The 144,179-nt window shown below is 33.6% G+C and overlaps 15 protein-coding genes and 1 non-coding gene across 21 annotated transcripts in view; 10 read left to right on the forward strand and 6 right to left on the reverse strand.

Moving 5' to 3' along the window:
* Positions 1 to 18,526: 18,526 nt before the first annotated feature.
* LOC132030627 (protein ENHANCED DISEASE RESISTANCE 4-like) lies at positions 18,527 to 24,524 on the forward strand. The gene is made up of 5 exons (XM_059420336.1): positions 18,527 to 19,442; positions 20,340 to 22,521; positions 23,263 to 23,323; positions 23,417 to 23,640; positions 24,219 to 24,524. The coding sequence occupies exons 1-5, from the start codon at positions 19,325 to 19,327 to the stop codon at positions 24,283 to 24,285; spliced, it is 2,652 nt and encodes an 883-aa protein (XP_059276319.1). The 5' UTR covers positions 18,527 to 19,324; the 3' UTR covers positions 24,286 to 24,524.
* A 968-nt stretch (positions 24,525 to 25,492) lies between these two features.
* On the forward strand, positions 25,493 to 26,978 carry LOC132069487 (plant UBX domain-containing protein 7-like). The gene has a single exon (XM_059462830.1). The coding sequence runs from the start codon at positions 25,707 to 25,709 to the stop codon at positions 26,952 to 26,954; it is 1,248 nt and encodes a 415-aa protein (XP_059318813.1). The 5' UTR covers positions 25,493 to 25,706; the 3' UTR covers positions 26,955 to 26,978.
* Positions 26,979 to 28,348: 1,370 nt separating this feature from the next.
* LOC132030628 (protein trichome birefringence-like 23) lies at positions 28,349 to 33,299 on the forward strand. The gene is made up of 3 exons (XM_059420337.1): positions 28,349 to 28,913; positions 30,149 to 30,435; positions 32,127 to 33,299. The coding sequence occupies exons 1-3, from the start codon at positions 28,673 to 28,675 to the stop codon at positions 32,898 to 32,900; spliced, it is 1,302 nt and encodes a 433-aa protein (XP_059276320.1). The 5' UTR covers positions 28,349 to 28,672; the 3' UTR covers positions 32,901 to 33,299.
* A 630-nt stretch (positions 33,300 to 33,929) lies between these two features.
* LOC132030629 (high mobility group B protein 13-like) lies at positions 33,930 to 37,333 on the forward strand. Of its 2 annotated transcripts, none has more exons than XM_059420338.1 (8): positions 33,930 to 34,420; positions 35,003 to 35,125; positions 35,254 to 35,528; positions 35,759 to 35,864; positions 35,950 to 36,015; positions 36,106 to 36,276; positions 36,360 to 36,542; positions 37,009 to 37,333. In XM_059420338.1, the coding sequence occupies exons 1-8, from the start codon at positions 34,010 to 34,012 to the stop codon at positions 37,135 to 37,137; spliced, it is 1,464 nt and encodes a 487-aa protein (XP_059276321.1). In that variant the 5' UTR covers positions 33,930 to 34,009; the 3' UTR covers positions 37,138 to 37,333. The 2 variants fall into 2 exon arrangements, with proteins under 2 accessions (XP_059276321.1, XP_059276322.1); XM_059420339.1 differs by having other exon boundaries at positions 33,931 to 34,420; positions 36,363 to 36,542.
* A 2,295-nt stretch (positions 37,334 to 39,628) lies between these two features.
* On the forward strand, positions 39,629 to 47,398 carry LOC132030630 (probable GABA transporter 2). The gene is made up of 7 exons (XM_059420340.1): positions 39,629 to 39,939; positions 40,907 to 41,137; positions 42,806 to 42,903; positions 44,404 to 44,590; positions 45,544 to 45,674; positions 45,891 to 46,127; positions 46,714 to 47,398. Exons 1-7 carry the CDS (start codon positions 39,849 to 39,851, stop codon positions 47,101 to 47,103), a joined length of 1,365 nt encoding a protein of 454 aa, XP_059276323.1. The 5' UTR covers positions 39,629 to 39,848; the 3' UTR covers positions 47,104 to 47,398.
* A 6,504-nt stretch (positions 47,399 to 53,902) lies between these two features.
* On the forward strand, positions 53,903 to 54,669 carry LOC132069488 (uncharacterized). The gene has a single exon (XM_059462831.1). The coding sequence runs from the start codon at positions 53,993 to 53,995 to the stop codon at positions 54,482 to 54,484; it is 492 nt and encodes a 163-aa protein (XP_059318814.1). The 5' UTR covers positions 53,903 to 53,992; the 3' UTR covers positions 54,485 to 54,669.
* Positions 54,670 to 61,123: 6,454 nt separating this feature from the next.
* LOC132069489 (uncharacterized) lies at positions 61,124 to 62,226 on the reverse strand. 2 transcript variants are annotated; one of them, XR_009417790.1, is made up of 4 exons: positions 62,088 to 62,226; positions 61,861 to 61,996; positions 61,578 to 61,793; positions 61,124 to 61,491 (listed from the first exon to the last, which is right to left on the reverse strand). XR_009417790.1 is itself a non-coding variant. In XM_059462832.1 (2 exons), the coding sequence occupies exons 1-2, from the start codon at positions 61,626 to 61,628 to the stop codon at positions 61,219 to 61,221; spliced, it is 324 nt and encodes a 107-aa protein (XP_059318815.1). In that variant the 5' UTR covers positions 61,629 to 61,829; the 3' UTR covers positions 61,125 to 61,218. The 2 variants fall into 2 exon arrangements, 1 of the variants encoding a protein (XP_059318815.1); XM_059462832.1 differs by lacking the exons at positions 61,861 to 61,996; positions 62,088 to 62,226 and having other exon boundaries at positions 61,125 to 61,491; positions 61,578 to 61,829.
* A 13,102-nt stretch (positions 62,227 to 75,328) lies between these two features.
* LOC132030632 (protein SEH1) lies at positions 75,329 to 80,939 on the forward strand. 2 transcript variants are annotated; one of them, XM_059420342.1, is made up of 8 exons: positions 75,329 to 75,585; positions 76,743 to 76,854; positions 77,436 to 77,536; positions 78,481 to 78,558; positions 78,987 to 79,151; positions 79,772 to 79,884; positions 80,150 to 80,276; positions 80,465 to 80,939. In XM_059420342.1, exons 1-8 carry the CDS (start codon positions 75,427 to 75,429, stop codon positions 80,594 to 80,596), a joined length of 987 nt encoding a protein of 328 aa, XP_059276325.1. In that variant the 5' UTR covers positions 75,329 to 75,426; the 3' UTR covers positions 80,597 to 80,939. The 2 variants fall into 2 exon arrangements, with proteins under 2 accessions (XP_059276325.1, XP_059276326.1); XM_059420343.1 differs by having other exon boundaries at positions 75,333 to 75,585; positions 78,987 to 79,142.
* Positions 77,837 to 77,954, forward strand: LOC132032273 (small nucleolar RNA snoR104). The gene has a single exon (XR_009408413.1). It is a non-coding gene; the product is annotated as a small nucleolar RNA snoR104 (small nucleolar RNA).
* A 488-nt stretch (positions 80,940 to 81,427) lies between the features above and the next one.
* On the reverse strand, positions 81,428 to 83,668 carry LOC132030631 (probable WRKY transcription factor 53). Its single transcript, XM_059420341.1, has 3 exons — positions 83,155 to 83,668; positions 82,676 to 82,804; positions 81,428 to 82,278 (listed from the first exon to the last, which is right to left on the reverse strand). Exons 1-3 carry the CDS (start codon positions 83,472 to 83,474, stop codon positions 81,663 to 81,665), a joined length of 1,065 nt encoding a protein of 354 aa, XP_059276324.1. The 5' UTR covers positions 83,475 to 83,668; the 3' UTR covers positions 81,428 to 81,662.
* A 17,655-nt stretch (positions 83,669 to 101,323) lies between these two features.
* LOC132030635 (uncharacterized) lies at positions 101,324 to 102,983 on the forward strand. Its single transcript, XM_059420345.1, has 2 exons — positions 101,324 to 102,172; positions 102,752 to 102,983. Exons 1-2 carry the CDS (start codon positions 101,408 to 101,410, stop codon positions 102,764 to 102,766), a joined length of 780 nt encoding a protein of 259 aa, XP_059276328.1. The 5' UTR covers positions 101,324 to 101,407; the 3' UTR covers positions 102,767 to 102,983.
* A 2,469-nt stretch (positions 102,984 to 105,452) lies between these two features.
* LOC132031891 (uncharacterized) lies at positions 105,453 to 105,983 on the forward strand. Its single transcript, XM_059421763.1, has one exon. It carries the CDS (start codon positions 105,453 to 105,455, stop codon positions 105,981 to 105,983), a length of 531 nt encoding a protein of 176 aa, XP_059277746.1.
* A 761-nt stretch (positions 105,984 to 106,744) lies between these two features.
* LOC132030634 (uncharacterized) lies at positions 106,745 to 113,150 on the reverse strand. The gene is made up of 7 exons (XM_059420344.1): positions 112,982 to 113,150; positions 112,504 to 112,682; positions 109,914 to 109,975; positions 109,694 to 109,829; positions 108,963 to 109,032; positions 107,645 to 107,710; positions 106,745 to 107,201 (listed from the first exon to the last, which is right to left on the reverse strand). The coding sequence occupies exons 1-7, from the start codon at positions 113,075 to 113,077 to the stop codon at positions 106,986 to 106,988; spliced, it is 825 nt and encodes a 274-aa protein (XP_059276327.1). The 5' UTR covers positions 113,078 to 113,150; the 3' UTR covers positions 106,745 to 106,985.
* Positions 113,151 to 126,548: 13,398 nt separating this feature from the next.
* On the reverse strand, positions 126,549 to 128,525 carry LOC132031892 (probable inactive receptor kinase At5g58300; the record flags this gene model as incomplete). Its single annotated transcript, XM_059421764.1, has 2 exons — positions 126,549 to 127,301; positions 128,195 to 128,525. Coding segments are annotated over 2 exons (894 nt in total), but the record flags the coding sequence as incomplete, so codon positions are not given.
* A 3,764-nt stretch (positions 128,526 to 132,289) lies between these two features.
* On the reverse strand, positions 132,290 to 136,348 carry LOC132030636 (probable polygalacturonase). Its single transcript, XM_059420346.1, has 5 exons — positions 135,688 to 136,348; positions 134,330 to 134,450; positions 134,078 to 134,252; positions 133,872 to 133,942; positions 132,290 to 133,241 (listed from the first exon to the last, which is right to left on the reverse strand). The coding sequence occupies exons 1-5, from the start codon at positions 136,021 to 136,023 to the stop codon at positions 132,598 to 132,600; spliced, it is 1,347 nt and encodes a 448-aa protein (XP_059276329.1). The 5' UTR covers positions 136,024 to 136,348; the 3' UTR covers positions 132,290 to 132,597.
* Positions 136,349 to 142,421: 6,073 nt separating this feature from the next.
* Positions 142,422 to 144,179, reverse strand: part of LOC132030637 (abscisic acid receptor PYL3-like) — a 3,654-nt gene continuing 1,896 nt past the window's right edge. For all 3 annotated transcript variants that reach the window (XM_059420350.1, XM_059420349.1, XM_059420348.1), the window contains one exon: positions 142,422 to 143,057. In XM_059420350.1, coding sequence (XP_059276333.1) covers positions 142,839 to 143,057 — 219 coding nt within the window. In that variant the 3' untranslated portion in view covers positions 142,422 to 142,838. The remainder of the gene's footprint in view (positions 143,058 to 144,179) is intronic.

Here is a 144,179-nt window from a genome sequence, read left to right on the forward strand (position 1 = left end):
TGCCCATGCAGAATTTGCATGGGCAAAAATTCTAACTGTGTCATGTAAATTCTGCCTGAAGGACAAAATTTAAAGACCACCATTTTGAGGGATAAAAATTAAAGACCATCCCCAGTGAAGGCTAATCCTGCAAATTGCCGTTTCAAAATCCATATTGTGACATCAAAACCCATTCAAATGTCGACCCGCTGCCTACACAACAGGCCGAGGCCCAAATCGAATAAACTCATATTGCAAACTGAGGAAATTAGTCATCCAACAAATAATGGCTTAATGCATTATTATTTTGTTGACATCAAGGTTTCAACTCCAAATTCTGTCGAAGTGTGAGTTTTTTTCCAACTTTAATATGGATGTTCTGTCCAATTGTGTACGGAAAAAGGTACTAATATCTGTCTTTTGGAATTATAAAAATGTAATATTCCACTATGTGACAAAAAATAGGACAAATTATTTAATTTCTCCATAAACAGAATAATAATGACAAGCAAGAAGAACCATAAATTGAACATTAAGTAGTTCTTAAGGTGCTTTTCACGATCACAACTCACAAGTGTGTCCTTGCTATTTTATTTTATTTTTTTAAAAAAAATTTACTACCATGTCATTTCATCAAATTAATTCAACAACAGAAAAGTAAAAAGAAATGCGTAACATGTCACCAATCATATTTACGATTACGTAATTTATAAGAAAAGTTAAACTATGATTATTTAGTGTTATCATATATTGGAATAATAAAGTATATGGAGAGTGCCTTGATAATGTCATGTAGGAAAAAGTCTCTCGACCATCAAGTAGGGGCAAAGACTGCAGCAAATGAAAGTTTTCAAAGAGAACCATATTAAGTATCCAAGTAAAGGGCATCAACTGATGGTATTTGTATAAGTATAATATTGATTTGTTGATAAATCAGCAGAACATATAATATATACTATATAAATTGATTATCGGTTGTGCTTTGCTCATCTGTTATACAACTACAACTAGTGCTAATACTAAATTGAGAAAAAAAATGTCAAGCTAGCTACTCGACCTACAAAGCACATATATTAATGTAATGTAACTATACAAGCTCAGCCACAAAAGATTACATGATTCCACGTTTCCACACATCACCAGCTAGTTATGCATACTACAACAACTACAAGAAGTTACTAGCGAGCTATACATATATGATAGAACGCAAAAAAAAAAAAAAAAAAAATCATCTAAGAAATAGCTGTATGAAACAAGAAGAAAACTCCATACTAGAATTAAATAGAATTAAACTTCATTATTCTGCATGAGACAGCAATTTCCCAACAATTTACTGAGTCAAACTAACCTTTAGTGCTGTCCAATGTCTATTATAACAACCATATATATTAGGACCTAGCTAGCTGACAATTAATTAGGAGATCAAAGTTGAAGAAAATTAATGAGCAAAGGAGAAAAAGTTGATCAAGATTCTTCTTCTATTATATGGGATTGTGGTAGCCCATTATATGATTCATTTGAGTTAGTTTCACTTGTCCATTTGTTTGAACGGAACTTGATGGTTTTGCCCGTGCCGGAGGCCGGATTTTCATCGCCGGCGACGGAGTCGGAGCCGGAGATAGACGTACTGAAGATGAGAAGATTTTATAGCTCAAAGGGAGGTGAAAATATTAATAATGGAAATAAGGTGAGAAAGCTTAAGAGAGGATTTTATAGCTTTTGTTCTAGTATTATTGGTGATTTAACTAGCAAAAATGAGAAGGTGTAATTGAATGAAAGTTCTTTTTTTGTTCTCTTGCTTTCAAATGATTAATAATAAGTTGTTATTATATCAATTTTTTATTAAGAACTTATTAACAATCTCTTTCGGTATAATTATAATATGTCTAATTCTGAAAGGAAGAACCTTTTTTTTATTTTTTTTCCTCTTACGCAAGTTGTCTGTTCGTTATGAACTTACGATGACTTCTCTTAAAATCGAACCATACAACTTTACCAAGGCTAAATAAAAAATTCAGGTTAAAATTAAACACACTCCCTCCTTTCATTTTTACTTGTCCACTTTTGACTTTGCATACCCGTTAAGAAATAATAAATGAAGTGCATAATTTATCAATGTGCCCATATTAATTGGTGCATACTTTTATTGGATTTGAAAAATGATTTAAAGTGAGTAATTAATACTATGGGTAAAATAGAAAAAAAAATTGTCTTTTCTTTATATGTTAAAAGTGAAAAGCAAAAGTGAAAATCTATTTTTAGAATACAGGACAACTAAAAGTGAACGGAAGGAGTATCAATTAACTAATTTAGGAATAATTGTGCATTGTAATTTTCTATAGTAATGGAGGTTGATGTCAGGAGATTCTTGTGCCCGTGAAGATTGCTTACAAATGACCTAGAAATAAAAACTACAAAAGTTTAATGACTTCACAAGTCAAGCACGTTTTTGAATGACCTGTAAAAATGTAAATCGCCATGTTAATTAGTACTAGGGGTACGTAGGCAACACTTACCTGATCGACTTAAGGATATTAATGTTTTGCTAGTTTGCTAATTAATTAAACTATTTTGTTTAACGCAATTACTAAACCGCCTGGCGGTCCACTAATTGCGTTAAACCGCTGCAAAACTATAAACAATTTAAGCACAAATAACAGATTTGAGAACGGTTAATTAAAGTATAGCTGAAGTTTATAGATTTTTGTAGGTTTAGTTGTTTCAAAATATAAGCCTGAGCTTTGACTTATCAAAGCCTAACTTACATGCATTTCTAAAATTTCGAACTTCAAATCCAAAATTAATTTTAGGATTGAGAATATCTGTTTTTTCTTCCTTTTCACCTACACATAAACTACTTCCATGTCTTGATCTTTTCCTTAGCCGCACCTCTCTCTCTTCCTTCAGAATATTTTTTCTTCTGGAATTTCATAGTATTTTTTGTAGCGAGGTTACGTTTGCCTGTTGACTTTCATGTTATTTTATTTCAATGCATAAACTTTTGAACTGTCAGGGTTCAGTTTCTTTTGTTTCATCTAAGTTGTTGGTCGAATAGGTTTTTGTTTCATATTTGCTACCATGTCTTTTTGCGCGGATTGCTCTTCAAACGCATTGGTCTTTAATTTTTATCCCTCATATCTATGGTTTTTAATTTATGCCCTTGCTGCTTATTTAATGAAAATATCCAGAATTGTTTCGTTCGGCATAACTTCTATAACATTTTTATCTTTGAAAATTGAATTTTTGTCTCGTTCGGCACAAGTTCCGTAGGAATTAAGTTATGCATCATAAGTTGTGTAGTAATTTTCAGATTATGTTGAGTGTTGAAACTTTTATCTTTTCCGGCGTAACTTATGTGGGTATTATGATACATATGCCGATGTTAAATGTAAACTATGCCGAGCGAAATCTAAACTTATGCCCTTTTTTAGATTATGTGTGTGTTGAAAGTTTTGTCTTGTTCGGCATAACTTATGGAATATTATGATACATATGACGAAGCTAAACGTAAACTATGCTTAGCAAAATTTAAGTTATGCCGCGCTGAAAATGCTGAACGACAAAAATTAAAGAGCACAAATTTGAGGGCTAAAAATTAAAGATAATTATAAGTAAATGGAATAATTATACCATGTCATCCAAAGATAATTATAAGTAAATGTTCATAATAAATAAAAATAATAACCTAAAAATAAAGCACATAACATACTATAACAAGTAATAAATACATTGCTAAAACCTAGTATTTGTTTGCACTATCAAATTATATAAGTTAAATCCAAGATTTAAATATCCATCGACATGCGTGTTGATTACGTTGATGGTTGAAATAACTTGAAAAAGATGGTCCTCAATGTTGTTTTGTGGTTGTTGATTCTTGTAGGTGCACAACTTATTAATGTCGCCACATTCTCTACCTTTTTGTATTTCTTGTATTATTTATAACGATTTGTAGAATAAATTTATAGAAAATAAACTCTATAATTTTCACTCTAGAATCAATGAAGGAAATTGACATTGTTCCTACTTTTGCTAAGTTTGAAAATTCAGCTGGATGGATAAAGCCATTGCTTTCATGGAATTGTAGGACTTGTCACTTTATGCATATCTTATTTTTTGGGTACATTATTCATGATCTTATTGTACCACTTATATTCGGCTCCACCAGAACTTTCTTTTGTGGTAATAAATTTTCAAAGTGTCGGAATAATTTATGTCAATTTTACAAGGTATAATTGCGCCTTTTCGTAATAATTTTGAGTGTAAATGTCTAATAATAATATTAATGTATTAGTTGAAACAACCGAAATCAAGTAAAAGTAAAGATATTTATAAAAATAATTACTTATACATATCAATATGTTAACTTTTCGTCATTTGTTGCAAAATGTTTTCTCGAGAAAATAGTCTCAATAATATAAACCAATCTAATTCTTGAAAAGTAATTTCATCAACTAAAAGATTATGAAGAAATTGCATAAATAGAACACCATAAGGAGTGGTCTTGAACTTCTGTTTAATAAAATCTCTAAAAACATGATCTTGTTGCCCATTGGGCATAAGTTAATTTTGTCTATGAAGAAAGAGATCGAGACATTTCAAGAAATTACGGACAATGAAAATTGTGTAATGTGTTATCTATTAGACAGGAGTTTCAATTGTATTGACTTGTAAACAATTGAGCAACACATACAACATTTGCCTACGAAGCAGAATTTGTTACTTCGCAGAATTATTGAAATATTCTGAATCTCTATCTTGATACATCTTTCTAAAGATTTTTGTAAAACAGGATTAAAAATTCAAGACCCTTGCTTATAGAGTTCGTTCTCGCAAATCACCCAAACATTTCACATCTTACCAATACACACCCTTAGTTTCAAAATCCATATTATGACATCAAAACCCATATATTTTGGGCCAAGTTTCGACCCACTGTCTACACAACAGGCCGAGGCCCAAACCGAATAAACTCATAAAGCAAACTGAGGAAAATAGTCATCCAACAAATTATTTCGTTGAAATCAAGGTTTCAACTCCAAATTCTGTCGAAGTGTGAGTTTTTGTCCAACTTTAATATGGATGTTCAGTCTAATAGTGTACGGAAAAAGGTACTAATATCTGTCTTTTGGAAATATAAAAATGTAACATTCCATTATGTGACAAAAAATAGGACAAATTATTTAACTTCTCCCTAAAAAGAATAATAAGGACAAGCATGAAGAGCCATAAATTGTACAGTAACATTAAGTTAAGTACTCCTTCCGTTCACTTTGACTTGTCCACTATGAACTTGCACATTCCTTAAGAAATAATATATGAAGTGTATATTTTACCATAATACTCATATTAATTGATGTATAATTTGGAATGGGTAAGGGTAAAACAGGAAAAATAAATTATTTTTCTTTTGATACGCGAAAGTGGACAATTAAAAGTGAAAATTTATTTTTGAAATAGTGAACGGAGGGAGTAATTCTTAAGATGCTTTTCATGATCACAACTTAAAAAAGTGTCCCTTGCTATTTTTTATTTTACTATCATGTCATTTCATCAAATTCAACAACAGAAAAGTAAAAAGAAATGGGTAATATACTTACCAATCATATTTAAGATTACGAAATCTATAAGAACAGTTAAACAATGATTATTTAGTTTTAACATATATTTGAATAATAAATTATAAGGAGAGTGTTTCGATAATGTCATGTAGGAAAAAAAGTCTCTCGAACATCAAGTAGGGCCAAAAACTGCATTAAATGAAAGTTTTCAAAGAGAACCACTAATTTTTTTTCTTAATCTTTTAAGTATTGAACTACTCTCAAGTTTGCAAGTGACAGTATTAAGTATCCAAGTAAAGGGCATCGGTATAAATATAAGGGCCCTAAATATAATATTGTTTTGTTGAGAAATCAGCAGAACATATACTATATAAATTGATAATTTATCGGTTGTGCTTTGCTCATCTAGTACACAACTACAGCTAGTGCTAATACTAAATTGAGAAAAATTGTCAAGCTAACTACGCAACTTGCAAAGCACATATATTAATGTAACTATACAAGCTCATGAGCCACAAAAGATTACATGATTCCACGTTCCCATACATCACCAGCTAGCTAGTTATACATACTGCAACAATTATACCATAGTCTTAGGTTTAAATCGGCTATATGAATTCTCATTGATCATCTCGCGCTATCTAAGTTCATCTAATATAATTTGTACTTAGCTAGGTAAGTACGCTCTAGTGATATGTATTGTATAATGAGAGTTCAACACAAGTTAATTAAATTTAAATTGATTGTCAACTTGCCATATAACCTCATCCTTTATTCAGACTTCAGACATGCAATATGAGCAAAATAACAAGCGAAGTTACTATCGAGCTATACATAGAGGATGGAACAAAAAAAAGAAAAGAAAAAAAAAAGAACAATCATATAAGAAATAGTAGGAAACAAGAAGAAAATTCCATACTAGAATTTATAAATAGAATTAAACTTCAATATTCTGCATGAGACAGCAATTTCCCAACAAAAAATACAACATACTGAGTCAAACTAACCTTTAGTGTTATCCAATGTCTATTATAACAACCATAAATATTATAGGAGTTTGGACCTAGCTAGCTAACAATTAATTAGGAATCAAATTAGTTGAAGAAAATTAATGAACAAAGGACAAGAAGTTGATCAAGATTCCTCTTCTATTATATGGGATTGTGGTAGCCCATTATATGATTCTTTTGAGTTAGTTTCACTTGTTCATTTGATCGAACGGCACACAATGATCTTGCCGGTGCTGGAGGGATCTTCACCGTCCACGACGGAATCGGAGCCGGAGATAGCCGTACTGAAGATGAGGAGGTTTGATAGCTCAAAGGGAGGTGAAAAGATTAATAATGGAAATAAGGTGAGAAAGCTTAAGAGGAGATTTAATAGCTTTTGTTCTAGTATTAGTGGTGATTTAATTCACAAAAATGAGAAGGTGTAATTGAATGAATGTTCTTTTTTTTTTATTTGCTTTCATGTGATTGATGATAGTAAGTTGTTATTATACCAATTATTATCGATTAAGAACTTATTGGCAACTCCTTTTAGTATAATCTGTCTAATTCTAAGGGAAGAACTTAGATTTTTCCCCTCTTGTGTAAATTATCTATTCGTTATGAGGATCACTAACTTCTCTCTAGACTAAATCATTTTATTTTATCATGATTAAACAAAAAATAAGGTTAAATATATATTAATTAATTATGATTTAAAAATAAACCTATATTGTAAGTTCTCTAGTAGTGGAGGTTGATGTCAAACATTCTTGTGCTCGTGAATATTGCTTCCAAATGACCGAGAAATAAAAACTACAAACTTTAGACTCCTGGGTCTATAAATCTAAAGTTTGGTTTGTCAAAGCCTAACTTCAGACATATATATCTAAAATTTCAAGCTTCAAATGCTTATACCTAACTTCAAATCCAAAATTAATATTAGAATTGAGAATCTCTCTCTTTTCTTCCTTTTCACCTACACATAAACTACTTCCATGGCTTGATCTTTTCCTTAGCCTCATATCTCTCTCTTTCTTTCTTCAGAATATCTCTTCTTCTAGATTTTCATAGTATTTTCTGTAGTGAGGTTACATTTGCTTGTCGATTCAGGTTATTTTATTTCAATGCATAAACATTATTTGGGTTCAGTTTCTTTTGTTTGATCTGAGTTGTTGGTCGAATTTGACGTATAGATATTATGCAATAATTAAGGAGGAGGAGCTGGTAGGTTTTTGTTTTGTTTCATATTTAATTGCTAGCTCTAACCTACAATTTATCTAAAAAAATTGAATATGTTATAAAATAAAGACTATGAAGTAAATACACAAGAAAGAAGTATATAGAGAGGAATTGATTGTATATCTAACTTCTACAAATGAACTCCTATTTATAAGAGGAAATAAGTTAACAATTTGGTGGGCGGAAATCAGTTAACAACTTGGTGGCCACACATACTTGGTGGGCAAGTATATGTGTACTTACAACACTCCCCCTTGGATGTCCATTAATTAGATGATGTGCCTCGTTAAAACCTTATTAGGAAAAACCCTGTGGGAAAAAAAAAATCCTAATGAAGGAAAAAGAGTACACATATCTAGTAATACGCTTTGAGAGCTGCCTCATTAAAAACCTTACCAAGAAAACCCAATGGGACAAAACTTGGTTAAGGAAAAAAGAGTACAACACGTATTTCACTCCCCCTGACGAAGACCAAAATTCAGATGTTGGAGTCTTCGCATTCCAATCTTGAATATCATCTTCTCAAGAGTTGAAGTTGGCAAAGATTTGGTGAACAAATCTGCAGGATTGTCACTTGAACGGATTTGTTGCACATCAATATCACCATTCTTCCGAGATCATGTGTGAAGAATAACTTTGGTGAAATGTCTTCATTCTATCTCCTTTTATGAAACCTCCTTTTAATTGAGCTATGCATGCAAAAGATTATCTTCATATAATACGTGGTATTTTTGTATCACACTTCAAGCTACATCTTTCTCTGATGAAATGTATCACTGATCTCAATTACACACATTCTCTACTTGCTACATGAATAGCGATTATCTTAGCATGATTTGAAAAGTAGCAACAATGGACTGCTTTGTAGATCACCATGATATAGCAGTACCTCCGCATGTAAACAGATAGCCCGTTTGAGATCGAGCTTTATGTGGATCAGATAAATAACCTGCATCTGCATAACCAACAAGACCTATACTACCTTTGTTAGTATAAAATAGACCCATATCGCTAGTTCCTTCGTATATCGCAATATATGCTTAACTCCGTTCCAATGTCTTTGTGTAGGAGAAGAAGCCATATCTTGCTAGCAAATTAACGAGAGAACTCTATGTCGAGTCTTGTAGCGTTAGCAAGATACATAAGTGCATCAATTGCACTAAGATATGGTACTTCGTGGCCAAGAAGCTCTTCATTTTCTTCCTGAGATCGGAACGGATCTTTACTTACTTCAAGTGAGCGAACAACCATTGGAGTACTTAAAGGATGCACATTGTCCATGTAAAATCGTTTTAAAACTTTTTCGGTATAAGCAGATTGATGGATAAAGATCCCGTCTGCTAAAATGTTCAACCTGCAAACCAAGACAAAGTTTTGTTTTTCCGAGATCTTTCATCTCAAATTCTTTCTTTAAATATTCAATCGCCTTTTGGAGCTCATCTGGAGTTCCAATTAGGTTTATGTCATCAACATAAACAGCAAGTATAACGAACTCGATTTTGTTTTCTTAATAAAAAGAGAATAATGCATCTTCCACTTTCGATTTTAGTTTTCTTAATAAAAAGAGAATAATGCATCTTCCAATATGGCATGTGTAGTTCGTATCAATCACACAAATATCTTCATGATTGGTCATTGATCTAAATATAGTTTCCATATATTCTTCAAATGAAAGCTCTTATTATTATTAAACAAAGCATTACAATTTATTTACATAACTATGGAAACATAACTATTATAGCTACTAGTAACAACATGGATGAAAATATCTAAACTATTTCCTTTTCTATTTTTCCTTCGGGGAGTTCAAAGAAATGACAAATGTATTTCTCATCTTTGAATATAAAGCTCAACTAGATGTTTTGGTTACGACATGTACGTGACCAAAGGCCCCTTTCCTCCACACATCAAGAAGATCAATCACACAAATATCTTCATGATTGCCTAGAATGGCAAAAATTTGCATTATCCAAATAAAAATAATTCATTATGTTGTTAACTAGAGGAATTTCTCATATATTCTTCAAAATGAAAGAATATGATCAGATATTTTCACCGCATGAACATGAAAGTAGATATTATTATTAAACAAATCTTCGCATATCTATCTTTTAAATTATTCCAAAGACGACTTTATTTACATATTCCATTTTCAAGCTCTCATGGAAATCATAACTATTATAGCTACTAGTTTTATCAACATGGATGAAAATATCTAAACTATATAAGGCAACAAATCCGTTTATAAAGATTTGCCATTAATTAAGAAAAATAAAGTCATCTATTTTTAAAGTATTTGCTCGGATGGCGTTCTCGTGCGATAACGTATTATAAAATAAAAGACTATGAAGTAAATATACAAGAAAGAAGTATATAGAGAGAATTGATTGTATATCTAACTTCTACAAATGAACTCCTATTTATAGGATAAGTTAACAATTTGGTGGGTGGAATTGAGTTAACAACTTGGTGGCCACATTATCTTCGCCCAAGTTCATGTGATGGGCATCCAATTTTGCTTCATGTGATGGGTGTTATCTTTTTGTGCGTTGGGACATTTGGAAAGTTAAGACAAGGCTATTTCGATACGAGGTAGAGACTTTTAACCATGATTTTGTTTAAGGCATAAGTTGCGATTTTATTGGTATGAAATATTAAGGAAAATTTGGGGTTAAAAGTGAATTTAGAAAAGTTAATATTTCATGATCAAAAGGGCTGGCGTTCCATAGCCCACATTAATACTATATGTAGATAAAAGATGACATGATCATATTATTCATCTTCACCCTTAGAACATTGGAGAAACTTGGAGAAAATAAGAAGGAGGCCATTCGGCCATAGCCAAACCGAGAAAGAGCAAGGAAAAATTGATCCAAAAAAAATATTTTCTTCAAGCATTTCAACTCTTTAGAAGGTGTATAATAACATGGAGGGGTCGTTGGAGTAGCGAAGAACAAGTGTTAGTTCAGGTGCAAACCATAGCCAAGTTGAAGAACTAAGTGGAAAAGGTAAAGGTTCAATCTCCTTTTACATGTGTTATGAATCATGCATATTGAAGTGTGTGGAAATGGATGAAATTCTTTTTTGATGTTAATGTTGTACCATGACCACGTTTTTGGTGTAGAAGGAATCAACTAATTTTACCTAGTATTTTTTTGCCTATCATGTAATGGCGAAAATGATCCATCATTATAATCGTGTGGGGATTTGGAAGTTAATGTGATTTTAATGTAGTTTCTTGAATTATGGGAATGATGTTGTTAACGTGTGGATTGTTGGTGTAGTTCATGAATTCATTGTTGTAATTCATTAAGTTGTGAGGTTTCGACCACCATTATATTGAAGATGGGATTGTTTTGAATATTGTGAATATTCTTGAATCTTGTTTGAATGATCTCGGACTAGTACTTGAATGTGTGATCATCGGTGTTGGTTTGATTGTATGCGTTGGTTTGGATGTAAATGCATACTCGAATAACGTGGAAAATGGTTAGAATGTGTTTTGAATTGCTTGTTGATGTTGCTAGTATGGTTGTTGATATTTTGTTGACCTCGGGGTTTGTTGAATTTATAGGGAAATAAATTTTTGTAAATAAAGTGAGCTTGGAATTGATTCCTAAGCCCAATGTTTGGTATCTAATGACGTTGTAAAAGATCTAGAAGCCGAGAGACTTAAGTTTGGATTAGCCAATCAAAACAACCTGTTTAGTTGAAGCACGAACTCATCTTACGATGTGGTTCTTATCTACATCTTTTAAACTATTCATTATGTCTTTTGTATGATTGGAAGAGGATCTTTTTAAAAAAGATTCTATGTGAGATATTCCATTTTCAAGCTCTCGTCGATAGGTGATGGTCTTAAAGGAATATCATTGCTTTCCGGGGCATGGTCTTGATTAGTACGTGTCTACGATCCCTTTTCTTTTTAAATAGGTTTGATTTAGGTTTATCATGACTATCGTTGACACAGCATTGATTTCTCATGACATCAAGATGATTTGTCTATTTCTATCGAGTCAAAGCATGATTTTTTAGAATATGTAGCTTTCGTGCATAGCTCGACCTTCATATCCCCACGCATTCGTGGCAACAAATTCACGTTTAGAAAGATTTGCCATATATATATATATATATATATATATATATATATCAATATGGCGTTCGAGGCTTTGACAACAGTATTTGTACGAGATATGATGATTTTACTTACGTCTTTATGTATAACGTATTATAAAATAAAGACTTATGGTTTTAGTAAATACACAAGAATCGTATTCCATGCTTTAGTATATAGAGAGGAATTGATTGTATATCTAACCCCTACAAATGAACTCCTATTTATATTTTGGAGGAAATATATATATATGTGTATTATGGTGGGTGGAATTTGAGTTAACAACTTGGTGGCCACACACATACTTGGGGTTGTGTTAGTATTCTTGGTGCCCAAGTTATATGTATATGTGACGGCTTTGGGGGGCATCCAACTTGTACAAGTTGCCTTAAGTTCATGTGATGGAGCATCCAACTTATGTAACAAAATATAATTTAAATAGCATAATGGGGTTGTCGTGACAATGGGCATCCAACTTACAACAAAATATAATTTAAATAGCATAATGAAAACTGGCTACCAGGTACAATTGTCTTTTTTTGCACGGATTGCCTTCAAACGTGCTTATTGCCCCTCATATCCGTAGTCTTTAATTTTTCCCCTGCTACTTATTTAATGAAAATATCCAGAACTTCTTTGCTCAATATAAGTTTTGTAATATTTTTATCTTTAAAAACGGAACTTTTGTCTCGCTCGGTACAACTTCTGTAGGAATTAAGTTATGTAACATAAGTTGTGTAGTATTTTTCAGATTACGTCGAGTGTTGAAAATTTTACCTTTTTCGGCATAACTTGTATGGTATTATGATACATATACCGAAGCTAAATGTAAATTATGCCGAGCGAAATTTAAACTTAAACTCTTTTTTAAATTATGTTGAGCATTGAAAGTTTTACCTTGTCTGCCATAACTTGTGGATGTTATAATATATATGCCGAAACTAAATGTAAACTATGCCTAGCGAAATTTAAGTTATGCCGTGCCAAAAAATGATGACCACAAATTTGAGGGATAAAAATTAAAGAGCACCCCAAAATAAAAGCTTGTGCGAATGACCCTGTACAATTTCTATGAATCAACTGCATGAACAAACCCACTTGAAAATGGGGCAGCCCACATTAATTAACCAATTGGGCCAGCCCACACCACAGCCAACACGTTGCTGTGTTCCTGCGCGTCATCCCCCAGGGGATGTCTTATCATATTAAGTTATTTATTGACTTATTTGAATTTTCAAACAGTGAAATCCCGTGTTTGCAGATATTTGATGCCAAAATAATTATTAATTAGAAAAATGATCTAATAATATTACTTAAGACTCTATATTACAAAACATAAGAATATTTTTCTTATTTACAAAACATACGAACTTAATTACAAAACATAACGAATCTGAAAAAATTAAAAGTCCATCCTTCCCTTCCCCCTCTTTAATCTGTCCAGATCTGGAAAAAAAAAACAACCGACCCTTTCCTTTCCCTTCTCTCTCACAATCTGCTCAGATCTGGAAAAAAAAACTCGCCGACACTCTGTTTCATCCATGCTTTCCGGCTAAGCCCCGGCCCAAGTATGAATTTCTTCAACCAATAATCAAGTGTGATATATGGAGTATGATTTAATGGATTTAATCGTTTCTTACCTATATAAAGTAATCAAGATTCAGAACAAGAAGATGATAGGGCGGTAGAACTGAAGTAGCAGGGGAACCTGTGGGTGTACACAAGACAGTTGAGTTAATTGCCCCTTTAGAAATTCGGAAGAAACAAAAACATCTATTTTGATTTTGGACTATTTCGAAACGTATTGATATTGTATGAAAGTTGTATACAATATTGTTATAGTTGTATTAAATTTCCTCAGGATTTGAAGCTAGATACAAATTGTATTAAATTTGTATGAAAGTTGTACAAAATGTTGGTGTAGTTGTATTAAATTTCCAAAAACCTAACATGAACTTTATACAAAACTTATACAGTTATATACATATTTCATACCGTTTTTATAGAGTTTTCATACACGAAAAATGTGAGAATTCTAAGCTTTGAGCAAGATATACATATTTCATTGTATAATTTTCATACACAAATTTGAGTGAAATTTCGAAGTCTTGAGCGAGATAAACATATTTCATAATATAATTTTCATACACAAATTTGAGCGAAATTTCTAAGTCTTGAGCGAGATATACATATTTCATACACAAAATTCTGAGAGAAAATTTTAAGTTTTGAGCGAGATATACGCATTTCATACCGTTCTCATACACAAAATTTTCATATATGTTTTGTAAGAAATTTATTGGTATGTTTTGTAAACTGAAAAATATAGTCATATTTTGTAAATATATCCTATTTTATCTTATACACATTTGATACTTTGATGTAGAATTAGACTGAGATAGAGCCAAAATTTAAAGTTTATGAGTTTAACATTATTTTTCTTTTAAGTTATTGAATTCTAAAATAATAATTTATACATATTTGATGAATTAAGATAAAACATGATTTGAATAAAGTTAATGATTCAGATAAACTGATAAAACGTATTCTAGCCGCTGCATTTAGGAGAAAGCAACGAGTCATGGAGAAGGAGTCTAAAGTCAGAAGATAGATGATGAGTTTGATTAAGATTGTCTGAGTCAAGTCACATGTAATTCACATCACTGTACATTATACGTGTGTCCAAGAATCTTTGCAGAAAATGAGTACCATATTGATTATTAATGGATACAACGTGAAACTGCCGTTTATTCAAGTGTACATTGGACGATAGTCTGTCTGATAGTAGTTTTTTTTTTTTTTTTTTTTTTTTTTTTTTTTTTTTTTGGGAAATAAAAGGTTAGAAACTACAAATCAGGTCCGTTTTATACTTTAATTTTTTTTAAAAAAAAAGGTTAAAAAACATTTGTGATTTTAGAAAATGAATTAAAAAATCATTAATTACCAACGAAGGTTGAGAATTCATGGTTGAGGAGTAAGTATTCCTTCCAAAGAAGGAACCATGATTTTTCAGTTCGTGGGTTTTGGACCACAATTCTTTTAACTTACTGCGTCCTGGATATAGATCATTTGTACATATTATAAATTATTTAACACAAATAAAGGGTTTGAGCCAAAGTTATTAAATTCTACTACACCCGTAACTGCCATTGTGGCTCCAGTCCTTGATTCCTTGATCTTTAACTAAAGGTTTCAAGTTCGAGTTGTGATAACAGAGTAGCCTTTGGTAGGAAGTACTTTTACTCCAAAGTGGGATTTCTAACGAGAATTCCAATTATTTGGACTCTAAAACGAATACCAGACATCGAACGAGAAAAAAAGATGAAAACATTAATTGTTATATTTTAATTCCTCCGTTGTTGCTCTAAGAAGATATATAATTATTAATTACTCATTTAAGGACAACAAGAATTATTTAATATTGTGAAATGGTTTTCTTATTCTTAAAGTGTACCAAAATGTTGGACGCCAAATAAGAAATGATAGGAGTAATGTTTGGAAGACCAACCCAAAACCTATGTATAAGAAGATAAAAATCCAATTGAGTTGCATTGAGATATGAGACAAGTCGCAACATTGTGATTCTTTTTGTGTCCAACACAATATTTGGTGTCCGTATTGAGATCTCGATTAATTCAAATTTGCATCACGTAAGGCTATTTAAGGGGGAACCGTTCTCTAACTAATTTTTTTTTATACCCAGAATTTGAATCCGAGACTTCTAATTAAGGATAAAAGAATCTTATCTATTCCGCCACAATCCTTATTGGTGCAACATTATGATTTTAATTATGAATTCTAGTAGAATTTTGATGAGGTTTAGGGCTTACTTTATGTCAAAAGTATGTTACCTATGAAACTTCTGAAACAAACAACTAGAATTAGCTTTAGCTAAAAGGAAAAGAAAATCAAAACATTTTCCAGGAATATTTATGGTTGCAAACAATCAACTAGTCTAGTCTTCTTGCTTACACCTGATCGTTCTTTAATCATTACGGGTACCACGTTGGTTGGCATTTATTGTTAAATATCTACGATTTAAAAAATAAATTTATTGTACAATACTCCAATAAACTGGAATATTTACTAAGTCAAACCTAAAAAATTCAAACTTGTTAATTAGTTCTTCATCTTATACTACTATAATTGATTTTCCAATAGCTTAAAGTCATCCTCACTTGCATCATGATCCGTATAATAATCGTGGATGGCAAATGCTTGTTCAACCCTTAGTTTAATTTGCAGGTAGCAAAAATGCAACCATTTCACCTAAAATTTTATTTTAAAATTCTAAACATCGATTATCTTTTGATAAAAACTTAATCTAACTCTTGCATCTTCTTCCTAATAATTATTATTGTAAGATGCATGATAAGCTGATGGGTGGTTCTAATTTATAAAAGCTTGGCCACAACGAAGCCAGATACCCTAATATAAGGAGTAAAGTAAAGACGATAATATGTGAAACATAATATATACGAAGAAAATTTCACTTTCCGCTTAGGTATGCAGTAAGTAAGTAGGTATCTTCTTTTATTCCCAACGTCTATTCAAATGTAAATATCAACCTTAGAACTAATAGACTGCGATCAGTTGTTTATTCATAAGATAATAAATAATTAGCACCAAATGATTCCTAATTATTTTTGTTCCTATATTTCATCAAATAGTTGAATTTGATACTAGATTGTACCTTTTATGCTGTTAATAACAATATATCGTACTACTTATAAGTCATAGTTTGACCCGTTCATTTGTCAAAATTGTCACGTTAAATAATTCTTATTCTCGAAGATCTAAGTTTATGGCCGCAAGTCAACTGTCTTCTTGGATGCACAATGAAGAAAGAAAAGTCCAATGTTCCAAGAGTTTAACCAAAATAATCATCATCCCTTTTCTCTTTTCCGGTTCTAATCGAAATTATCAATCAATAGTTGGAGAATCTTAGTGGTCCACTTGGTTTGACTAACTGAATTTTCATTTTGTAGGTGAAAGTTCGATTTCTACCTTGTAATCCCCTTTCTAATTTCCTTAGAGAAAAAAGGTGGCAAGGCATTGTTCCTTAACCAAGTAATAAAGAGAGATTTTAATTAAACCCTTGGTCGATATTTGCATACAAGTCAGGAGTGCGAAGCAAAGTATTTTCTTGAATCCTTTGGTTAGGAATTACAAAAGAAATTTTTTCCACAAAAAATGTGAAATCAATATAGTTCAGTTTATTTTAAAAAAAAAAAAAAAAAAAAAAACTAGGATTGCTACAACTAAGAAGACAACATCGATAACATGTTGCACTTAGCAAAGAACAAGGAGTGTGATGAGATGGTTGAAGTTCCTCTATTCGAATTCTCAAATTCAAGGTTAGTTGTTAACATAATGTAATAACAATATGAAGTTGCTTCTGTTAGGAAGCACTTTACTACCCAATGTGGAACTTTCCGGCACAATCCTATATTTAATCGGGATTACTGAACACTAGGTGGGAAAAAAAAACATTGTATTACCAAATAGGCCACTATTATTATTTATAATCCCACCATTATTTTATTTGTGAACCAAACAATTCATCCTAGTGGGCGCCAATCAGAGATGATCAGATTTGAGAGTTACAAATACTCAATAATCAAGAAAAAGAACATTGTACTTCAAAGACAACAATGTTTCATATCCTAATATCCACAAAGATTTGCCCCTAGTGCACTTTTGAAACCAAAGTCAAGAAAAGAAAGATAAGGGCAAAGAAAACAAGATCTTGTCAACTAGTATAAGGATGAGGACCAATTCCCCAATAAAGACCGCGGCAAAACAGTAAAAATATTCTTTCTATCTTCAATAAGAAGTCTCGTATTAGAGTCTTAAATATAAAATCGTCTTCGTTAGAAAACGCATTATCCTCAACGTGAATTTCTCGATATGAATTCGAATTTAATTGTGCCACATTCCTATATGAATTCAAATTTTATCGTACCACAATACAGACCCCGACATAAATTTGAATTTAATCCTGCCACAATACATGATCTTTATACAAATTCAAATTTAGTCGTGCAACAATAGAAACCCCGGTATGAATTGCCACAATTAAAAAAAAAAAGTGAGTACCAATTAAAATTAAAAAAAAAAAAAAAAAAAAGTGAGTACCAAGTCGCTCAAGAGGCAGAGCAGACCACATTAAAACTGCTTTTGACTAAATATACAAAACAAACAGCTAGCAGGCCCCATCGCTCTCTCTTTGGCTTCGTCAAAGCCTATTTTTTTTTTTTTGAAAACGATTTATCAACCACGCCTTAAAGTGAAAACAAAACAGTGTCGTTTACTAGAATTTACCAAACCTAACGACATCGTTTGTTGCTGCGAATATTGGTACCCCTGTATCTTCAAAATTGTTGTCATTTATGACTTTACTCCCTCTGTTTGTATGTTGCCTTTTTATTTTACTAGTCCCCTAAAATATAGTATTAATTAGGAGAGGTTGTCTCAAGTTATAATCTCTTTATTAAATACTTATTTTATTTACGTATTATTTTTATTAATAACAAAATTATATTAAAAATAAAATAAAAGAAAAAGTAATTAATTGTAAATAAATTAACACGTGCGACAGATAATTTGAGACGGAAGGATATGACTTTATAATGTAATCTGAAAAAAGCAAGAAATTGTCTAGAAACGGGTCACTATTATTCTCTCTTTTCTTCTCTTCCCTCCAAATCCAAACCTTCCCTTTCCTCTTTCTTGGGAACATCAAATTCTACAAACCTTTTTTTTTTTTTTAACAAGAAATTGTTGGCTTTTTTCCTTCTCTTCTGAACGGTACTGTGAAGTTTATTTCACACTTTTTCTTTTTATGTGTTGCTTTTGTACTTCAAGTGTTAAAGTTATCATCTTTGCAATTTTTACTTAAATCGGTCTAGTCCAAGAACCCATTTTTTCATTTGGGAGTTGTTTTTTTTTTTTTTGAACAAGCAATTGTTGGTTTTTTTTCTTTTTCTTTTTACCTTCTCTTCTGGACTGTACTGTGAAGTTTGTTTCACACTTTTTCTTTTTATGTGTTGCTTTTGTACTTCAAAGTGTTAAAGTTGTCATCTTTGCCATTTTCACTTTAATTGGTCCAGTCTAAGAACCTATTTTTGCTCTTTCCATTAAGTTTTCTATTTCAGTTTGGTGTATATTCTTGTATACCAATGAGCAATAATGTTATCTTTTGTTGCATTTCTTCCTAAATTTGTCAAGTCCAAGAACCCATTTTGCTCTTTGCATTAAGCTTTGATTTGGGAATATTTCTTTTTCAATCACTGTGTTATTTTTCTTGTATGATACAGTTATCACCTTTTTGCTATTTTTGCGTAAGTTTTTCAAGTTCAAGACTTGATTTTGTTCTTTGAATTGAACTTGTATCTGGGATTTTTTTTTTAAACCTTTTTCACAATTTTGGGTTCTTGAAAATGGCGGAAGCTTCTTCAAATGTTCGATTGGTTCGTTGTCCTAAGTGTGGAAATCTTCTCCCTGAGCTGCATGATTTTTCTGTTTACCAATGTGGTGGTTGTGGTACTGTTCTCAGAGGTATTTTTGTCTCTATTAATCTATTACTCTATATTTTCTGTTGAATTATGTAGGACTAATCATAGAAAAGTTTAAACTATTAGAGTGGATTCTAAGATGGTGTTTGAGTAAATGATGACACGAGTCGAACTTATGTGAAGCAGTGAGGATCATAAAGCCAACACGAACTTGTTTGGGACTGAGGCGTAGTTGTTATAAGATGAGCTTAAATAAATAGTAAGGATTCATATAGCTGACATGAACTTATTTGGGACTGATGCATAGTTGTTGTTGTCTGAGCAGACATAGATCTTGACTTCTTAATTAAGCTGTTTGGCCATGAAAATTATTCACTTTTTTCCGGAATAGTTTTTCACTTTATTTCAAAATCAGTTTTAGGTGATAAAAATTCCAAACCCAACTCGGAGTTGAATTCCAAATTTGGAAAAGTGTTCCAAACCTGTTTTCCAACTCCATGTTCATAAATTCCAAATAAAGTGCTTACTTCTCTTCTTTGCAAAATGTATAACCAAACACAACTCCAACTTCATAAATTCCAAATGAAGTGAAAATTATTTGGAATCTATGGCCAAACGCCTACTAAGTTTCACCTTCACTGATTCACCAAAAACTATTTTCAACTTGCTTGGTCTAAGAAAAGATTCAGCCCCGCGTGAGGGGACGAATTGAAGATGAATAAGTAAAAGGTGCCATTTCTAATGGTTTAAACTTTTGGATGAGGCTGTTCACATAGTGATTGAACACTTTCTCCCTGTGCATTTGTTTCTTTAGTATTCCTATATTCAATATAGCAGCACTTTTGTAATATTTTGCATATATGGTAGGATAAGTTTCGAGCTGAATCTTGTTTATAAGATTCTAAAGTTCTTTTTTTTGCTTGTTATTATGGTGTTGCAGCAAAAAATAAGGGGATTTTGGATGATGGCTTGTCTGAGGTATCAGATGGTGAAAAGATTAGAGCAGTTCCTGATAGAGGAGACGTTGCTATGACTGTAGATACTGTTTCTGATTTTGATGAGGAACGTAGTGAATTTCAACAGGGTAGGCTGACAGAAGGGAGAAGTCATAATGGAAGAATGGTTTCACATCGTCGGGTCATTTCAGGATCCAATGATAAGGAAGTTTTGGATGATTTTGATAAAGCCAGAGAGGGTGAACCAAGTTTAATTAAGTCGAGGTTAGATACTAGGTTTAGAAGAGATAACTATTATGATGACAAGGAATGTAGTACTTCTAAAGGCAAGAGGGATCATAGTATTGGGGTGGATAATTACTGGGGAAAGATTAATACTGTTGAATCTGTCGGTCTCGGTGTTAGCAACGGGCTTAAAAAGGTAAGGCCTTTGATGGATTCACTAGGTTCAGGACCACCTATGGACAGTCGGTACATGGATAGATCTTATGCGAATGGTCCTAATGAAGGGCCTTTAGAAAATGACATGGGTTCTTACTATGGCTCTGTTAACCATAGGAGGTACAATGGTGGTTTGGATGGGGTAGCTGGAGTTCCAGACTTGGAGAGCAATAGAGCCGAGCTCTTAAGGAAGATCAATGAATTAAAGGACCAACTTAGCCGAACTTGTGATGTTTCTGAGAAACCTAAGGATTGGGTTCCTGTTGATGGAAGGATCGCTTCAACATCCATTGATCCTTCTAGCAGGTATGATGTGCATAACCAGGGGTATTATGGTCCATCTAAGAATATTCAAGAGCGTCCATACACATATGGACATCAAGGAAATGTTCCTTATAATGGTGCACGTGGTTCAATGATGCCAGACTCTTATCCTTCAAACAACTTTTCACATGAATTTCTTGGATATGGACTGGAATATCGCCAGCAAATGCTCAGAAAGCCTCCCCGTCAGATGCCGTATCAGCATTTTACCCCAACATACCCTGAACATCATCCTGGGCATCATGCGGATAACTTCTTCATACCACATCCGCATGAAGCCCTTTACCACCAATCTTCATGCTCTTGTTCACATTGCTTGAACCGAAATTATCATGTTCCTCCCGTGATTCAACCCTCCGGTTTTGGCACCCGAAGGTCACGAAACGGCCCTGCTAATCCCATTCTACATCAGCACATGAACTCTGTGGGTTATCATGAAGGGCGGCGGCTTACTAGAAGTCATAGTGACTTGGAGTCAGAAAATGGTGGCCTTGGTAATCAGCGTTATCCGAGAAGAGTGGTTGTTGCCCATAGAGTTGGACGTGTATATCAACCTATAGCAGGTGGGGCACCTTTCGTTACGTGCTGTGGTTGCTTTGAGCTGCTGAAGCTGCCTAAGAAACTAATGATAACAGGAAAGAGCGAGAAGAAAATGAGATGTGGATCCTGTTCGTCCATAATTATATTCCAACTCGGTAGCAAAGAGTCAGGTGCATCCGTTCCTACAGTAGTGAAACAACTGTCTGCAAATGAGAATCTTGAAAATGCTAATGGTGGTTTTACGAATGATGAGATGAGCCCTTGGTCTGATGATTATGATAACTCTAACTACCATTTCACCGATACTAAGCTCGAGTCACCTTCCAGGAGTCAGAAATCAAATTCCACTGAAGCTGAGAAGGGGCATAATGGTCATTTCTCATCGTCTAGTCTTTCTGAAGATGAGCTAAGTCCAGAGAGTCCAACTGAAATGCCCCTAGAAGATGATCCTCTACCGCTTCTAGATTCTTCTCAAAACGACCATGCTTATAGTGTTTCTCCCAAAGACGTGGTGGAAAAATACAGGAAGGAGGAGGACATGAAGGAAAACAGAAGTACCTCTAGGCAGAATTCTATTAAAGATTTATCTATGGCAGTGGAAATGGAGACGAACGGATTTGTACATAGTGCTGTGTCTGTGGAATCGATTCAATCAAGCAAAGAGGAAAATTTATCAAAAAGTTACAAGGGTGGTGATTCTTTTATGGGCTTTATAAAAAGGAGCCTTGGAGAATTATCAAGATCTCATCAAAGTTCAGAGAACGTACGAGCAAATGTGTTTGTGAATGGCAGACCGATACCAGATCGCATTGTTAAGAAGGCAGAGAAGTTAGCTGGGCCCATTCAGCCAGGAGATTACTGGTAAGTACATCTGTACTGAGAAGGACAACGGATATTATGTGATATAGTAGTTTAACAATGCTTATTAGTTCGGCCTTTTCTTGTTTGCTTTCTCATAATTCTGGATGCTAGTAATTGCTGAGAAGAAATTCATTCTGTTCACCTCGTCCTGAGAAAATGACAAAAATGATCCCTTATGTTTGAGAGTAGGTGCAAATTAGTCCCTCAAGTATGCACTTAACAGTTTTGGTCCTTTAAGTTTACCAAAAGTTAACACTTTTAGTCTCCGTCAAATATGACTGGAACTATGAAAAAGAAAAAAAGGAAACTCACATTTATAGGTACAATTTTTGTAATTTCTGCTATTTTAAATTTATTTCTAGAGTCTGGTGTAACTTTTGAGGTGTAATTTTTGCTATTTTTTTTATTTAATGTCTAATGTAGTTTTTGTGTTGCGTATTTTAATATATGATTGGACTTTCTAGTATTTATAGTTAATTTTTGACCGAGACTAAAAGTGTTAACTTTTGGCAAACTTAGAGGACCAAAGCTGTTAAGTGCACACTTGAGGGACTGTTTTGAACCTACCCTCAAGCATAAGGGACCAATTTTGTCATTTTCTCACCTCGTCCTTGTAGCGAAATTTACATTGTGATGCTAAATGATTGTTTTCTTGTGGATGCGATTTTGCTTTTTAATATGATAACAACCTTAGATATCTGAAATTTGACTTCAAACTCTCTTATCTAAATTGTGAACTAGGTATGACTACCGAGCGGGCTTTTGGGGAGTGATGGGCCATCCCTGCCTTGGCGTCATTCTGGTATGATTCGATACTGTCTGATATAGAACATATCTCTTGGATGAATTTTTATGGATTACCAAATTGATGAAGTATTACTAATTTTGCTTGCAGCCAAAAATAGAAGAATTTAACTATCCAATCCCAAAAGATTGTGCTGCTGGGAATACAGGGATCTACGTGAATGGACGCGAGCTCCATCAGAAAGATTTAGATCTACTTGAGAGCAGAGGTCTTCCTATCACAAAAAATAAGTCTTATTTCATTGAGATCTCGGGAAGCGTTATCGATGAACACACTGGTGAAGAACTTGACGGCCTTGGCAAACTTGCCCCAACGTGAGTTACCTATTCGATTAAAAGCTAAAGTTCACATCTTCCTGAGGACCTAGCTTTATTACCTACATCGAAACTTATGCATGCATTACAGGAAATTTCTAAAGCTAAGCATATGAACTTATGCAATCTAAAGCTAATCATATGAACTTATGCTTGTAACATTACAGGAATACAGGAACACTGTAGGTGAATTAAAAGTCATTAGTTGGCATAAATATTAGATCTCTCTTATGGTTAAGGTTTAGGACGGAGTTGTTGGCAGGTTAAGTCTAAATAGTTATCCCTTCTTCTTATTGAATATCCGACTTCTCAAAAAATGGCTGTTCCAACTATAGATGAACATACTGAGAGAAATTTCTGTGAAGCCTAGCAAATTATTTCGAAATTCAAAGATTTCTACTGCTTCATTCATAATTCCAAAATTTGATCAAGTATTTTGAATAAAAAGTTCAAACATGCAGCCTATTTTTTTAGTTTGTTTGCCATATCATCTTTCAAAGAGGAATTTGTATAGCTTTAATGGATATTTTTCGTGCAACCTAATCTGATTTTTCACTGGCTTTTGTTATTGCTAACAGGGTTGAAAAAGTAAAGCATGGATTTGGTATGAAAGTCCCAAAAGCAATTGCAGATCAATATGTTTAATTGAAGGTGCTTGCTTCAGTTGCTTTCGATCACCGAAAAGATAAATGTTTTCTTCTTTGGTATGTAAACCTGAAGTGAATTAGATATGAAGCCTGTGTAACTAGAATCTGTAGATTTCTTGTAGTAGAAAATGTCATGTTATTTGGTGACAAAACTTAGATAATGTAATTATTTATTGATTTATCTTCTTTAATGTAGCCTCTCATCAATTGTACTGAATCTCACTTACTGTTCACTTCTGGTTAATTTGTTATATAGAATGGTTGCAAACTTCTTGAAGGAACATTATCCTGCACTTATAATCTATTTTCTGATCAAGGAGACTGATGAGTAACTACAACTACACCAAAGGTAGAATTATGGATCGTGTTTTCACATATGTTTTCTTTATCGCGCTCTAATTCACATTTTCAAGTACCTTTAATCTGGCATATTTACTCGTCACTGATTAGACAAAGACTAATTTCTTGAAAGTTCTCTTCATAATCCAGTTGGCTAGCTAAGCACTAAAATCAATAAGAGAGAGCTGTAAACTGAACAAGAAAATCCATGCAAACTTGCACTGCTGAAATTGTGTTAAGATCAGGACTAGGGGTGTCAAATGGATGGATTAAGTTGAATTTGGGCAACCCACATTAAAGATCCGCTTATTCATTGAGATGACAAAGCTTCCCACTAGATGCAAATTGCCACACCAACATCAGGTAGAGTTAATAAATGGGACCGGGCTACCAGGTCGAGGACATTTAGCAAACTATGGCTGTGCATTATTATCTTACATTTATTATACCTTTTACTCATCGGAAGATGGATTTAAGTTGCAAAGTCACCTACCAATTATATTGGTGTTGAAGTATATGCGAATAATGATAAAAATTACAGTCAAATACCATTCGGCTATCTAGTTTACAAAATATGTGATAGTAATAGGTAATGTATAGTTTATACTTAATATACATATACTATACATTCTATGAATATAATGTAAACACCTATACATCTAATATGCATACCTATACATATAATATACATACATATACATACCTATACACGTTATATTTACGCAAGTATCCCTTGGTATAATGTCACGTTTCTTTACAGGAAAAATTCATATTAAAGACAAATAATTGTAGAAATTAAATCAACATTGGTAATCCTAAATTGTTTAGGATTGGTAGTTGCTAGTTTCCTAAGCTCATTCCTGAAATTAAATTTTGTACTACTATAAATATTTGCAACCCTAAACTGTCTAGGAGATGGTATTTCTTATTCCTTAGTTGTTTAGTTTCTTTCCTAGTAAGAATCAAAATAAGTTTTCCAACTCCTCATCAAATTGGGTCTTGTACTATTATAAATACACATATTGCTCTACCTATTTCTTTCTCATACAAAATCATAGCAAACAAAATAAACTCAAAGCAATGGCTTACATATTACCTGACGCCCAACAGATGTTAGTTTCTTCTTTTCTTGAAATCGCCGTTGGCCAAACTACCAATACTGCCCAACAGTTCCTTCAAGCAACAAACTGGAATCTTGAAGAAGCAATTCAACTGTTCTATAATGGAAACAACGACGTAGCAGCACCAACACCAGCAGCATCTCTTAATTCTTGGGACGACGATGATGTACGTCCTCCTTTACCTGTAAGACGTGAAGTTCTTTATGGTGACTATTCACGCAACTTTGACGAGGAAACATGGAATAATAGTCCTGTCCATGAGGAAACAGATGAAATATCGTCTTCTACTTTAGATACAAGACACAATAGTCTTGCTTCTATGTATCGTCCACCCTATGAATTAATGTACAACGGGCCATTTCAGAACGCAAGAGATGCAGCAATAGCGAAAAACAAATGGCTCTTAGTGAATTTGCAATCCATGCAGGAATTCACCTCTGCCACTCTCAATCGAGACACCTGGAGTAACGATGTTGTTGCTGAGGCGATCAAAAGCAACTTCGTGTTCTGGCAGGTTGATGATGATACTGAGGAGGGCAAAAAAGTGTGTACGTACTATAAATTTGAGACTATGCCTGTTATATTGGTAATTGATCCTATAACTGGTGAAAAAATGCGTTATTGGAATGGAATGGTTGAGCCTGAGAATTTGTTAGAGGATGTCATGTTTTTTCTAGATCAAAGCCCTTCAGAATATCACGCGAATCTTATTCATAAACAGCGTGGAAAAGGAAAAATTCCTTGCGATAGAATTAGAGAACGCGATGAATTACAAGAGATCAATGAAATTCCTGATGACTTCAATAAACGTTGTGGAAAAATTCCTCGCGATAAAATTAAAGAAGGCAATGAAGTACAAGGGATCAATGAAATTACTGATGATGGTGAAGTTGATCAAAAGCAATTGTTGAATAAGAAGATTGTTTATCTTCCTTTGCCTGAAGAACCAAAGTGTGATAGGAATTTACTATGCAGAATCGCGATTCGTCTTCCTAATGGACGTAGAATTCAGAGGAATTTCTTGAAGACTGATTCAATTAAGTTTTTATGGTCTTTTTGTTCTACTCAGTTTGAGGAAGCAGAAACAAGGCCATTTCGATTTACACAAGCTATGCCAGGAGCATCGAAGTTTCTGGAGTATGAGAGTAATTTAACTTTTGAGAAGTCAGGTTTAGATAATTCTATTGTTTCAGTCACAATGATGTAGAGTTGATTGAATTCTTTAGCTTCCTTCTTTAAATGTTATATTTTATCTTAGAATAAGTTTTTTTTTGTTTCTTTATCATAGAGAGCCAGGCTTGTAGGGTTTATTTAATCAAAAAGAGATTCTTTTCCTCGACGATGGGCAAACTTACTACTAGTAGTAAGCGCAATGATCAAAGAGGATTTTGTTCCTTCTTAAAAAAGAAAATCAAAATCAACATTTATACTCTAAAATCAGGCTATACATGTGAAGGTGTTAGAGAATGCTACATTATTTCTCGTCCAAAAGTCTCACATTACCAAAAAACAAAAAAAAATCCATCTTGTTCACTCTTCATTAATCAAGTGCCTATAATCTAATTGAAAGAGTGAAAATATACTAACATCTTATTAATTAGATCGAGAATCAAGAACAAAAGCTCGTTGTTAACTCGAAATCACGCATGCAAGATACGGATGCTATGTTGCAATATTTAGATTTTTCTTCATCCTTAATTAGCCTACTTTCACTGGATTGTTATAGTAAAATTTAATGATAGTTTGTTATGTACAAGATTTGCAACATGCCAAAATGGGCACTCATGTAGTAATTATATTTTCTTTAGTTGGTAAACTAATGCATCAACTAAACATAATGCTACCACAATTAGGTAAGGGGCATAAACCATAAAAGGCAAAATGTATATCTCTCAATCATAATAATGTTGTCCCCTATTTTGGATTCTTCGTATTGAAGAAGCCCAATCACCAAAACGGCACATCATTAGATGCAAATATATACTTATTTGTGAGCTTGCTTATATTAAATGGCCCAAGCTTGAATGAAGGAGAGAGGTAGCAGTAGACGGACAACCAACATAATACTAGCCAATTCATGATAAATTCTCATAATTTGGGAGAAAATGATCCCATATATTTATTCATTATTTGATTTTATGATATTAATTGAACGTAAATAAAGAAGTAAAGATTTATATAGATTGCCTCAACTTATTTGGATCTGAGATATATTATTGTTATGGTATTTTATTAATTAACGACAATAAAAATGAAATTAAGACGACGCCTAATTCTAATTAAGTTACTTAAATTCTTTTACATAAAAGATCTTCTTGGCTGTCATTCAAAAGGTCCAATAATTTATTTTCAGACATTTTGAGGCAATTATAGATTCAATAATGTATATATTAGACATCTTGAGGCAATTATAAATCCTAAAAAGTAATTTTAATTGGTCAATAAAAATCATTATTTTGTTTTTGTTTTTTATGAGTTTAGCCATTTTGTCATAAAAATTACAAGGAATTTTTTTTTAAAAAAATTCAACTTCAAACACTACTACTAGTATTTATTTTCAATTCCAATCATATTTAAGGCCAATTGAATTGAATTTTCTTATTTGTTTTAGATCTAGGACACATTTTATACATACAATAATACAAATTTGGTGCTAAGGACCGCAAATTAAAATATTCCCTGGTTCTTGTGTCTGTGAATGTCCAAATTCCAAACCGAAAAAACATCAATTGTTTAACATTTTTTCATGTTATCACTGTATTGTTTACAGTAGAGATTTGTCGGTTGTTCCAACTTGCATTTAATACTGTATTATCCTCTCTATATCTACTTCTTGTCACTAAAGCTAAATACCCTTTTGAAATCTTTAGCTAAAGATTACATTTTTATGCATTTTCATTAAAGAAGAGCTCAGAAACAGTGTTAATGTTGAAGAAAATGTTGGTTCATTGGAAATCTTGGTGGAGGTCTATTTACAAGCAAAATCATTTTATTTTGATGTTGGGTTTTTCGATTTTGTTGGTTGGTCTTGTTTTTAGGCTTTTATTTTTAAGATCTGGTGTGATTGTCGATGTTCAAGAAACCCCTTTTGTTAAAAAGGCTCTATTTTCACCACCACCAGTTTCTTTCAGTTTGCCTGAAATTGCAGATCAGATTGGTGATGAAGGTAATTTGAGCTTTTTCCCAATTCTTGGTTTTCTAATTTTGAGTATGTAATGTTAGAATGTGATGAAGAATGTAACTAGTTAGTGATCATTTATTGTCCTTATGGAAGAAGAGTTGCATAATTGAGAATGTGAAATTTAAGTACCTTTGGATCTGTTATACAATAAAACCTCTATAATAGTTTGAAATGCTGTTAGATCATAATATCATATGATATAATATAACATGAAAAATCAGTTCCAAAGAAAACTTGAGCGTTATAATGAAATGTTGATATGGAGGATGGTTGATATAGAGGGGTCTGACTGTAGTTATAATCTTTAAAAGTTTATGTTTATATTAATTATACTCGCTCTATACAAATGAGGAGTGTGTGAGTGATATTCCGTATTCATCGAGCTATGATCATGAATGCGCCTCTGATTTTTCACGTTGCCTTTAGTGATTCTGGCTCTTAGGTGTGCAGTGGATTGGCTATAATTTGTTTGTCTGCGGCTGTAGTAAGTTAAAATGTGCTAAGAATGGATGCCTTATTATTCCTTTGTTTTTTCATTTGGTAAGCCTTGGGGTTGTTGTCTAGCGAGGGGCTTGACGTGATTGAAATTGTTACCTATAGGGGTTGTTTGGTTGCTGGTTAGGAAGTGCATTATTCCTGTATTAAAATCAGTATAACCAGTACCATGTTTGATAGCATTTTAGTCGCTGTGTATAAAATTCAACATACCAAGTACGGTATTTGGTTACCATTTTACAATCCTGTTTAACTAATACATGGATAGAGAATTGGATCTTTTTGAAAAGAACCATTTTTTGGTGTTGGTTCTCCTCTTTTTGGTATACGGCTTGTACATGGGATTTCTCCAATTGTCATTAAATTATTTACCTTATATAAAAAGAATGAGGGAATCTATGTACTATTTTGTGCAGGGCTGAAGATGGAACAACTAATACATGAATAATTAAATTCTGCATAATTGATCCTTGCATTCTAATCACTGCATTACTAATAACTGCATTACTAATACCTGCATAACTCTAACCAGCAACCAAACGACCCTTAAGTGTTGAAGTTGACAAAGTACATAGTACTACATTTTGTTCGATTCGCTTAGTTTGCTCCACGTCATATGTTTGCTGATTAGTTATTGTTGTCCCTTTATTTGTCTTATTTTGGAATGTCAAGTTTGTTATCTCCGTTGTCTCATACTGACGCTTGTTTCCTTGTCCGTGCTATAGAGCAAGCAGGGAGGTGTAACCTTTTCATTGGAGATTGGATTCCTGATCCAGCTGGTCCTGTTTACACGAACGAGACATGCAAATTTATTGAAGACCATCAGAATTGTATTAAGAATGGCCGGCCAGATACTGGTTATCTTTATTGGAGGTGGAATCCACGAAATTGCAAGTTGCCTCAGTTTAATCCACATAAGTTTCTTCAGTTGATGATTAATAAAACATGGGCGTTGATTGGTGATTCAATATCAAGGAACCATGTCCAATCATTTCTTTGCGTACTCTCAAAGGTAACAAATTGATCTTTTTAGTCTTCATTGCTTGGATTATCTTTTTCCTCGGAGGCACAATACATTCTGCTCACTTGTCTTGAATAGTCGTCGTTCAATTTCTCTAAATTACTTTTGTAAGTTTTGGTTGTTCTTTTACCATGTTTCTGCCATAATTTAGGATTGACACTGATCAAATAAACAAATGATCTTTTTGGTCTTCATTGCTTGGATTGCTTTTTTCCTTTAAGGCACGATATATTCTGCTCACTTGTCTTGAATAAGTTAGCTCTTAAATATTTGCCTTGGACATTTTTGCTTATCCATTTAGTACAAATAAATGATTTTGGGATGAGATGGGATTGTGACGTTCCACTTCCATATTTGGTGTTCTCGATTATATTCACTCCGTGCCACTCAAAATGAACCTTCCTGCTTGTGTTGTTGAAGAATGGGGTAGAGAAAAGTTTGTCCAGAAGTAAACGGTTGGACCAGTACAGTTTTCTATACTAATAAAAAATGCATGGGAACTGTCTATTTTTCAAAAAAGGTGGACAGCATTTGGGGCAGCCCAAGAATAACAGCCAGTCAGCATTTGGGACAGTATTTGTTTTGGATCTCATTAAATTTAGGTAATGGTGTTTCAAACATTAAAGTAGTGTGTAACTTTATATTGCATGGAAGCTATTACATGGAGATACCTTGAATGTTATCTGTTGAATGTTTTTAATCACAATTATAATGTTGCCAGAATTTTTGCCTGTGTGAGAACAGGCATTGTACTTCTTGAAGAGATGTTTGATGGTTTCTTTCAACTTCAATTTTTAGTTGAAGCCTTAAAATCTTCCTCGGTCTTCCTATTTGTCTTTGCTTCCCCCCACTTTTGGTCTCTGCTGGGAAGTGCTTGTAACTTGTTAATTATTAAGCTATCAAGTTCGGTTAACCCCAACAGCCAACTTGCCGTACCAGGTTTCAGCATACACTTCGGTTTGAAGACCTAGAGTAATTGACATAAGGAGCCTCCTGTGTAAAGTTAGAGATTTGTATCATCTTGGATTTGTCTGAAGATCGGATTGCTTATATGACAATTTTATAGAGCACTAAAAAAGTCAGTTTATTGCAGAAACTATAGTCTTATCATTTATGTAACTAAGATATCTATTAACTTTTCGATCTCGGATGTGACTTTCGGGCATAATGGATGTCTCACTTAATGCTGGCCATCCGGTCAGGGAGGATGCAACTTTACTGGGTTCATCTGAATCTATACTGTCGACGCGGAGTTTAAATTTATGTGTAAAAATCCACTAAAATTGCAACAAATGAACCCATAACTTTAAAAATATAATGGGTTCAATATTAAGAACCTTAAAGGTTTAACCCTTAAAGTTTAAGATCCGCCTCTGCATCCGGTGAGCAAATATATTGCTTGCAATTGTTGCTAGTCATCAAGTGATTATGAGGTTCTATCCATCTTTATAATTTCTTGTTTGTATAATCCACAGAAGGATGTGATGCCACTAGTTGAAAGTTCTGATTTTGTGAACTTGTCACTCTTCTAACTGTATGTTTGTGCTTTTTTTTTTTTTTTTTCAAAAGTCTGCAGCTTTAGGTTTCTTCTTGAGCCAAACTAGGTGATTTTTGAAAGGAGTATCCTCTATGTATGAACATGACTTTGGTCGAAGTGATCTGATTAAATGATGCTATTTCAGGCAGAGGAAGCCATTGAAGTATACCATGACAAGGAGTACCGATCCAGGAGATGGATATTCCCGTCATACAACTTCACTGTTTCAGTTATTTGGTCCCCCTTTCTAGCACAAGCAGCTATATTTGAAGACTACAACGGAGTTTCCACATCCGAGATTGAACTTCATCTCGACAAACTTGATACGAGTTGGACAGATCAGTTTAACAATTTTGACTATATGATATTTGCAAGTGGTGAGTGGTATGTCAAAACCGCAATCTACTACGAAAACAATGCAGTATTGGGCTGCCACAACTGTCCCAAAAAAAACTTAACCGAGCTCGGTTTTGACTTTGCGTACCATAAAGTTCTTGGAAATTTTTTCAACTACATTCTCTCGTCGAATCACAAAGGCATGATCTTTTTCAGGACCGCGACACCTGACCATTTCGAAAATGGCCAGTGGTTTAGTGGTGGAAATTGTAAAAGAACGGAACCGGTGAAGGAAGGTAATTTTACTTTGAGCGAGATTAACAAAATTCTACATGAGATTGAGTTAGAGGAAATCGGTAAGGCTACAGCTAAAGCTTCTGAGAAGGGTTTGAATCTAAAGCTTTTCGATGTAACTGGCCTTTCGTTAATGAGGCCCGACGGGCATCCAGGTCCATACAGGTATTTCCAACCATTTGCAAAAGATAAGAATGCAAAAGTTATAAATGACTGCTTGCATTGGTGTATGCCCGGACCTATAGATACCTGGAATGATATGCTAATGGAGATGGTGTTAAATGGTTAATGAGATGAACTTGTGAATTGGAAGTTGTTTTCTTAAGCAAATATTCACTGGGATGGCATTTACTGAGCCAGAATTTGCTGTGTATCTCTACTCTGTGATGTGAATACTAGAGATCGAAGGCACACAACGGGTGTTCCTCGCGACTATGTTCCTCTGATGATGCATCAGTTTGCCTATACATAATTTTTTTTTATTTTTTTATGGAGAAGTTGATCTTGGTTATAATGTTATTACCTGATTCTCATATATACATGATTTTTCAGGAATCTGTAGTGGGGATTTTTTTTGGGGGGGATTTGGAGTATTGATAGAGATTTGTATCAAATGAGAAGTTGATGGTGGTGAATCACAGATTGTATTGTACACTTGTACTAATAAAATTTGCAAGTCACAAGCAAAGATAGTTTGGTGCAGTTTTCCACTAATTACTTCTTTGATATTCCACATTTTTGAATGATAAATAAAGATCTGAGAAGAGTGTTGTTTTTAGGTTGGTCTAGAGTCTTGATATGTGAGAGAGGTCTTAGTCACATGAAAAAATGTGATCTTTACAAAAATAGTCCATCGGATTCTTTTCCTAGCCGGTATATGTAGATAACAAACTGTATATAATTTTATACATAATTTATATACGACTTATACATATGTTACACATTTGCCAGCTATTTTTAGTTTAAATGGTTATGTTGTTGATGGTGAGCGATTATTTAAGTTATTTCTTCTAAGTATTTTTTGTCAATGTTATGCTTCTACTTCAAAAAAAAAAAAACAATAAAGGGGTTTAAAAGATTTTCCTTTTTAGCTTTAATTTTAAGATTTCTATTGAACGGAGCATTAAGTTTTTTCCCAATTTAAGAGTGGTTACAAGGATATAGTAAAAAAACCAAATCCCATTCTTCTAACGGTAAAGTCTTTTAAATTCTTTACTTTATGAGCCTTGAAACCCAAAGCGCTCTTTTGAAACGCAGCAGCTTCTGAATTTTCAAAAAACTAACCGTTAGGTCTCCATTTTCCTATATAAACCTCCCTTTTTTCTCCAAACCAATACCATTAAAAAAAACTTTTACTTTTCTAGCTTTCAACCTTTTTGTTCTTCAAACCCCATAGCCATGGCTACTGTTGCTGAAATGCCCCTTGTTTCCGACCCCGTTCCCACGAAGAAAGGGAAGTCGAGAAAAGCGTTGAAGCAGAAAAAACCGTCATCAAACGAAGCCAATATATTGGCTGGAACTGTAATTCAGTCGCCTTTTAAAGAGAATCTTGAACCACAATCCCAGAAGAAATCGAACAAGACGAAAGGGGCATCAAAAGCGAAGCAACAACAAACAGAACAGAGTTGTTTCGAGAAAGAGTTGCTGGAAATGCAAGAAAAGCTTCAGAAGATGACACTTGAGAAGGAGCAGACTGAAGAAATGTTGAAGCAGAAGGAAGAAGAGCTCGAAGCCCGAGGTAAAGAGCATGAGAAGCTTCAGACTGAACTCAAGAAGTTGCAGAAAATGAAAGAGTTCAAACCAACCCTGGTATGATTCTTGAATCTTATTTTCGATTAGAGGCTGATTCAGGATTTAAATTTGATGAGTTCAAATTTTAAGATTTTTTAGCATTAAACTCGTTATTATGTTAAAATTATGGGTTCGGATCTAATATTTCATGATAGTGTTAGTTGGATTTAACATGATTCAAATTTAATGAGTTCAATTTTTAAGTTGTTTTAGCATTAAACGTTATAATGTAAGCTTATGGGTTCAGACCTAATATTTCATGATAATCTTAGTAGGATTTTACATATATCTATATTATGTGGAAGGTTATAGGTTCAGATTAGAGGCAAAGCTAGTAGTTTGAGTTTAAGAGTTTTGGTAAAATGCAACTTAGTGGGTTCTTGGTAAATAAGTTATGCATGTTTGGTGGATTTTTACGAAGAAGTACAACATTTGAGCCAAAGCTACCCGTCTCTGATCTGATTTTTCTTTGAGGCATTCTTATCGAAGCTGAAATTTTTATTGTTTGGGATTGAGGCGCAGTTGATTTTCTATGTTTTGTTCATTTTTGTAACTAGTTGTTCCAAAGCTGACATTTTTATTAATTTGGATATTTCTTAGAACTTCCCTATGGTGGTACCTCTGATGGACAAAGAGGAAAAGAAAGAGAAGAAAAAGGTGGATCCTTCGAAGAAAAGGCCAGTACCGCCGTATCTATTGTGGTGCAAAGACCATTGGGATGAGGTAAATTTGAAGAATTTCATCATATCTCAATTGAAAAATGTTCTTTTAGTACTGTTGGTTTTCATAGTGGGAGTCTGTAATGTTCTTTTAGTATTGTTGGTTTTCATAGTGGGAATCTGTTATTTCAGGTGAAAAAAGCTAATCCAAATGCTGAGTTTAAGGAGATGGGAAATTTACTAGGAGCAAAGTGGAAAACAGTAAGTGCAGACGAGAAAAAACCTTATGAAGAAAAATACCAAGCTGAGAAAGAATCTTACTTGAAGATTGTTGGAATGGAAAAGCGCGAAAATGAAGCTATAAGGTTATTGGATGAAGAGCAGAAACAAAAGACAGCTATGGAGTTACTTGAACAATATATTCAATTCCAACAAGGAGCTATAATGAATGAAAACAAGAAGAAAAAGTAAAATTCACTTTCTCTGAGTCATACTTATTGGTGCAGACGAACTTTAAAATCTTATATTCACCTTATTAGTTCGTCTGGAGTTACTTGAACAATATATTCAATTCCAACAAGGAGCTATAATGAATGAAAACAAGAAGAAAAAGTAAAATTCACTTTCTCTGAGTCATACTTATTGGTGCAGACGAACTTTAAAATCTTATATTCACCTTATTATTTCGTCTTTATAGGAAAGAAAAGGACCCCTTGAAACCAAAGCAACCTTTATCAGCATTTTTTCTGTTTACAAATGAGCGTCGAGCTGCTTTACTTGCTGAGAACAAGAATGTGAAGGAGGTAAATGATGAGTTATTTTGTGTGTTTCTGGATTTTCCTTCAATAGAGTTTATATAGTTTCTAAATCAGTACTCGCATTTTATAGGTGGCAAAGATTACAGGTGAAGAGTGGAGGAACATGACAGAGACACAAAAAGCTCCCTATGAAGAGGTAATTTTGGCATTGTCTTGGAAAGTTGAAACCCCTTTGTCTCAATGTTTCTATTTTTTGAAGCTTAGAAAGGTTTTTTGACATATGCAGATGGCAATGAAGAGAAAGGAGCAATATCTGCAAGAAATGGAAGTTTATAAGAAGATGAAAGACGAAGAAGCTGCTGAACATTTTAAGGAAGAGGAGGAGCTGATGAAACTCAAGAAGCAAGAAGCACTTCAATTGCTTAAAAAGAAAGAAAAGACAGAAAATTTAATCAAGGTTTCTTATTATTGGTCTAATCATTCTTGATTCAATTTGTAAAAGTTGAATTGTCTTATTGATTGGTTTGTTTTTATGACCAGCAGAAAACGAAAGAAAATCGCCAAAAGAAGAAACAAAAGGAAGACAATGTGGATCCTAACAAACCAAAGAAGCCTGCTTCATCGTTCTTCCGTTTCAGCAGAGAAGAAAGAAAGAAATTAGTCGAACAGAGACCTGGAATCAACAATTCTACCATTAATGCTCTCATTTCGCTGAAATGGAAGGTATAAAATGCACATTTTTCAGTCCAAAGTAGATTTTTTTTCCCCCCCCCCCCCCCCGAATGTGTGTTGATGGTAAAGTTATCTCCATCTGACCTACGGTCACATGCCTGACCCTGAATCATTACCCCCATGTTGTCATTAGATTATAATGCATTTTCCCCGACCCTGTCATTACAATTCTACCATTAATGCTCTCATTTCCACTGAAATGGAAGGTAGAAAATGCAGACATTTTACTGAAGGGAGAGCCTTGGAGCAACGTTAAAGTTGTCTCACAGGTTCGAACCTAATCAACCAGGTTACATACATGACACCTCCTAGGGTACTTTTTATTTAGTGTGTACAACATGACAGTTGTCTCCCCTAGGTTGGGCCCTTCCCTCGACCCTGCGTGATGGCGGAATGTTTGATGTACCAGACTGTTCTTTAGTGTGTGTTGATATATAGCTATTGTTTTGATGTGTAGGAATTGAGTGAAGAAGAAAAGCAAGTTTGGAACAAGGAGGCAGCTGAAGCAATGGAAGCCTACAAAAAGGAAATGGAAGAATACAACAAAAATGTTGCTGAAAAGCAGAACAACAATGAGAAGCAATGAGAAATAATAGCTATTATCAGAGATCTGATTTTTTAGAAGTTCAACTGGTTATGTTGAACATAGATTGACTGCTACTTAGAGTTGAAAATTGAAATATAGTCATTAGGTGTCATTTCAGTTTCCTTCTTGTTAGTTAAGTACTCTTTCCTAATGTCCTTTTCATTTGACTTCTAATGGATGACTTCGGATTTAGCCATATTTGAGTTTTCACACAAACTTTACGAGGTCTCTGATAGATATATTATAAATATTACACACAAAACATTGACTTACACCATCATTTATGGCTAATTGCTTTAAAAGAAACTCTAATTGAAAGTTTATGTAAACTTTTATGAAATTTAATGTGAAATTATTGTGGTCAACACCATAAATGATGGTATAAGTCAATGTAAAATTAATTTGTCAAACATAACTTTAATGTGAAATTATTGTGGTCAACACCATAATTTAATGTAAAATTATTGGTCAATCGTTTTTCTTTTTCATTTAAAGATTGGGCGAAAGACCTTCTATGAAATTTAAAGATTTCATAAACTTTTATGAAATTTATGGATGATTAAAGTTCACAAAGGAGGATCTAATAAGCTCTATAATTTGCTTCCACATGAATTAGAAAAAGAGGGCTCAAATGTACATTGACTATCCTCAATTTTTTAATCTAGTTTTGCCTACATTTTGAAATTATGCGCTTATAATGTATATTTGATATTTTAGTTCTTTTTCGAATATTTATATTGGTTCAATTGAACTCATTATTTACCTACTTAACTACTATATACGCCACTAAAATATGTACATATCATAAAACTTTAAAACCACATAAACTTCAATTATAACCCATGAATATCAAAAAGTAGATCCAACTCTTAATTCCCATCTCTATCAAAATAAGCATTGAATTGCAACAAAAAGTAGGCGTAATAGATAATAGATAATCTCACACTATTCAAAATCCTGGCTCCTATCTCTTGATCTTGATAGGATTGTGGATTATTAAGGAAACTGTTCCTCTTTTAATGTTGAAATATTTACAACAACTCAATTATTGATGAGCCCACAAATAATTTTTGGGTGTGCGCAACTGCGCAAGTGGTGGATCTTTGAATAGGACTAATTGCTTAGGAGAAAATAACAAAAATGGTCCCCTTATTATTTGAGGTTAGGCTCAAAATAGTCTTTTAAGTATGTTTCTAGACAGTTTTGGTCATTTAAGTTTGCCAAAAGTTAACATTATAAAACAAATAGTTATGGAACTTTATTTGTTCGATTTGAAACTATGAAAACGAGAATTCCGTGGGAATTCACTCTTACATGTATAATTTATTATTTCTAGCGTGCAGTGCAAATTTTTGGGGTGTAAATTTTAGTATTCGATGAGACTTTTTTGATGTTTATGGTTAAATCAATTTTTCCCCACTGTTTTCTTCAAATCTAACAAATATATATTGTCAAAATCTTTGACGGAGACTAAAAATATTAAAGTTTGACAAATTTAAAAGACATACGCAAGGGACCATTTTGAGCATACCATCAAATATGGGGGACCATTTTTATCACTTTGTAATTGCTTAGTAAGCAAAAACAATATTAGTGGAAAAAAGAGGAAGAAACGAAATAAATTCATTTTTAGACTTTTTGGTGCGTGCAATATTTCGCTAGCATTGACATCACTTTTAGGAGTGGAACATTACGTGTGGGAAAGTACAATTATGTTGGGACGCAGTTTTATACTTTTTGTATTTTTCTTCTAATATGAACAAAATAATACTATTTCCTTCCGTTTATATTATTATTTGTCTTTTAGGAATAATATTTTTCTCACTTAATTAAGGTTGATCCAATACTTAAGAGGACAGATTTGAACAATATACGTATGTAATAATGGATGTAACTTATTATTTTTCTAAAGCATTAAATAGTTTTGTAATTAAAATGATTAATATTTGATACTAAAATTAGTATTTCCTTCTATATAAAAAAAGGTTGGTGGGTGGTTATTAGTTAGGAGTTAAATAGTTAGCCGTCTTTGGTTGAAGGGATTAGAAAAATAGTTAAAAGGTCGTATAATATAATGCAAGATAAAGGCAGTATAATGGAATTTTATGATTTGGTATTTTAAAATCGACACATAATGGTAACTTAATAAGACTTAAAACTACCCTTTTTTATGAAAAAGAAAATTAAAGATAAAATTATTGTTAAAATAGGTAACTTTTACATAACATCTCACGTATTATTCTTGTTTGCATAATAATTTATAAGTATAATTTTTGTACAACTATAATTCAATGTGTCACTGTCGAAGATGATATTGGACAAATATAATTCCTTCATCCGCAATCAGAGATGCGCGTATCTAAATTAATCGTGGGACCTCAAAGGCTCAAAGTGATAAAGATAGGCATATGGGATGTGACCTCAAAGTCAATGTTCCAGTGAGTTTTTAAATTGGATTATTATATGATAATCCTCCATTACCAAATGGTGCCAAAAACCTATAAAATCACGGGAAAGGTAACGTCTCAGTCATCCCCATAATAACAACATTGTGCCTTTGCTTCGACGTTTCCAATAAATCCTATTTCTTGAAAGTCTCTGTTTTTAACTTCTAATTTCCACTTGCTGCCCATATTGTTATTATTCTATACATTAAAAAACCGCACTATTATTATGTACATATGAGTTCATTGTAGCAGAAAAATTGCTTAATGGGTAAAGCAGAGCCTCTTCGCAATGACCCTTTTCCAGAAATTCAAAGGGAAGATGATGCTGGTGCTGCTTTTGTTCTTGAATCTAAAGGTTAAATTTTTTAATAATTCTTTTTTTTTAAGTTAGAAATGCAATATTTTTACAGTTTTATAGCTAAATTTGTTGCAGAATCCCTGTTCAGGGACTAAAAAAAAAGTTGTGTTGTATGGACCAGGAAAAAGAAATTACAACTGGGGTCTTTTTTATTAACACAAAATTTTACAGTTTTTACTGCTAATGCTGAAAGGAGTGTTTTTTTTATTTTTGGGAAAAGGGGAATGATGGCATGCAGTAAAAATCTTTGTTTTCTAGTTAAAAATATCATCTTCTTACAGTTCTATGGGTGATTCTGTTAAAAAAAATCATGTTGTATGGACCAAGAAGAAGAATCTATATGTGGGTTTGTTGTAGATTTTGAAATAAATAAATAACAGTAGGCCAATCTCTTCTGTAGCACAGTTTTACAGTTTTTTGCTGCTAATGCTAAAAGGGTCTTTTTTATTTTTGGGGAACATAGGGAATGGTGCCATGCAGGACTAAAAATCTATGGCTTTAGTTAAAAATATCAGCTTTTTACAGTTGCATAGACCGGGGTGGATTCAGAATTTTCATTCAGATAGTTCGGAAAAAACAACAAAAGCTAAATTAAAAAAATAATGTTGTCAATGTGAATCCAACCTAGGACGCTAGAGACAATCTTGAACACCTTGCACCGCTTGAGCTAACCTTTTGCATTTTTCAGGGTGTTCAAAAGTTAATATATATACATAAACACAGAACATCCACCCTATATATATACTGTAATGTTTTGCCGATGATTCTATTGCAAAATTCCTGTTCACACTAAAAAAGTTTCATGTTTTATGGACCAAAAAAAAGAAATTACACCAGGGGTTTGTTGTAGATTTAAACTAAATAAACAAATAACAGTAGTCTAATACTTAGAATTTAACAGTTTTGCTGCTAATGCTAAAATGGGTCATTTTTTTTTTTTCTTCTTCTTTTCTTTTGGAAACAGGGGAATGGTGGCATGCAGGATTTCATTTAACAACGGCAATAGTAGGACCAACAGTACTGACATTGCCTTATGCATTCAGAGGACTAGGATGGGCACTTGGTTTTGTTTGTTTAACAGTGATGGGATTGGTCACTTTCTACTCTTATTATTTGATGTCTTTGGTTCTTGATCACTGTGAGAAGTCCGGTCGCAGGCATATCCGATTCCGAGAGCTCGCCGCTGACGTCTTAGGTAGAGATATTCATGATTAATTGCTTTGCTTCCCTACCTGCACAATTTGACATTTTCTGTATAATGTCATGGTGATATGATTATTGTTGTTTTGAGTTTGACTAGTAGCCTGTTTTTTAATAACCGTGGTGTTCGAGCCAGTAACTCGTCTAATTCCATCTGTACCTGCTACCTCCCACCAAAGACAGGCACTGGGTAACTTTGTCCACCAAGGCTTGGACATAAAAGGAGACAATCACCTAGTGTTTTATCTCTGTTGGATTTTGTTGGATTTTGAACCTGAGACCTCATCATGAGTGGAGCTATAGCTTCGTCTATGGGTTCGGCATAACCAACAGTTTTGACTCAAACTTGTATTTGTGTAAGGTTTTATTTAATATGTAAAAATAATTTATCACAAACCCACTAAGCTGCAATTTCTAGAATCCAAAATCCATAAACTTAAACTCCTAACTCCGCCTCTGGACCTCTTGGTTCTCAATCTACTTTATTCACCACTAGGCCACACCCTTAGTTGTTCTGGTTCAAGCAGTAGCCTTTTTAGTTTGTTTAGAGTTTCATATGAAGCGAAGAATTATAGAGAAATTTTAGTGTTAGAGAACCACAGAGTAGTAAATATTAGAATGGGACGAGCACAAATGAGCGAAATGGATAGTGATGGATCATATGCTGACTCCAACTAGTTTGGAATTAAGGTGTGGTAGCTGTGGTTGCTGTTATTTTTCAATTTGTTAATATTTTCCTTAGTATTTTGGAAAAATGTGAATGGACTTGCAAAGAATAAGAAAAGAAACTTTTAAATTAACCAGTTTAGCATTCTTTTTAAGTCTATTGTGGTCACTGTCACACTTTATTGTGTGATATGATATGCTTTTCTAAAGGGATTTGCTGATGTGAGTTGTATATAGTGGTATTTACTAATTTTTGGACTGAGATCCAAAGATGATTAGTTGGTCTTTCATTTAAAGTTACGAACTTTTGCATTTTAAAATATATTTAAAAAGCTGTTTTACTGGAAAAAAGTTATTCCACTAAAAGAGCATAGTTTTTCTTTAGTGTTGTAGTTGGCCTTTGATGCTTCCAGTGGACCTTTAATGTGAGTGCAATTTTGGTGTGGCTTTGAAAATGATATTTGGCATGAATTTTTTACTACATCCACTAGACTTTAATATTTTGTTAGATTCACACCTAGGTGGAAAAGAACAAATATATAGTTAGTGTGCTTTCTATTTTTTAAAAATAGCGAATTTAGATAATTTGTGTTTGTTGGAGGAGGCTGAAAAAGATAATTGATGGAGCAAATGGCTTAAAGTTCTGAACTTGGTATGACGAAGTTAAACATTAAGAACCTAGTATGAAGAAGTTAATCTATAATGCTATTCAAAATTACCAGTTTAAAAAAAAAAAATCTATAATGCTAGACGAACAAAACATTAATTATTTTAATCTTACTCGACATCTTCTTATCCAATTTAGGCCACTTTTAGAAGTTCTCTAATATTTTCAGTTTCTTCAGCCATATGTTGATTACATCGTTTAATCTATTAGTCATTGAACGGTTAGATATATGAATGATGCCTTACATGTAACAGCTCTAACTCAAACTTGAGCCCTTTATAACCACTTCTTTTAAAACTAAAGGATTAATCTTGTGTTGCATTTTTGTAGGCTCTGGATGGATGTTTTATTTTGTAATATTCATTCAGACAGCAGTCAACACTGGCATTAGCATAGGAGCAGTTCTGCTTGCCGGAGAATGCCTTCAGGTACTTGCTTTTTGGAACAGCCAATTTTCATTTTCCAGTTCTTCATTAATGTTAATTGTTAAATAAACTTCTCACTTCAAGAAGTTCGCATTACCAAGATTTACATATATTTGTATTCAGGAACTTTTCCTTTCAGTTATCCACTTATCTTTTTCATTGTTTAAAATCTGACTCGACTAATATATACGCTTTACCGCAAAAATACTTCTCCCTTCGTTACAATTTTAATTGCCTTAGTTTGATTGGGGCTCGGAGCATAAGAATAGAAGGAAGACTTTTGAAACATATGGTTTAAAACAAGCCATATATATTTGTGTGGCTATAAATCTGATCATCTCATTAATTGTAAAGAGTGGGACGTATAAAGTTAAATTGTTACTAAATATATATAAAGGTGTCATTCTTTTGGGACTGGCTAAAAAGAAACAGTGTCCCTTAGATTCGGACGGAGGAAATAAGAATTTAGAAAATCCATGAAAATCAATTCTTACGGTAATATCGCATGTATTAGCTGATTACTTGGACTTAATACATGTCGTCATCCATATAGATCAGTTATCCACTTATCTTTTTCCTTGTTTTATATACGCTTTACCGCAAAAATACTACTCCCTCCGTTACAATTTTAATTGTCTTAGTTTGGAGGGCTCGGAGCATAAGAATGGAAGGAAAACTTTTGAAACATATGGTTTAAAACAAGCCATATATATTTGTGTGGCTATAAATCATCTCATTTAGGGTAAAATGAGACGTATAAAGTTAAATTGTTACTAAATATAGAAAGGTGTCATTCTTTTGGGACGGATTAAAAAGCAAGAGTGTCACTTAGATTGGGACTTAGATTGTTCAAGAAAAGAAAAATATAACAGAATGCCTTGATAAATAAGGTTTCGCGTCTTTAAACCTCTGAAAGAAAGAAGTTGGTATCCCTAATACAATTAACTAATGATAAACGTTAAACGAGGCATCAGTTTTATCATTGATATCAAGCTATTAAGGTTATCCACAACCTTTCTTGTTACTGTGCAGATTAAGTCCATTATGATTTATCTTGAGATTGGCCAACCTTTCCTGTTGCATGTACAGAATCAAACTGCCAAATGGTCGTTCAGTTTCTTTTATAAAAGATGTTACTTCTACAATATGCTAATCTCTTTGGTTAATAAACCTGCATCCCAGTTCATGTAACAATGTTAGTTGCGAAGGAATTTTAATAAGCTAAATTGACATTTTGCATTATATTGGAGAAGTGGAGGTACTTGTCCTTTTGTTTGTAATTTTGCCTGCTTTGAGTTTGACCTGTTAGATCTTTTAGTTATTTGGGTACTCACCGATAAATTGATGGAAAGGTTATTCAGTTTGTTATATTCCTCGAGGTCATTAATACTAAAAATTATATAGGAAAACAGCACAGTTGAAATAGTTAATATTGCTATGTTTATGTTTTTTTTTTTTTTCAAGTTATTGAACAGTTTGTTATTTCTTTTTTGCTTGTACAAGATCATGTACGCCGAACTTTCTCCAGATGGGCCACTGAAATTGTATCACTTCATTGCAATGGTTACAGTAGTAATGATATTTCTCTCTCAATTTCCGTCCTTCCACTCCCTGAGGCACATCAACTTGGCGTCGTTGTTTCTGAGCTTGGGTTACACTTTCCTAGTTGTTGGTGCTTGTGTTCGTGCTGGTAAGTTCTAATGTTCTGTGTGGTTCAGGTTCTTTTTTATGTCCTCAGAATATTTCTGAACAATTTGGAGAACTGAACACACTAGGTTTACCAACTATCTTCAACCTGCATAAACTTGGTTTACTTGAAGAGAAAATCCTGCAGTTCTATGATGGAGAACAACTTTAGCCTTATTTCTTTTTCCATTAGCTGTGAACCTTTAGGGGTCGTTTGGTTGTTGGTTAGGAAGTTAATTATTCATGTATTAAACTAGTATCATGTTTGGTAGCATTTTAGTTGCTATGTATAAAATTCAGCACATCAAGTGTGGTGTTTGGTTACCTTTTTTTTTTTTTTTTTTTTTTTTTTTTTGGGAAAAAAAAAACACGGCCCAATGGGCTATGTTATTAAGAAATCAGTAAAGGGTCTTGCAACAAAACAAATAAACAATCCTATTCTAGGAAATAACAAAAGGAAAGTAGAAAGAACCCTAAAATTAGAAAGTAAAGTGTCATGCTCCAGATCAAAATGTGCCCATTTCCAGCTTAGAAAACCTTCTCCATGTCCAAATTTGAGCTCGATATTGCTGGAAATGGTGCATCGAAGTTGAACTAATACATGTCAAGTTACGAGGGAACCTATATATTATTTTATGCAGGAAAAACTAATACATGAATAACTAAACCCTGCTTAACTCTAACCAACAACCAAACGACCTCTTAATGGGTGAGTAGAACTGGTTTCCTTTTTTTTCAGCCATGACATTTTTTGTTGTAATATGTCATTCTAACAATACTCTGGAATATAAAATCAGAAATCATTATAAGTATAGTAGTGTATGTACAAATATGGAAACCTAGCGTGAAGCAAAGGAGACGTATTAGTGGAGAAAGTGGAGCAAATGTTTCTTGTTATTAGCATGTCACTTCACTATATAGGTCTGGGTTTACCTGAATATTTTCAGCATTATGCAGGTACTTCAAAAAACGCACCTCCAAGGAATTACTCCTTAGAAGCCTCAAGCCTATCACGGTTATTTAGTGCTTTCACTTCTATCTCCATAATTGCAGCCATTTTTGGGAATGGAATACTACCAGAAATACAGGTATACGAATAGTTCATTTATATTGGTATTTTTCCTTATAATTGCTTTTCGCTGAGTTCCTTTATTTAAACAATCATGAAAACCATTTTACGATGTCCAATGGTCTTCACTAGTTCATGTCAGATATTTCAAAATGTCATAATGATGGATGTACTACCAGTCAATAGGTTGTGATCACAAAGAGACTGGAGTTAATTTTTAGTTCAATTAATGCAGGCCACTCTTGCTCCACCAGCAACAGGAAAGATGTTGAAAGGCCTTATGTTGTGCTACTCTGTAATTTTGGTTACTTTCTACTCTGCTTCTGTTTCTGGATATTGGGTATTCGGAAACAAAGCCAATTCAAACATTCTCAAGAGCTTAATGCCAGATGAAGGACCTTCCTTGGCACCGACATGGGTATTAGGTCTCGCGATTGTCTTTATTCTTCTTCAGCTCTTTGCCATTGGTTTGGTAAGTCATGCATTAGCTGCATAACAACTGCATCAAATACAGCAAAATAAATGTTGTTTCGCCATCATGTTGTGAGAAAATGACAAAACACAGTCCCTTAAGTATGCACTGAACAGTTTTGCTCCTTTAAGTTTGTCAAAAGTTAACACTTTTAGTCTGTCAATTATTTACTGAAGTCTGCCTCTTATACTTGACGGGAACTATGAAAAAAAAAATTAGCGTGTACTCGCATTTAGAGGTACAATATTTGTAGTTTCTGCTATTTTTGATTTATGCCTAGAGTCTGGTGAAGTTTCTAGAGTCTAGTGCATTTTTTATTGTGCGTATTTAGGATTTGACGAGACTTTCTTGGTGTTTATGGTTAAATATTTTTTCCACTGTTTCTGTAAAATCTAACAGATAAAGTTCGATAAATATTTGATGGTGACTAAAAGTGGTAACTTTTGTCTTTTGGCAAACTTAAAGGACCTAAACTGTTCAGTGCATACTTAATTTTGAACCTACCCTCAAACATAAGGAACTATTTTTGTCGTTTTCTCGCATGTTATCGTCTACATGGTGGTAACTATTTTAAAATATGAAACAGGTATATTCTCAAGTTGCTTATGAAATCATGGAAAAGAAGTCGGCTGATGCAAACAAGGCTGTTTTCTCTCCTAGAAACCTAATCCCAAGGATAATCCTCAGAACGCTGTACATGACCCTTTGCGGGTTCTTTGCAGCTATGTTACCATTCTTTGGTGACATTAACGGTGTTGTAGGAGCCATTGGCTTTATTCCTCTTGATTTTGTTCTCCCAATGCTACTTTACAACATGACTTTCAAACCAAAGAAATCATCTATTATCTTTTGGATAAATACTTCTATAATGGTTGTATTCTCTTGTGCTGGTCTTCTGGGATCCTTTTCTTCTATAAGGAAATTGGTTCTAGATGCCAATAAATTTAAGCTTTTTAGTAGTGACGTTGTTGATTAACCTCTCTTTGTTTAGATGACAAATGTATTCTAGTTTGCTTAGCCATATTGTATGAAAGTTGTTGATAGTGAGGATTCATGTAGCCGACCCCAACTAGCTTGGGCTTGAAGTGTAGTTGTTTTTATGTATGGAACTGCGGGAATTTGTATTTCAAAAAGTAGCTTTCTGGTCTCTGCATCAGCATGATTGTTACTAAGACACAAATTTGAAGTTGACTGGTGACTAGAGATTTACCTATTTTCTTATACATTTGATCAGCTGGAATTTTCATTGTTAAAATTGAGAAGAGGTCATTTAACAAAATGTTGATGGTGAGGCCCTTTTTCTTGTGAACATTGATCCTTCTTTTATTGCTAAAGTATATATGGTGCATTTCTTATAAATCATACAAAAAGTGCACTTATGATGAATACAAGGTAGAAGATCAGGAAGCAAGTACTCTGGGAGTTGGTCGAGGTGCGTGAGATCTGGCTCAGACATCATGGTTATAGAAAAATAAAAAGTAGTAGGTCAAATGATTGTGGAATTTTCTCCTATGTGGGTGATGAGTCTTTCTTACCTTTATACTGTGGAAAGAGCAATATTCTTTGGTTCCCTTTAAGCCAGAATACTTCAGATTTTGGAAAAATGTCTTCATGATGACAAAAAGACCTACAAGTTGCACCATCTAACTTGATAAGTTAGTTAAAAGAGAACATAGATAAGGGCTTCTCTATTATCGATGATTTTTACTCATTTGCCCAAGTCCTGATGGATAAAGTTATCTGGTAAATGTTTTGGTGGCAAGGCGAATTTAGGAATTTAGTTTATGAGTTATGGACCACGATCATTTTTCTTATTGAGTTCTACACAGATTGTTTGTGTGTATCTATATAAACTAAATTCTTTATTAACACAATAATAGAGCTTAAGCTAAAGTTATTGACTTCTGTTGGACCTTTTACTGGTGACCCCTATCGGTGGAACGTAGCATGTACTTAATGGTATAATCAAAGTGCTAACAAGCTAGAGCAAATGCCTCAATTTTTTTTTTTTTTTTAAAAACAACTTTATGTAGCTTCCGAATAAAATTCTAGTAACATTAAAAGGCAGGGAGAAGAAATTATATTTTGATGTCGTCATAGATTTTATTTGAGATTATGAAAGTGTCATTAATTGTGATTTGCGACTGTCATATTACCCTGAAGTAATTGCTAACCTCAGCAAAATGAAAATTAGGCTTGTTCAGTAAGCTGATTTAGAGTTTCTTATTAATTGTTTTTACCTATAGTAATGAGTCACTACAAATTAATCATTCAAAATTGAGGATTCAAATCTTTATTGATTGTTCTTATATAAGGTGGAAAGGAACATCAAATCTATTTTACATCATTCTACTGTAATACGATATCGAAGTCAAAATTCATTAACCTCGTACTCAAATCGGTATATCCGTCAAAAGAAAAACAAAGTTGCAGTATTCTATGGGTGTTAATTAGATTTAGGATACCAGTAATATTTAACGTATGTAGTACTCCCTCCATTCCATAATAAGTGGTGTTTTAGGCTTTACATTTTATTTCAAAATAAGTGGTGTTTTAGGATTTCAAGAAGAAATTGATCTTATTCTTCCAAACTTACCCTTATTTATAATCAAGAATCATTAAATAGCTTTTCTTTTTCTAGGCATTAATTAGGGGTAAGTTAATAAAAACACTTATAATTTTCTAGGAGTAAGCAATTTTTTAAGGGGTATACATAAGCTAAAAACGCCACTTATTATGGAATGGAGGGAGTAGTAATTGTCATGGCACGAAAATCATCCATCAAAGTGGGGATGTGCCCATTTGGCGTGGTATCTAACCGGATTAATTACAGGGGGACAAATATGCATTATTAACGAGGTCCACCCCATTAAACAAAACAAAAACCAAAGACCAACGTTTTATTTAAGTAATTAGATATTGTCACGATGTTTGGATTTTATTAATCAGTCAAACAATTGCCTTGAGAGTTTCCACCTTCCAAAGCTAGTAGCCAAGAAAATTGGTCTGTTCCCCAAGTTTTGCGAGGTTTCGCAATTAGTTCTTAATAATAAAATCCAGTTTTATGCTCAGGACGTGCATTATTTTATTTTCTAAAGTCTCATCTTCTTGTCAAATCGCCATTATTAATTCTACGTACTTTAATGTGAAGTCATTTAGTACAAGCTTAGCCTAATTATCAGCGATTTATTTTATTTGACAAATCACAGATTTATTAAATCAATTAGAATACAATATTTTAATAAAGTCAGTGATGAAACACGGTGGCAGATTCAGAATTTTAACTAAGAGAACTCAAAATATAATAAGTAAATACATAAAGAAGCCAAGGGAATCCAACATCTCCTGTATATGGCTATATGCACAAAAAATAATAATTTTAACCTGATATGTATAATTTTATTTTGGTATATGTGTGTCAAATTAAAGTTCTTATATTAGCTCTACAATTTTTACTCTATTATAATTATATATAGTAGAACCTACTTGTATAAGGAAATATAATTTAATTGCCCAAAGATTCTTTGGGTATATACGCTAAAATTGTTAGAATTAATTTGTGTCGTACCTAGTTATTTCATCGAGTTTCTGTCACCGCCCCACCAATATTGCTAAAAGATTGAGAGAAGAAACCAACTTTGCTCAATTTGAACTGAGTACTACTCCATATAAAGCTCATTTCTTGTAGTAATAAAGATGCTTTCAATTAAATGCTCTTCATAATATGTCATCTAGCTTCTCAAAAATATTGGATTTACTTCTTTTTTTTTTATATGCCAAACTTGCAATTAAGAGCATATAATATTAAATCTTTTTTCATAATAGAGGAGCAAATATGACCCTTTTTCCTTTATTAAATCAATGAGAATATGATATTTTACTAATAGCCAGATTAATTTGTTAGATTTTGAACTTAGGTTAACTGGTTATAGATTGAACAAAGAGAGTTATAGTGTCCAAGTGGTGGGTAAATAAAAGACCTCACTAATATGTGTGTGGATAAATAAGACTCGATAATTGTATAATATATATTAGCATGTGATAATTAACTAAGCATTATAGTAGAGACCAACCTTTCTCTCGCTAGCAATCAGAAACAATTTAGTGTATTTTGTTCTTGAATATGTGATATGGTTGATATCTCAACAATCAAAAGTACGTGGTAGCTAGCGAACTATGAAAGTTGCTTTCAGGATTAACTGCTGACAACTGCTGTTAAATCATGGATCGGAGTTGACGGTATGTTCTCTCACCCCTCTCAAGATTATGCGTTCATATTTAGATATCATGTGATCTTAATCTCTACCATGGTAGTACATAATTAATTTATCACACAATTGACATGTACCTAATTATTTGATCGAGTACGTACCTACTTTAATTTCTTAGCTTGAACTAATATAAATCTCATTTTTTTGTAATAGAGATGCTTTTGAGGTGCTCTTCATAACAGAATGCCTCCATATATACAAATTTATCTTAGATTATTTTGTTTTATTCAAGAGAAAGGAACAAGAAAATTTTGGAATCGATTAATTGATTGAATTAAGTATATGGTGGTTTAATAATCTGAAAAGATAAAGATTAAAATATTTTTGACTTGCATGCATAGCCTATGTATCTTTTGTTTGAATTTCTAATTAGGATTGGACCACTTAAAATTAATTTAGAAAGAGACAACACTGTGACTCGACAGTTTTTACGTAATTATCATTCAATCAAGATAACATAATGCAATGTGCTATGATTACAAGTGTTGATCTCTCCATGAATTTCCTCCTAGAAAAACCTGTGCTATAAGATGCACAATTTAAACTGTAGTGTTACGAATTCGTTATATCTTACTTTTTTCGGTCTTTTTTATCCGCCATTTTAGTCAATATATGTCATATTTGAAAGCCAAGATGACATTAATATTTCTTTCTAATTCATCCTTATTATTCCAAAAAAGATGACATCATTATTACTCCTATCAGGAAGAAAAGGGTAATCGAGTCAAATACTTCTACCAAATGGTTTTCTAAATGCAAGAGGACAAAAAACGCGAGACTGATACACTTGGGATTTGAATGATTAAACATATGACCCAAAGTATTTTTCGAACCCCTTTGTCATTACGCTTGAATCTTGCCTTATGTAAAGAGAATTCCACACTTTGTAGTTTGTACGTGATCAAAGAAATTTGTTTTTGTCCTATTTAGTTCGCATAGTATAATTTTTCTATGTAGGTGATTCATTTTAGCATCGTTTGCTCTGCACAGCTTCGCCCCTAGTGTCTTAATGAATGTCCGAGAATAAATAAATGACATATAAGGACCGGAGAGGGAGCATTATTATAGACTCCCTCCGGATCAAAAAATTGTCCACTTAGCCATTTGCATATCCCGTAAGAAAATACTAACTCCTAAACAAAAGTAGATAAGTTGACTAAATTGCCCCTAATTAAATAGGTATTGGGATTTGATCACATAGCACTTAGTAGGAGCAGATATGAAAAAATAAGGTTAATTCTTTCTTGATTTGATAAGTGGACACTCTTTTTTACCCAAAAAAAAAGGCTAAGTGGACACTCTTTTTGATCCAGGGGGAATATAAATTAAGAAAAATGAACTCGTGATTCAAGAGGAAGATGGTAAACATAAAAGATACTCCCTCCGGATAAAAAAAAAGTGTCCACTTAGCCATTTGCACACCCCTTAAGAAAATACTAACTCCTAGACAAAAATAGTTAATTTGACTAAACTACCCCTAATTAAATAGGCATTGGGATTTGATCATATAACACTTAATCGGGGCAATTCTCAAAAATAAGGTTAATTGTTTCTTGATTTGATAAGTGGACACTCTATTTGACCAAAAAAAAAAAAAGACTCTGGACATTTTATTTTCGGAAAAGGGCCAAAATTACCCCTGAACTTTGAAAAAAATAGTTCATACTGCCTTCTTTAGATTATACCCTTACGGAGTTATACTATGGGGTCAATTTATTCGGACCATCATCCTAGCCCTTCAAAAATTTTAAAAAATTTTTACTCACTAAAATAATAAATGGGAAAAAATAATACATAATTTTTTTATAAAAATAATTCCGTATTATTTTTGCCGAAAAAAAAAATTCCTGGGATTGAGTTATTTTAGTGAGTAAAAAATTATTTGAGGGTAAAATATGAAGAGGATGATGGTAGTAATCCCCCGCGCATAACCCAGAATGATAATCACCCTAAAGATAACGAACCGAACTATTTTTCAAAGTTAATTTTGGCCCTTTTCCGTAAATTTTATGTAGCATTCTTTATGGTTATTTAAGTACAAGAAAAATATATAATAGTATTTTGAATGAACTGCGTAATACGTTTATATACATCATGGAAATATGGATATTCGATATATTACTTGTCAATGATCGTATCAAATATAAATAGCAAATTGGAGTCTTTTCTTCTTTGTATATATATTTGACTAGTGTGTACAGAAATATTATTAATATCTTTTGTTTTTCTGTTTCCTCTATTTTTTCCTACGGTTTGGTGGATCTGTACGCTTATCTCACACGTAGAAGTAAATGAAGGTATATAAAAAAGGGTTGAACTTTGATACCAATAGGAAAAGAATAATTTAATGTGAAAATAACCTTGAGACTAGCGTTAATTAACGTGGGTTACAAGTGATTAGTACTACCAACTCTTCATATACCAATTGTTCTACTCCCTCCGGATTAAAAAAAAAAAGCAACGGAAAAGAAGAAAAAAAAATAGTTCAAGACTTCAATTTGCTATTTATATTGGATACGATCATTGACAAGTAATATATCGAATATCCATATTTTTACCCTCAGATATATAAAATAACTCACGCAGTTTTTTCAAAAAAATAATACTTATTTTTATATTTTTTTATATATTTTTCTTGTACTTAAATAATTTTGAAGGGCTTTTTGATGATGCCATAAAGAATGCTACATAAAATTTATAAAGCTTCAAGATCTAGGGGAAATTTCAGAGTGCTAGTTTCTCTGTGAAGAATAAAGTTATGGCTCGTGGGTATATCTATTGTATTGGAGATAATTGCCTTACCTTTTTTGTTTCTTCTTTCCCCTCTTCTAAAAAATCTTGTACTCACTATATATTTGGATTTGAGTATATAACTTTTACATAACAATCACAAGAAACATGTCCAAATTTACTCCCTTTATTTATACGACATTATAGTTTTACCCTCTATTACTCTATGAAGCCATTTATATCCTTGTAAGTGCAATTCTACACTTTTGACTTTAATGGAAATCCGGTATAGATTAGGTGAATTTAACGTGTCAAAATGCTTCAGGTAAAAGGTTCAATTTATCCTTTTACTTTTGATTATGGCTTACGTTTATCGTTCATTATATTTTACTTAGGAATTTCAATTAAGGTCCAGACATTATAATTCTAATGGGAAATTTGAAGTTAAGTTGTAACTAAATATGAATAGATGTCATTCTTATTTAAGCGATTAAAGAGAAAAAAGTGTCACATAAATTAGAACGGAGAATAATGCATACGAAGCTCTAAAATCCACTTTATGTTTATCCGACCCCGTGAAAAAATGCATCTTTTTCTTAAATGACCAAATCGTTCATCAATCCTCATAAATGCTCCTTCAACTGTATCAAGCCCTTCAACTTCCTTAACCCCCACCCCCACCCCACTCCCAACCCCCAATTAGTCATAGCCAACACGTTAAAATCTCACTCGCCACAAAATAAATACGTACGAAATTGCCTCCTAAGTCCCCAAACACACCTTCTTATGACTCACAAGTATATAAACCCAAAAATCTCCCTCTATTAACACTCCACATCTTCCATAACAACAACAATATCAAGAATGGCCAAAACACCAGAAAAAAACTCACCACAAAAACTAGCACCTTCAACAAACAAACCTCAAATATGGGATTGTGGAAGTTCTCTCTATGACTCATTCGAGTTAAAATCATTCGAACGACAACTTGACTCAGCCATAATATCTTCTAGAAGCCTCTCCATGCCTCATTTACCCGACCGCCGTGTTCTTGATTCACAACAACAACATAGTACTCAACCGGTTTCCAAGAAAAGTAGTTCAAGAATCTCTAGATCTTTCCAGAAGCTTCTAAAGTCTGTTTTTAGAGCGAAGACCCAGAGTAACAGTCAGCTTTTTCATCAGGGTCAACATAATCAAGATGGATTTTACGTAGTTTATGATAAATCTGGTGCCCTTACAACGATTCCAGAAGGGCCGGAGTATGAGGGTCTATCGCCTGAAATTAAGTCGTTGGTTAGAAGAACCGGTTCTGAGCGATTTATGGCGACTTCTATTGGTATTTCATGTGCTTGATATATATAGATCTTACTATTAATTGTAGTAATTAATTATAAAATGATGACTAATATGTATAGTGTTTGGTCAAGTTATATTCAGCGGTACAATAATTTCTTTCTGCTTTTGGGATATTGTTGTTGCTAGTATTTGAACTCAAATTTGAAGTTTTCATGGCCTACAATGAATATGTGGCATCATTCCAAGAATATTGGTTCATCATTTGGTACCACTTACATATTTGCTTTACTTTTCTTCATTTTTCTTCAATTTAAGATTGTGACTTTGTAATTTATTTTTTGTTTCATATCAAACATATGAGTTTAGGCAGTATCCTGTAAATAATTTTTACACCATCAATTTCATTATTTTCTATTGTACCAAATAATATACGGAGTATCTTTTTTTTTTATGATTTAAATCTCAAATTAAAAGAAACTTAAATGTTATGATGGTGTAAAAAAGTATTTACACAAATGAGATATTAGAACTTAAATTGCAAACATACTACATGTGTTGGTGCGTGTTTTGGATATTAACCAAAACAACGGGGGTGAGATTTGACAATTAAATTCATTTTTGCCTAATGATGCGGTCCACCTTTATGACATCCAGCTGGTGTAGTTCACTCCCGCCTTCTTCTCGAACTACTATATATAAATTTGTATTAAAGTTTTCGTTCATTTTTTCTTGTAAAATATAGTAGCGCGCGAAGTGCAAAATAATCTGTATTGATTGGTTTATAATTGCGAAATCTACCTCTACACATGTGTAATGGTTTATGGGGACTGGTTGTGAAAAAGTGCTATTGGTATTTTCTGTTGTCAATATCCAACTTATCATAGATGTCTCCAAGGTTATATTGTGAGTTGTGGACCAAGACTCCGACATATCAAAAAAATACATCTCAGAGTGATTAGTCGAGAACATGGCTCGAACATGCAGTCTTCAGGTTGTGAGCCTGATAGGTCTTACCAATAGGTTATGAGCCTGATAAATTTACCAATTTTTCTGTCTAATTCGAGCATATAGTCTTCAGGTCATGAGCCTTATAATCGACCAATCCCTTGTTTTTTTGGATGAAAGGTGCTTAATTCTATTTAGTTACCTTCGAAGATTGATTTCATTTGAAGAAAAAAAAACAAGAAGTGATTGATTTCTTTACATCACGGGTGACGGTACTTAAAGTTGACTCCAACTATTAAGAGTTGTATCTACGGTACCTAGAGGTGGAGACGTGGAGTATTTAAGTAACATTAACAGCAACTACCACTTCTATAAGTCATCAAAATTTGGCGCTAACCAATAGCACTTCCTTTGCACTTCTTGGCAAATACATATGGGGTAGTTTAGCTTATAATTTACCATGAAAATTGAGTTGATTTTGAGTATCTGGCATGAAGGCAATTTTCAAGGAAAATATTTCACATGGTTTCAAGTGTTTGGTTGGTAGTGAAAATATTTTTCAAAAAAAAAAAACACTTTAAAAATAAATATTACACTAATAAGAGTGTGTGTTGTGATGAAATTCTTGAGTCTTAAAGATTAGACTAAATAATAATATTGAAATGTTAGTTGAAACAAGTAACATGAACGTTAAAAGTTGATGTAAGATATTTGTAAGGAAAATAATTTAATTTTGCTCATGAGTGAGGGAAGTAAGCAATATTTTACTGATAACCAAACACTAGAAAATGATTTCCTCTTGACAATTTTTTTAAAAAATGACTTCCGTCATACTAAACACACTGTCAAAATTGGATGAGATTATATATAATTTCTTTAGAACTATACATTTTGAGTTTGAGGATAAGTCGTAGTACCATAGAACTATACTTAGGGACGTAGGATCAACCAATTATGCAGAAGATGCTAAAGAAATTGGCATCTCGTGGTGGGTAGATTAGAAGAAAACAAGACACATTAAACTCAAGGTTTTGTCTATATTTGTGGAGACCGCTAAAAGACTACGAAAGAGAATATTAATGACATGCATGTTTATCTTCAATTCTCATCCATGATTATTTTTGTTGTTTTGCAACTTAATAATGCTATGTACTAACTTGCGGAGTCGCCTTTGTTAGAAAGTGTTTTACTCCCCAATGTGGAACTAGACGCGAATCCGCACAAATTTCATCAGACCCCAATATAAGTATTGGATGAAAAAGAAAAAAAATTACATGGAAGCTTCTAATAGAATAGTGGCTAATTAGGTCCAAACTTGGTTTAGGCTGCGGCTTTGATTTCATGAAGTGTATCATTTTTACATTTTTTTATTTGAATTCTCTTAGAATTCCTGGCTTCGCGATTAACTAGTTGTGTATGGATCGAATTGAACATACTTTTTCTATTTGAATTCCCTCCTTAGAATTTCTGGCTTCATCACTATCTATAAGACTATAACTAGTGGGTATGGATTGAATTTAACGAATTAATCATTAATCTGCCATTCTTACTCTTTTTATTTGAAATTATTGTTAGAATTCCTAGCTTTACTAAAATCTATAACTAGCTGTGTACGGACCGAATTAAACGAATTAATCCTTAATTTGCCATTCATACTTTTTTTTATTTAAATTTCCTTGTTAAAAGTTCTGGCTTCAACACTATCTATAACTAGTTAGGTCAATCCGGATTAATCTTGGATCAAATTTAGTGGGGTGGTAGCTCATATAATAACACAAAAAAGTTGCTATAAAAATTAAAAGATGTTCACGGATGGAGCATGAATACAATGAATGGTTTAATTAATTAGGAAGAAGATTACCATGGTCCTCGTGAGCTAGGTTGGTGGCATCATTTATACACTTTACAGCACTACGTACATTCATTGCAGAAGGAAGCATTTGATTGGGGCAAATGACACTAGAAAGTTCAGAGTTTCTTTCAAAATTCATGTCAATTTTAGTAGTACTAGTAGTAAAGATTAAAAGGACCGATCAATGAATTTAATGCAGGATGTCATACATGTATGGCCCAGATTCAATTTTTGAAATGTTTCGACGTGTTGTTGTTTTGAATTTGAATTAGGTTACTATTTTCGAGAGTATATTATCTGTCTTTTAAAATTCTGTGCGCATCTTCAAAAAGTCATTTAATAGTCGGGAGGCATCATATGGTCGACTACAAAAAACTAATGTTCTGATGTTTCATTTAATCGGACAAGTAATTACTATAAAATGCTGACGATTAGTTTCAACTTAATAAAGTAAGTAAAGGAAGACGGAAGAGAGGCTTAACGGTTTTATAAGGCAGCTACTACATAAGCTTCTAACAAGAAAAGCTCGAAGAGCTTCCCTTCATTTATACTTAATAAAACTAGAAAGTTCGGAGTATCTTTCATAAACTTCATGTCAATCTAGTATTACTAGTAGTGAAGATTAAAATGATGGTTCAGTGAATTTAATGCATGCTGCCATACATGCGTGGTCCAGATTCAATTTTTGAAATGTTTCTGACGTGTTGTTGTTTCATATTAGGTTATTCTTGCGGTGCATATAATCTGTTTTTTTTTTACGCACTTTGAAAAAAAAAAAGATATAAAAGCCGGGAGGTGCTTACACGCCGACCACAAAAGAAGTAAACTTTCTGAAGTCGCTTATAGAATGTCGACTATTATTTTCTACTTAATAAATGAAAGGAAGAAGGAAGCGAGGCTTAACGGCCTTTATACGGCAACGACACTACATAATTTGTTGGCAGAAAAAGTTTGAAATGCTTCCCTTCATTCATCACTAAGCTAAGGTCCAGGTTCTTGAGTCCGCCCGCACTTTTTTGACTGTGAATATTTGCTAAATAGCCTCTTATAACTTATTAACGTCTCACTTGATTAATATTGCACTAATTGAAATAGCAAGAAACATTTGGGAAAAAACAATAAATGATTTCTTATTTGTCTAAAAAGTCGAATATTTAAAAACAAATTCAGCTAGCAAAAATGCTAAATATTCATCCAAATTTAGTCGGGTCCAATGCGAAAGATCGGACACGGATTGATTGAAAAATCAAAAAGAAAGAGATGCCCCCCTGTCTTTCACCATCTGGAAGTACATATTGATAAGCTTTAAGTCAAAGTTACCACTAAAAGAAGAAACTGTTTATTTCTACATATACATATGTGTACAGTACAAACTAAACCTCTGATTGTGGTTGTCGACATGAAGATGTGGAGTATTCAATAATCTTTAATTAAGACACCCCCTTTACGAGGGAAACTATATATGGGGGTAGGTTTGGCAATTTCACTTTCTTCGAGTCTTTTACAATAGATGATGATAATGAAAATGATACTCAGATTATTTAATAAGGTAGCTGACGGAATTAACGGGTTCGACAAAATTCAATAATTTTGACCTCAACCCTGCGTGTCTTAAGAAAACCATTATATATGTATTAAAAGTTAAAGTTAAAACTCAGTTACTAGCATTGGAAGTCATTGTCCTTAAATTCCAAAACCTATAAAATTCAAATTCCGAGTACACAAACCAATTTGTACATGTCAATGAACGCTTTCCTTCTTAACTCTGTGCTACATGAGCATCTTCTTCTTCTTCTTTTGTTCAATTTGGAATTTGCCTTAAATGCCGTATTTTAAGGCAGATTTCCTGTTTATTGATGTCAAATTAAATTCTTTAACTATTTGTGTTTTTCTAACCTTTTAAGTATAGCTATTGTTGTTGGTCTATGAATAGACTATCACAAGTGAGTGTATAAATTTCTAAACATATTTAACAAAAAGTTCAATTCACCTTAGCCTAGTCTTTTTTCCTCATCGTACATAATAAATAGAAATATATTCTTCCCATTTTCCTTTCTCTTCTTTCCTTCTCTTTTCCTTTCTCTTCTTTCCTTCTCTTTTCCTTTCTTTGAGCCGAGGGTCTTCGGAAACGGCTTCTGGCCCACAAAGGCAGAGGTAAGATCTGTGGATCACATTGGATGTGGTGTTGTTCTTCTTGTTGTTGTACATAATAAATAGAAAAAGTGAAAGGCACTTAAGTTCGAATCGAGGAAGTGCAACACTATAGTAAGATCGAAAAATGAACATTTGTTCCAATGACGAGAGAATACATAAATACCCCCTGGAGATGACACCTTTTTTCAATAAGACACCTAAACTTTGCGGGTGTCCTATGACCCCCCTGGACATGTTCAAACTTTAATAAACACCATCTTTTGACCCATTTTCGAACCAGGTGTGGAAGCACTCAAGAAGAGCGCGTGAAGGATCAATAAAACTTCCACAGACCAGTCAAAATACGCCACTTGGTTTCCCAATTTGTAAAAAAAAAAACCAAATCAATTTATATAACAAACTCTTCTTCCACATTTAAACCCAAATCTGAAAATCACCATTGGAAGCCCCACTTTGTTCTCTCATTTAAATCGTCCATCTCAACAAAAATTTAATTCAAAAGGTATGAAATTTCCTTATTTTATTAGCTTTACTAACTTGTAATCTTTGTTATTTTGCTCAAATTTACTTATCCAAATTGGTTAAGGTTTAAGCAAAATCATGTCAAGGGCAAGCTTGAATTGCATTTGTAAAGATGAGAATGACCCAATGTTGCGTGAGACAGTGCGATGCAAACATGGAGACTTGCTGACAATGCAGACCTCGTGGTCGAATGATAATCCAGGAAGGAGATTTTGGTCTTGCCCACGCTATCGTGTATGTTTGATCCTTAGTCATTTAATTTTTTTTCTATTTTTTTTTTTTAGTTAAAGTGACTCGTTTGAGACTCATTTTAGGAAAAGTCAAGCAAGTTCTTCAGGTGGAGGGATCGTGATGATATTGATATGCGATCCAAGTTTGTTATTTCAAGATTGGCGAATAGAGTTAAGGATTTGGAAAAATCATTAGCGTATTTCCAAAGTATGGAGAAAGAGATGAAATTGGTGGAGAATGAGTGTCATGGTGAGGTGATGACGGAGGGGAGTTCCTGTCAAGATCAAGTGATCTCGGAGGAGAAAGATGATCATGATCTGCTGAGCAAAGAGGAGATAAATGATGTGGTGATCAAAGAGGCCAAAGACAAGGTGATCATTGATAAAAAGAGGAAGAAGGAGGAGGCCAATTGGTATAGTTTCAATTGGAAGCTTATCATTTTATTTGTTGTTAAGGTTTTTCTTTTTCTTTTATTAGGTTTTATCATTTAGTTGAAATTAGCATAGTTGTATCAAAGTTCCATCTGTAATTGGTTTTGTGTTTTTGTTGTTGTTTTTAGAATAGATGTAGGTGGAACTTTCTGTAATTGGTCTTGTGTTTTTGTTGTTGTTTTTAGAATCGATTTAGGTGGAACTTTCTTTGTTTTGTGTAAGGGGTTGAATTATGTGTATGGAAACTGGTTTGTTTTGTGTAAGGAGTTGAATTTTCTTTGAATCTTGTCAATGAATTTTGTTCTTGTTTGTGTTAAATGAAAGAAATGAACATATCAAGTAAAGGGAAAAAACTATTCCATTCATTGAATACCATTTGCATAAACCTTTCCATTGCAACATATCAAGTAAAAGTTTGATTGACTTAATATCATTCAATAAACTAGCATAAACAACTTTAGAGTTTGATACAACTTTAGAGTTTGATACTTAAATATCAGTAGCAATACCAAAAAAACCAACTGAAGCAACACCAAACTAAGAGTAGCAAATTTACATCAACAAAACCAAAAAAAAAAAAAACCATTAGCCAAATGACATCTCCAAGCCAAAATAACAGCAGCAGCAGCAACACCAAAAATCCAACTGCAAACCAACTATTTCCATGGCACAGAGGGCTTTCTAGATGTACTGCATTGACTCTGCATGTTAGCAGCAACTTTGGACTTCTGATTGTTAGCAGCAACTTTAGACCTTGTTTGGATTATTTTCTCACCCCTCATTTGGTCAAGTCGATTACTGGTAATAGTTTGTTTGCCCCTCCATCTGAATCCTTTGCGTGGTGTGTAACCAATATCTCCAGTAACCACATCAGATCTCATAGGAGCTCTTCTACCAATGTCATTGACCCTTCTGTTTGGCATCCTAGGCTGTATAAATAAAGCACAAAGGTCAGTAACTAATTTTGCCAATAAACCAGGTGATCAAACATACAATAATAGTTTAATGCACTTACATTAAGAGTAGTACAACCATCATCATCAACCAATACTCCAACCCCCACCATCCTTGGCCTTTTATAAGGTCTTTTTGCATGTCCACTACTTGTGCCTTCAGTCTCTTGATTTTGCTATTGCATCCCTCTTCCAATGCCTCTTCCACCACCCCTTTCACTACTTTCAGTTTCATTTTCCATCCTCTCCTTGTTTGTCTTCCCCCTATTTGATCTAGCCTGGTTATTGTAATACAAAATGTTAGATTATATTTAAGGTCTTGTAAGAACAATTTGATACACTTACCTGTGATTGACTAGTTGTTTGTAGCGGAAACTAGGCTGTCTCGGTTTTTTTCCATCCTTCTTATATTTGCTCTTCCACAACTTTCAGCTTCTTGTTCCATTCTTCTCTTGTTTGCCTTCCCCCTATTTGTTCTAGCCTGTTTATTGAAATACAGAATGTTAGATTATATTAAATACAGAGTGTTAGATTATATTCAAACTTATGTAAAAACAATTTGAGACACTTACCTTTGATTGACTTGCTGTTTGTTGGACATCATCTTTTGTTGGACATCCTCTTTTGTTGTGGCCTTTGTTATGACAAAGGCTACAAGTCATAACAGCACCACTTCTGCTAAGCTTTCCAGTTTTCTTGCTTTCATGAGCCTCCTTCCTTCTAGCTTTGCTTGGTCTTCCAGGCATCTGTCTGATTACTGGTGGTTCAACTCTTGGATTATTTGATATTGGCCACATATTCATGTTGTTCATTGGCTGAATAAAATGAGCATATGTGCTCAGATAGATATCTTTGTTATAGCAGCTAGCTACATAATGGATTGGCTCTAATCTCTTGTAGTGTAGGGCAGCAACTGCATGGGAACAAGGTATACCCTTCAGTTGCCAAGATTCGCAATTGATGTGTCCGCCTAACAATGTCAACACAATGTATACAAATTTCCCAAGGATCTTTAATTTCAAAACCCCTTTCACCATTCCAAGACAAGTTGCACTTCATTGACTTGTTAATGTTTTCTTATAGAGTCTTGAGAGACATGGGAGATATATCAGTAATCCATGTATTTGAAAACTCTCTCAACTGACCAATTCTTTTCATCATCTTCACCCTAATCTCTTCTAGCATTGTGATAATTGTTTTGTACCTTGCAGCCAATATCCTGTTGTTAAAACTCTCAGCCATGTTGTTGTCCACTGAATCACACTTGCTGTGCTCTTTGAAGTACCTTTTGCACCATTTATCTAAGTTGTAATACATGAGATCATCCAAACAGTCTCTGCCCATTTTCTTCATTTCATCAATATGACTCCTCAGTTCAGCTTCAAAAGTGGACTTTGCCATCATCCAAAATAATTTTCTTCTTTTTATCCCCTTATGGGTTTTGGACCGATATTAGCAAGAATACGTCTTACACACCACCTATATTCTGCATCTGGGAGTAAATCATCTACTGCATTTTGTAGTCCCTAGGAAAAGCAAAAAGACATAATAAGCAGCAGACAAAAAAGAAAAACAAGAGAAAAATATTAATAACAGTGTTCTTTGTGTACCTTTTGCATGTCACTAATCAGTGTTAATTCATGTCCATCTCCAAGTTCAAGGTCATTCTTCAATAGAGACACAAACCATCTCCAAGTAAATTGATTCTCATATTCAACAACTGCCCAAGCAATAGGCAGCATTTGGTTGTTTCCATCCTTGCAAACTGCAACCAATAGCTGACCTTTACACACACCTTTGAGAAAACATCCATCCAGACCAATGCACCTCCTTGTACCTCCAAAGAATGCTTTCTTTAAAGCATCAAAGCACACATAAAACCCCCAAAGATCTTCTTTCCAGTTTCAAGATCTTCTCCAATTTTAACAACACAAGTGCTGCCTGGATTAGATCTTAATATCTCATCTCTATAATCAAATATTCTACCATACTCAACAACATGATCACCCCTAATCTCTTGTAATATTCTATCCTTAGCTCTTCTCACTGTTGTCTTTCCAACATAGATATCCAGTTCCTTCCTAATGATCTCCTGAAAATCCACTATCCTAATATTTGGCTGCTCAGTCACTCTGTTTTTGTATCTATCAGCCAGATATCTAGAATTGCAAAAATGGTTATGAGTGGAAGTCATGCATTTGTGGATAGGGATGTATGTTCTAATAACAAAATGCGCGCTAGAATCGTCCAAACTTGCAAACAATAAGCATGGACAACCCTTTTCAAAGATCCGACCCTAACTCTGTTAGGCTCATTCACATATTTTTCAATCTGGATTTTTTCTTGAACTGCATATTTAGTAACTGTCTTCCTAAATTATTTTACATCTGCAAACACCAACCCTAATTCCTAAATAATCTTCTCAGAAGTAAGATCAAATACAACTCTGTTTTTGGTCTTTTTCCTTCTAAGAGGTTTATTCACTACTTGTTCAACCTCTTCCTCATCTGCCCAGCCTGTTTCATCATCTAATTCAAAGCTAGGGGCCTCATCACTTGTATAGTAAGGTTCATCACCCCCTAGCTTACCATCTAATTTATCCTTTTCAACAACAGTCTCATCATACCCTAAATCTGGTCCTTTTTCATTGACATGAACCTGTCCAACAGTAGTACCTCTAGCTCTCCTATTTGCCCTGTTGAAATGTCTCCTATTTGCCCTAAAATCTCTATACTCTTCATGAACATCACTATCTTCTAAAACCTCTTCAACACCTATGCAATTTATGTTATCTTCACTATCCCCTTCACATCCATCCTCTACATTCTCTCCACTTGTATCCTCATCAACTTCAGACTTACAAGTAGGATCAGCAGTGGGATTATGAGGTTCAGGATTAGTTGATGGTTCAACGGAGTTCGGCGCAGTTAGAAGTTTCGGCGGTAGGGTTATAAGGTTCGAAGATGGGGTTAGCAGATGTTCGGCCAGTGGGTTAGAAGGGTTCCGATGGCTCGGCAGCTTAGGTTCGGAGACTCACGTAGTGTTTGAGGCTCAACATTAGGATTTTGGGGGATTGGATACTCAACAGCATCATTTAAAGGTGTTGAAGATTCCTCACCTACCCCACCAACACCATTTTGGGGGACATATTCTAAAGCCAATGCAACACATGGTTCATTCACCTCGTGGCACACAAAAATATCTAATGTATCACCATTACTTAACAAAGATGAAATGTCACAAATAACCTGTCACACCCTAATTTCCGATAGGGCATGATGGGCACCCGACCCTTACTTAGGGCCGAGCGAACCCGCAGACTCTCATAATACTCATAGCCATACTGGGCCCGCAAAGCATAACATAGGCACGTAATGAAATTTTTTTTTTCGACAAATCAAACATGCTTTTTCATCTTTTTCAAATCAAATAAAACCCGTAACCATAACAAATCAGTAACACATGAAATTCATAACACAATGCATAATGATACATCGGCTTACATAGCACAAACGGACATCTCGTACACACGACGACAATCGTTCCGTAAAGTCTCTAACATGAAACAGACTTTCATAACATAAATGCTCGACTCGGCAAAGACTCCGGGAGAAAATGGAGCTCGCCAATCCAAATTTCGGCACATCTTCTACTAACATCCTCTACTCATCCGTTCCACACCGCGCGCACGAAACGCGGCCCCGAAGAAAGGGGTCGACGAATACGTACCGAGCATGTAAAGCATAGCATACGAAAAACGAGATCATAACCGAAGTAAGGAAAGTACGAACGTAAGCATAATAACCGGAACCAAGCTTGCATCCGAAACACAAATCGTACAACGAGGTACCGAAGACAAATATAATAATCGAATGCCGAATTGCTTACCGTAACACATCATAACATCATAACTTATCATCCGAGCCGACATTAACCGATTGATCATAATCCGTACGTCAAAATCACATACACACATACCGCGCCAAGTACCCGCAAGTCAATATCACACATACACATACCGTAACGCATCACAACATCATGACCCATTCATATGAGATGCCATTAACCGATGTGGATTGGCTCTAAACCAATGTGGGATTGGCAAACCAAAAACCAATGTGGGATTGGCCTAAACTAATGTGGAATTTTGCATCATCATTGGGTTTGCCCACCACCGGGTTTGCCCCACCATTGGGTTTGCCCCACCACCGCCCCGATACCATGTATCACATTCCGTAATCCATACATATAACATATAACGTAGCATATATACACGGTACCCGACCGAAAGGGTCTCGGCGTACGGACACATCATAACGACGAATAATATATATACGGTTCCCGGCCAAAAGGGGCGCGGCGAACGGAACACATCATACCTCAGAACACAAAGATTGTGCACACAATAACATAACCGGCCCGAGACTTGGCGAACAATGTAACCACGTAACGCATGAACAAAATCGTGAGTAACCAAATATAGTTTAAAACATTTTCAAAGACTCAACGTTAATCAAAACGAACCGTCTTTTATAAGCCAAAACAATAGTTAAATCGATTTTCTTCCGAATATCACTCGGGACATACCAAACCGAACTTCGAAACCATAGTCACGTACCAAAATCATGTGCATAAGATCATTATCACAAACTTAAAAGGTAAGTAAACCGATCGTACTTGAAATCGGGATCATAGTCATATCCTGTCCTTTCAAAAGTCGTCGGAAGTACATAAAGGAGAGTCGCGGGACCCACGAACGGGTGTCGACCCTAGCCGGGCCCGCCTATGGAAAATATAGTTATCATACATCATGGAATCATTTTTGAGCATATCGAGGCGATCCGGTTCGTACGTGAAAGTTACGGACTTTCGTAGTTTTTCGGAATCATTTAGGAACAAAACTCTTTTAAAAACCAAACTTTTATACAACTTTTGAAACTTACTCATACACAAGACATAGGGCCAATATTTCATCATATCATGCATACGAAGACCAAGAAACAAATAATAATCACAGACATGGTCGGGTCGCGAGAGTAGAATTTCCTCGAGGTTCGTATCATAGCCTATTTACGACTAAGGCATGCCAAAAGAAAGAAGGGTTGCGCTTTACATACCTCGTCTGCTCTCCAAGCTAATCCAAACTCCAACCTATGTCTCAGACTCCCCGAGGTCTACAAATAAGTCAACGAATATCAATTATTAGCTATAGCCATTTAGGCATTTAATTCCAAATTAGCCCTTAATTCTATAGAAATTTGGGCAACATTTCCCCTGTAAATACACCAACCCCGAGAATTTAACTCGACCAAATCAACAACAACAACAACAACAACCAACCTAGCAACATCAATAATCAATCCGAAAGGCAATATAACATTAGTAACCCTCTTTTACATCATTCAACAACATTCACAATATTCAACTCAACGGCTTACCTTCAAGCCAACATCGACACTTATACATTCAAATACTAACCCGAACCCCTACCAACAATATTCAAAGACATTCTAAGCAAGTCATACAACTTTTCCAACAATCCAACAATTGTTCCAATCTACCCGAAATCAGTCCCCAAACCCGAGAACACAACTATACTCCATCCCTCACTTCCAAATCATGATTTGCACCAACAATCCACACTCTAACAATGTCATTCTCATAAATATAACAATTACATTAAAAGCACAATAGTCTCCAATTCAGCCCACAACACTTACGATATCAATTTGAGTCATTAAACTCTTATCGCCAACATAGAATTCATAACGACGACAACTAAAACATTAAGTAGAATTAATCCATTCATTGCCATATAATATGACCCATTTTCGACAACACTACATATATATACATATTGATGATTCTCATCCATTTCTTCACTCTACAACATTCAAAACATGCTAACTAAACTTCAATTCATTACTTCAACACAACACAACACACACACACCTACACGGCTATACACTACACACACAACCTCAACTCCAACATGCCATATTTCATAAATTTCCTCCATTTTAACATACTACAACATACATACACCATTCATAACACATAAAACATGATTAAATCTTACCTTTCTTCTTCAACTTCACAAATAGGCTAGGGTTTGCGATCTACAAAACGGATGGTTTGATGATCCAAACAACACTTCCACGCTATTTAGGGACCTCCAATTAGTGGATTTGCATCAAAGAAATATTTTTGGAATGGCTCAATTTGGACTTGGTTTTTCCTTAGCCTTGGCCGAATGGTGTGCTTGTTGTTCTTCAACTTCTTGATTTTTTTTCTAAGTGCAAAATGATAAGAAGATGACTTATTAGTCATCTTTTGCATACTAATATAAGTCATACAAGTGTCCATGGCCCACACACATGTGTTGGACCAATTAAAATTGTCCACAAAGTGTGTGGGACCAATTCAAGCCACATGGCCAACATGGCCAATGTTCATGAATTACTAACTTCCAAATATTCCACTTTTGGTCCCAAATTTTCCTAAACATTCCATGCCAACAAATTCATGAACAACTTGTGTCTCAAAACGAAATCGAAGGTCAAAAGTCCCGACATTGTATCCTGGAATGGTTTTGTCTCTAGCTTATCATAGTTAAACCGGATTGTCCCGACGTACAAAATACGGGATATAACATCTATCATTCACAACTTCAACCAAATAACCATTGAAAGGATACTTAACAAAAAAAAAACAGTCAGTTGTATACCCTAAATGCTTTATGTAGTCTCTCAATTCAATGTAGGACATTCTATCAATGTCACGGTCCAGAAATTCAATAACAGACCCACCAACATATTTTGGTCGGGCACTAAACACAATACGACCCCCATGGTGCCATCTCAATGTGATTTGAACAAAAGACATGATATCACACACCCTGAAATATAGCAGGTTCAAAAATCTTTAAAACACAATAAATCGATCAACAAAAACGCTAACTAAAATCAGTGAATGTAGATGCAATCAAGCACATTAAGAGAAATGAGTGTAAAACAATATATTTTGCAGCAAATAACACAAAAACACTAAGTATCTAACAAAAATTCAGTGCATGCAACACCAAAAATCGAATTTTTAAACCACAATGACAAACCCTAACCTGTGAACCTTCACTTCTTCGATTAGATGCTTATTTTGTACCCACAAACTCAGATTTCCCTTCAATTTTCGGATAGAAATGGCTAGAACAAATTTATGGTTAAGATGGGTTAATATCGAGAGATGAAAAGGGAATGAAAAGTCGTGGGGTGTTTTTTTTTTTTGGGAAAAGAAATAAGAAAAGGGGGGGGGGGGGGGAATATTAGGGTAAAATGGGTCAAACTCGATGGGTCATCATTAATTTTGTTTATAATTATTTTAATCGGAGGTGTATTACACGCGCAAAATTTTATTCTCCGCCTGGTTCGAAAATGGGTCAAAAGATGGTATTTATTAAAGTTTGAACATGTCCAGGGGGGTCATAGGACACCCGCAAAGTTTAGGTGTCTTATTGAAAAAAGGTGTCATCTCCAGGGGGGTATTTATGTATTCTCTCTTCCAATGACCTAGGTATGTTCTATTCGTATATTATAGGGAAAAGTGTTCAAAATACACTCAAAGCATGGCCAAAGTTGCCGTAACACACCTAAACTTTGCGGGGATCCAATGACCCCCTGGACTTCTTTTTTGTGTATTTTGTACGCTTTTATATGGTGACCTGTACAAGCAATTGAACCTACTCTCTTTGAGCGCGTAAGATTCCATATAAAAGCGTAAATAATACACAAAAAATAAGTCTAGGGGGGTCATAAGACCCCCGCAAAGTTTAGGTGTGTTATGGCAACTTTGGCAAAATCTAGGCAGCAAATTACTACTCATCTTCTTCATAGAGAACTGGACTGAAATTTGATCCTAATGCACTTCAAATCTCAACCAAACATCACCAAATTTCATATTCGAATTCCTCTCAACGTTCCGGTTCTTCTGATATATCACCCACTCGAAATAGAGCTCATTTGCGGCAACCTGAAAATTCGAGTTCGAAGCTTCAAGCTTTGTTCATGGCGATCATGGAGTCGTTCGATTCTTCATGTTTAGACGTCTTATTAGCTCGAGTTCAGCTTCAAACAATCAGTAACCAAGAATTTTATTCATCAAATCTGGAATTTGAAGACCCAACTTCAAGCTTTGTTCATGGAGTCATGGAGTTTTTGTTTACTGGTTCTACAATCTTAATCCACTATTGATAATCATGTTTTCAATGACGACAATGTCACAAATCCTATATAATATCGAAAAGGACCCATTTGATTTGGTTGTTACGATGGAGTTTTTTTTGGGTTTTCAAACTTGGAAAGTTCAAAAATGAAAATTTAGGGGGAAAGTTCAGAAATGAAAAAGTGTTCAGAAATGAAAGTTTAGGGGGCGCGTGCATACACTCATTTGAGTTTGGGTGACTTTGTCCATATAAAAGCGTAAATAATATACAAAAAAATAAGTCTTTGGGGGTCATAGGACCCCCGCAAAGTTTAGGTGTGTTATGACAACTTTGGCCATAGTTTAAGTGTGTTTTGTACACTTTTCCCCATATTATACTTTATGCCATGTATTGCAATAATATCAATGTGGTTTAGGTACGGTTTTAAAATTTTGGTTCACTAGTTTTGATTTTTGATTTTTAAAAAATACTTTATCATATATACCACACCGGATTTGTGTCGGTATTGTTTCGATTTTAAAGTTGAGTTTCAATTTTGTGTGGTATAGTAAGTCAGTAATCGGGGTTTGCCCCACTTTGACTTATATATAAAATAAAGAATTATGACTTCGACAATGGTGGAAACTCATTCATGCTTGAGACGAATGAAAATTGTCTTGTGTTAGCAAGAAACGACACTCATATTTGAGTAATCTGTATTATATATAACTATATGTAATTAATAATTTAATTAATAATTAGCAGTAATTAAAGGCCAGAAGCTTTTACTATGAAAATTTTAGGCCTTTTATTGTGCAAGTAATGACTAGTACTAGAAGTACAATACTCATTTAATTGAGACAAAATTTCCCTAATAAATAAGAGAAAAAATTAATTAGAAGACAACAAAACTTACTAGCATATCGATAATTTTGACTGTGCTAGTTCTTTTAATTTCCTAAACTAATTTTCCCAACTATTGCTTCCTATTTGGCTTTCACCGTTAGTGTGAGGAACATATTTGTAACCTTTTAATTGTTCAAGGATATATTTGAGATAAAAGATAATGTTAGGGATATTTATGATTCAATAGACTAACGAAGGGCAAATATAAAACAAATCACAAACGTTAAGAGCATTTTGATCCTTTTCCGACTAATTTTGCTAAAAAAAAGAAAAGTCGGAGAAAATAACTGCTTATTTTTTTCAATAAGTGCTTATTTTTTAAAAAGTGAGGTGTTTGGTCAAGTTTTTGGGAGAAAATAAGTGCTTTTGGGGAATAGCAAAAGTTAAAAAAAAAATAACTTTTGCCCAAAAGCACTTTTTTTAAAAGCACTTGTGAGAAAAATACACTTAGAAACACTTTTTAAAAGCTTGGTCAAACACTAATTGCTGCTCAAAAGGGCTTTTCAAATTAATTGGCAAAACACAAACTGTTTTTTGCCAAAAGTATTTTTTTGAAAAACACTTTTTAAAAATAAGTTGATTTTAGAAACTTGGCCAAATAGGCTATAAGTTTTGTATACAAAAGAAGAATTTGTCGGTTAATACTATAATGGACAATGATTCGCAGAGTACTAAGTATTATCACATACTAGTGAATATATCCGCGCTTCGCGCGAGTATAAAATTGTTTTTGATTTCACTACTATCTAATCTGAAATGAGAGCAAATGTCACTAGGGGTGGGCGTTCGGGCCATCAGATTGGATACAAAATTTTCGGTTTGGATATTCTGTTTTCGGATTGAAGAAATTACAATCCAAATCCAATCCAAATAAGTTCGGATTGGATTGGATATTTTAAGTTCGATTTCGGATTATTCGGTTTGGATATTTCGGATTTGACTCTTGAGACTTAAGGCAAACTTATTAGGAACGAAATTCATGTGTTAGTTCGATAGAGGTTAATCTAAATCTTAATTGCTCAGTAAAAATGCCTTCTAGTTCAAATTAGGATTAACAAATTCAAGTCATGTCCAACATAGTAAATCCATACCAAATAAAAGCATTCTGAAAAAGTGGAAATGAACAAAATAAAATCTAAGTAGTCATCTGGAAAAATAACAAAGAACTCTGCCGTGGCTGACACTAACGTGAGACTTTTGAGACTTGAGAAGTAAGAAAACCCTATATTATATTTGATTTAGTGGAGATTTATATATTGGACTTAATATTTTAATGGGTAGGGCCTTAGGTACTAATCTATTGGATCTTTAGAAACTAGATTTATTAGTACTGGGCACATATGATATAGGTAGGGCTAAGATATAAGGTATAAAAAAATTGGATTTTCGGATATCCAAAAATTCATAGTACTAAATCCATATCCAATCCGAAATCCATAAATTTTAAAAATAAAATCCGAAGTCCAATCCATAATCCAAATATTTAAAAGTTCGGATTTCGGTTTGGATTTCGGGTTGGCCAAACTGTGCCCACCCCTAAATGTCACCATCGGTCACGAACATGAACATAAGATTAAAAAGAACATCGATTGAAACTAGCAACAATTAGTAGGTAGAGACCCTCAAACTTCTTAAAATATTGTAATAAAAGGTAATAAAAAAAATGCACTCATTCTGAACAGGTTATTTTTGAAATACTTCACCTTTTTTTTATGGAGAGCAACAATCGTAGATATTCTTTTTTTGTGCCAATATTTGATGAACCTTTCCTACTATAGTCATAGCCGCAAGTTCCCCTATTTTCAACAATATGTATATTTTAATTACATTAGTTACGCATATTTCATCAAAGAACAACAACTACATATTAACAATTTAAGTATAGTGATATATTTTCAGCACATACCAAGGTATTGCTACTTAAGAGACTTGCTGAAGGGGAGAAGATGTCACTTAATGGAGAGAACTTTGGTCAACAGCATTTTAAGACAAAATCTTAGGAGAACTTTGGCTTTCCAGTACAAGGCAATTACAGTTTTTCTAAAAATACAGTTTTTTAACATAAGTAAAATGAAAGAGGGAAAAATATAAAAAAAAAAAATTACCAAAACATTAGTTTGCGAAAAGCAAAACATGATCTAGAAAAGAAATAATTTGGTAGTAAGGAGTTAACCCTAGTCAAATAGTAATAATATAAAATAAAATAAAATAAAATAAAAGGTTAAAATTCCAAATTGTATGTTTAGAAGAAATAATTACCCGTTATTCATTCCATCAAATATATGATCCAACTCTCATACTATAGTCTTTCATCTTGTATCAACTTGATGAATCTTATAGAATCCAAATATCGAAAAAAATCATACCAAACTTATAAAATAATAAGCAAAAGAATCGTTAAGACAGAATAGGGAAAGTGAGTATCCGAGAAATACTCAAATTGACTATAAAAATCTGAGAATATAATAAAATGAGTATGAAAAATGCTATATATATATATATATATATCAATCATTAGTACATAATAAAGAAAATGGGTATGAAAAATGGTATATATATATATATATATATCAATCATTAGTACATAATAAAGAAAATGAGTATGAAAAATGGTATATATATATATATCTATCATTAGTACATAATAAAGAAAATGGGTATGAAAAATGGTATATATATATATATATATCAATCATGAGTACATAATAAAGAAAATGAGTATGAAAAATTCTTAAATTGGACAATAAAAGCTTGAAACTATACCATACCTGCTCCTGAGCATCCAAGAAACACAGACCTCCCTCATTAGCTTTCTAAATCATGGATCACCACATCTACAAAGCAAAATCATTTGAAAGCAACAAAATATTAATAAAAATCTACTACAAAAGAAAAAAAGAAATGAATATTTAGAATGACTGCAAAATATTTTCTCGTTTGACTAATTTTTCCTCTTGATTTTCAATATTTCATCTATCAATTTTGGTCAGGGAAAAAACGCAAAATTCCCTCTGTTTTCTTAAGGGATGAAAAGGGATATGTTCTTGTCTTTGCTCATATATCCACCATAACTAATCCTCTTTAATTTGATAGTTATTGTGTGAATACCTTAAATGAGAGAACATATTGAAAAGACAGGTAAATATATTAGTGAAAAGTTAATGGGAGAAAAGGAAAAGTCACATTAATATAAAAAATATATATTAATAAAGAACCCATTGCTGGAGGGAGGGGAAAAGTTAATTAATCTAATTTAGAGCTAGTTCTGCTAACATTTATTACAAAAAAAAAAAAAACGTTGAATATATTTTTATAGCAACTGCAGCTTTCATGATAGGCATTAATAACTCAAGTGTGGATGACAATTAACACCATTAATATAATTTAGAGATTTTTTGAGCAAGTTAAAATAAGATAAATGAACAATGAAGAAGGAAAAAAAAAAAAAAAAAGATTAATATGAATGGCCATAGAGAGGGGTATATATGTTACATCACTTTTTACGCCAATTTATATTATATATAGAGAATATATATATAGATATAGATTTATTTATTTTTTTTAAAAAAAATGAACGAGAAAAAAAAAAGAAGGAAAAAAGTCCTTAATCTCTATGGGAGTAGTTAAAAATGCCCCTTAACTATACACTTACCTGCTTTTAGTCCCTTAACTATTCAAAAACTTATCAAATTTAGTCTCCGTCTATTTTTTTATACAAATAAACAACCTATAAACTCATAAACGTGGAGATTAATCGTTAAACCATTCCCACCTATATTTCTCTCTCTATTTCTTTTTCCTCAAGTTCATTCTTTAACCTCAACTTTTTCCTCAAGTTCTCTCTCGCATTTCAGAACGACGGATCACCGGTCGATTAAACCGATGGAAAACCGACCTGAGTCCGTCGGTTTTTTGTTAAAAAAAAAAAACCAACGTGTTTTTTTTTTTTTTTTTTTTGAAGAAAGATAATGAACTTGGAATCGAACCGGGTATGTTCTCGCATTAAAGGGCTTTACCACTAGACCACCGATATTTTTTGTTCATATACTTACATTGATTTAATTTATCTTTTATTTTTTCGCCTAAAAATCGATGACGGAGTCTCTCGCTTTTTTTTTTTAAAAAAATATAAAAATAAAAAAAAATCGACGGACTCCATCGGTTTATTTTAGAAAATAATATATAAAATAATTATATTTTTTTTGTGCAAAAAATAACCGACACAATCCGTCGGTTTTCTTAAAAAAAAAAAGATTTAAAATTATTGAAAAAACCGACGGAATCCGTCGGTCTTTCCGTCGATTTTTACCAGTTTTTTAGCAGTGTTTGAGAAGAATGGTTACAGAAATTTTATGGTTGAGTTTGTCTTTTCGAATTTTAGAGACTTTCGGGGGCGACCGACGGTCTTAAGAATCTTTTTTTTTTTTTTCTTTTTTAAATAAGAGGAACTTGAGGAAAAGAAGCGGGAGAGAGAAATATAGGTACGAGAAATGGTTTAACGATTAATCGGGGTTTATGAGTTTGTATGTTTGTATAAAAAAAAATGGGCGAGACCAACTTTGATAAGTTTTTTGGATAGTTAAGGGACCAAAAACCAGTAAGTGTATAGTTAAAGGGACCATTTTAGACCTATTCCATAGATAAGGACTATTTATGGCCTTTTCTCCAGAAAGAAGAGATTTATGTAATAATTGAAACTAGAGGGGAGGTTAACGTAATTAAAAAGAAAAACAAGTTAGCGTGGAGCGCGAAAACCCTAGAAGAGAAAAGGGTTTTAGAAGCAGCAGATTTTGGATAATAAGCAAAGAATGGATAAAGGCATTATAGATCTGGAGGAAGGTACAACATGTACTGCATGGAATTATTCGGGTCGCAGATTAGCTTCCGGGTCAACTGATGGCACTTTATCCCTCTTTGATTCTACTGACCCTGCTTCTTCTCTTTTCAATTGCTCTTCTAAATTCAAGGTTAGCCAAAAAAAAAAAAACCTTAGTTTTTCTCTTTATTTTTTATATGAATTTGCTCATTTGAAGTTTTTTTTTTTTTACGAATTTAAGTTTTTGTGGTGGAAAGGACAATTCTTTGGACCTAGATTGATATAGTAAGACCTTTATCATTAGTGTAGTAATGATGTACACCCAAAGAATATACTCATAAACAATTTATTCATGTACAAAATTGCTGAACAATAACTATGCATCAATCCAACCTAAATGGGTTGGCTATATGGGATAGTGAGGATCTTTGGCCTAGTGGTTAATGAAGTAGGGTTAAACCATGAGGTCTCAGGTTCAAATTCAATCACGAGGTAATTTTTTCCACTTGCCCACTTGCCTTGGTGGGCACCGTACCTGTGCTGCTGGGAGGTAGTAGGTAACTGTGTGCAAATTGGCTTAAACACCACCTCGCAAAAGAATACGGGATAGTGAGGATTATACCCTGAAAAAGGGAACATTTGACTCTTGATATCAGATTTTGGACTCTGTAAAAAATTCTGCTATATCCTAAGCAGCCAATATAAAATGTATAGGGGATCATTAACTGAATGTTGAAGACTGAATATACTAAATACCATAGATCGGAAACGAAGTCATAATGTAATAAAAGATGATTCACGACCTCCGATGCTTCTTGTATAGGCAACAAGTATGTTAAGAAGTTTACATAGAGAAATGCTGGACAAGTAGTATCATTGACCTATGGTCTGGAAAGCGGCAAGTTTGGATATTAATGGTCTGTGTGGAGAAAGGTTGAACCTTTAAGGATAACTAGGTAGAGGCAGAAATGACTAATCCAGATCAGTGAAAAGTCGATTCCGTCTTTGTTTTATCAGTTGGGCAGCTTTGTTGAGACACTCTTTTGAGCAGATGTTATATATAAAATGAGTATGAAATTGAAAAGTTGATGAATTATATAAAACTATCTTCAGATGGAAGAGGAACTGTAACTGGTTTAGTCCTTTTTGTTTTCTCCACCTCCAGCACTAATGTATTCCTGAGCAGCAAGCTTATAAATTATTTCTTTGGCTTACCTATCAAAAATGTAATTGTGATTAGAAAGCACCCCTAAATTCTTGAACTGAACTCTACGGCTTTGCATATCAACTTTTGACATCTTGATTTAGGTGCATGAATCTGGCATTGTAAAAATTGTTTGGGCTCCACCAGAATATGGAGATGCAGTTGCATGCATTTGTGCTGATGGAAGTTTGTTGTTGTGGGAGGAGGTAGTTGAAGGTAAAGACATGTTTCTCCTGTATTTGTTGATGAACTGATTGTTATGAAGCTAAGTTCTAAACGTTATTTTAATATGTGTGCCTTTTCCCCCTCTTTTTTCATGGGGATGGTTTGCTGATGAAAGTAGATAGTCAATACGAAATCTTTGGTTTCATTCGTTTTAATCTCTGTAGAGACAGGAAAAAGAAGCAAAAGAAAATTTATTTTCTGTTTTTCCACAAAATATTGAAAAAAATCTGAAATGAGAACTTGTTATGGAACAGAAGATCAGTTTGGTTCTTTGTGGTATTTATTCTTTCTTTTCTAATGTTTTTGGCAAGAGTAAAATGTGAAAAAAAAACTCTTTTCCCTTAAATTCTTATTAATAATCGTTGTCCCCTATGATCAGTAAAACTATAATCTTAATCTTATCCTGGATTCAGTTGCTTGCTTTCATAGTCCTTTTTTAATCTTTTACATTTTTTTTTAGCTTTATCTGCAGTATACTTTCTCAAACTTTACTTCTGACAATAATTTCACTTGCCCTTTTTTTTTATGGTTAACACTTAATTAGAGACTTACAATGAGTATCTATTCTTTAGATTCAGAGCTGCTTAATTGGAAGCTGTGCAAATGCTTTGACAAAATTTCATCCCATGTTCTGGATGTTCAGTTTGGAATCTCCCATACAAGTCTGAAATTGGTGAGTCTTAATTAGATTGGTCATAAATGGCTAAACTTGATTCGTTATTGCTTTTTCAAGTTGATTAAAATCAAATCACCTCTGGCTCTGATAATCCGTTAACTGAATAACAGGGAACTTACAATGCCAAGTTGCTTATTCTTTATGTATTAATAATTGCAGTTATCTCTATCACTGGTCTCAAAATTGAAACTTTTTTCTTTTTGGGAGTATATAGGTGAATTATTCTTTTAATTAACTTCGCCCTAAGTCCTTGTAATGTTGATGGAGTAGTTAATGAATTCATCTGGAAGGAAAGAAGGGGAGCATCTATGAGGTAAGATGTTGCCCGATACAATCTTCCCACAGTAAAACTCTGTCATAATCTGCTTGAGGTACTTGAGAGAGTTCTTCAAGCTATTGATCAGGAGGCACATAAAGCAACTATAGGTTCACACTAATTGATACTGGTTTTTGTTATTTGGCTCTGTTGAGAATACCTAAAAAATGAAAAAAGAATTGCTCTCTTGAACAAGATCACATTGGTACTAAGTTAAAAGTATTCCCAGTTTCTTTTTCTCTTTTCCTTTTTGAAGTTTTGAGGAAAGATCTTTAAGACTAATCCAGCATTCCTCGTTCTTTTGCAATTGGCAGTATGAGATGCCAAAGTGTTATAAATGCCACTTAAGTGTGTTAGGTGGGGATCCCTATGGAGGAAGGTGATAAAGTAGAGTGGTCAATGTATAAATATACATTTTAGTCTCGCTTTATTTTACTCGCAAGTTATTTTATTTATGGGGCCTTTGATCTGATTCCACGTTCCTTCCCCCTTCAATTTCACTGGATAGACAATGTTAAGATCAATCTGCTTAATCCAGTGACTCTTGTTTTCCTGTCAGTATCTTTTTGTCAGTATGAATAGATAGTCATTTTGATGACACATCTCATTATTTTCTTTCACATAGGTTGCTGCGTATTCAGATGGCCAAGTCAAAGTGTTTGAGCTCCTAGATCCATTTGAATTGAAGAATTGGCAGCTGCAGGTGTGTATTTACAGTCTTCTTCTTCTTTAATTTTCTGCCTCGTGAGTCGTGTTCTTCCATCTGGTCATCTATGGCGCTTTTTCTTTCCAGAACAGTACTTGTTCTATCCAAACTCTGAAAAATACAGCAATCACCTTTCATGTTCTTCTTGTGTCATATATATAAAGCATTCTCGTCCTATTCATGGTTTTGTTCTTGCTATCATACAAATGATCTTTGTGAAATTTTGGCTTGAGAGCTCCAACCAAGCCAGAAAATGATGTCCAGTAAATTTTCCCATTTGGCTTTGCTTTTCTTACTTTTCTGGTATGCTTCTCTTGATCATTTATAGGTAGCATTTTTAAGCTCTTTGGACTATATTTTGTAGATGACACATTATGAATATTACTGAAAATTGAAGAGGCTAACTTTTAGTCCTCATTTTGTAGGCTGAATTTCAAAATGTCATTGAATCTGTATCTAAATTTGGAAATGTCTCATGCCAATCGGCTTCTATTGCTTGGAATCCCTTAAAAGGAGAAATTCAGCAATCAAGCTTTGTTTTGGGTTTTAATTCCGATAAGCCACAACTGAACTCCTCCAAGGTACGGCTAGTTCCTTTCTTAATGTCACTTCAAGGGTTGATTTACATTGTCTTTCTTCATTAGCCAAAACTTGGCAATGAATTTATTGCATTCTGATTCTTGTTGATTTTGACTAGGAGTGGCAAAATGGTTAAAAAAACAAGTAACCTTCCAATCCGACCCATTAAATATGGGTTGGATAACTAACCATTTAAAAATGGAGTAATATGGATATTATCCACTAAAATGGATAATATGGATATCCGTATTATGATTATCAATACATACCCATTTGTCTGCTTGTTATTTTTCGTGAGTTCTTGCTTTCTAGGAGCCTAAGCTTATTTTGGCTTTTAGCTTGTGTTCTCACATGACTATTCCATCATGGATAATATGGATATCCATATTATCTGTTGGTTAACCCAATTTTTATCCGCGTTAAATATGAGCATGTCAGATATTTTATCCGTTTTTATTTAACTCGTGTTCGACCTGTTGCCACTTCTAATTATGACTGTAGTTAAGTTAGTTATGCAACTTATATGTATTTATTGAACTGCTATCATACAGTAGATGGTCTTGAAAGCTGCTAGTGTACTTGGTCGCTGGTGGGGAGATATGTAATGTTATCATATCATAGATTTCCACAGGTTTGGGAGTTCGATCAGGATCATCAGAGATGGCTTCCTGTTGCAGAATTAGCTTTACCTACGGATAAAGGTGATCCAGTCTCTACTGTTGCATGGGCACCAAATATTGGAAGGTTTGCTTTTGACGACATCCTCTTTAATACCATATACGCAGACACTGCCAGTAGTGAAAAACGTAATCCTATGGAAAATGCAGATACTATACACTCAATCAAACAGTTGACTGCTAGGAAGTTGGAATTTTTCAATGATTTAAGAGGTTTAAAACTGCTCAGTGCTAGGATTCACTGGTGGTTTCTGGAGTCCTGCAAAGCAAAGAATTAAAATTTCTGTTCAGTTTGTTGTATGCGCTTTCTAATTCAAAGCTTCCTTTTTCAGGCCGTACGAGTTAATAGCAGTTGCTACTACCAAGGAAATTGCATTATGGCATGTTGGATCAAATCCTGACCCAGATGGAAGGCTCTCGGTAGAGAAGGTTGCGATGCTCTCTACTCATGACAGCGAGGTACCTAGCACAACACTATTTAATTTAGCTTGTAAATCGATTAACGTCTAAATCCCAAATTATTAGGGTCACTTGTGCTTGTCTATATATTGTGTTTTTTTGATAATGTAAAGTTTGTCAACAAGTAAAGTGTAATATTATTTGTTTTGTTTTTAATCTTTCTTATCTTTAAGTTTTCTCATCTACAGGTATGGCAGATGGAATGGGACATGAGCGGGATGACACTTGCTACTACCGGGAGCGATGGTGTAGTTCGCTTGTGGCAGTGCAACTTGAACGGGGTTTGGCATGAACAAGCAGTATTAGAGCCAACTAGCTAGGCTGCTTATGTGTAATTTTCGCATTCAAGCTTCTACAAGTTTGCAAGAACGCAATGAAACAGAAGATTCTGATGGTTATCCACGTTACCTATTTGTCATCAGGCATATCATTTTGTAAAGCTAAGTGAGTCCGGCTTTGACTGTTTCTGTGGGTGGATAGCATTGGATTTAACTCTTTCATTATAAGTGGTTCTTATAAAGAGATTGTGGCAAGTGGGAATATGGAAATTTCCAATATGATTGTGTCATCTGACATAATGAAACTTGTTTGAGCCCATTGTTTTAGTATGTATGGAGTATTGGGGATACAGATTTTTGGTTTAATATGATTATCCATCTCCTATTTGAGTTGTTTTGTCCTCTTATTAAATGCCAAATACTATATGCATTTACCCCATCAGTCAATGAATCAGCCCTGCTTCAATCACATATTGGATTTTGCTATCTAGTTGAATAACAGCGAATTAATTCACATAGTTTGAAGAATATGATAATTGATACCATATTGGTCTTTGGGACAGCAAAATTCATTATGGAACTCTAACAACTCTAACTGGTCTGTACAAATTTACAATAAAAAAACTTATGTTTGTTGTAAAATTAAAGTTTGGCTCATAATTTTGCCCACAATTGCCTGTATTTTAGAGTGACATCCTTTCTGGCTTGGTACTAGCATAGAGCATCACAATGACTCGGCTATTCCCATAGAACAGGCAACTTAGAACTAATTTTGGTCGCCACTTTCCTAGTTCTAAATCTTTCTTTATCCTTCTTGTTGCTTTAAACAATTGTATTCTACAGTCTCAAACTCAAAACTTATTTGCTAATAAGTAAACAAAAACCAAGCTTGACTGTTTGCCTTTGATTAAATTGATGAACATTCAGGCAGTCTTTTGCAAGGATGTGCTTGAAGTTAAAAAATACTAGGCTATTGATACAAATATTATAGCTTGTTCCTATCCTTGGCTAGTTTTCTTGTTAATTTATACAAGCACTTCTATACTACAAAAATAGAATCAGTGATCAAAGCCAATCTATTCGTTTTTATTGTCCTTTTTCCACGTTATTATCTGAAAAATTCTGAGTTATCAAATGGGAAATTTGGATCGAACTCCACACGTTCAAGTGGAAACTCCAAGCCTATAATTGGAGAGCTTGTTGATGAAGTGTTGGCCGAGAACAAATCATGAAGATCCGATTCTGAATGGTGCAAGTTGTGAATTCTTCGCGAACCATTCATCTGGCAGATTGGTAACGAGAAGTAATTTGATTCGGGGGTTGTAGGAGAGACAAATGATGGCGAATGACCCCCAACCAAATTGTCATCAACTTGTGACATTTGGAAATGAAGACTTTCGTCTACGAAGCCTGAGAACGTAGGTGAAAATGGGAAAGAACATGTTGTCTCTTTTTTGTCCAAACCATTAGTATTCACTCTCAAATTTGCTTGTAAGTTCGCGAGCATTTGGTTTGATTGCATTATTCTTGGATTGTTGGCTTGTTTCTTGAATTCATGTTTCTCTGGTGATTTTGCTTGTGTTGTAGCAGAGTTAAAAGCTAGGTTACAAGTATGTGACCCTTTGTATGTGATCTCAAATAGTGCAGGATCATCATCAGACCTCTGCACTTGCTTTGTTGCCCAACAATTTTGCATTGCACGATATGTGCATCTGTAGTAACTCCTGTAAACAAATGAAATCTCCTCGTTAGAATAAAGGTCAATGTTCCTTGAATTATGTACTATCAGAAGAGTAGAGCCATCAAAATGGGCTTGATCCACGAGGCTAGCCCAGCCCAGCCTGTTACTTGAATAGGGTTGGGCTAAGGCCTTTTGAGCTCATTTAAAACTGAGGTCAATAGGTCCGATCCCAGTCAGCTCCATAGCCGTGAAGACTAAGTTTAGTTGGACTGAACCAACCTGTTTTGACAGCTCTAAAGAGAGAATTACTAAGAGGTACCGGAAATTTTTCAAAATTCAGTTAAATTTTTCATTTTTTTAATCTAGATTGTTAAAAAAGTTGGCACCCTTTTAGCAAATTCTTGAATTCTATGACTTTGAATGAAGAATTGACTTATCACCTGGGATATTTAGCACCAAGAATGTCTTTTTGTCCATACTTTCTCCAACTATATCCATCATCAGTAGGCCCTTCATATCCATTCTCTGCACTGACTCTCACTTGTTCACTCCATGTAGGCATCTGTTTTCTGCAAAAACACATCAATAAACTAAAGTCAATTTAACTCAAAAAATGGAACTAATCATCATATTTTGTAACTAAGCCCATCGGACCAAGCTTTCAATATCATTAAAAAACACTTTTTGAAAAGCAACATAAAGATTTTAGATGATCTTTCTTGTAATATACCAAAAGTATTTACGAGAAAAGTTTTTTTTTTTAACACAAAAAAAGCTGTTTTTCTTATTACTTAAAGCACACTTATTTTTCTTTAAAAATTTGGCCAAACACCTCAAATTTCCAAAATAAGCACTTCTTGATAAAAATAAGCACTTTTGGCTTCCCAAAAGCTCGGCCAAAAACAGTAAATCCTCTAACCTCTTCTTTGAAGCATATCTGAAGTCTTGATGATCATCAAGTTTAGGATTCTCATCAACAGATATTGAAGATTCAGGTGCACCAGTTGATACTGGTGGTGCAATAAGTAATGGGGTTTGTGTTACTGAGCCTGTCCACTTGAGAATTGAGAGAGAACTTTCAAAAGAAGAAAGAATCATTTGCATATGAAAATGCAATTCTTGAATTTTATCAGAAGAAGTTGCAGAGCTGAAATAAGCTCTTAATTGTTTAGCATGTTCCATCCCTTGTATTAATTCATTGATCAACGAATTGTACTCCCAATTGAATCCACAATCCATTTTCTTGTTTTTTTTTTTTTTTGTTTCTTTCTTTTTCCAGGTAAAAATGGAATCTTGAAAATAATGCAGGGAAAAATATGTGGTTAGTTAAATTTCAGGTGCTTATGTTTACATAAATAAAATGAAATTAGAAGTTTCTAAAGAAAAATAAGAGAAGTTATGATTTTTTTCGTTTTGCTGAGAATCGTAAGAGGGATGAGAATTAAGAGTTGAAACAGCTGAATTTAAATGGAAGTGAAAAGAAAATGACATTTGGAGAAAGCAAAAAAGAACTAAAAAAGTGAGTGGTGAAGTGGAAGATAGTTTGAAAGTTGACTGTGGAAAACGAGTTTTTTTGAGTAGACTAGTCTTTGGTCATAATATTTTTTTCAAGTGAAAAAAAAAATAGTGAACAGGGTCCAAATGCTGACCAAATCAAACTTCCAATACCTCCGCCCTAACCCCACCATCCCCCCGTTCCCCCCCAAAAATAAAAACAACAACAACAACCAAAAAATTGCAAGTCTCTTTCTCCAATATCCTTCTATTTTTTTGTTTTGTTTATTTGCTTTCATAATCTCCACGTCCACATAAAATAGAATTGTGAGCTATAATCTCCAAATTTTCTATAGGGAGAGTCATGGCATGACAGCATGTTTGTATTTCATGAGAAAGCACATTAAGTTTGATTTTATTTTTTTGGTTTACCACTCGATCAGTGTTTGGTAACCACTTTATGCCTCAATTATGACTTCACGTCAACAAGTCTCACTTTTGATATACAACATTTTTTATCAGAAACTACACTATACTCTCCAAACTTCTGATTAAAGATGAATGGATATTTACCACTCCACAACAACTTTTGATGGTACATTAAGTTGAACTCCTATTAAAGGTAAATGAATTAGGGGTTGAATTCTAGTTATTAATTTCCTCAAAACTCACATAACCATATCTTAGAACGGGTTAATGTTACTGATATATATGGCCACTTAATTTTCACTTATTGCATTAAAATCACGAAACTATTTTTGTAATGAAACATCATTCAACTTGAGTATCATGAAAGTCATTAACTATTTTTTGTAACAAAAAAAAAAATCAATTTTGGCTAAAGAAAGTCATTAGGATGCCACAAAATAGACATTTTACATTAGGATGCCACAAAATAGACATTTTACATGATTTAGACAACATGAATGGTTTTTCTATTACAATAAAAAAAAATTAGTGGTTTTTTGTGATACTTAGCTAAAATTGAATGACTTGAGCATGCATGATTACCTCTACTCATTGACAATATGATATCACCTCATTCTATTTATTTCATGTTTGAGTATATGTTTAATAAAGACATGTTGTCCTATAAAATTATCCCTATTTAGCATGAGGAAGCCCCAAAATTGGTCAAACAACCCACAGGACATACCGTAATTAGAGAACATTAATTAGCACTAATCTATGCCTTTCATCTCACTCTAATTCTAATACGTTAATCATGTTGACCAAATGAGTCGAATTGTATCTTTAATAATAGTGCATGAAAGAGTGATTATTAGGAAACTAATTGCGTTTACTAAAACGACTTAATATTTTTTTAATTATGTGTTTGGAATCTGACTCGAATTCTCTCTCTCTCTCTCACACACATCACATCTACACGAAGCATTGTTTGGTATAACGCTGTAAATCTAGGAATTAGGAAAGTCCAATGTATGACTAATTCAAACTTTCAATTGGGTCCATGTGCTGATTTGGCCATTTTGACGTTAATGATTGAGTTTTCGAATTTTTTTTCTCTTTAATTTAAAGTCAGAGGTTGAGTTTAAAGGATTGTGAACAATAAAATTTATACTAACGCAGTAAGTATTCATTTTATTCTTAACAAGATGTTTTGAATTTGAGCTATAAAAATAAAATTACTTTTGGTAAGAAATACTTTATCTGTCTAAGTAAAAAAATTCGCCGCCAATTTAAATTAATCGGACCTAAAACAGATACCAGATACCAAACACCAGGCGAGAAACTAGAAAAACAAATGATTTTAAAGGATTGTGTGGTTTTGGGGATAAAGAAGATTACTACAAGAATAATATATTCAAACATCTCATTCCGCGTCCTTTGATTCTATTGGGTAGATGAAGTCATGAAGATGATTGCCACATAATTACTTATCCAAATATTATCTGATTATTTGGACGTTCTCGGTCATACGATATGCACTTTTTTAGTTTATTGCAGATTTTTTTTTTTTTTTAGTTTATTGCAGAATTTTTTTCGTCCAATGTCCAGTGTTCGCTTTAGCTTCGATTAATAAGATTTGTGTCAGGAAGTTCTACTTTAAGGGTAAGCAGTTACCTATCAAAGGCTATTCTATTTTCAGAACTCGATTCGGAAACTCTGGTTGAGAATGAAAAGGTATCTACCATTACCTAATATCGATGTTATATTTATATAGTTATCTATTCAACTGAATTTTACGTTACTATCTTTCATTCACATACACTAACCAGTATATTATATTGGGAAAAGGACATTGTGTGTCCACTCATCACTGTTTGGGCTTAATTTCACTAGGTGAACGTTCGGCCCAAAATAATGTCAAAAAATGGCCGGTCGGCCCAAAAAAATAATCTTTGGTAACCTACCAAATAATGTGCGCCTATATAAAAAAATAAAAAATAAAAAAAACTTTTTGTGGCGGTAAAGGGGTAGCTAAGATATATTCATATGTTAGAATTATATATACACTTTATATACAAGAATTATACATTTTATATATATATGCTGAAATTAATCATACATTTATTATAAATAAATTATACGTTAATTATACATTTATTATACACATATTATACAATAATGATATGATATTTATTTTTAACATATACAATAGTGATACATATTATATACCACAATGATACGGTTTCTATGATACATTTTTTATACGTATGACACACTTTCTATACACATGCTGGAATTATATATACACTTTCTATACAAAAATGATACATATTATATACAAAAATGATACAATTTTCTATTCTATAATACGCATTATATGCACAAATGATACATATTATATACAAAAATGATACATACCTTAGTGATTCATATTTTACACGGTTTACATACATTACGGATAAGTACGATACATATTTTTATACACAAACGATACATATTATATACAAAAATCACCTCAGAGTTTTTTGGGATATTTCTTACTAAATATACACATATTATACATGTTTTGGGATATTTAAACTTTAGTGACGATTTTTTTAATTGCCACTAAAAAATCTGATTTTTCTGTAGCAGCCCTTTAGTGGCGACTTTTAGTCGCCACAAAAAGTCTGACTTTTTTTTTTAAAAAAAAAAAGCATAGGGCTGTTGGACCACCCAGGCTTTAGTGTCGACTTTTAAGTCTTTTGTGGCGATTAAGACTTTTAGTCGCCACAAAAGGCTTGCTACAGATTTTGGCTACCGGATGGAAATAGTTTATGAGCTAATTTTTGGGTTTGGGAATAGATGAGCCAGCGCATGGGATTATTTATGGCCCAGCGACCATTTGTGTCCTTTCCCCTATTATATTTAGAGGTGTCAAAACGGACTAGCCCAGCCCGTCCTAAAATGGCAGCCCAAATCAGCCCTAAGCGGGCTGCGGGCTAGGACAGGCCAACCCTTTAAGTTTTTCTTTTTCCTTCCGAAATAACATTATCTAAGTGATTTTTAGCACAATTTGAACATGAAATTGTTTGCAATCTGAATAGAATCTTCTACTACTCATTCTTGCACAAACTTATATTACAGAAACAAAATAAATTCAAGAGAACAAGTATAAATTATTATTTTTGATCACTAATTCTAATCACGTCCAAAAGAAATTAAGCATAATATAATTCTAAGACTAAAAAGTATTACTCCTGTTTCTAATTTACTACTTTGTAGTAAGTACATTATTTTTAATTTACTACTTTGTAGTAAGTACATTATTTTTTTACTTACTTCTTATCTTTTCTTTTAATTTACTTATATTTTTTTAAAGATCAATTAATTTATTATTCTTTTCTGATAGGCCTAGCCCTTGAGGCCGGCGAGCCAAAGACAGGTTGGGCTATAGAAACTCACTTCTAAATGGGCCAAAGAAATCTTAGCCCAACCTTACTTAAACAAAGGGTTGGGTTGGGCTGGCCTCGTGGGCTCAGCCAGTTTTGACAGCTCTAATTATATTTTCATCGTGCCATTTTTTCTTTTTAGTCTGTCCCAAAAAGAATGTCTTTTTCTATATTTAGTAAGTTGACAATTCAAACATCCTACTCCCTCCGCTCCATATTAATTGTCCACATTACTAAATATATTTGTCCCAAAATACTTGTTAATTTACAAAATCAAGATAGAATTAATTAAATTTTCCTATTTTATCCCTAACATTAATTATTTTTTAAAGCAATCAATATTGATTAGCGTGTAATTTATTGGAGAGAGATAAAGGCGATATAGTAAAAATATAATTTTATTTATGATTTCTTAAAGTGCGTATAAAGGGGAAAGTGGACAAGTAATATGAGATGTAGGGAGTACATGACAAGTTTATAACCACAAGATTCAAATGACATTTTAGTACATTACACACATCTTTAAATTAAGACCACAAAATTCAAAATTCGCTCTTTATTTCTTAAATTTCGTACCTAATCAAATTAAGACACTTAAATTGAGACGAAGGGAATACTATTAAAAGGTGTGGCAAATATATTTCAACATTAATATCGCAAATCACAAAGGACGTTTGTGTTATGAAGGTAAATCCGAACGAAAATGTCCCAAGTTTTTTTTCAAATTTATATAGAAGACATATACCAGTCATACATATGTAAGCTTGAGGTGAGAATAAGTTTCTTTTTTCTTCTACTTTTCTATTATATATAAGTGTCAAAGGAGGACCAACATAGCATTAACAAATTGTACATAGAGCATTCCATGTTGTACCCTTTTGTTTCTATTCCATTCTATTATATATATATATATATAAGGACCAACATAGTATTAACAAATTGTACATACAACATTTCATGTTGTACCCTTCTATTTCTATTATATTCTATTCTCTCTCTCTCTCTCAGTGTGGAGGAGGGGCGAACACCGCTCCTCCAGCTTGTACCATGAGCTTTCCAAATTGTACACGCAATGAAGGCTTGTACCATAAGCTATATAACTTGTACACTTTATCCAACTATTTTTATATCCTACGTAAACATATGTCCAACTTGTACCATGAGCTTCCCAAATTGTACACGCAATGAATGCTTATACCATAAGCTATATAACTTGTACACTTTATCCAACTATTTTTATATCCCACATAGACATATGTCATAGTACTTAATATTTATTCCCTTCTCATGTATAGACGTATGCACTTCAAATTTAATTCTCCGATATATTTATTTCCTCCGTGAACTTTTACTTGTTCAGTTTTGACTTTTCGTGTTTTACCTGAATATTTTTTCTCTTATCATGTATAGATATATGCAGTTCAATTTTAATTCTCCTGCATAAATTTATTTCCTCTGTGCACTTTAATTTGTTCACCTTTGACTTTTCACATTCTTTAAGAATTAATATATCCCACGTGGATATATGTCATAGTACTGAATATTTATTCTCTTCTCATGTATACACGTGTGCACTTCTAATTTAATTCTCCGACACATATTTATTTCCTCCATGCACTTTTACTTGTTCACTTTTGACTTTTCACGTTTTTGCTAAATATTTATTTTCTTCCCATGTATTTTTTTCTATTATATAAGTGCTAAAGGAGGAACAACATAGCATTAATAAATTGTACATAGAGCATTCCATGTTGTACCCATCTATTTCTATTATATTCTATTATATCTATATTTATAATAATAATAATAATAATAATATAAATAAATAATAAATAAATATAAATAAAAAGAGGACTAACATAGCAATACAAATTTGTACCACCGGCTATTATAAATTGTACATTTTAACCAACTACTTTTTTATCCTAAGTGGACATATATCATAGCAATGAATATTTATCTCTTCTCATGTATACAAATTGTACATAGACATTCCATGTTGTATCCATCTATTTCTATTATATTCTATTATATCTATATTTCTAATAATAATAATATAAATAATAGATAAATAAATATAAATAAAGAGATAGCAATACAAATTTGTACCACAAGCCATTATAAATTGTACATTTTAACCAACTACGTTTTTATCCTAAGTGGACATATGTCATAGTAATGAATATTAATCTCTTCTCAGGTATACACGTATGCACTTCAAATTTAATTCTCTGACACATTTATTTTCTCACTGCACTTATACTTGTTGACTTTTGACTTTTCAAGTTCTTTAAAAATCAGTAAATAAATGAAATACAAGTGTGAAGAGAGGACTAACATAGCAATATAAATTTGTACCACAAGCTATATAAATTGGAAAGAAATAGGGGTAAGATAGTAAAATACATCTTTTATTTATGATTTCTTAAGGGGCGTGCAAAAGGAAAAGTGACAAGTAATATGGGACAGAGGGAGTATATATATTACCATAATATTCATATTTATTGGTGTAGGTCTCAATAGCCTTAGAAAATGATTTGAAAATGAGTGATTAATGTGAAGGGTAAAATTAATAATAAGAACACAAATTTATTTCTTTCGATATGTTAGCATAGACAGTAAAAGTGAATGGAGGGGGTGACTTTTATCCCCATTTTCTTCTTTGACAATACTTTAAACGTGAAGAGAGGACGAAAAATAGCAATGCAAATTTGTACCAAAAGTTATATAAATTATACACTTTAACCAACTACTTTTTTATCCCACTTGGACATATGTCGTAGTACTTGAGTATTTATTCTCTTCTCATGTATACATCTATGCACTTCAATTTTAATTCTCCTACACATAACTTGTCCACTTTTGACTTTTTACATTATTTAAGAATTAATAAATGATGTATATATTTTATCATAATATCCATATTTATTGGTGTATGGTCTCAGAAAATGATTTGAAAATGAGTAATTAATGTAAAGGGTAAAATAAGAAGAAGAAAAATTTCTTTTTCTTGATATGTTAATGTGGACAAGTAAAAGTGAAGGGAGCGAGTGACTTTTATCCATGCTTTCCTTCTTTGTTAATACTTTACTTATTTTACTCTCCTTTGCAGTCTCTGATTATTGTTTCTTTACATTTATAGAATGTATTATTTTATATTTTCATTTCAGAATTAAAATTTGGTGATTTACGATATAACATACTCCTTCTGTTTCAATTTATGTGAACCTATTTCCTTTTTAGTCCGTGCCAAAATGAATGACCTCTTTCTTAATTTGGAAATAAATTGACTTTATGAAGTGATTTACAGCCACACAAATATTCAAGACTTATTTTGAACCACAAGTTTCAAAAGTCTTCACTTTTAAATGTCGTGCCCGATCAAATAAATTCACATAAATTGAAACAGAGAGAGTATATCTTTGTAATTTTGATTCTTTGTAACAATTTTTTTATCGATAGTTGTTAATATAAAAAATTATAATATATTTTTTAATTAATTTAATAAAATATTTTATTAGTTTTGCTTTTAAAAAATCCAATATATACAACAATGGTTCTTATGTTTGGATCTGAACAGTTAGTTAATTAAAATGGATATCAACCTGTCGTTATACATATACGATATTAATATCTAGAATCAAATTATTAATTTTCCCTCATATTTTTAGTAATTTGTTTTTCACATCGATGAACAACTTCATTGTTATGACAATGAGAAAAAAGTCCAACTCTTTCCATCTCAAAGACTTAATGCCATCATATGTTTTTAATTTTTAAACTCCATTTTTTAATTATAACTAAAGTGATAGTACATAAAATACATTTTATATATGTTGCTATATATAATAATAATTAGAATGTTTTTAAAAGTTATTTTCAAAATACAAATCTTAAAGACTAGCTAATTAAAGTGAATAGACATGTTCCGCCCGTGTATCGCACGGGCATGTATTGCTAGTTATTACTTGTATATAGAAGCATGGGTTAAACCTACGCTTCGTCGTCAGTCACGGACCAAAAAAAAAAAAAAATCAGGTGGGCCCCACACTCAAAACACCAAGCAATATTAAAAAAAAAAAAAAAAAAAAAAAGGTGGATCCCACCATCTCCAAACTCATGTAAAAAAAAAAAAAAAAAAAAAAGCGAACCCCATATTAAAAAAATCAAGCAATATAAAAAAAAAAAAAAGTGGACCCCATATTAAAAAAAAACAAGCAATATCAAAAAAAAAAAATGTGCACCGCATGTTAAAAATTAAACTATATTCATGTAATTCCCAAAGTATCCCTATTAAGTCAATAATGGTGAATTCATTGCCACATGCGTATCAATCCATTAGTGGGAAGCAAATGAAATTATTGTACAGCAAAAAACATGGACTCCATATTATTGTTTTTCTTCAAAAGGTTAAGCAGCCAAACCATATAATTTCCTTTCTTTTCGTATATTAGCCTGAGATCCAATCTAAATATTTAATTGTTGTATTTGTTATTCCGCCATGTCATTTATTTGTTATGTTTACTAAAATAAATATACTTAAAATATTTATATTTTAAAATAAGATAGAATTTAATTACTTTTTCATTTTTATTCTTACTCTAATAAATGTGAAAAGAGATTAATCTCATAAAAGAAAAAATAATATTAAATGGAGATTAAATAATTAATAAAGTAAATTAGTCAAATTATAATTCTAATTGATTTCCTTAAAAAATCGTGTAAAAGACAACATGACAAGTAAAATGAGCTAAACCAAGAATATTTACCAAAAATTAAAATATAGTAGTTCTTCGTTTAGATAGAAAATTAAATTTCTACTTTGTTTCGTTTTAAACATGTAAGATTAATATAATAATTTGAATTAGAATTATCCAAATCAAAATTTGATAAAAAATAATAAGTATTGTTTAGGTCCAATCTACATATATTAACAATAGAATATTTTACACCTTTAAATTAATCGAATTAAAATTCAAAGTATCAACTGATGCTTAAATATTGCTATTATTTTATCTCAAAGAGAGGAAAATAGTTTCATTTTAAACAAGTCTTCTCTTTTAAAAAGTATTAATAAATTTTTGCCAACTTTATATTCGTAGCAAACACTAATATAATAAAGTTTTGAATACGGAGCACAAACTACAATGTTATATTAATCGTGTTTTTAATATAGTATATATACATATATATGAATAAAAACAGTGCCAACTTATGTATGTTTAAGCAATATAAAATATATATATTATCACTACCCAAATACAACTACATACACATAGATACACTATAATCCAAAGTGTTGGGCCCGTGCTGCGTCTAGTATTATATATAAGTATCAAAGGAGGACCAACATAGCATTACCAAATTGTACATAGAGCATTCCATGTTGTACCCATCTATTTCTATTATATATAATCTATTTATTTCTATTATATATAAGCGTGGAGGAGGGGCGAACACCGCTCCTCCAGCTTTTACCATGAGCTTCCCAAATTGTACACCCAATGAATACTTGTACCATAAGCTATATAACTTGTACACTTTATCCAACTATTTTTATATCCCACATAGACATATGTCATAGTACTTAATATTTATTCCCTCCTCATGTATAAACGTATGCATTTCAAATTTAATTCTCTGACACATTTATTTCCTCCGTGCATTTTTACTTGTTCACTTTTGACTTTTCATGTTCTAGCTGAATATTTATTCTCTTCTCATGTATAGAAATATGCAATTCAATTTTAATTTTTCGATACAAATTTATTTGCTCCGTGCACTTTAATTTGTTCACTTTTGACTTTTCACATTTTCCACGTGGATATATGTCATAGTACTGAATATTTATTCTCTTCTCATGTATACACGTGTGCACTTCTATTTTAATTCTCCTACATATATTTATTTCTTCCGTGCACTTTTACTTGTTCACTTATAACTTTTCACGTTTTTGCTGAATATTTATTTTCTTCCCATATATACATGTATGCACTTCAAATTTAATTATCCGATACATATTTATTTTCTCCGTGCACTTTTACTCGTTATTTAAGAATTAATAAATGAAGTGCTCCTTCCGTCCCATATTTCTTGGCCACATTACTTGACTTTTCACGTTCTTTAAGAATTAATAAATGAAGTACTCTCTTCATCCCATATTACTTGGCCACATTACTATAATCGACTTTTCACGTTCTTTAAGAATTAATAAAAATGAAGTACTCCCTTCATCTATATTGCTTGGCCACATTACTTAAAATATATGTCTATTTTTCTATTCTATATCTTTCTTCTTTTCTATTTCAAATATATCTAAGTGTGAAGAGAGGACTAACACAACAATAGAAATTTGTACCACGAGCTATATAAATTATACATTTTAACCAATTATTTTTTTATCCCACGTGATCATATGTCATAGTACTTAATATTTATCTCTTCTCATGCATACACGTATGCACTTCAAATTTATTATCCGACACATTTATTTCCTCCGTGCACTTATACTTGTTGACTTTGGAATTTTCAAGTTCTTTAAGAATTAATAATTGAAGTGCTCCCTCCATTTCATATTACTTGGCTACATTACTAAACTACCTTTTTACTGAATATTTATTTTCTGCTCATGTATATCCCGTACAAGTATTAATTTTAATTTTCCAACACATATTTATTTCGTCCCACGTGCACTTTTACTTGTTCGTAAATGAAGTACTCAACATTACTAAAAATATATTTCCAGGAAAAGTTCTTTAAGAATTAATAATTGAAGTGCTCCCTCCATTTCATATTACTTGGCTACATTACTAAACTACCTTTTTACTGAATATTTATTTTCTGCTCATGTATACAAGTATGCACTTCAATTTTAATTGTCCAACACATATTTATTTCGTCCGTGCACTTTTACTTGTTCGTAAATGAAGTACTCAACATTACTAAAAATATATTTCCAAATTACTTATTCATTTACAGAACCAAGATAAAATTAATTAAATATTTTACATCTTATCCTCTCCGTCCCATATTACTTGGCCACATTACTAAAAATATATGTCCAAATTACTTGTTCATTTACAAAACTAAGATAAAATTACAAGATAAAATTAATTAAATCTTTCCCATCTTACCCTTAGTAATAAATGTTCTTGAAAATAGTCAATTTTAATTAGAATGTATTTATTGGAGAGAGATAGAGGTAAGATAGTAAAATACATCTTTTGTTTATGACTTCTTAAGGCCCGTGCAAAAGAGAAAGTGACAAGCAATATGGGACAGAGAAAGTATATATTTTACCGTAATATTCATATTTATTGGTGTAAGTCTCAATAGCCTTCGAAAATAATTTGAAAATGAGTAATTAAAGGGTAAAATTAATAATAAGAACACACAAATATTCACTCATTAATTCCATGAAAATTAATGGCCATCCCCTTCTGCATGATTTTGATGGTCCCCATGATAAATAAAGAAATACAAGAAAAAGTATGACATGTATACAAATATGTATGCGTATAATATATGCATAGTCGTTATCTTTATACACAATCAACATAATTGAAGTTTCATACTAATTAATAATTACCATATTAGTTTCTTTCTCTTGATATGTTAACGTGGACAAGTAAAACTAAACAGAGGGAGTGACTTTTATCCTCGTTTTCCTTCCTTGTCAATACTTTAAACGTGAAAAGAGGACGAACAATAGCAATGCAAATTTGTACGAAAAGCTATTTTAATTCTCCTACACATAACTTGTTCACTTTTGACTTTTCACGTTCTTTGAGAATTAATAAATAAAGTATATATTTTATCATAATATCCATATTTATTGGTATATAGTCTCAATAGCCTCGTAAAAATGATTTGAAAATGAATAATTAATGTGAACACACAAATAAAATAAGAAGAAGAATTTTTTTTTCCTTGATATGTTAACGGTCCCCATGATAAAGTAAAAGTAAAGGGAGGGAGTGACTTTTATCCCAATTTTTCTTCATACTCAATATTTTACTTATTTACTTTCCTTTGCAGTCTCTAATTATTGTTTCTTTACATTTATATAATGTAATTACTTTATATTTTCATTTCAGAATTAAAATTTGGTGATTAATGATATATCTTTCTAATTTTGATTTCTTTGTAACAATTTGTTTTATCTATCATTGTTAATATAAAAAATTATAATATACTCCCCCCATTTCAATTTATATGAACTTATTTGACTGAGCACGAAATTTAAGAAAGAAGAGAAGACTTTTAAACTTGTGGTCCTAAATGAGTCATATATATTTTGTGTAATACTTTATAAATCATTGCATAAAAATGTATCTTCCAAATATAGAAAGAGGTCATTCTGTTTTGCACGGATTAATAAGAAAATCGATTCACATAAATTGAAACAGAGAGAGTATTTTTAATAATTTAATAAAAATATTTTATTAATTTTGCTTTTAAAAAATCCAATATATACAACAATGGTTCTTATATTGGATCTGAATAGTTACTTAATTGAAATGGATATCAACCTGTCGGTATACATATAAAATATTAAAGAATTTAAAAGAAAAAATTTAGAATCAAAATATTAATTTTCCCTCATATTCTTACTAATTTTCTTTTACATCAATGAACAACTTTCATTGTCATGATAATGAGAAAAAAATCCTACTCTTTCCATCTCAAAGACTTAATTCCATCAACTCCATTTTTTAATTATAACTAAAGTGATGGTACATAAAATACATTTTGTATATGTTACTATATATAACAACAATTAAAATGTTTTTAAAATTTATTTTCAAAATACAAACCTTAAAGATTGGTTAATTAAAGTGCATACACATGTCCGACCCGTGCGATTGGTAGTTTAACTATTAATGGCAAGACAAAAGAAGGGTTGAAAATTCAAAGATTACGAGCCCATAACTTCTAGATGTTGCAATTAAGAAGATTCCTCGGATTTTAAATTTACTAAGTGTTATTACTATAGTTTTCCTCTTTTAACTCTGTTGAAGTTGGCGCTGACCAAGAAATAAATTTCAGTTGGAACTTTTTCAGTACAAAAGTAGAGGTAATAGTTGCAGCCCATTTTGTCCAGTGAGTCAAATTTTTCTTTTTCTTTTCCAACTTATATAATGCAACGTATCCAAAGGATGGCCTCCAATAGACTAAAATTTGACTATATTGTTATGATTTTGGATTTCAGAGGCCTTTTGACTAACTGTTGTCCAGTTGAATTAATCATACTCTTCAGTTTAGTTTGTCAAAAAAAAAAAAAAAAATCATATAATTATGAGAACTGTAAATATTGCATACAGTAAACCTAGCAGTCTATTGGAATTTAGGAAGACCATTGAAAGGAAAAGAGAATAGAAGAAGAAAGCGTAAGAATTAGGACTTAATATTTGTTAGAGGCTAAATATAACCCTGTATATTATAACTAATAACTACAGAGTTCTTGGATTAGAGCTTTGAAAATATTAATTATATAAAATAGAAATAATTATATTATATTGTATAAACCGTGAATCAAGAATAGTTGTATATGATGAAATCTACTCTTGTAGCGTTGAAGTTATGAAACTTTTCCAATTAAGAAATTCTTAGTAGGAAGCGTTTTTTCTTCTTAGTAGGAAGCGTTTTCTCTTAAATTGGTCATATGTTTGAATCTAAATTAATCAGCCGATTGAGCTTAGCCCATGTTAGCACAATGGGCCGAATAAACGATGAAACTTGAAACAAAAAATTGTGTGGATTGCCCTTCATACGGACTGATCTCTAATTTTTGTCCCTCAATTCGCTGGTCATTAATTTTTTTGCCTACTTCTCATTTAATAAAAATTTGTAGGCTAAAGTTCCTTTTCGCACCAGAGATTACGGTTCGATCCCCAACAGAGTTGAAAATAATAATAATTTCGCAAGGCATAGGTTTCTATGAATATATGCCTATTCAGGCGAAGTTACATAGAGTCTATGCCTTGTCCGGCAAAGGTTCGTGGAAATTAGTTTTTGCCTTAATTTCGCAACTATGCCTATAGGCATAGGTTCTTTGTAGTTTCAGAACCTATGCCTTGTTCGGCAAAGCTTCGTGAAAATGAAGTTCTGCCTTAATTTCGCAACTATGCCTATAGACATAGGTTCTATGTAGTTTCATATGAACTTAAGCCTTGCGATTTTTTTTATTTTTTTTTTAAACTCTTTTGGGGTTCTAACCCAAGATCCAAATGTCAGAATATTTTCGGTCACTTTTTTGTTACTTAAAGTACCAAAAGACAAAAATTAAAGACCACCCCTAAATGGGACATTCGTGTGAATGACCCAACTTGAAAATATTGCGAATTGCCCTTCTTTTAGGTGGTCTTTAAATTTTGCCCTTCGGCTAAAACCCATAGGTTCCAGGTTCGAACCCCCACTCAGTAAAAAATTTTAAAAAAATTCGCAAGGCAGAGTTTAAATTTCGCTATGCCCCCACCAGCAGAATTTTAGTTATGTTTAACCAAAAGTCTGCCGATGGGGGGTAGACTTTGCCTTGAGGCATATATATATATATATATATATATATATATATTTTTTTTTTTTACTTTTCAAGGTAAACTTTTAGTTATGCCTTAACTAAAAGTGTGCCCCATAAGACATAACTAAAAGTATGCCCCATAAGGTGAACTTTTCCTTAAGGAAGAACTAAAGTTATGCCGAACCCGACATAATTATAAGTTCCGTCTTATAAGGCAAAATTTATGCCTTAAGGAAAAGTTCCGCCTTAGGGGCATACTTTTAGTTCATAACTAAAAGTATGCCCCTAAGGCGAAACTTTTCCTTAAAGCATAACTAAAAGTTTGCCTTATAAGGCAAAGTCTATGTCTTAAGGAAAAGTTACGCCTTATGGGGCATACTTTTAGTTATGCCTTAACTAAAAGTCTGCCCCATAAGACATAATTAGGAAAAGACTTTTAATTAAGGCTTAACTAAAAGTCTGCCCATAAGGTATAAGTATGCCGGGTCCGACATAACTTTGGTTATTCCTTAACAAGTGTATGCCGAGTCCGGCATACACGCGACCCAAACCTTGCCTTGCAATTTATTTTTTTTAATTTATGCTTGAGCGGGGGTCCGAACCCAGAACTTCATGATTTATGCGCGAAGCTCAGGATTGCAGCGCGAAGGGCAAAAATTAAAGACCAACAACAACAATATGGGGGGTAAAATTTAAAGACCACAAATATGAGGGGCAAAATTTAAAGACCACCCCAAAAGAAGGGCAATCCGCGCAAAAAAATGTGATTCTAATAGGTCCTATTTATCAAGTCCTTGGGCTTCTTCCTATTACTATTGCCTCTTCATTGATGTAAGGAACTTTATTCCTTATCAAAATTGATAATATGGTACAAAATTTTTGTTTCACATAGCTAATAGGAATAGAGAGTCTAATTGGAAAGCTTTATTAGGAACTGAACATATTACATTATGGCACAAATGGTGACCTTTTAGCAACTTAATTAGTATTGAACGACTAGGTTTAGACTATCCGTTGTAAATTGCATGCTTTTTACAATAACCATTTAAATGACCCGATTGTGTAAATATCTATTACATCGTCAAAACATAAATTTAAACTATATTTTAAGGTAGAGTTTAAATTTTATACACCATTAATATAAACAACTTTTTATACCATCATGTCATCCAAATAATATATATCCAGGTAAATATATTACTTAAACTCTTTGAAGTAAACTAAAGCCTACTCCAAAGACTCTTAGGGGTCATTTGATACGCGTAATAAGATGGGATATCCCAGCATTAAGTTTGGTATTAATGTTATACCTTCTACCAAACATAGTATAAAATGAAGCCCAAATTTAATTCTGAGATATCCCATCTTATCCTATCAAACTTGGAATTATTTTATCCCACTTCCCATATGAAATAAATTAGTCCTAGCACTATAATCCCGAAATAATTTAATCCGCATACCAAACGACCCCTTAGGACTTGGTGCACCTACGTATTTTAGTTCTTGGGCCAGGACTTTCCTACTGGTCCATCCATGCACTGGGCTTATGTGATAACTTTTACTTTAGCACAATATGTCATCTGCTGCGGCAGATGGGCAATTTGCAGGATTGTCCTTCGATGGGGTAGGTTTTTAATTTTTGTCCCTCAAAATGGTGATCTTTAACTTTTGTCCTGATGGTAATTTGGCAAATTCTGCCTTAAGACAAATTCCGGAAAAATTAGCCTTTTTTTTAGATAGCTAAAATTCGAACCCACAATCTCAGGGTATTAGGCGAAGGGCAAAACTTAAAGACCACCAATTTGAAGTGGCAAATTAAGACAAAATTCTGCCTTGCGAATTTTTTTAGATATTTGAAATCTTTAAAATTTGCCCTTCGAACATTCGAACCCTCTTTTAAAAAAAATTCGCAAGACGGGTATTACTTTTGTTAAGGAATTAAAAGCGGAGGGCAAAACTTAAAGACCATAACTTTGATAATTGAAGGGCAAAAATTAAAGATGCCATCCCGAATGAAGGGCAATCGCTTATGCAAAAAAAAAAAAAAAAAAAAAGGCAAGAAATTACACCTAATGACATTGGAAATTAATGGTCTTTTTTTTAAAATTTTGCGCGTGGGTTCGAACTCGGAACCTATGGGTGTTACAAAAATCTTCTAAGGGCAAAAAAAGAAGGGCAATTCTGCGGGTGACATTGGAAATTAATGGTCTTAAACTTTTGATCCCACTTGCCTCATGAGCAAACCTTCTAAGGTCAAAAGTCAAAACTTGTGAAATTTGAAGTTTTGTCCCTCGGGCAAACGGGGTCAAAAGTTGAAGAGTCAAGATCATCCACCTTCAAAATCATTCTTATATATCACCCCTGCTGTTGTCGATCTAGAATATATAAACTCCAAAATGTATATGCAAGTAGCCTTCTTTGCCTTCTATTTATTATTTTTATGTGGAAAAGGAGAGAAGAATATAGGAATTAGACAACAAATAATGGAAACGCATATAGAATAAAGTCGAATTCAGCAGCTCTTCAAATTTAGTAAGCAACGTATATTTCCTACTTATATATATATATATATATATATAACTAATATTCAAATGTGCTCTGGCTATTAGAGAGAAAAATACTATCTACCTTTCTCGTTTGGCTAATGCCTTTGAAGATATCAACACATTAAAGATAGTGAATCAAATAGCAAAAAAGAACATAGTTGGTCAAATTATTCAGCCTGGCAATCTAACATTTTGAATCACATTGTAGCAACAAAAATACAATTGACAAGTCTGATTCTAAAAGATTTAACAAAGAGCCATGCAATTTAATACAGAGTCAGCACAAAAGCTACTAGATTCACGTGAAGCCATAACAAATGCTAGATCAGCCCCTGACTCCACGTGTTTGTGACTGAGTCGTAGTTGTTGTTTATACTTTCAGCCAAAGGATCATAGTATTACCAATCAAAAGGGAAAGGATCAACAAATTTAAACTATCATATCCCCGGCCACATGATCACTTATCTAGAGTTTTCTTCCAGCTATTCTTGTTCCATACATATAGAATTGTCCAAGTTGAGAAAATAGAATAATGAACAGATAACTCAATTATCACAAGGAATAGAATAAATACTCACTCAAAAAGCTTTACCTGACAAAAAGAGATTAAAAAATGATAGTTAGTGATCTGAGGTGTTAAAAGAGAAGAATCTCCACTACCAAAACTAGTATAAATAGAAGTCATATGACTGGCCATGTCAAGTGAGCAAGCCATAATAAACAAGAAATCAAATACAAGAGTCATTCTCTGTTCAGTTCCACACATATCCAATGGCATCACTTCAGTGCCAAAAGCCAGTTGCGCAACAAACTGTCTGCCAGAAAACCACCACTGTCACTTGCCACAAGGCGAATGAGCACCACTCTTTGGGTGACAAAATGAAAGAGATGGTAGGCAAAATGTATCACCACGAGAACCACGGTAAGCAATCCGCCTGCCATGGCGCCAAAGCTCAACAATCAGCCTGCCATGGCACCACTGCTATGCATGGAGGTCATGGTAGCCACAGTCAGCAGACTGCATGCCATGGCGCCAAAACCCACCAATCAACAGGCCATGGCTCCACTGCTATGCATGGAGGTCATGGTAGCCACAGCCAGCAGGCTGCATGCCATGACGCAAAAACGCAACATTCAGCAGGCCATGGCTCCACTGCTATGCATGGAGGTCCCGGTAGCCACGGCCAGCAGGCGGCATGCCATGGCACCAAAACTCACCAATCAGCAGGCCATGGCGCCACTGCTATGCATGGAGGTCATGGTAACCCCAGCCAGCAGACTGCATGCCGTGGCGCCAAAAATCACCAATCAGCAGGCCATGGATCCACTGCTACGCATGGAGGTCATGGCAACCACAGCCAGCAGACTACATGCCATGGCTCAAAGAAGGAAGGCGGTTTCATGCATAAGATAGGTGATCAGCTCAAAACAATGAGGAGAAAGAAGAACAAAGATGGACGCTGCAGAGATGGCAGTGACAGCAGCAGCAATAGCAGCAGTGATGAGAGCGACAACGAGAACTGTGGAAGGAGCAAGGTATAGCCTAACACCTTGGTCAATTTTTTAATTCTACAGTCAACCCTATCTCTAACAGCGTCGTTTGTTCTGATATTTCTCGGTTGTTATAGCGAAATGTTGTTATATATATATATATATACTCGAGCTATGTATATCTCTTTTATAAGAATGACAGGTTGCTCCGAAAGTATGGCTCTATATATATATATATATATATATATATATATATCTATCTATCTATATATATATATACATATATATATATATATATAAATAATATAGCATAACATGAAAGATTGGTTCCACAGAAAACATGGTTGTTATAGAAGATGGCTGTTATAGAGGTTTGACAATATTCAGTCTGATGGACACTGACAATACAGAAGAAAAAGATGATAATTTCATTGTTAGTAGTAGGTATATTTATCAAATGTTTAACAAAATTGATCTAAAAAATGGGACGTCCACAAACTGTGAAAGGGAACAGATCTAGAATCAGTTAGTGTATTCCTCAACAATGCTCAATTTCATAGAGCTAGCAATTTTACTAGTTACCAAACTTACCTTGAAACCAAAATTGTTATTTTGCTTTTGCAGAGGGGGAGTTGCTGAAGAAGTAAGCTGCAATAATCAAGTAAGAGACAGAAGCTATACCACTAATGAACTTCTGTTGCTCAATAATTATGTACTTTATTTAAAGGAGAGAGACGTGTGCTCTCTGTGTGTGAGTGTGTCTGTGAGAGAGTGAGATGTGCTACATGAATAAATGCTACTAATTCTATGTACCTATCAACTATGGTCTATCCAGTAATGAAATAATGTTCTGAGATAGGTAGTCTCTTCTTTTTTCCCTCTTTTTTTTTTTTTTTTTTCTTTTTTCTGGATAATTAATCAATATTGCCTAATGTTGAAAAATGAAATGGACACACAATGAGCAAAGACATGGAACTCCATGTGCACACAACATGGAAGGAGTAAGAGTCGCTAATAAGAGAGGAAAAAAAAGAGGAAAGAAAGAATCAATCATAATGGAATGATCATTTTCTCCGCATTTGGATAAAACTTCCCATTCTACTTCTTAGAGTTACACGCAGCAGAGCAAGTCATGATTTCAAAGCGGATAAATATAATTTTTGAAGGATTTGTTAGTACCCAAGCAAGTTTATCTTCTTTCTGACCATTCAAATGAGATGAGAATTAAGAGGAATGCTCAAAACATCCTGGCAACTCCTCATAAGAATTCCAGAAACTAATAAGAAAGTAGATAAATGTAAAATGAAAATAAAAGAAAGGATTAAACTGTTCTGACTACTCATGAACGTATTAGCAAATGAAAGAGTATATCAGATATTTACGATTAGACTGTTCTGGCTACTCATGAACTTATTAGCAAATGAAAGAGTATACTCTATCAGATATTTGGAGGCCTTGATCCTACTGCATTTTATAAGACTAAAAGCAGGAACCAGATGATCACAGAGTCCAAAAGAAAAATTCAATGAGATCGCACAAGAGACAGAAGCACCATCCGGACTCAAGGAAGGACAGACATATAGCTTTAGGAATGAGTTCAGTTGAACCCACCCTTCTTGATTAGGACCATATACATGTGTGTATCTGTGAAGAAAACTTGAAAAAGTAGTATAAATATTAAGTTCTATACCCATGTCGAAAGAGAGAACTTTGAACCCATTAAGTTTAAATCTTGAATTTGGCTCTGTCCGGTCCAGCCTGTAAACCAAGGAAGAGAGTATATTGAAACTAATCAAACTCTGGCAGATATTTACGGGCCTAGAGGACTACGCATATGTTAAGAACAAAATAATGAATGACCATGTTCATAAATCCCAAACCCAAAGAGACGGATAGCAGAGACAGAGAGAAGGAGAAATCTAGTCCATTACACAAAATTCTTTACTCGCCTAGAGGCATAACAATAACAACTACTAGTTTACTACTACTATGCCTTAGTTTCAAAAAAGTAGGGATTGGTTATATGAATCCTCACTTACCACGTTACTCCATTTAAATCATCTCATGCCAATATTTTGCAAATATAAATAGAAATTATTACGTGTAAGACCTACAAATCTACAATAGAAGTGCAAACGTGTAAAACATATTCTCAACTAATATATTGTTTATAAAGATATTTTTCTTTCATTGTGCCCTATCTTTTGCTAAGTCTGCATGAATACCTAGAAATTGTAGGTCCCTCGAGATTACTTCCTTCCATCTGATTTTAGGTCTACCTCCTCCTCCTTTTACATCTTCATCCCATTGTTTCACACATGTGCATATAGAGATCAACATAGGACAAGACCAAACCATCTCAAGCAACCTTCTATCGTTTTATACTCGAAGTATGCTCCTTGAACCTTCTTGCGAAGGTGATCATTTCTAGCCATAGTTCAAACCTAAAAGATGTCGACTACCTCAACAATTCTCAACTAGTTGGCCTTCAATTGAGAGCACCAGCAATAGGCACTATTTACAAGAATTTACAAAAAGAAATGACTAATAATGTTGTCATGCTTTCCAATTAAATAGTATGTTGATTCGCCTTCACTATTAGTCAAGATGAGAATAAGATTCAGCACTGCTTCTCTCAGAAATATACACTTCGATGCTTCTAGAGAAAATCGTTAAATTGTTGGCCCATCAAACTTTCAAGATTTAAATAGCAAATGAATTCCAGCATTTCCTTTTCCTTTTCCTTTTTGGGTTCTATTTTATTATGCAAGTCTCCTAAGTCTGAACAGAACAATTTCTTCTTGTATTTTTTCAAATGAAACAGGAGGAAGAAAAGGTATGGGAATCTCAAACGGACGGCAACCAGTCTTATTCTTTCTGCAATTCTTGTAAAAGCCAAAAGGTCAGTTCATGGGCTACATTACCACTTCTTCGTGAAGTGCAATATATGTGGGTAATGCGGTCAAAAGCTCGGTTGAAGGATTTGGATTTTATTTTTTTTGATAATCAAAACATTTAAAGCAAAGAAGGATTTGGAATATAAACATAAGGGAAAAAAAAAAAAAAGAATTGGCCGGGAATAGAATGAGATGCTCTTCAAAGTTTAGCCTTTGGCAGAAAAGGAGATTCAAAGGTAATAGACAACTGATGAGATAAGAAATAAATCCCACCCACTGACTCATGTTGATATTGTACATGTATATATATATGGACATAGAGTGTTATTTTCCCTATATATATATATATTTCAGTCATTCTTTGAATATCAAGCAAGAAGAAGGCAATAGTCCAGAAGACAATATCTCTAGTGCCAATTCAACCACTCATGGCATCAGTCCAATGTAACAAGCCCACTCAACAAAACAATCATGTTCAACCCTCCACCTTGTGCAACAAAACCAGCCCCCGAACAGGCCAAAAGGCTGGTTGCAACAAGACAAGCACTCCAACTAGCCAAAAAACTGTGTGCAACAAGACTTGCACCCATACAAACCAAAAGGCAAATAATGAGAACCACTCTTTCACTGAAAAAATGAGAGGAATGGCACACAAAATGTTTCACCATGAACCTCATACTCAACAGGGCCAGAAGGCACACACCCAGCAAGGACGCCAGTCTGTCTGCCATGCGTCCTGTGCAACTCATGGCACTCATAATAACCAGTCCCAGCATTCTGCATCCCATGGTTCAACTGCAACTCATACTAAAACTAATGGAAAGAAAAAGATGGAAGTCCACTGCATGCCTACTATTATGAGGAAGAAGAACAAAGAAGAAAAATACAAGTTCAGCGACAGCAGCAGTAGCAGCAGTGATGACAGCGATAATGAAAAGTGTGGAAGGAAGAAGGTATGATCCACAATTCAGAAGGCAATTGTGTTTATAACCATTTATCTTCATGAAAGCTTAGTATAACGTTTCACAATGATCACGACTGTGAAGTTTTGTTCTGAAGTAACATGTCTTAAAATTTATAAATAAATGTTTTCTTACTTTTTAGCCAATAACCAGAGCACATCAAACTTTTCTTTACTACAACCTAAAATTCTTGTTTTGTGTGAAGAACTAAGAGAGGAGTCCTGTGAAAGATCAACTACAAGAAGTGCAGAATGAAAGCAACTTCAATAAGGCATTCATGAACATATCTTATACCTAAATGGAGGAATGATGTGTCGTGTCAGTATCATTTTGATTATGCAAAGAAAAATTTCATCGTCGAATTTAAGTGATCAGAAGAAAGAAAATATGTTCTTTTAACCAATAAATATGGCCATATAATCTCGCTACAACTTCTTTAGCATTACCTAAACCAAACAAAACAGAAATTGGGTGGTCAGAAAATACCTCATGAACGGGGTTGCACATATAATAGCCAATGACTGCTTATATCCTTTCCAAATCTTATAGAAAACGAAGAAAACCCGATTAGAAGTCCATATATCTTGGCTATAAGCAAAACCACACAAAAAATTCCAGAAACTACCTATAGGAACCTTGCTACTTCTTTAAGTGAGTACATACCATATTTGTCATACAGAAGCTTGGTCCATTGCATGAAAATACAACATGAAAGTAATGGAATCATAGAAAAATAGACATAGGGGATACACTTGAGGTGGGCAAAATAACTTGCGGCTAATGCTTTAAATACTAATACTAGTAGTGCTTTACAGGGAGCAACATTTGCAGATATGCTACAACAATGACAAAACAAAAAAGAAACCCCTCCAAAAAAAAAAAAAAAAAAAATGGAAAATAATCCTATACACTAAAGGAGGAATTCATGAAGCATCTTTGCGCAAACTGGACAAAAACTTTAAAAATATCACCCATTTCTTACAGTTAGGTACTTAAAAGTCACCCCTCTTTCACATGATTAGAAACAAAAGTTGCAATAGCATGAACAGCAAGCTTTTCAGCTTCCTCTTGGGTGGACTGAGCCAACTGCAAGTGCTTTTTGCCAATTTTGAAGGAGTGATCACCACCGTCAATCACATATAATTCATTAGCACACTTCATTTTCTTTCTTACAGCTTCCAGCTTCTCCAGTGAACAAAGCCCATCTTTGCTACCCTACATGAACATAAACCATACAAAATCTTGAGAATGAATAAGTTTACAGAATGAATAAGTTTACACTTAGCACCATCACCCCCTCCCAAACAACTAACTATATGGTATTATAGTAATGGCTGAGAACAAACATGATTATTTGAGATGTGAATAATATAACAAAATTAGATATATGACCTAGCAAAGTAGCCATGAGTGCACAAAAGCAGTCAAAAGAAATCATAATGAAACGTATTTATGTATGCATGTATGTCGGTTCAAATGTATATATTAGCCCCACCTATAACAAGTATGCGTATAGCCTATCTGTAAGCAATTCAGATTTAGCTAATGTGTATGCCCATTCTTGTGAGTATTAAATAATGACCGTGTAAGAAATAAGCCTCCATAAGAGACCTTTATGTCCATGTAACACAGATCCATCTATAAGCAAGTGCTTTTACCTGCACAAACATAACAGGTGCATCAATTTGTAACAGCAATTCATCTCGTGTTGCACCCTTTGCACCCTGAAAGATTTGCAACTAGACTTACAAAAGAGACATAAAAATGACTGCGTATATTCAGTAAAAGATAACTACTCAAAGGTTAAAAACAACTATAATAACGGTAAACTTCGCATGCATTTACATGGAGTATATATTTTCACTGCAATCTATACAGATAAATGCCTAAACATCTCCGCCTGTATAACCAAATAAGTAATGAACACCATGAACATGAGCATCCAACTCAAAAACCAATGTGATCGCTTTGGTTCTTGATTAAGTTGCTCAGGTACCTGCACTTAGTTTATATTACGAGCATTCTAATATTAATAATCAATTTAAACCACTAAGGAGTGACAGAGCACTTGCTTTTGGAATAAGACTGAATGCAGCACATCACGCAAATAACATGTACATAAACATCAAACACAAATAGATTCTCGAGAGCAACCAATTCCAATTGTGCATCTATGAATTGCAGTGATGCGAAGTGTCTGTGTGTAAAGTACATACTCAAACATTTTGTAGGCTCCAACGACCAAAGAATAGATGCAAGTACTCAGGAACCATTACATCGGAATAGCTATCAAGAAAGATTAGAAAATAATCTGAAGTGCTAAAAATAGATAAATTAGCAACGAGGAAATTGAGGATTTTCTTCTTATAAACACTTAGATTTATAAATAACTGTTATTCTTCTCCAAATTCTAATTTGCAATGGACTTTTGACTTATGGAAAAGATATTAAAAATGACAAATTGTAGAGCAGCTCCTTAGTTTCAAATAAAGGGAATAACAATCCAGATTTAGCAACCAGGGAAAACAGATGTTTAAGTTGGTGTTTACGACTCAAACCAACTGGCGTCCAACTGTCGTCCATGAGGATGCAAACACAAGCTAAAATTTGTATCCATCTTACTAGCTTGTGAAAAAAGAGAGATGCAAGTTTTATAAGCTTTTTAAGATCTTTTAGTTCTATGCTAAGAATAAATAATTCAATCCAGCACTAGAAACATACAAAAATCCATGAACATCAGCAAAATACATGTTGGAGGTAGAATCTCAACTGCCTAAGCTTTAAAAATATAGACATAGATTTTCCAAATCAATCATTAACTAATCCAGCTTGAGCGAAAAAAGAGAGGATTAAAGAAGTAAATAAAACAAAAGGATACAGTTTACATGCATCAAAATTCAAAACTGCACAGCAGGAATTAATGCTGTGATACAGATGGGTAAGAAGGACAGGACTATTATCAGGACAATAGATAACCTTTAATGGGTAACCCAAGCAAACGATAGCTGAAGCGCCGATGCCATTAACAGCTACCATGCAGCTAACCCTACACCAAAAGAGGACTTTTCTTGTGAAGAGGACATTTGTTGCATGTATTAACATGTAATCAAATGGCATTACTTTGTACTTTATCAATTCTCTGGTGCACCAAGGCATTGAATACATTAGATCAGGCAATGCACCCCAAAATAAACATGATTATGTGAAATATTAAAGAAAAAATCTAAGTATCTTTCAGCATAATATCTCAAAGAAACAATGCAAATACTGAAATTGGAAAGTAGTAGAACATCCAGCAAACCAAATTTGAGCAAAGGTAATAACTCATAATAAAAAGTAAGATATCTACACATAAGTTACTTGTAACAATACTACAGACATCAGAATGAACACATACTGAAGTACCTCGGTCAAAAGAGGTCTAGAAAGTAAGGACGCGGGCATCCTTTCTGACTACCTTCCTGATACATAATTTGTACTAGAATCTCAACTCAAGATAAATTACCCTTTTTTCTTTATTCACAAAGGTTATAATTAGGTTGTCTGGATGACATCAACTGATTTCACATAAAACAGGATAAAGTTCCAAATTGGGAAAAGTATGGTTATAAGAATAAAGTAACACTTCTAGTTGGCACTATACTGAGAGAAATATTCAGGTATTGATGGCGATACATGGTGTTCTAAACGCAGGCAATAACTATCACCTTGAACCCATTGACTTCCCAACCAAGATCAGTGGATGCCCAGGGTATTTAGCAGCAACCTCTTTGACAATATTAGAGTGAAAATCAACCAATTTTTCTGCCTTGGGGGGTGCTCTCCTCTTTCCACCAGACATGTCTGCCAGAGTCCATAAAATTTCAGCAGAAAAGTATGCATTATACAGGTGTGCCGATTATACGTGGAATGACACATAAATCTTACATGGGTAGTCAAACGTCACAACTTCAGCAGCATTCAGTGCCTTGGTCAACATCTCCTTCCATCTTCACAAAGCTAGGATAAGTTAGTACAAAAGCTTTATGCTACTTATAAAGCATGTAGCTAAACTCCAATTTTGAAAAAGCCATTTACACGTAACTAACATTTTTTCTTGAAATGTCTAGCATGGAAGAAAATACTATACAAAATCATATAAGTTGGCTAATAGAATAGTTTGCTGATATTTCTATGTATTAAATAACAACAAAGTATTTGTTGATTGAAGCAAATGATACAACAACAACAACAACATACCCAGTGAAATCCCACAATGTGGGGTCTGGGGAGGGTAAAGTGTACGCAGACCTTACCCCTATCTCGGAAGATAGGGAGGCTATTTCCGAAAGACCCTCCAAGAGAAAACACAACGAGAAAGGTTAGATATGCACAAGCAATTCAAAGCAAAATGCAAATGAAACTAAAGAAAGCGAATAAGTCAAAATAGAAAGGGTCTAAAAATGGGAGCGATACTACCACAGATAAATAAGATAATCGAAGTACAAGAAACAACATATAGTAGCAAGAAACAAAGGACAACAGACTATAGATCGAAACCGCGACTACCTACTAGCCTTCTACCCTAATCTGAGTCCTCCAAAACCTCTTATCTAAGGTCATGTCCTCGGTAAGCTGAACCTGCGCCATGTCCTGTCTCAGCACCTCTCCCCAATACTTTTTTGGCCTACTCCTACCTCTTCTGAAATCATCCATAGCTAACCTCTCACACCTCTCGCACCGGGGCATCCGTGCCTCCTCTCGCACACATGCCCAACCATCTCGGCCTCGCTTCTCTCATCTTATCCTCCACTGATGCTACTCCAACCTTATCCCAAATATCTTCATTCCTAATCCTATCTCGCCTGGTGTGCCCACACATCCATCGCAACATTCTCATTTTCGCAACTTTCATCTTTTGGACGATACGAGCTTCGATCGCTCAAAGCCTTCCGTTCCGAACAACAAAGTCGGTCTCACAACCACTTTGTAGAACCTGCCTTTAAGTTTTGGTGGCACCTTCTTATCACACAGCACTCTTGAAGAAAGCCTCCATTTCGTCCACCCTGCACCAATACGATATGAGACATCATCGTCAATATCCCCATTTTCTTGTATAATAGACCCAAGATATTTGAAACTTACTTTCTTTGGGATGGCACCGGGTACCAAGCCTCACTTCCACGCCGGTGCTCATGTGTCACGTCACCGAACTAACACTCCATGTACTCGTCTGGTCTGCTCAACTTGAACTCTTTTAGACTCCGCAGTTTGTCTCCAAACCTCCAAATTGCGTTCACCCCGCTGCGTGTCTCGTCAATCAAAACTATGTCATCCGCAAATAACATACACCATGGCACCTCACCTTGAATTCGCCGCGTCAAACAGTCCATCACTAAGGCAGATAAAAATGGGCTAAGAGCAGATCCCTGGTGCAACCTCATCTCTCACCGAAGTGTTCCGAGTCTCCTCCACGTCCTTACCTAGTCTTGGCTCCTTCACATGTCCTCGATCGCCCTAATGTACGCTACGTACACTGCCCTCTCCAAGCATCTCCATAAAACCTCTCTTGGCACTTTGTCGTAAGTCTTTTCTAGGTCGATGAGATTAAAGCAAATGATATGGACTAAAAATGCATGGCAAAAAATGACATCCCTTCTCAATTGACCGAAGTCATTTTACTCTTCCATAATGTTTATTTTCCTTTTGCCGAGGGTCTCAGAAACAACCTCTCTACCTTCACAAGATAGGGGTAAGGTCTGCGTCCACGCCACCTTCCCCAGACCCAACTTGTGGGATTACACTGGATATGTTGTTGTTGTTGCTTTTGCAATAACCAATTTCCAACACACCTCAAATCCCAAATTAGTGGATTAGCTATAGGAATCCAATATATTTCTACATCCATAGTTCAAACTTTTTTTTTTCAGCTCGATATCAGTCTACCACCACCCTCCTCTTTTACCCAAACTTAGAACCAGCTATGTTTTAAGAAACTCAAGTAGGTGTAACTTAGCTACGTGGTTGGATTCAGAGGCCTGATTATGGATTCACGTGAACCTAGCAGCTTTTGCGCAGACTCTCCCTCTCTCTCTCTCTCACTACATATATATAGTGAAAAATTTACTAAATATGTATAAATGTTTGACTATGAACCCAAGTATCATTATAATATTAATTTGACATCATTGTAGGAACCCATAAACTTCAAATTTTAGATTCGGCTATGTACAAAAAGTGTATCACATATTAAAATCAAAATCCATAGACTTCCTCTGTTTCGATTTATTTGACTCGCTTCCCTTTTTAGTCTGTTTCAGAAAGAATTTCACTTTCTATATTTAGTAACTCTATACGCTCAAAATCTTACATGGCATATTTAAGACCACAAGACTCAAAGTTTAAAATCAGTAGGAGTACATTACATACATCTTTAGTTTAGGACCAGAAGATCCAATTTTTTCATTTTCTTAAACGCCGTGACAAGTCAAACTAAGATAAACAAATTAAAAGTGAAATTACATAAAAGAGAGATGACCTGATCATCCAATCAGAGGTGGAAGGAGCACCAGCACCATGAGCAAATACAACTACTGCTGACTTTTTAAAACTTCCATTAACCTCTTCTACTTGTTGCTTTATTCTATCTTTTGCTTCTTCTTTCTGCACTGTACGTCGTCTCTTCGAAGCTCGTTGGGTCGACATTTCTACCAATTCCTGTGAATACAGGCATAAGTTCTAGTTTTTGCTCAATTGAGCAGACAAGTTTATTGTTTAAGTATATTAAACTTATTTATATTCACAACTTATGCTCGATGGACAACAAAAGCTTTTGGCTAGGAAGCAAAGACTATTTTTTAAATTTGTTGTTAAGAGAGGCCAAAAAATCAAGACCACCACCCCTTATAGAGACCATTTGTGAGCTTAACCCGAGCTTCTAACAAACTAAGTCCTAGCCCGTGGGCCTAATTTCGGGTTAATACCACTACTGGTGAATTTTTTGAACTTTTAGTCACCTCTGCTTCTTTTTCTTCCATTTTTTGTTTTTTCCTATCTTTTGTTTCTTCTTTCTGCTCTACACGTATGCGCTTTGAAGCTCGTCGGCTCGACATTTGGATCGGAAAACTGATGCCCCAACTGGAACTTTGAACACCTAATTTTGCTGATAATTGATTTTCGCGCCAAATTTATGGGCAAAACGGTGGAAGTATAAGGTCTGGGCTGAAAAGAAGATCATGGAAATAGGCCCATGGGCTGGGATTTATTTTGGGGTTGAATCCATTGTTTGCTTTCTCTAGTTGGTATATGTAGATTATACATCATTTTTTTGTGCGGATTGGCCTTCAAAAGCACTGGTCTTTAATTTTTGCCCTTCGCTTAATACCTTAAGGTTCTAGGTTTGAACCCTAACTCAGTAAAAACAAAAAAAGAAATTTTGCAAGGAAGAGGTTTGGATTAGCAAGGTAGAGTTTACCTTAGGCAGAATTTTGAATGCAAAACTCTCCTTACAGGCAGAGTTTGCAAAAGCTTACATGAACAGGTAAGGTAGCAAAATTCTGCCTGACGCAGAGTTTTGCAAGCAAATCTCTGTCTTGCAAAGCCAAACTCTACCTTGTGATTTTTTTTTTTTTTTTTTATTGATCGGGGGTTCGAACCCGAAACTAAGGGATTCTAACGAAGGGTAAAATTTAAAAAAGACCCCAAAATAAAGGCATTCCTGCTAATTGGCCTTATACATTAATTATACACGGTTATACATATATGTACCTAAAATTATGCATATGTTATATATATATATATCCACTAACTATTTTTAGTCTAAGCAGTTCGATAGATGGCTATTTAAGTTAGTTCTTCTTTGTTTGTTAGGATCTCATATGAATTTAATTAATTGAAGATATATGTGTTGAACCATATATTAAAGGATCAAAATCATATAACTACCGATAAAGAGGGACCAAAGTACTATTCTCCTATAAAATAAAATAAAAATTGTCTTCCCATGGGTCATTGGAGCCAAACTCTCTCTAAAAGTTTACACATTTCTAAAAGGCCCTTTCTAAAATGGATAAGTTAAATTAAATAATATTTTACACTATTAATTATCCAAATTTTGCAGGAAGTTAGCAAAACGGTGGAAATATACGGGGTGGGCTGAAAAGAAATCAATAAAGTAGGCCCATGGTCTGGGATTAATTTTCGGGATTTTTATATAAATAGCCTGTCGAATCTATAGTTTGCTAGCTGGTAGAGTGGTATATTATAGATTACACGTTGATGCTACATGGTTATACATATATTGTACCCAAATTTTATATTCATTGGCTATTTTTAGTTTAACCGGTTAGGTAGGCGGCTATTTAGGTTAATTACAATGACATACGCAGTGTAATCCCACAAGGTGGAGTCTCATATGAATTTAATTAATTGAAGATAAATGTATTGAAGCATATATCACAGGATCAAAATCTTAGTTTACCAGTAACTAATTAGGGACCAAAAGTACTATTTTCCCTATAAAACACAATAAAAATTGCCTTACCATGGGTCATAGCTAGAAGCCAAACTCTTTCACTAAAAGTTTACACATTTTTTGAAATGGATAAGTTAAACTAAATAATGTTTTTCGCATAATCAGGATAAATAATTTTTACTATTAAGTTAAGTTATAATATATGACAATCGGTAATTTTCCATATCAAGTTTGATATAGTGTCTTAATAAAGTAATAATATGCTATATATAATTTGTTAGAATTAAACCAAGATTACTAATCCAAAGTTGTTTAGGATTGGTATTTGGTATTTATTTAATTCATATTTAGTTAGGATTTATTTGTCTAGTTCATATTGGAATGGGTTTTCTAGTCCTAGTCTATTTTGGTTTCTAGTATTATAAATAGGGATGCTATGTCACATATTTTATTGTAGTGAGATTTAAGAGTTTTGAGTTATTAAGTAAAGTATCCTACCTTCTCTCTCTAGTTTGATAAATTTCTTCTATATAGCCATTGTTGAGTCTTCCGCTTGTGCTTATATTATTCTTTTGAGTATTTTTATTTCCTTCAAATTATCAGAGCCTGTGTGAGATCCGATCAAAGCCTCGTGTGAGATCCGGCATATATAAAAGAAATATGAATATTCCATATTTACCAGATTGTCCCGTTTTTGTGTTTGATGGCAAAAATAATTTTGAGAGTTGGTATCAACAGATGAAGAACTTTTTAATGTTGTTGGTACCGTGGTCCATTATTGATAAAGAGTTCATAAATCGAAAAAGCGCAACGTTGGTGAGTGAAGAAATACACATTGGAGAAAGATATGCGATTGAATTATAAGGCATTATATTACCTCGATAGCAAAGTCCAAGCTGCATGTATATAACAAATATTTGCATGCAAAATCGCAAAAAGATGCTTGGACAATTTTGGTGAAATCATATGATGTCTTGCAAATGTGAAGAGAGAAACTTCAAGAGCTTTGGAGGCAGGTATAAGTTGCCCGCATGAAACCAACACCGTCAAAGAATTTTTTACAAAATTATAAAAATAGTTAATGATATGAAGGCTAATGGAGAAGTATTGGAAGATGTTAAAGTTGTTGAGAAGATATTGCAGTCTTTAAGATTAGAATTTCACATTAAGAAAATAAATATTGAGGCAACCCAGGATCTTAATACATTGAGAGTTGATGATCTAGAAGATGAATTGGTGGCATATGAGATGTCATTGAATCGGCAAACACATGAGATAGTGGATGAGGCATTGCAAACAAAGGATGAACCAAAAATAGAAGAGTCATCGAATGCAGCGAGAAATAAATGAAGAAGGCCATAATTCGAAATTATGAAGAAAAGAAAAGAGAAGGTAGAGGTAATTTTTGTTGTGGTATAGATGTCTTTGATTGCAACACAGAATCGAATAATGTTCAAATTGATTTATCAATGATTTGGGATAGCTAAAAGGATAATTTGATTGGAACTGATGCTCTTCGATAGAGGCTACTAAAGTGTTTTAAGTAATGAAATATGTAATAGACATGATTGGTCTATACAATGTGGGGCTATTGAAAAAGGAATAGAAGTTCCCGCCATTATCACACAAGAAAAATTGTTTGAAGTATTGAAGATGAATCTAGTGATGAAAGAAGCAAAAGAGTTCATCAAGAGTAAGTTTTTGATGATCTACCCAAAATTGAAGCGAAATAATTAAGGGTCCGAGATCCACAATTGACGTGCATGATTTTGGATATTGAAAGACGCAATCAATTTTGAACCATTATATGAGATTGTATATTTTGAGGAGCTTGAAGAAAAATTATTTGTTGATGATGCGCTTTCTCACACCTATTGAAAGGTCGACTAGTAGTCGGATGGGCACACAAGACCAAGTATAAATCAAGTGAAGAAACGAGATGATTTTAAATCAAGACGAGTTATTGAAGGATACAAAAGAAGAACAAATATGCTCATGATATTTTGAAGATGGAGAAAACCAAATTAACTTTGAATGTCTGAGTTGAAGAGAAACCGAAGCTTACTAAAGATGGCAACTACATCAAAGCTTGTCGATGCTACGTACTTCGGGAAATTGTTCGAGAGTACGAGGTGGTTGAAAGATATTACAAGATATGATATTGTTAATGGCACTACGGGTTGAAGATGTTGGTTTAAGGGAGGCTATGTTGGAATTAAACCAAGATTACTAATCAAAGTTGTTTAGGATTGTTATTTGGTGTTTATTTAATTCATATTTAGTTAGGATTTATTTATACAGTTCATATTGGAATGGGTTTTCTAGTCCTAGTCTATTTTGGTTTAATATTATAAATAGGGATGCTATGTCACATATTTTATTGTAGTGAGATTTAAGAATTTTGAGTTATTAAGTAAAGTCTCTTACCTTCTCTCTCTAGTTTGATAAATTTCTTCTATATAGCCATTATTGAGTCTTCCGCTTGTGCTTATATTATTCCTTTGAGTATTTTTATTTCCTTCATAATTGGTTGACATATTAAAATTTATTAAGGATAATATTAAAATTTCTTACATTATATGTTATGTAGCTTAAACTAAATTAAATTAATTAGACAAAGTGCTTCACAGAAATTGCAATTTGATCCGCTTGATTATTGGATATCATATGACTATTCGTAATCTTATCTTTAGCTTCTAGAGAATTGGCACTGAAAGTAACAAAAAATATGGAGAGAGATCTCACCCAAATTGGATAATGGTCTTGATCTCCATCTCAATGTGCATGCATCTTACTTTTTTGTGTTAGAAGGCTATATTTTATTTATAAAAAAGGGCTTATTAGCCAATCCTTGTGTGTCGAGCAAATTTAAAGACCAATTAGGGGGAAAAAAAATATAATCTTCACTCTTCAAGGCATTGGTTGTTCATCACTAGATTTCCCCTCAAGGGCTTTTCATGATTATCGTGATCATTTTATCTTAAAGTGGTTTTGGCCATGCAAGTATAGAGTAATTAAAGACTATAGTGGCACTCATGGCTAGAAGCGTGAAAATAAATTCAGAATTTTAAGCTAGTGAATAGGTTGTTATCTTGTCAATGATCAGAGACTGTTTTGTAAAGAGACTCATAATTTTAAGTAAAAGCATGATATATCTCGATTTTGAAGACGTGTTTCGTCCTTCTTTGTAAGAGTATTAAATATCATTCTTCAAATTACTCTTCCTTTTCTAATTCTTGCGTCAAATTACTCATAACAAGAAGTTTTCCAAGTTTGTGATCTTCTTCTCTAGTTAGGTGAGGTTTTACTTTCCAAGGTGATTAGGGGCATGTTTATTTTCTGCGTAAATTTTGCATGGATGCATGTGGTCCACCGTCCAGCCACTTGTTTTTAGAGAAAAACATTAGTTTCTTGTTTCTTTCTGAGACTGTTTTCTTCTTGAGGAAGATGACTTTTGATACGTTTCTAATGTTTTTTTCCATTCATCGATCCAATATTGAGTTTCGAATTTAGCAAATTTTTTCTCAAAATAATACATTGCAAAATTAAGATGGCCATTTGAAGATCGAGGAGAAATTTTCTGAAACAAAACACGTATTTGAGTGGTTTTCATTTTTAAATATTTTGTTCTTCACCCTAAAAAGTATTTTAGAACAAAACAAACACATACTACTCCATAGTCCATATCTTTTGGTCTGGGATACATAGTATAAACAAGAAATTAGCGACGGACACAATTTCATAGCTAAACAACAAAAATCTCATGCTAATCCCATTTAGGTTTATACGGATTAACGACGTATTATGAGAAAATTCAATTAACTAGAAGCTATTTAGCGATGGATTAGCTGGGGATTACTGACAAATTCCGTAGCTAATTTCATGATTTCTAGTAGAGGTGTCAAATTTGGCCCAAAAGGTGATTGTCCGCCCAACCCGTCCAAAATTTTATGGTTGGGCTCAAGATATTTTCACATTGGGCTGATTCTAGCCAAACCCAACATAGTTCATTTTAAAGTGATCTCCAACTTAGCCCAATATTAGCCCAATTCTAACCCGTTTTTAAGATTTACTTAAATTTGAGTTTATTGCTTGAGTTTACTCTATTTTTTTTAAGGGATAACTACGTATATATACATCTTGAGAAGAAATATTTACGAAACGTGACGATAGTTTTATATTTACAAAACATAACATTACAAACACTATACAAAACATGCTTTTAAAAATAAAAAAAAATATTTTTTATTTTTAAAAAAATTATTTTTTTATTTAAAAAAAAAAAATTAAATATTTTTTTCGCTCAAAAATTTACGTATGAAAGTTGTATGAAATGTGTATATCTCGCTCAAGGCTTAAAAAGTTCGCTCAAAATTTAGTGTATGAAAACGGTATGAAAAATGTATGAAATGCGTATATCTCGTTCAAGGCTTAAAAAATCCGCTCAAAATTATGTGTATGAAAACAGTATGAAATTTGTATCTCGCTTAAGTCTTAAAATTTCGCTTACATTATCGTGCATAAAATTCATGTTAGATTTTTGTAAAATTAATACAACTACAACAACATTATATACAACTTTGATACAACATTCAAGACTTAAAATAATCGCTCAAAATTTTGTGTATGAAATGTGTATATCTTGCTCAAGGCTTAAAAAGTTCGCTCAAATTTTATGTATGAAGAATGTTGAAATGTATATATCTCGATCAAGGCTTAAACATTACGCTCAAAATTTTATGTAGGAGAATGGTATGAGATGTGTATATCTCACTCAAAATTTACAATTTCATTCATATTTTTCGTATATAAAGTTCATATTAGGTTTCTAGAAAATTAATACAACTACAACAATATTGTAACAACTTTGATACGATATTCAAGGCTTAAAGTTTTCGCTCACAATTTTGTGTATGAAAATTATATTAAAAATTTCTCTCACACATACACATTTCATACATTTTTCATACAGCTTTCATACAAAAAAAAAATTGAGGTAATTTTTTAAGCCTTTGAGCAAAAAAAAAAAAAAAAATTAATTTTTTAAAAAAAATATATAAAAATTATTTTTCAAAAAAAATTAAAATATTTTTAAAAAAAATAAAAAAACGAAAAATATATAAAAATCCGTTATATTTCGTAATATATCATTATGTTTTGTAAATAAGAAAAACTATAGATATATGTTGTAATAAAGAATCTTAAGTAAGTACCCCATGTAATTTTCCCTTTTTTTTATGTATACATTTTTCTTGTATCATGTATCTTATAAGTTTGTAGTGTTTTTGATATGAAGGGAAATATTTTTCACGAAAAATGTTTTGCTCGAAAATATTTTCGAAAAATCCGCGAAAAATGTATTTCTAGAAAATATTTTCCATGAAAATGTTTTTCTAGATAATAGACTCTTCAAAAAAATTGGGTCAAGTTAGGCGGGTCATGACTCAACCCATTTTTAGCCCATTTCAGCCCAAGTAACTTTTAAGTCAATGTTCGCCCAACCCATTTATCACCTCAACCCATTTTGATTGGATCAATTTCAGGCCAACCCGCCCATTTGACACTCCTAGTTTCTAGTATAGTACGTAGTATATTTCACTTGGACCAACTTAGAACGTCCCCACGATCTTAGGCAAATTAACTGTATCGGGCTAGGGTTGACTTTTGAGGTTTGACTGACTAATCAAGGGGTTTATTTCCCAAGGTCAATTGGGTTTTAGTTCCCTAGCTTTTGTTTATTCCAGCTTTTCCCTTTGGCTTCTTTATCCTGTCAGCATCATTAAAAAATAATGCACATATGTTGTTAAATTGCAACGACGATACAAGCTAAAATCTAATTAAAAGACAAACAACCCATCGAAGTTATTCGATTATTTTCTGGTTAAGATTGGATACGGATGGAAAACTAAAGTTGATTTTAAGTTGTTCGGATTTTTTAAAAATTAATGTTGCAGAACTTAACACATCCTCCAAAAAGCACTATTTTTGGAGAATCCAACTTGCACACGGCAAACATTTTGAAGAGTCTCCTAGGTCCTAGCCACATTGTGCTTGTTTTGACAATGTTAGGACACAAGGAAGAAGTAGTAGCGGAATTAACAAAAGAATGGATGATCAATTATATATATTACATGTAAAAACTAAAGAATAGAAGGAGAAATAATTTTAGCATGTGAAAGGGAATAGTACAAATGTACAGGGACGATATATGAACCCCAGAATAATGTCATGGGCTAGTAAGTTGCACGTAACCTTTGTCAAAAAGTGGAAATATTGCAGGTAAAAATGTTGTCCTTCAATATAACCTTAACTGGATAAAAGTAAGTGATGAGAATATAATGGAGCCTATAAAATGTTGTCTTCTACCAGGGGACCCTTTTGCTAGTACTGTTACACACAACTTACACTGCGATGTAGGAATCTGACTTCCCAATATTGTCTGTTCCCCACATTTGTTTGTGCAATATATGTGTATGGACCACAGCTCAAAGTGTTGTATGACTGTTTATCTATCCACCGGCCAAGACCACTAAAAGGTTGTCTCAAGAAAAGAAATCATAGTAGCTGGCTCGATTAACTTTTTTGTTCTTCTCATTTTATCTGATTGATCATGCACATATGTCCAAGTTGTTAAGGGAAAGTATTAATGGTATAGACGTATAGTACTATTTGATTATCTAGTATTCATCTCTATACTCAGTGAACGTGTGCTTCCTCTCTTATTTTCTTGACATTGTTCCGATTTAAGTGTGTATGAAAACGCCTTATCGATAAAATATGGAAGAGTTGGGTATATAAAAAAATAAGTCTTAAATGCTAGTGACGCATTTTAAACTTGTGCGAGCCTAAGCCAATAGCAAGACAATATCACTTGTGGAGTTGTGGGTTACGTTAAGCTATTACAAGTTGTACCAAAGCCACTCCGCAAGCAACTTTGGTGATGTTGGGGCAAATACCTCACATCTTTGAGATGATCCTGGGACATTGAGTCCCTAAAAGACGATGTATGTGACACCCTAAGCGAATTTCACATGGACAAAACACGGGAAAAATATCGAATATATATAAAGAAACAAGTTTAAAATCCTAGTGATGCGTTTTAAGTCCGTGGATACCTAAGGCTAAAGCGGACAATATCACTAAGTACTAGGTTGTTACATAAGAGATAATCTTGGATCGTTGAGTCTAATCCAATCACGGAAGCTAGTTTTATTTTCATCTCTATATGCTGATTAAATTTGTTCCTTTCTTCTTTCATGAAACCAATTCAACAGTCATCCTTCCGTTTTCGCATGTGGAAGATTTGGTGACCAGATCGATGGTGCTTACATATATAGATACAGCTCATTGTTTAATTTCTCAAACGCATCTCTAATGAATGTATATATAGTCAACCATAATTTACAACTAATTACATTCGCGATTCTTCATTTATTAACACATAAAATGTTCCAGTTTCGAATTAACAAGAGGTCGGCTCCAAATGATTCATCATGCTCAAACATTAATTAGTAGATTGGAAACACTACTATATGTTAGCTTAATTAAGAACAAACAAGAGTTTACATATATAGTTTAGCTCCAGAATATGAAGCACTAATAAAACATTAATATCTCTTTCTCCAACACAACCACAGTACTATTTTTCTTTTCTCTTTTTCTCAACTTTTTTTTTTTTTTTTTTTTTTTTTTTTGGGGGGGGGGGGGGGGGGGGGGGGGGGATTTTATAATGAACCATCCGCCAGAAAAAAGTCATCGACCGGCGACATTATGCAAGTTCTTGATTTTTCTCCACAACTCTCACTTCTTTTACAGATCTAAGCACATTGGCCTGTAATAACAAAAATGCCATTAATTGATGTTAACAATTGATAAAATAATAGTATATGGTATTAAGAATATACAAATACATTTGAGGTAACTAAAGAAAGAAAAAATTAACCTGATCATCAGTGATTTCAACTGCAAAGCCATCAACAATAACCAAAGACAATCTCTTGTTATAGCTGCCAGGCTCAAAAGTATTTGCTAACAGCTCATCATGTTTCTTACTTATGTACAGATCCAGCTCATAGCTCCCCTTCTTTGTTCTATCAATATACACATATGCACCATTTTCAACAAAATGTACAACCAATAATATAACTAATAATACGTTCTTCGGCCAGAATTAGAAGTAACGAGTTAAAGGTTCAGAGTTCTTTGAAATTATGAGTAAAAAACGTACTATTTATACTACTTGACTTGACAGGTTTTCACATACATTGGTGGAGGCAAGATTTTTACTAAGGGGTTCAACATCTACAATATAAAAAAATAAAAATAATTGACCTTGTATAGACAATATGATTTTCTGGCGAAAAGAGTTCAAATGAACCTTACACCCCTCTAGCTCCGCCCTTGTTCACATATATAACTATGATGAATGTTAAAACGGTGGGCTCGATTGAGATCACTCCGAATACTTTAGGTTAGCCTCTATTTTTAATCAAGAAAGATATTTTAATTTAAGAAAAAAAATACTGACCTTTTGGATCGAAGGCGCTCGTATTCAGGATCATAGTTCATGAAAACAAAGTAAAGCTCACTCTCTTCGCTGGCCATTATCTCTGTCTTTCTCTTTTGCCTTTAGTTTTTTTTTCTTTCTTTTTCTTCTTATATTTTTTTTTTCAAATGTGTACGAGGAAATGAAAAGCTCAACATGGGTGCTATTTATACAGAAGGAGTCGACAGACTTTTACAACATAATATATATAATATATTGTAAGTACAAGTATAATAAAAGGGGTAAATGGATAATTTACAGAGAGAAAATAATTTGACTTGCTGATGAGAAATACACGTCATCTCACAATGTTGGTAATTTTAGTTACTTTATTATAGAGGCTGAGAATTTTTGATATCCAAAATACATACTAGAAAAGAAAAGATTCAAAATTTTAAGTCAAAATCTAATTGCTCGGACAAATTAACTTGGTATATTGTCTCCCTTTATCAACAGACAATGTATATATAGTCGTATTGCAATTATTCTACCAATATGGATCACTTTATTGGAATGTTATAGTGTAGTTGCAACTGCATACAAGGTCAACATAAGATCTAGCATGGTTTTATTGATTAACAATATTCTTTTTGTCACAATTTTTTGTTCCGAAAAAATGCAGCTCCTACAATTATTAGTCCTCTATATATAGAGATCTAGAATCCAGTACTGTATATGTTTGTTGGTACAAACTTTGTATAAATGTATGATTTTTAAAAGTAATCTGTAAAATTTTATAGATGTACTCACCGACTACCCATTTTACATTGGCCAATCTCAAAGGAGTAGTGAAGTTTGTCTCACTTCACTAATCCTTCGTGCAATTAAGTGCTAAAGACAATGTTAAAAATAATGTAATTTGCATGATCGTGCTTAAGGAAACTTCTTGATTCCTTGGGTTCTGCTAAAAGAATCTTAAAGTACTGCTAACCACACGCTTTGCCAGAAAAAGTCAACAGTATATAATTGTACAAAAGAATAAGTAAATTAGGTACTACTGGGATTAGTCAACACGTACGTTACATTAAACAAGTACTACTTCATAGTAACTTCTTGTTAGTAATATAAAAATCATAAGGGTTCCAAATCATAACAACAAACCTATGGACCTATATTTGAGTTACTAAAAGGAAAAATGACCCGTATGATGTGTAGCAATTGGTCCAAGTGTCTTAGATACCGTGACTATATGAGATTGATTGAATCATAGTATATTAATTGCTACACTTGAGCTGGAAATTGATCGCTATTCAACTTTGTAAAGAGTTTAATGATCGAAGATCAATTCTTGATGAATAATCACCTTTCAGCGGGAATATTTAAACTCGATCTTTAAACTAAATGATACTAATTTATCATAATTAAGTCATAAATTATAGGGAGAATATTTATTAAATAACTATAGTTTAGTGATAATAGTACGTAAAGATCAAATATTGTTGAAGAATGAAAAAGTACGATAGTAAATACGGTGGTTAATGAAAAAAATAAATAAAGAGGATGCTATTTATCGGTGTAGAAATCTGTTGTGTATATTTACAGTCTCTTATAATCATGTGCCCATCACTATTCCTCCTATTGGTACAAAATAAAATATTTACATCGAAGTTAGCTTTGGCTTTACTTTCCACATAGTACCACATTGTGTAGACATGATCCATTTTTTTTTCACGATATCGGCTTTTCTTTGTCCTTTGTGTGTGTTCCGAAAGCATCTCAAAAACCCTTTAGATGTTGGGCCCCAAATTAAATTTGCTTGCTGAGAAGAAGCGAGGATAAAGGCTTCGTAAAGTCTAGATGGAAGAAAAGAGAGTGAGATCAAACCATTGTCGTGAGGTGAGGTGTTGAAGAATAAATATGTATCGCCACGTTTGGGTTTATAAGGACGTGTGAGTCTCCTTCGGCGGATGATATTTTCACTAAGATGAGTCCAAATATAAAAAAGCATATGAAATATCAAGGAATTTTATATATATATATATATATATATATATATATATATATATATATATATATATATATATATATATTCAAAAGATTCTTTAACCTATTTATGTAGTGTAATTTTTTGATGAATTTACTCCGCTTTGAACAAGGATAGCTCAGCCTCTACTTGTTAATTATAACATTCGTACGTAACATGTGATTCATTGTTTTAACATCCAAGAAAAAAGAAGTTCGGAGATATTTTACAAAATTGCATTTGTTTTTGTAGGAGGCGATGGTAAATACTTGCTCTGTTGCTCATTCGATATTTACACCAAATCTATCTTTTAATCTTAATAGGTAAAAATTATAGAACCTAACCATGGTTAAGTAAAAAAAAAATGTATGAAAGATATATATGGTCGTGCCTAATGATATATTAGTTGAAGTAGATTCTCGTTTGATCAATCAAAATCCATTCCCAAACTATACAATTTTTCTCCAAAACATACGGTTTTCTAGATATGGTTGATGATCTCTATGCAGATGGATCTTATTATATATATCATAGAATGAAGTACCACATGAATGAATATATATTAATTCACATTTGCCAAATCACTCATGTATAATGATCAACTTAACCAGGAAAGTCAGTTATATTAAGAACCTTCACCCGAAAATTATACTGCTTATTTACTGGCATTTTGTATTTCTTAATTTGAAAATAAACATCTAATATAGGTAAGTTTTTACCAAGAGGGTCCTGTCTGGTATGAGAGTGCAGGGTAGTCATAAAAGCACATGTGTAGAAGTAAAGTGGTCCTCTTGACTCGGTCTATTTTTGTGATAAAAAAATTAGGAAGAAACCAACGAATCAAGGAGCAAAAAAGGCCTTTGATTGCCTGTAAGATACGCCCTTTATCTATCTCTGCTCTTTGTAAGAAAACCACACGTGAGGCTACTCCATATTTCTTCAGTGTCTGTCCCTTCTAAGATCCCTTTATTATGGGTCTTTTAGACTTCAATCAATTTTTTTCTTTTAAATTTAAAATTTATTTTAATTTACAATTGCGAGAGAATCTATTTATTTAGTCATGAGTTCACAACCATCTCTGTAAAGCAAGGGGTAAAGCTCCCCCCTTATGTTAATCGTGACCTTAACAACAAAGTAAAGATCGTAAATATTGATACTGTACTTCAAATAGTCGATGGCATTGCTCATATTTACGATCTTAATGAAGTAATGATGGGTGAACAAATAGAAGCCATAGGTCAAAGATTCAAATTCGAATTGATTCTTAGTTCTAATCAGAGACCATTTCATGCTTGACAATCAAATAATATAGTTTGAAAGTAATCAACATATCAACAAATAATGGTCAAAAACTGATAGTGAAAATATTATTTCAATAACCGAAAAGTTTCAAACATGTTTTAAAACGTTACATTTTGAGAATAAGTATAATGTGCCGAGTGATAACAATCTTCTGAGGTTAGCTGAACCCTCTTGGGCTATTTTTGTGACAATCGAAGGAGCAAAGGCCTTTGGTGCCTGTAAGATACTTTAAAAAAAACCGAATAAAGCTGTCACTTCTAGAATCCCTTTATTATGGGTCTTTTAGACTTCCAATAGCTAAGACTTTTCTTCATCATGTGTGTTTCAAAGCATACCTCATCCCTATTTGCTCAGGAATGAGACATTATTATTGTTATATGCTTCAAAGCATACACGATGAATATTCATGTAACATCAAAACATCTATATGTGCATATTTTTCATCCATATATTTTACACTCGAAAAAACACACACGCTCAACGATGGAAACTAAACACGAGGGTTGCGCTCGTTTGAGTAATTTCTCACCCTCAATATATCTCCTAGGTATATCACTACTTGTTCCATAGTAGGCCTAGCCTCTAGATCAGTATATATGCATCTCAATGCTATGTTCAATACATTATCAACTTGTTTTCTTTCTTTCCCTTGTACAAACAATTCGAACTCCCCATTTCCCATCTCTTCTTTCTTCATCCCTTGCCTTCCTAGTATGTCCAACAAAATAATCCCAAAATTATAAACATCATCTTTCTGGCTTAGCAATTCAGAATATGCATATTGTTCAAGAGGGGATGGCTTTTTTGGCCAAGTATCGGAAAACTCTGTTCTCTCTGCTAATTGCACGAAGCCATAGTCAGAAAGACAGGCAGTGAAATCGATGTTGATCATGACATTGGATGCCTTAACATTACCATGGACATTTAGTTGTATGTCCTTTTGATCTTTTGGGGGATTTTGAGAATGGATGAATGCAATGCCATGAGCAATGCATCGAATTATTTTCAAACGTTGTTTCCAGTCTAGTGCAGTTTGGCCTAGATCCCTTGCTCCTGCGGGTAAGAATCCAATAAGCATATATAATTTAGAGTATCTGTTTAATTTAATCTGGTATAACAAATCATTTATGATTATAGTATCTGTGTAATTTAATCTGCTATAAAAGATCATCTCTTTTATTTTCAGGTAACTAGTTTAACTTGTTAAGTACTGAAAGTGACTTGATAGACGTGTTAAAAGAAATAGACGTGTAAAAATTCTTTTATACTATCAATATATGTAAGTTATATTCATAAAAAAAGTGTGATGACTAACACGTAGTAATCATAGAGATGTGTATTACAAACTTGTGTAGTATATCCATAATCCATTGTTTCTTACATAGGAAAAAAAAAAAAAAGAGAGAGAAAGCCCTTCATATTCATGTTGTGTTATATATCCATAATCGGTTGTTTCTTTCATCTATTACAAAGTTTGTGTTTTGGTTAATTAATCTAAAACTTAAAACGAGTTTTACTAATTAATGAATTTTACTGAACAATTTTAAACACGAATTGTAATAAGTTTCAGTCTAAGTTTTAAATGATTTTAATTTTTTAAATTAGAAATAGATACACAAATAACCGGATTATAAAATGAGAAATTGAAATAAATAGTCATTCACTCAAAAGATTAGCTGGCAGATGTACAATATATGTATATATTATGCATATTCGATTAAGGCTGTAAATTGTTTTGGCCAAACGGCCAGAATTAACTTGCACTTGTAAAATTGTGATGAAATAACAATAAATATATCATAAACGGGTTGAACTTTTGTAAGGTCATCTAAAAGAGTAATCGTCCATCATAAGTAAGATTAGTAACCTAAAAAATCAGATAACATCTTTTTAATGACTAATTAAGCAGAACAAATTATTGTTGATCTATGAGTGTGAAAGCTCACCTGCAAGTAAATCAGCAAGACTACCCATGGGATAGTAATCACAAACAACAAATTTGATCCTCTTTGAGTAGAGATAAGCTGCGATTGGAACAAGTTGTTTGCAATCTTTACTAACCCTAGCAAACTTCTCAATTCTTCTCCCAAAGTCATTCATTTTCACAACCACTTTTCTAAATCTCTTCAGAGCACAAATTTTCCCTTTTAAAAGCACAACTTTCTCAGTCATCCCTAAATGACTCTCGCCCATAACCCCAGCTGATGCCCTCAACACTTCTTTTAATGTCAATCTTGGCTCACAATTATGAGCAACTGCTTTACCTATTGAGACATAATACAATTAAATAAATAAAAGATATATTTCTTTAATATATAACTTAACGTTAGATGCAGATAACTACGCAATTCAACTGAGTTTAAACTATATATACCGTCAGTATAAAGATTTTTTACACCATCCGGTCACCTTTAGTTGTTGTAGTAGGTAACATGTCTTATTTCAAGATTACAAATCCCACATTTTAAGGATGTTTACTTTAAAGATATCTTTTGGGTGACCTGATAGCGTACAAAAGATTTTACATTGACAATATATACAATCAACCTTTATATAACGGCGTCGTTTGTCCGAATGTTTTTGGGTGCTAGAGCGAAATGCTGTAACATAACATAACATAACGTGAAAAATCGATTCCAAGAAAATTTGGCCGTTATAATGAAATATTATCATAGAAGATGGTTGTAACATCAGACTATATAACTTAAACTCACTCAACATTACCATGGTTACGATTAGGATGATTATTTTGGTCAAAAAATACGAGGGGGACATCATGTTTGAATCCTATTATAAATTCCTCGTACTCATACATTGACATTGATCTGCAGCTGTTTTCTTCATGATCATTGAAGTTCCTTCTACTTATTTGGTGTTTAGTGACAAAAGCTCTTGATAACATCTTTAATTATGTTAGAAAAGAAAGGGTTTAAAGAAACTTTCAGAAAAAGGTTCCTTGGAGAGAATATATGGAGTTTAGAGGTGTTGTCTCATTGGTTATAGCATCTTAGAAGACATCGAATTCCAGGTGGTAAAAATGATTTTATATAGTATTTAGGATTAATTTATGTGATTTAATTAGGAGATAGTGAGCTGGGATCCTTGTTTTTCACCACCAAATTTATTGGTTTGGAATTAAATATCTTGATTTTTCTTACGCACTAAACTCATGGAATAATACTGTCGTGTGTCAATTTATTTTGTGGTAAATAACTTACTCACATTACGTGTTTATATTAAGCCAACAAATATATAAAAAATTGTCGTTCATATATACATTTATCCATTTAAGCAATAAATAATTGATATGTATTCTTGGTTCTTCGATCTTTAACTTCTAAGGTTAACTTGTTTGATTTGGTATAAATACCTAGTGCTGATAAATAGTCACACTCCTTCCTTTTTCTTACCTCGAGCTTTTCCTAATGCCCCAAAAAAAAAAAAAAAAAAAAAAATAGTAACGATCAACTAATTGTAATGGATAAATATTTGAGTCCAGTTAGGCGGACAATGAAAAGGACATGAAGCGTCATACGTCACCTGCTTTATAAAAAAGTATTATATGGTATGGTATAGTATAATATAATATAATATACTACTTCAATTTCAAGAGAAAGTCGATCCTTTATTTGTTCTTAGTTGTGCTAAACTGCGTCATTAATAGTTTCTAGATGTCTTGATAACATCGGTCTAGTGGGTTTTACTTATACCTTTCATACATTTAGTTTTACTAATAATAATGCACATTTTTATACCAAGGTTTTATTTATGTTTTTAGTTCAACTTGCCTTGGCCAATGACAAATAGCAAGATTTAAGAAGTGACGATCAAAACATAATCTTCACCGGTCGTTTACACCAGAATTATCGGGTGTCTGAACAGATTCTTAGCTTCGCCCAAAGTGGATAATATCCACATCATGGTTCGTTGAGACAAGTATGAAGAATAACAGAGTGATGAATCGAACTTGATTTAGTACGGTAGTCTAGACACGCCCACACAAAAGGAAAAGAAAAAAAACTAGCATGTCGACTTTGGTAGTCAAAGATACTTGAACTATGTAGGCGACACACAGAACTACATAGGCGACACACACTGAATATCAGATAAGCCTATAAGGTGATGGACCATGTGAAGCTTAGTTAGGAGGGTTTGGTGATGGACTATGGAGAACTTAATTTGAACTTTAGCTGAACGTGCGAACAAAATCCTGTTTGTCACCACTATGTACCCTTCTTGATAGTATCGGTCCAGTGGGCCTTCACTCAATTAATGATGTTTTTTATACTAAGGTTTGTAATTGTTCTTAATTCAATAGGGTGTCATTGAATTGAACAGTCTAGCAACAAGAGAGGTGAATAAAGATCATGTAAGAAACAGTGAACTATATTTTTTTTCCATCAAACAGTGAACGATAGAGAACACGCTAAACCTCACCTTTTTTTCCTCACCGTAATGATAATGTTCGGATCAGTTTGTGCACCTTGACTATTCCATCGATTATTTGTCACATTCCACCAACACAAGTACGAGATAACTTTGCAAATCAATGCTTAAACAAATAAAAAATCATTGCTCGTTGAGCCACGCCCTCAAGTTACTAATGGTTACACATTCCTTATAGGCACAATTGGCATAAGGTGAGATCAGAGACCTGTTCAAACTTCAAATCTTTGGTAGTTCAATTCCAACTACGTGGACAGTAAAATTAAAATTACAACCTAATGGTTGCATTTCAACAACTATTTCAATCTACAAACATCTGATGTGGGATTCAAATGTCACTATGTTTTGCCCCCTCCTTTTACCTCTCCTTTCCCCATATTCACTGTCCACCCTTCCAAATGAAAAAGAATGAATTCATCCACGTTGATGGTCAAACGAGTTACTCGTCACTTAATATAATCCTATATATATATATAACCATATCTTTCAATTTCCTTCAGACAGAAATAAACATAGTTCCTTTAAACCAATTCACACAATGAATAAATTCCTCATTGCCATTTTCTTTCTGTTTTTCACCCTTTCATTTGCTCGCACACCCTTAACTCAACAAGAAAACGATATCACTGACCTCAAACTTCCCAGTACTCTTGCTGAACCCGATGCCACCCAGGCAAACCAGCTCGAAAAAGAGACTCAACATGTTCAAGAGAATCGAGATCTCCTCCTTCAAGATCGCCTTCTCGCTCCTAAGGGCAAAAACATTAAGGCATTACCTTTGACGTTGGTCCGGCTTCGTCCGATAAACCGCCACTTTCGTGTCAGATCTAGGCGTCCTTATCGACTATGCCACCACCATTTCCGCCATGCATCACACAACCTGAAGCCAAGAACGCAGTCAAAACACCTTGATGATCAGATCCCTCATGGTAAAGATACGATACTTTCTTCTGGTCATGAGAACAACGATGACTTTGACCGTGTAATGTTCCATCATGGAGGCATGCATGAGTTTCCGGGGGAATGGATGAGTTTCCTCCACCAGAACGATGAAGACGATGATGAGCAAAAGATGTCGAAGTTCATAATCAAGCGGGACAATCACGGTAAGTTTGGTAAAATGAAACTGAAGGAACATTTCTATGACCCCCTTGATGATGATGTCGAGGACGAGGATGATGATGATAAGATTTCAGCAATGCAGCATGAAGATCATCATAGCTTTGATAAGAAGAAAATGAAGAAGCATTTGCACCATCACCATGAAGAAGAGGAGCACGAAGCTGGAGAAGAGAACGAAGCACATAAGGAAGAAAAGAAGACCGGTGGTTTCGTGAGGCACATTCGCAAGTTCTTGGATAACTACTTCGATTGAAGCACCTTTGCTAATCTGTTCTGTGTTTTGCTTTAGTATTTTGTATTAGCGCATGTATTTCTAGAGTTGCTCATTTTGGTTGAGGCCGGGAGACAACCTCTTCGTACAAATACAAGAAGAAGGTTGCGTACCATATAAGCCCACCCTCATAGGATAAGCCTTTAGCTTATTGTGACGTGTGTTTTAGTAGTTGTAAACAAACTTGCATCCATGGGAGATGTAGTAAGAAGGATACTAACATGTATACAATATTATTGGAATACGAAGTTGAAATTACAGTTTCACTTAGAGCTAGAACAAAATTCTTCATTTCTTTTTTGTGATTTACTGAATTGAATTGGAAGTAACACTACAAAAAGAAACTGGCATTAGTTACGAACTTTGTCGCTAATCCGTCGCTAATTGATCTTAGCTAACATAATTCTATGATAATCCATCGCTAAATAGGATTAGCGACGGAACTTATTTAGCTACAGAATTTGACCTCTAATTCCTGTGTTTTTTAGTAGTGAAAGAATTACAAGATACTCAGAAGTAGGTAGGGCATGCACCAGTTTGTTGGCTGCTGGCGAGTTCCACACAAGGCCAAGGGCTGACTTGAATTGCAGCGCCGCTAACATCTGAGCATTTCCAAGGGGATTTTCGTGGTCCGGGGTTGTTTCCATGAAGGTTGATATTGGAGAGACAAATCCCAGAGAAAGGCGAATTTTTAATACCACGAATCAAACCAGCCTGCAAAACCTTTTCTCCCCAAACATCCTTAATCTTGATACCCTTAACAATTGGAAGAGCATTCGGATTGTATTTTTCATCCGGATGGTCCCCAACATCACCTGCAATCTTAATCCCCGTACGTGAATTTTCCATGTAGACATTTGAGACTGTAATGTTTCTGATCATCCCTCCTCGACCAATGTTTGTCTTAATGTGAATGCCAACTCCCATATTGAAAAGGTTTATATGCTCGGCTAAAACATCCACTACGCCACCAGAGGTTTCACTTCCAACTGCAATTCCAGCAAATGGAGATGATCCAGTTATCCTTCGGATGGTTATGCCATGACTAGGACGACCATAAGCAATGCCATATTGATCCCAGCCACTCTTTACAGCTATTAGGTCGTCCCCCACGGAAATGTAGGAGTCTTCTATGCACACATGAGAGCTTGAATCTGCAATGGTAAATAAACATGTAAATGAATTAATCGCAAAGAAAGAAAAACTGCCATAAATTGCTTAAGTGTTCAGTTTTCTAACAAAGTCTACAAGAACCTCCCGCACTTGGCTACTCAATTAGTTCACCTTGGCAGAAATCCTTGAACTGTTCAAAGACGAAACTATCTCAACTCTGAATAGTTCAAGGATTTGGGTGAAGGGGGAGGTGCCGGTGGAAGAAGAAGTGGGGCAGGGGGTAAAATGAGGTTGGGACGGTGAGGTGGCATGCCATGTGGCATCCACCTCAGCAACATATCAGGCCACTTGGACTGGTGTTTGCCATGTTGGAGGGCCTTAACGGAGAAGGAGTATCTTTGCACCAATTTTGTAACATTGGGGGCAATGGTTCAAAAAGTATAATGGAGGGTGTAAATGATCCTTTTCATATAGTAGAGGGGTATTTTTGAGCCTTTTCCGTTCATTTAACCATGATAACGAAATGACACCAATGAAAGGGGACTCAGAAGACTTGAGGAGTAGAAACTTAATGACAGAAAATGTGCTAGCTTTAATACACCAAAGAGAGGCTAAAACTCAAAACTTCCTAAGATAAATATAAAGTTTCAGTGAATACTGCTTTGCTCTACCCGGATCAATTCCATCAGTGTTTGGTGAATCAGCTGGAGCCAATATGGTGACATATCGAATAACAACATCGCTGCCAAAGGAACAAATAAACAAATTAGACTAAACTGCAATAGACTAGCTATAGCGTTGCAGCTTTTTTCAGATTTTTTGACATGCTTTCCATAATTCACCAGGAAGTTAATACAAAATTATGCAGAATTTATACCTGCAATAAACAGGGTGGATATTCCAAAAGGGGGAGTTCTTGAAAATGACATTAGAAATGATTATGCCTCTGGAGTTCATCAGTTCAATGAGATGAGGTCGTGTATATTGAAGAGTTCTTTGTCTCCACATATTCCACCAAACATCACCCTGGCCATCAATAGTACCATTCTCACCTGAGAAATCAATTCAATACTTCAGTCAAACCACATTATATCAGTCCCCGAATGTCCTTATAATAATTGATATTTACCAGTGATAATCACATCATGGAGCCCGTTTCCATGGAGTAAGCTCATATACCTTCCACCAGCTCGCTCTCTTCCTCTCCCATATGAAGGCAATGGATCGACCAATGGCCATTGACTGGGATCCTAAATTGTAATTCATTGCCAGGATTAGAGAACCAATTGGACGACACAAAGGAATGAGGAGAATAAGTGGTCTTAACTTTGAACTAAAATGTGTGATCTCATACACAAACACGTGATAAATATTCTTGTTGAAAGTAGCTCAGTGTTTTGTTCTTTTTTCTTTTCTTCTGTGAAATGTAAATTCTCGTTCGATTAACCGCAGTTCTGTTCAGAGATCACTTCACAGTTACAAGCATGTAACTGCAAAATAATACAATGAGACAAAGATCAAATTGGCTTTCATTAGTTTAATCTTTCATTTGTTTTTAGGCTGATGAAGACCATTAAATAGTTCAATAACCCATTGTTGTCCAGTATCCTTGGTATTTTAAATGCCATCACATGGATCAGGTCCCATTCTCCAAAGGTCCACCAATAACTTAAATGCATTTAACTCCTATTGTCCATACCTAAATAATTGCTCATTTTTAAATAGATTCACTTTGGCTTACTCCAATTCCATGGCTTGCTTAATATATTGAGCATTGTGCTATGCGCCCCACCATTCAAAACAAACAACGCTGTGTAAGCACGTGAACCTGAAATCTTGGTCAAGAAAATCATACCACTCATCACTCAGCTGTCTATGCCAGCAAACTCAGCTCATACTTAGAAAAAGGTCTTAAAAACTACATTTAAAATTTTTAGGAATAGCAGCGCTTCTCGTCCCTCAATTATTAATAAGTTTTAATTCAATCCTTGTGTTATATGACTAAGCATATTTAGCCTTCAATTAATGTGCGTTATTAATCTCTTTATGTATGAAATATGTACTCCAATACTTACCGTTTGTTGAACTGTATCGCCCCTCAAATATGCAATAATAACCTTAACATGACATCTGGGTGATTAAATGATGTGATGGTCAATAGTTCGTGAAATTTGTGAAAATTCATAGGAAGAAGGATCAAAGTACAATCTCAAGTAATTAAAGGTTAAAGATGCTTAGCGAGATATTACAAGGACTAAAATTAGAATTTACTGATATTTAAGGGACTAAAAGAGCAGATTTCCCAATTTTTCAATTACATTCTTGCATTCATAGCTGAAATGGGTCAAATGATAGTCAAAAGAACAAAGTTCATAGTAAACGATTCTCTCTAAATGAAATTATTCTAATGTTATAAAGCACAAATATGAAGAATAAAGATTGAGAGAGCTAAAAAGCAGAAACTGAAGCAATGTTGGAAATAGATACCTGAGTGGCTTTGATAACAGCACCACGGGCCAAATAAAGAGTCATTCGACTAGTAAGATTAAATGGACCAGTCAAATATACACCAGCAGGTACATAAAGCAAAGTTCCACCCCTCCTCTTCAAGTGTTGAATTCTAAAAATTGCTTCTTTAAATGCTTTTGTATTCGATGTTCGCCCATCACCTACACCTCCAAAGTCCAATATCGATATCTTATCATATCGATTTTGCATTGGTACTATCCCCGAACACGTCTCCCACTCTGCCGCCACCAACCAGTTCATCAGAAGCAATGTGCTGATAATGCATAGGAATATTGACCCGATCCGTTGATTCATTGTCTATGGGGTTGAAGGAAACTGGAAAAAAGAAACTGTATACAAGCTTTAAGCGTGAATATTATATTATGCAAGATCAATCAAATGTGAGAAAAAGAATTTAAGAGAAATTGACATAAACAGCCGCCCACCAAAAGAACAACCAGCAAATATCTATATCTTTTTTTATGACATGGAAACCCGTAGCCGCACCATTCGGGTGCGCACAGGTAAACCCAGCTCCTATGCAATAGCTCGCAAACCACAGGTAAACCCAGCTCTTATGCAATAGCTCGCAAACCATAGGAGAGATAACCCGCACTAGGCAAGCCCCGTGCAACGAGCTCGTCCCAGAAGGCAAATCCCCTGTTGTCGTAGGCAGGGATTTCGAACCTGAGACCTCCATTATGAAAGCCTCATGCTCAACTAACTGAGTCACCCTTGCGGGTAGCAAATATGTATATTAATGTATAATATACATAAAATATATACATTTTTGATACATACGTGTATATTTTCTTTTATATTTGGCCAGCGAATGTAATTACCGGCCAAATTTGTAACTTCTCCAAAAAGAAAATGTAAGCTTTTAAGTGTGAATATTATGCAAGATTAATCAAATGCTGAGAGAAAAGAACTTTGTTTTTATAACAATCACAATAACAACTTGTTTTTCTAAGAACAAACAATCACAATAACAACTGCATCTCAATTCTATATTAATATAACCATAAGAATACTCAATAGCCATGAGTTTGATTAGGACCCGTTTCATTCCAATACTCAGTAATTCGGGTTGTTGGCTATAACTATAACCTGTTTAATCTGCTTTGACAACCCAGTTGAAAAAGTTCAGACATGTTAAGCATAAAGAAAGACAATTCCAAATACACAGATCTTGTTATACGCATGGAAATGTAAATAATTTAGCAGTAGAAAGAAAGTAAACAAGCAGAAAATAACAAAAACGGAAATTAAAATTGGGAACTTTTAGTGGGTACCTGGAAGAGACAAGTGTGTCTTTTTGTATCATGAATGAAAAGGAAGAGAGAAGAGTTCACACTTTTTTGTTTGTTTTTGAGTCTACGCAAATTAATGAGCAAGTTTAATACTAGTACGTACAAAGAAAGACAGATAAGAATAACAGGGACGGAAGTGGAAATGACTAAAACAGTCTCACCGTCATCAACTGTTTATACTAAAGTTTTCTTCTTTATTATTTAACGGATAGTTTTCACTTTCAGGGTGCTCAGTAACAATGGTGGATGCCTAGTTGTTTTTTTTATTTTTTTATTATTATTATTATATTTGAGTCAGCGTTTGTGCATCTCAAGATTCAACTGTTATATTGGATAGTTATTGAACCCTCCTCAATTTATGTATCATATTTTTTCATTTAATCTTATCTCAAAAACATACTCCCGCTTAATAAAAAAGAGTGTCCACTTAGATATTTGCATACCTCTTAAGAAAATACTAATTCCTAGGTAAAAATAGATATTTTGACTAAATTATCCCTAATTAAATAGGTATTGGATTTGATCACTTAACTTTTAATAAGGACAATTTTGAAAAAATAAAGTTAATTGTTTCTTGATTTGGTAAGTGAACACTCTTTTTCAAGCAAAAAAAAGGGACGTGAACACTCTTTTTTATCCGGAGAGAGTATCATATTTTATATTTAAAAATAATTTAATTTTAAACTTTTTATTATCTTTAATGAGCCAATTTGCAATCATATAAGTATTTATGCTCATTTTAGACCACAAATTAAAAATATTAAATTAAAAATATTTCTTTCTTTCTGAAACTTCATACTTAGTCAATCACCTCAATATAAATTGAGATGGATTAATTACTTTTTACTAGCAAATTACTTGATATATTTGTCCACTAGTGCTTTTAATAGCAATGTTATTAGATAACCTTGTCCACTAAGACAATTTTTTGTCTCAACTGAATTTGAATTGGATGTGTAGAGTGTTTATATACATCTCATTTTCATGTTTATCAAATAATTATTTGACCAGAAAAATAGTCTAAATTGTAGAATCACGCTCGGAGTCTGTTTGGATTGGTTTATTTTAGGTGCTTTTAAGCTAAAATAGCTTTTAAGCATTTTTGTAATGTTTTGGGTAAAATAAAAAGTGTTTTTAAACAATTGTTTTTAAATCAAAATGACAAAATAAGCCAAAAGTCATAAGCCCATCCATACGGGCTCTAATTGCGCTCAAATTTAATTACAATATAGCTTTCCAAACATGCCCTAAGAGGAGAAAACACAATCCATTTTTTGGCATTATTACGTAGAACATAGAGGATGAGAAAAGAGGAAGGTGGGACGGACGGTGGAAAAATAACTCTACACAATTTGCATTATTTTCTTATTTAAATATAGAAAATTCAAACGAACAGAAGAAAAAAAAAAGGAAATTTGGAGATAAAATAAAAAGGAATATTTTGATCATGAACAAAGTTTGGTTGAGTCAGCGTTTGTGCATCTCAAGACTCAACTGTTCTATTGGATAGTTATTGAACCCTCCTCAATTTATGTATCGTATTTTTTTCATTTAATCTATCTCAAAAACATACTCCGCTTAATAAAAAAGAGTGTCCACTTAGATATTTGCACACCTCTTAAGAAAATACTAATTCCTAGGCAAAAATAGATATTTTGACTAAATCATCCCTGATTAAATAGGTATTGGATTTGATCACTTAACTTTTAATAAGGGAAATTTTGAAAAAATAAAGTTAATTGTTTCTTGATTTGGTAAGTGAACACTCTTTTTTATCCGGAGGGAGTATCATATTTTATATTTAAAAATAATTTAATTTTTAACTTTTTATTATCTTTAATGAGCCAATTTGCAATCATATAAGTATTTATGCTCATTTTAGACCACAAATTAAAAATATTTCTTTCTTTCTGAAACTTCATACTTAGTCATAAATTTGAGATGGATTAATTACTTTTTACTAGCAAATTACTTGATATATTTGTCCACTAGTGCTTTTACTAGCAATGTTATTAGATAACCTTGTCCTCTAAGACAACTTTTTGTCTCAACTGAATTTGAATCGGATGTGTAGAGTGTTTATATACATCTCATTTTCATGTTGATCAAATAATTATTTGACCAGAAAAATAGTCTAAATTGTAGAATCACGCTCGGAGTCTGTTTGGATTGACTTATTTTAGGTGCTTTTAAGCTAAAATAGCTTTTAAGCATTTTTATAATGTTTGGGTAAAATAAAAAGTGTTTTTAAACAATTGTTTTTAAGTCAAAATGACAAAATAAGCCAAAAGTCATAAGCCCATCCATACGGGCTCTGATTCCGCTCAAATTTAATTACAATATAGCTTTCCAAACATGCCCTAAGAGGAGAAAACACAATCTATTTTTTGGCATCCTGAGCTTAATTAGATAATTGATTATTAGAAAGAATGAATTCGTTGATGCAGTCTTTGCCAATAAATATTGGCGGCACCCACAGCATTTGATTTAAATTATATACGTATAGGCGAATCTTTAAAAAAAAAATTAAAAAAAAAAAAAAAAAAATTGTATCTTACACAATAACACTTATTGTCACAATTAAGTAGGCCTATGCACAAATCGGTTTAACCCGAATTTTCAAACCAATTCGAATAATTCAATTTGGATAATACAATTCGATTTCGATTTACAAATGCAATTATAAAAATTACGGTTTAACGGTTCGGATATGGTTGGCTTCAATTATCAACCGAACCGACCCGAACAAACCAAATTTATATGCCACTAATGACTAATAGTCTAACTATATATATGCTTAATCCTTAATAGTGAAGTAATATTTATTTAACTTCAGAAGTGGTGCAAATGAATGTCTGCATGCACACCTTGCACTGGATATTCATGGCCTTCTTGTTGGTCTCAAGTTTACTTCCCTTTTGGCCTTTCATCTTTTAAGCGTTCTTCTCACGAGCCATATTTGCCTTTTGGCCATTGCCTCCACCCATGGCTTTGTTTGGTCTTTGATCTTAGCCTGTACAAATTAGAGTTTTTTTTTTTTTTTTTTTTTTGAGGATGCAAACTGAGTTATTATGCTTGTCTGCTTGCAAGTTACAAGATGTTGGATTATTAATTTGGTATATGTAATGTGGTGTTGGCGGATTTGTATGCTTGCACAAGTTATCAAGCTCTTGTTTTGCTATTTATAAGCTATTATGCTTGCAAGTTTATGATTTTTTTCTTGGTTAATGTCTTGGTTATAAGGCTGCAAATTTAGGATCTCATTATTTTTTGTTATGTTTACTCTAAAACTGAAATAAAAATAGTTGCTTGTTTAAATTTTGAACAAATTGATTTGTGTAACCGAGCTGAAATAATAAAAAACGAATTGAATTAAACCTAGAATGGATCGAGTTTGGTTGAGAATTTTAGAAAGTCGAAATTTGAAATTTCAATTCGATGATGGCCAAAACAGAACCGAATCGATTCGTGCACAGGCCTACAATTAAGAGAGTGATACATGCAGAGTATTTAAAATCTTGAGCCCATCTCTGTCCATACCACCAAAAAGACCAAAAGAAAGACCTAGTTAAGGGCCATAACTGCACTTACTGATTGGCAGATGAAGACCATGTGATCCGGCTTTGTCGCATTGAACATTGGCCAGCTCACTTTATGCTAATATGGACTCCACCATCTTCTGTTTTTTTCTTCTTTAATTTTTGGCATTTTAATAAATATTCAAATCATACCAGGAGGAGCGGAGCTAAAAGGTTACTTACCGACTTAGCCGAATTCGATAACTTTAGTTTATATTTGTATTAAACAATTCTTTAAATATGGTTCAATTTTCATGGGTACCCTATTTGAACATAGCTACTTATCATGTACTTAATATTTTTTTTAAAATTGAGTGTCTATCCACTTTGAAACAACTTCAGAATGCGGCATGTGAAGGTAGGCTTTATTGCGATAATTGAAGTTTCATATGGTTAAAGTTCAGTAAATAAAAAATGTCTATCTACTTCAACAAAATGCCTGAACTTCAAGCAAAAATGACTGAAATTTAGACAAAAATGATTGAATTTAGCCATATATGGATGAATGTCAGGAAAAAATAATTGAACTTCAGCCAATATGAAACTTCAGACACCACAGATAGACTTACAAAATATTACGCGGTATGGCTCAAATAATGTCCTAAATCGGATATATGTACACTTCGGCCTTCAGTTTGCATAAAATTTAAATTCAACATCCAATTAATAATAATTGATACTGCTATCTTAGGATATAAGGCATAAAGTTGCTTCTCACCATATATGTCTACTTCAAGACGTTCGATATAGTACTACTAATTATTGTACGCATTAAAGCATAGATCCACAACGTTACGTAAAAGCTTTTGCAACTAGAAGATATTGCTAACATGAGGAATAAAGCTGTCAAGGCACTGGCCGCACCCATCAACTAAAGTTAGTTCCCCCACTAAATCACTATAATTCTCCACTTTAAAAGCTCTTTGAGTCCACTATACGTGATACCACATTCTCTTCTCCATGCGAAATGGTCTAATCTTGGCCAATTTCAGCCAAAATAAAGGGGAAACGGATTGCTTTTTGCATCTTTTGATGGTATAGTAGTTAACTTTATTTATTACCATCTCTTTTTGATATTTTAGTTTTACTTTTTTGTTTCCAATGGAAGAATCCAGTGAAAGAGAATTCTTGTCCAATTAGAGCCTTTGAAACTTTTGCTTAGCAATGTTCATCTCTTATCGGGACCAATTTGCGCTCACATGAAATATATCGCCAAATACATATTACTTTGCATCGGCACATGTACGAGCTTGCGCTCACATGAAATATATCGCCAAATACAATATTACTTTGCATCAGCACATACACCTGCCTTTTCACCAGATATTTGTTGTCTTATATTAGCATATGTACCACTATTTCACCGAAAACATATCACCTCGCATCAGCACATGTACCTGCTTTTTCACCAAATGCTTATGGTCTTACATAAGCACAATGTACCCATTATTTCACTGAATATCTATTGCATTACATCAACACTATATAACAACCATTTCACCGTTATCTTGTTGCCTCACATAGCACATGTACCGAATATTTTCGCTCACCTAAGATTCGACAGATAAAAAAAAAATCACTTAAAAATCTTTTGACTCTTCTGAAATTTGAATCTTGATCTCCCGTGATTTTCAACCATCTTCATTGATCGCTATACCATCCCTTTGGGTGCCTCTTTCAAGTTACTTTCTTTTGGGGTCTAAGTGCTGCAGGGTTTCTGATTTTCTTAAGAACACATTATGCTAAAGGGAAGGTACATATATACTGTGGGATATGCAGAGGAGATAATACAATATTCATAAAGAATAGGGAGAGTGGAGTATACAACAAAAAGCAAGCACTCTATTTTTTAATATACCAAATACTGTTTCTAGTACTTATTAACACACCAAACTCAAAGATACACAAGCTTATAGTGTGTCATAACCAGAGTCATGATCCTATAACAAGAAACAGCATCCTTCATGAGCATAGATATTCACAACCCAAGCTCCACATGGCTGGTTCTTCACATTATGACGTAGCCACTTGCAAGAATAAACTGGTTGCATTTTACAAACCGCGGTAACCTTACAGATGATGACAAGGAAGCATGAACACACACACACACATATATATATATACATATACTTCTGAGATCGAGAAGGACTGGCATAAGTACCAGTCACTCTACTCGCCTTCTGATCAAATCCCTGCACGCTCAAGCAAAATGATCGATCATATGCAAGAAAGTGTAAACCTATATTCTGTCGATAGGCTCCATATGGCCCTGCACGGCTAAGCGCTCTGACACATCAGCTAGAGATTTGAGGTTACACCGGATGAGGGCCTCGACAAAGTAGCATGTTTCATCCTTAGTATTCCCATCTGGGACATCCACCACAAATGACTCGACTACCATTGTTCCAGGCCTTCCATCAATGACCTCCGGGTGAACAGTGATAATTGACGAGTAGTTCTGCAAGTTTTTTGAGGAACATTAAGGCAGACACCAGATCAATGAATTACCACGTCTATTAAGTGTAAAAGTTCCACTTCCGAGCACAGTGCCACTGAGAATGATACATATACAAAACTATAGTAAAATTTGCACAATTAGGCAGGGAAAAGCAGCAGAAACAGCCACCTCCACCTCACGCGGATGGAAAGAGAACGAGACTAATATAAGGAATTTCCAATGATTCTCATCCTTGGCTAGGAATTGTAATCCATATGAAGGCAGGCAGGTTAAAACTGAACAGCTAACAAACACACCGTCCCCACACACACAAAAAAAAAAAAGAGAGAAAAAAATAAAATATAATAAAGAAAACACAACAAAAGGGTCGCAAACAATTGGGTACATCTTCTTATTAAAATTTTGATTTAAAAAAAGATGTGAATCTTGTTTCGGCTATGATCCTAATCTCATGTCGCATATTATATCTGCATCTACACTTCTTTAATAAAAGCAAGGGAAACAATTCTTTTTACCACGGACGGAGTGCTACCCTGCATGCACTACTCCATTTCCTAATAAAAGACGAGTCGTGGAACATTTCAAATGCTAAGGTACTTCCACACAAACAGTTTCTATGTAATATTCAAACACAAAAAGCCTGAGAATCCATTCACCATTAAAAGATCACCCACAGAGTTCTCAGCTTTTCCAATTGAACTATAACATATAATCCACCAAACATATGTATTGTGACAGCTTTTTTTATGACATTGGTTTTCTGATCTTACGCACTCGAAAAAAAAATTACTGTTGGAGGTGGTCATGAACCTTTTAATGGAGACGACTTAATTGAAAGATCAGACTGATGAGACAGTTCAGAAAAGCTCTCAAGCTTTAGGAAGTAATCAGAGTGATTATATTAAAAAAAAACAAGTTTCAAGAACATTAAAATCTTTCACAGAAACCCAAAGCATGAACCACTCACCTCCACAAACCAGAAAAGGATTAGGAGAAAACAAAATAGTTAATCTTAAGTTCTTAAAGCACTAACACTGAGATGCAAAATGGCAGGAGTAACATGGTTTTCCACCATTAAAAATACGTCAGATTCTTTACACGTAATATCAATGAGAGGATAAA

Source organism: Lycium ferocissimum, chromosome 9 (assembly GCF_029784015.1).
Source record: "Lycium ferocissimum isolate CSIRO_LF1 chromosome 9, AGI_CSIRO_Lferr_CH_V1, whole genome shotgun sequence".
Classification (NCBI taxonomy): Eukaryota; Viridiplantae; Streptophyta; class Magnoliopsida; order Solanales; family Solanaceae; genus Lycium; species Lycium ferocissimum.

Bases quoted from the DNA above. Each gene is read 5' to 3' on its own strand.
- LOC132030631 (XM_059420341.1), bottom strand. From the start codon at position 83,474: ATGGATTGTGGATTCAATTGGGAGTACAATTCGTTGATCAATGAATTA. The intron at 82,805-83,154 runs GTTAGAGGATTT...GTGTTTTTGCAG, and splicing joins AGATATGCTTCAAAGAAGAG to AAAACAGATGCCTACATGGA. The intron at 82,279-82,675 runs GTGATAAGTCAA...ATTTGTTTACAG, and splicing joins CTTGGTGCTAAATATCCCAG to GAGTTACTACAGATGCACAT.
- LOC132069487 (XM_059462830.1), top strand. From the start codon at position 25,707: ATGGCTTACATATTACCTGACGCCCAACAGATGTTAGTTTCTTCTTTT.
- LOC132031891 (XM_059421763.1), top strand. From the start codon at position 105,453: ATGGCATCAGTCCAATGTAACAAGCCCACTCAACAAAACAATCATGTT.
- LOC132030632 (XM_059420342.1), top strand. From the start codon at position 75,427: ATGGATAAAGGCATTATAGATCTGGAGGAAGGTACAACATGTACTGCA. The intron at 77,537-78,480 runs GTGAGTCTTAAT...TCTTTCACATAG, and splicing joins CCCATACAAGTCTGAAATTG to GTTGCTGCGTATTCAGATGG. The intron at 79,152-79,771 runs GTTCCTTTCTTA...AGATTTCCACAG, and splicing joins ACTCCTCCAAGGTACGGCTA to GTTTGGGAGTTCGATCAGGA.
- LOC132030634 (XM_059420344.1), bottom strand. From the start codon at position 113,077: ATGTCGAGCCGACGAGCTTCAAAGCGCATACGTGTAGAGCAGAAAGAA. The intron at 109,830-109,913 runs GTAAGATTTATG...GGACTCTGGCAG, and splicing joins TGTGACGTTTGACTACCCAT to ACATGTCTGGTGGAAAGAGG. The intron at 107,202-107,644 runs GTAAAAGCACTT...ATGTTCATGTAG, and splicing joins CACCTGTTATGTTTGTGCAG to GGTAGCAAAGATGGGCTTTG.
- LOC132030628 (XM_059420337.1), top strand. From the start codon at position 28,673: ATGTTGAAGAAAATGTTGGTTCATTGGAAATCTTGGTGGAGGTCTATT. The intron at 28,914-30,148 runs GTAATTTGAGCT...TCCGTGCTATAG, and splicing joins AGATCAGATTGGTGATGAAG to AGCAAGCAGGGAGGTGTAAC. The intron at 30,436-32,126 runs GTAACAAATTGA...ATGCTATTTCAG, and splicing joins TTCTTTGCGTACTCTCAAAG to GCAGAGGAAGCCATTGAAGT.
- LOC132030636 (XM_059420346.1), bottom strand. From the start codon at position 136,023: ATGAATCAACGGATCGGGTCAATATTCCTATGCATTATCAGCACATTG. The intron at 134,253-134,329 runs GTAAATATCAAT...TTGATTTCTCAG, and splicing joins CCATGATGTGATTATCACTG to GTGAGAATGGTACTATTGAT. The intron at 133,242-133,871 runs GTAGAGCAAAGC...TTACCATTGCAG, and splicing joins CACTGATGGAATTGATCCGG to ATTCAAGCTCTCATGTGTGC.
- LOC132030629 (XM_059420338.1), top strand. From the start codon at position 34,010: ATGGCTACTGTTGCTGAAATGCCCCTTGTTTCCGACCCCGTTCCCACG. The intron at 35,126-35,253 runs GTAAATTTGAAG...CTGTTATTTCAG, and splicing joins GCAAAGACCATTGGGATGAG to GTGAAAAAAGCTAATCCAAA. The intron at 36,016-36,105 runs GTAATTTTGGCA...TGACATATGCAG, and splicing joins AAAAAGCTCCCTATGAAGAG to ATGGCAATGAAGAGAAAGGA.
- LOC132030630 (XM_059420340.1), top strand. From the start codon at position 39,849: ATGGGTAAAGCAGAGCCTCTTCGCAATGACCCTTTTCCAGAAATTCAA. The intron at 41,138-42,805 runs GTAGAGATATTC...GCATTTTTGTAG, and splicing joins GCTCGCCGCTGACGTCTTAG to GCTCTGGATGGATGTTTTAT. The intron at 42,904-44,403 runs GTACTTGCTTTT...TGCTTGTACAAG, and splicing joins TTGCCGGAGAATGCCTTCAG to ATCATGTACGCCGAACTTTC.
- LOC132030635 (XM_059420345.1), top strand. From the start codon at position 101,408: ATGGCATCACTTCAGTGCCAAAAGCCAGTTGCGCAACAAACTGTCTGC.
- LOC132069488 (XM_059462831.1), top strand. From the start codon at position 53,993: ATGGCCAAAACACCAGAAAAAAACTCACCACAAAAACTAGCACCTTCA.
- LOC132030627 (XM_059420336.1), top strand. From the start codon at position 19,325: ATGGCGGAAGCTTCTTCAAATGTTCGATTGGTTCGTTGTCCTAAGTGT. The intron at 19,443-20,339 runs GTATTTTTGTCT...ATGGTGTTGCAG, and splicing joins TTGTGGTACTGTTCTCAGAG to CAAAAAATAAGGGGATTTTG. The intron at 23,641-24,218 runs GTGAGTTACCTA...TATTGCTAACAG, and splicing joins CTTGGCAAACTTGCCCCAAC to GGTTGAAAAAGTAAAGCATG.
- LOC132069489 (XM_059462832.1), bottom strand. From the start codon at position 61,628: ATGGTGGGGGTTGGAGTATTGGTTGATGATGATGGTTGTACTACTCTT. The intron at 61,492-61,577 runs GTAAGTGCATTA...TTATTTATACAG, and splicing joins ATGGTTGTACTACTCTTAAT to CCTAGGATGCCAAACAGAAG.